The sequence below is a fragment of the Staurois parvus genome, unplaced genomic scaffold, assembly GCF_062004578.1.
Source record: "Staurois parvus isolate SC_StPar_1 unplaced genomic scaffold, SC_StPar_1.0 ptg000066l, whole genome shotgun sequence".
In the NCBI taxonomy this organism is placed as follows: Eukaryota; Metazoa; Chordata; class Amphibia; order Anura; family Ranidae; genus Staurois; species Staurois parvus.
The window spans coordinates 2,230,906-2,375,000 of NW_028317862.1; the positions used below are offsets into that span (position 1 = coordinate 2,230,906).

Sequence of the window (144,095 nt, forward strand, 5' to 3'; positions counted from 1 at the left end):
CCACCCCTCCCCTGCTGCCATGGCAGCGGAACGCGAGCGCACAGGGCCCACAGTGTCTGAGGATGGACGTTGGCGCAGACAGGCAGAGACCAGCTGACTACATAGGTGGTTTTTATAGTACGTTATTTTGGCCTCCCTCTCAGCAGGTGTGAAAAAGGCCACCATTTTTGAACGGTAGCGAGGGTCCAACAAGGTGGACAGCCAAAAGTCATCCCTCTGTCTGATGGTTATTATTCGGCTGTCGCTACGCAAGCAAGCGAGCATGCTATGGGCCATTTGTGCCAAGGAATGCGAGGGACTCCCTGCCTCCATCTCCACAGCATACTGCCACGGTGCGTCTGGGTCCTCTGTCTCCTCCTCCTCCTCTACCAGATGCTCCTGCTCCTCCACTCCTGTCCGCTGAGTGGAAAAACCACCCATTTCACTCAATAATTCCTGAGCACCAATGTCCTCCTCTACCTCCTCCTCTTCTTCCTGTCCTGCCCCCACAGGGGTCATGTGGCGTTGAGATCTGTGCGCCACGTCTACCGCACCCTGACCAGCCATTGTTAACAGCATTTGTTCCAGGACGTGCAACAGAGGAATGACGTCGTTCATCCCATAGTCCTGCCGACTCACGAATAGCGTGGCCTCCTCAAAGGGCCTGAGCAAGCGCAGGTGTCACGCATGAGCTGCCAATGGCTGACATCTAAGTTACACAGGGAATACCTTTATCCGCTTTTAACATCAGGAAATCTGTGATGGCCTTTTGCTGTTCGTAAAGGCGGTCTAACATATGTAGGGTTGAATTCCACCTTGTTGCAACGTCACAGCATGAGGAGTCGGTATAGGGGCCCATGGCAGATTAGGGGCCTGGCAGCAGCTATGGGAGGCCCGTAATCTGCCAGCACCCTATGTCAAAAAATTCTACACACCAGCAGTGTGTGAGGAGACCTGAAAGTGGCACATGGCAGAGTGTGGCGATGGAGACAGCAGCAATGGGAGGCCGTACAGGGACCCATGACAGACTCTGGACCTGGCAGCAGCATGAGGAGGCGGTATATAGGGGCCTATGGCAGATTAGGGGCCTGGCAGCAGCTATGGGAGGCCCTTAATCTGCCAGCACCCTATGTCAAAAAATTCTACACACCAGCAGTGTGTGAGGAGACCTGAAAGTGGCACATGGCAGAGTGTGGTGATGGAGACAGCAGCAATGGGAGGCCGTACAGGGACCCATGACAGACTCTGGACCTGGCAGCAGCATGAGGAGGCGGTATATAGGGGCCTATGGCAGATTAGGGGCCTGGCAGCAGCTATGGGAGGCCCTTAATCTGCCAGCACCCTATGTCAAAAAATTCTACACACCAGCAGTGTGTGAGGAGACCTGAAAGTGGCACATGGCAGAGTGTGGTGATGGAGACAGCAGCAATGGGAGGCCGTACAGGGACCCATGACAGACTCTGGACCTGGCAGCAGCATGAGGAGGCGGTATATAGGGGCCTATGGCAGATTAGGGGCCTGGCAGCAGCTATGGGAGGCCCATAATCTGCCAGCACCCTATGTCAAAAAATTCAACACACCAGCAGTGTGAGGAGACCTGAAAGTGGCACATGGCATGAGAGACTCTGGACCTGGCAGCAGCATGAGGAAGCGGTATATAGGGGCCTATGGCAGATTAGGGGCCTGGCAGCAGCTATAGGAGGCCCATAATCTGCCAGCACCCTATGTCAAAAAATTCAACACACCAGCAGTGTGAGGAGACCTGAAAGTGGCACATGGCAGAGTGTGGCGATGGAGACAGCAGCAATGGGAGGCCGTACAGGGACCCATGACAGACTCTGGACCTGGCAGCAGCATGAGGAGGCGGTATATAGGGGCCTATGGCAGATTAGGGGCCTGGCAGCAGCTATGGGAGGCCCTTAATCTGCCAGCACCCTATGTCAAAAAATTCTACACACCAGCAGTGTGAGGAGACCTGAAAGTGGCACATGGCATGAGAGACTCTGGACCTGGCAGCAGCATGAGGAAGCGGTATATAGGGGCCTATGGCAGATTAGGGGCCTGGCAGCAGCTATAGGAGGCCCATAATCTGCCAGCACCCTATGTCAAAAAATTCAACACACCAGCAGTGTGAGGAGACCTGAAAGTGGCACATGGCAGAGTGTGGCGATGGAGACAGCAGCAATGGGAGGCCGTACAGGGACCCATGACAGACTCTGGACCTGGCAGCAGCATGAGGAGGCGGTATATAGGGGCCTATGGCAGATTAGGGGCCTGGCAGCAGCTATGGGAGGCCCTTAATCTGCCAGCACCCTATGTCAAAAAATTCTACACACCAGCAGTGTGAGGAGACCTGAAAGTGGCACATGGCATGAGAGACTCTGGACCTGGCAGCAGCATGAGGAAGCGGTATATAGGGGCCTATGGCAGATTAGGGGCCTGGCAGCAGCAATGGGAGGCCCATAATCTGCCAGCACCCTATGTCAAAAAATTCTACACACCAGCAGTGTGTGAGGAGACCTGAAAGTGGCACATGGCAGAGTGTGGTGATGGAGACAGCAGCAATGGGAGGCCGTACAGGGACCCATGACAGACTCTGGACCTGGCAGCAGCATGAGGAGGCGGTATATAGGGGCCTATGGCAGATTAGGGGCCTGGCAGCAGCTATGGGAGGCCCATAATCTGCCAGCACCCTATGTCAAAAAATTCAACACACCAGCAGTGTGAGGAGACCTGAAAGTGGCACATGGCAGAGTGTGGTGATGGAGACAGCAGCAATGGGAGGCCGTACAGGGACCCATGACAGACTCTGGACCTGGCAGCAGCATGAGGAGGCGGTATATAGGGGCCTATGGCAGATTAGGGGCCTGGCAGCAGCTATGGGAGGCCCTTAATCTGCCAGCACCCTATGTCAAAAAATTCTACACACCAGCAGTGTGTGAGGAGACCTGAAAGTGGCACATGGCAGAGTGTGGTGATGGAGACAGCAGCAATGGGAGGCCGTACAGGGACCCATGACAGACTCTGGACCTGGCAGCAGCATGAGGAGGCGGTATATAGGGGCCTATGGCAGATTAGGGGCCTGGCAGCAGCTATGGGAGGCCCATAATCTGCCAGCACCCTATGTCAAAAAATTCAACACACCAGCAGTGTGAGGAGACCTGAAAGTGGCACATGGCATGAGAGACTCTGGACCTGGCAGCAGCATGAGGAAGCGGTATATAGGGGCCTATGGCAGATTAGGGGCCTGGCAGCAGCTATAGGAGGCCCATAATCTGCCAGCACCCTATGTCAAAAAATTCAACACACCAGCAGTGTGAGGAGACCTGAAAGTGGCACATGGCAGAGTGTGGCGATGGAGACAGCAGCAATGGGAGGCCGTACAGGGACCCATGACAGACTCTGGACCTGGCAGCAGCATGAGGAGGCGGTATATAGGGGCCTATGGCAGATTAGGGGCCTGGCAGCAGCTATGGGAGGCCCTTAATCTGCCAGCACCCTATGTCAAAAAATTCTACACACCAGCAGTGTGAGGAGACCTGAAAGTGGCACATGGCATGAGAGACTCTGGACCTGGCAGCAGCATGAGGAAGCGGTATATAGGGGCCTATGGCAGATTAGGGGCCTGGCAGCAGCTATAGGAGGCCCATAATCTGCCAGCACCCTATGTCAAAAAATTCAACACACCAGCAGTGTGAGGAGACCTGAAAGTGGCACATGGCAGAGTGTGGCGATGGAGACAGCAGCAATGGGAGGCCGTACAGGGACCCATGACAGACTCTGGACCTGGCAGCAGCATGAGGAGGCGGTATATAGGGGCCTATGGCAGATTAGGGGCCTGGCAGCAGCTATGGGAGGCCCTTAATCTGCCAGCACCCTATGTCAAAAAATTCTACACACCAGCAGTGTGAGGAGACCTGAAAGTGGCACATGGCATGAGAGACTCTGGACCTGGCAGCAGCATGAGGAAGCGGTATATAGGGGCCTATGGCAGATTAGGGGCCTGGCAGCAGCAATGGGAGGCCCATAATCTGCCAGCACCCTATGTCAAAAAATTCTACACACCAGCAGTGTGTGAGGAGACCTGAAAGTGGCACATGGCAGAGTGTGGTGATGGAGACAGCAGCAATGGGAGGCCGTACAGGGACCCATGACAGACTCTGGACCTGGCAGCAGCATGAGGAGGCGGTATATAGGGGCCTATGGCAGATTAGGGGCCTGGCAGCAGCTATGGGAGGCCCATAATCTGCCAGCACCCTATGTCAAAAAATTCAACACACCAGCAGTGTGAGGAGACCTGAAAGTGGCACATGGCATGAGAGACTCTGGACCTGGCAGCAGCATGAGGAAGCGGTATATAGGGGCCTATGGCAGATTAGGGGCCTGGCAGCAGCTATAGGAGGCCCATAATCTGCCAGCACCCTATGTCAAAAAATTCAACACACCAGCAGTGTGAGGAGACCTGAAAGTGGCACATGGCAGAGTGTGGCGATGGAGACAGCAGCAATGGGAGGCCGTACAGGGACCCATGACAGACTCTGGACCTGGCAGCAGCATGAGGAGGCGGTATATAGGGGCCTATGGCAGATTAGGGGCCTGGCAGCAGCTATGGGAGGCCCTTAATCTGCCAGCACCCTATGTCAAAAAATTCTACACACCAGCAGTGTGAGGAGACCTGAAAGTGGCACATGGCATGAGAGACTCTGGACCTGGCAGCAGCATGAGGAAGCGGTATATAGGGGCCTATGGCAGATTAGGGGCCTGGCAGCAGCTATAGGAGGCCCATAATCTGCCAGCACCCTATGTCAAAAAATTCAACACACCAGCAGTGTGAGGAGACCTGAAAGTGGCACATGGCAGAGTGTGGCGATGGAGACAGCAGCAATGGGAGGCCGTACAGGGACCCATGACAGACTCTGGACCTGGCAGCAGCATGAGGAGGCGGTATATAGGGGCCTATGGCAGATTAGGGGCCTGGCAGCAGCTATGGGAGGCCCTTAATCTGCCAGCACCCTATGTCAAAAAATTCTACACACCAGCAGTGTGAGGAGACCTGAAAGTGGCACATGGCATGAGAGACTCTGGACCTGGCAGCAGCATGAGGAAGCGGTATATAGGGGCCTATGGCAGATTAGGGGCCTGGCAGCAGCAATGGGAGGCCCATAATCTGCCAGCACCCTATGTCAAAAAATTCTACACACCAGCAGTGTGTGAGGAGACCTGAAAGTGGCACATGGCAGAGTGTGGTGATGGAGACAGCAGCAATGGGAGGCCGTACAGGGACCCATGACAGACTCTGGACCTGGCAGCAGCATGAGGAGGCGGTACATAGGGGCCTATGGCAGATTAGGGGCCTGGCAGCAGCTATGGGAGGCCCGTAATCTGCCAGCACCCTATGTCAAAAAATTCTACACACCAGCAGTGTGTGAGGAGACCTGAAAGTGGCACATGGCAGAGTGTGGCGATGGAGACAGCAGCAATGGGAGGCCGTACAGGGACCCATGACAGACTCTGGACCTGGCAGCAGCATGAGGAGGCGGTATATAGGGGCCTATGGCAGATTAGGGGCCTGGCAGCAGCTATGGGAGGCCCGTAATCTGCCAGCACCCTATGTCAAAAAATTCTACACACCAGCAGTGTGTGAGGAGACCTGAAAGTGGCACATGGCAGAGTGTGGCGATGGAGACAGCAGCAATGGGAGGCCGTACAGGGACCCATGACAGACTCTGGACCTGGCAGCAGCATGAGGAGGCGGTATATAGGGGCCTATGGCAGATTAGGGGCCTGGCAGCAGCTATGGGAGGCCCTTAATCTGCCAGCACCCTATGTCAAAAAATTCTACACACCAGCAGTGTGTGAGGAGACCTGAAAGTGGCACATGGCAGAGTGTGGTGATGGAGACAGCAGCAATGGGAGGCCGTACAGGGACCCATGACAGACTCTGGACCTGGCAGCAGCATGAGGAGGCGGTATATAGGGGCCTATGGCAGATTAGGGGCCTGGCAGCAGCTATGGGAGGCCCTTAATCTGCCAGCACCCTATGTCAAAAAATTCTACACACCAGCAGTGTGTGAGGAGACCTGAAAGTGGCACATGGCAGAGTGTGGTGATGGAGACAGCAGCAATGGGAGGCCGTACAGGGACCCATGACAGACTCTGGACCTGGCAGCAGCATGAGGAGGCGGTATATAGGGGCCTATGGCAGATTAGGGGCCTGGCAGCAGCTATGGGAGGCCCTTAATCTGCCAGCACCCTATGTCAAAAAATTCTACACACCAGCAGTGTGTGAGGAGACCTGAAAGTGGCACATGGCAGAGTGTGGTGATGGAGACAGCAGCAATGGGAGGCCGTACAGGGACCCATGACAGACTCTGGACCTGGCAGCAGCATGAGGAGGCGGTATATAGGGGCCTATGGCAGATTAGGGGCCTGGCAGCAGCTATGGGAGGCCCATAATCTGCCAGCACCCTATGTCAAAAAATTCAACACACCAGCAGTGTGAGGAGACCTGAAAGTGGCACATGGCATGAGAGACTCTGGACCTGGCAGCAGCATGAGGAAGCGGTATATAGGGGCCTATGGCAGATTAGGGGCCTGGCAGCAGCTATAGGAGGCCCATAATCTGCCAGCACCCTATGTCAAAAAATTCAACACACCAGCAGTGTGAGGAGACCTGAAAGTGGCACATGGCAGAGTGTGGCGATGGAGACAGCAGCAATGGGAGGCCGTACAGGGACCCATGACAGACTCTGGACCTGGCAGCAGCATGAGGAGGCGGTATATAGGGGCCTATGGCAGATTAGGGGCCTGGCAGCAGCTATGGGAGGCCCTTAATCTGCCAGCACCCTATGTCAAAAAATTCTACACACCAGCAGTGTGAGGAGACCTGAAAGTGGCACATGGCATGAGAGACTCTGGACCTGGCAGCAGCATGAGGAAGCGGTATATAGGGGCCTATGGCAGATTAGGGGCCTGGCAGCAGCTATAGGAGGCCCATAATCTGCCAGCACCCTATGTCAAAAAATTCAACACACCAGCAGTGTGAGGAGACCTGAAAGTGGCACATGGCAGAGTGTGGCGATGGAGACAGCAGCAATGGGAGGCCGTACAGGGACCCATGACAGACTCTGGACCTGGCAGCAGCATGAGGAGGCGGTATATAGGGGCCTATGGCAGATTAGGGGCCTGGCAGCAGCTATGGGAGGCCCGTAATCTGCCAGCACCCTATGTCAAAAAATTCTACACACCAGCAGTGTGTGAAGAGACCTGAAAGTGGCACATGGCAGAGTGTGGCGATGGAGACAGCAGCAATGGGAGGCCGTACAGGGACCCATGACAGACTCTGGACCTGGCAGCAGCATGAGGAGGCGGTATATAGGGGCCTATGGCAGATTAGGGGCCTGGCAGCAGCTATGGGAGGCCCGTAATCTGCCAGCACCCTATGTCAAAAAATTCTACACACCAGCAGTGTGTGAGGAGACCTGAAAGTGGCACATGGCAGAGTGTGGCGATGGAGACAGCAGCAATGGGAGGCCGTACAGGGACCCATGACAGACTCTGGACCTGGCAGCAGCATGAGGAGGCGGTATATAGGGGCCTATGGCAGATTAGGGGCCTGGCAGCAGCTATGGGAGGCCCTTAATCTGCCAGCACCCTATGTCAAAAAATTCTACACACCAGCAGTGTGTGAGGAGACCTGAAAGTGGCACATGGCAGAGTGTGGTGATGGAGACAGCAGCAATGGGAGGCCGTACAGGGACCCATGACAGACTCTGGACCTGGCAGCAGCATGAGGAGGCGGTATATAGGGGCCTATGGCAGATTAGGGGCCTGGCAGCAGCTATGGGAGGCCCATAATCTGCCAGCACCCTATGTCAAAAAATTCAACACACCAGCAGTGTGAGGAGACCTGAAAGTGGCACATGGCATGAGAGACTCTGGACCTGGCAGCAGCATGAGGAAGCGGTATATAGGGGCCTATGGCAGATTAGGGGCCTGGCAGCAGCTATAGGAGGCCCATAATCTGCCAGCACCCTATGTCAAAAAATTCAACACACCAGCAGTGTGAGGAGACCTGAAAGTGGCACATGGCAGAGTGTGGCGATGGAGACAGCAGCAATGGGAGGCCGTACAGGGACCCATGACAGACTCTGGACCTGGCAGCAGCATGAGGAGGCGGTATATAGGGGCCTATGGCAGATTAGGGGCCTGGCAGCAGCTATGGGAGGCCCATAATCTGCCAGCACCCTATGTCAAAAAATTCAACACACCAGCAGTGTGAGGAGACCTGAAAGTGGCACATGGCATGAGAGACTCTGGACCTGGCAGCAGCATGAGGAAGCGGTATATAGGGGCCTATGGCAGATTAGGGGCCTGGCAGCAGCTATAGGAGGCCCATAATCTGCCAGCACCCTATGTCAAAAAATTCAACACACCAGCAGTGTGAGGAGACCTGAAAGTGGCACATGGCAGAGTGTGGCGATGGAGACAGCAGCAATGGGAGGCCGTACAGGGACCCATGACAGACTCTGGACCTGGCAGCAGCATGAGGAGGCGGTATATAGGGGCCTATGGCAGATTAGGGGCCTGGCAGCAGCTATGGGAGGCCCTTAATCTGCCAGCACCCTATGTCAAAAAATTCTACACACCAGCAGTGTGAGGAGACCTGAAAGTGGCACATGGCATGAGAGACTCTGGACCTGGCAGCAGCATGAGGAAGCGGTATATAGGGGCCTATGGCAGATTAGGGGCCTGGCAGCAGCAATGGGAGGCCCATAATCTGCCAGCACCCTATGTCAAAAAATTCTACACACCAGCAGTGTGTGAGGAGACCTGAAAGTGGCACATGGCAGAGTGTGGTGATGGAGACAGCAGCAATGGGAGGCCGTACAGGGACCCATGACAGACTCTGGACCTGGCAGCAGCATGAGGAGGCGGTATATAGGGGCCTATGGCAGATTAGGGGCCTGGCAGCAGCTATGGGAGGCCCGTAATCTGCCAGCACCCTATGTCAAAAAACTGAACACACCAGCAGTGTGTGAGGAGACCTGAAAGTGGCACATGGCAGAGTGTGGCGATGGAGACAGCAGCAATGGGAGGTCTCCCATTGTCCCAACATGGCCCAAATAGTCCCAACATGGGCCCCCTGGCCACGCTTGACTTTCTGGCCACATAGTCGACATACGGCTACGTTTACTTCCTCGGGCGGCTTGACGAAAAATTGCCACACCGCCGAGTAGGAAACTTTGCCCCCGATACTCCTCACTGGCTGACTGCTGCTTCCTCCGTGCACACCGGCACCACTACTGGCCGTGGTGGTAGGCTGCAGTGGAGCTGGTGCTCTACTCCGTGGCCGTTTGGCTCCACTGACACTGCTTCCACTGACACTGCTGCGACCCTCCTGCTGTCTCCTGGGCAACCCACCGACTGTTTCGCTCACTGCCAAGCTGCCACCCTCTTCTCCTGATGATGCGGAAGAAATTGCCTGATGACGACGAGGCTGCCAAGTGCGATCAACCTCCTCATCATCAAGTAGGGTCTCCGCCTCACTACTAGCCCCCTCGGCTGCGTCTGGGTCAGGAGACAGACCTGTCTCTAGACCGGCTACCGGGCCACTCTCCTCGCCACTACTTCTTCGCCTAGCTGCTGAAAAGGCGGATGTCTCCCCCCGTTCCTGACCGCCCTCTGTTAGCTCTTCCTCACTGTACAGTGGGGCTGAGCCCACAGCATGCGATACTTCGCTTGGTGAGGGAACACCAAAGGACAGGGGCAGGTAGAGGACACGTGATTTCAGTGGGCTAGGTCCCGGGCCATGCCAACTAACGGTTGTGTCTGACGTACCCACCGACCGTTGGCTGTAGGTGTCAGAGGTGACCTGGGAAGAGGAAGACGACCGAGCCAACCAATCGACGACGGCAGGGTTGTCGGTGGAGACACGACCGCTGGATGACACCGGGAGCACTGGCCTCTGGCTGCGAATAGTGCTGCCTCGACCCCTTCCTCTGCTGCCACGTCTGCTCGCTCCTAAAACATTGCCTCCTCTGCCACTCCTCTGCATGTTGTCTGACATACTCTTTAATTAAACGATTATGTGTCCCTGAGTAACAATTCTGTGTCCCTGAGTAACAATTCTGTGTCTGTGCGAGTAACAATTCTGTGGCCCTAAGTAACAGTTCTGTGGCCCTCAGTAACAATTCTGTGTCCCTGATTAACGTTTCTGTGGCCCCAAGTAACAGTTCTGTGGCCCTCAGTAACAATTCTGTGTCTGTGCGAGTAACAATTCTGTGGCCCTAAGTAAAGTTTCTGTGGCCCTAAGTAACAATTCTCTGGCACTCAGTAACAATTCTGTCTGTCCCTGAGTAACAATTCTCTGGCACTCAGTAACAATTCTGTCTGTCCCTGAGTAAAAATTCTGTGGCCCTAAGTAAAGTTTCTGGGGCCCTGAGTAACAATTATCTGGCACTCAGTAACAATTCTGTCTGTCCCTGAGTAACAATTCTCTGGCACTCAGTAACAATTCTGTCTGTCCCTGAGTAAAAATTCTCTGGCCCTAAGTAAAGTTTCTGTGGCCCTGAGTAACAATTCTCTGGCACTCCGTAACAATTTTGTCTGTCCCTGAGTAACAATTCACTGGCACTCAGTAACAATTCTGTCTGTCCCTGAGTAAAAATTCTGTGGCCCTAATTAAAGTTTCTGTGGCCCTAAGTAACAATTCTCTGGCACTCAGTAACAATTCTGTCTGTCCCTGAGTAACAATTCTCTGGCACTCGGTAACAATTCTGTCTGTCCCTGAGTAACAATTCTCTGGCACTCAGTAACAATTCTGTCTGTCCCTGAGTAAAAATTCTCTGGCCCTAAGTAAAGTTTCTGTGGCCCTGAGTAACAATTCTCTGGCACTCCGTAACAATTCTGTCTGTCCCTGAGTAACAATTCTCTGGCACTCAGTAACAATTCTGTCTGTCCCTGAGTAAAAATTCTGTGGCCCTAATTAAAGTTTCTGTGGCCCTAAGTAACAATTCTCTGGCACTCAGTAACAATTCTGTCTGTCCCTGAGTAACAATTCTCTGGCACTCGGTAACAATTCTGTCTGTCCCTGAGTAACAATTCTCTGGCACTCAGTAACAATTCTGTCTGTCCCTGAGTAAAAATTCTGTGGCCCTAATTAAAGTTTCTGTGGCCCTAAGTAACAATTCTCTGGCACTCAGTAACAATTCTGTCTGTCCCTGAGTAACAATTCTCTGGCACTCCGTAACAATTCTGTCTGTCCCTGAGTAAAAATTCTGTGGCCCTAAGTAAAGTTTCTGTGGCCCTGAGTAACAATTCTCTGGCACTCCGTAACAATTCTGTCTGTCCCTGAGTATGAATTCCGTGGCCCTAACTAGCGTTTCTTTGTCCCTAAGTAAAGTTTCTGTGGCCCTCAGTAACAGTTCTGTGTCTGTGCGAGTAACAATTCTGTGTCTGTGCGAGTAACAATTCTGTGGCCCTAAGTAAAGTTTCTGTGGCCCTAAGTAACAATTCTCTGGCACTCAGTAACAATTCTGTCTGTCCCTGAGTAACAATTCTCTGGCACTCAGTAACAATTCTGTCTGTCCCTGAGTAAAAATTCTGTGGCCCTAAGTAAAGTTTCTGGGGCCCTGAGTAACAATTCTCTGGCACTCAGTAACAATTCTGTCTGTCCCTGAGTAACAATTCTCTGGCACTGAGTAACAATTCTGTCTGTCCCTGAGTAAAAATTCTGTGGCCCTAAGTAAAGTTTCTGTGGCCCTAAGTAACAATTCTCTGGCACTCAGTAACAATTCTGTCTGTCCCTGAGTAACAATTCTCTGGCACTCAGTAACAATTCTGTCTGTCCCTGAGTAAAAATTCTGTGGCCCTAATTAAAGTTTCTGTGGCCCTAAGTAACAATTCTCTGGCACTCAGTAACAATTCTGTCTGTCCCTGAGTAACAATTCTCTGACACTCAGTAACAATTCTGTCTGTCCCTGAGTAACAATTCTCTGGCACTCAGTAACAATTCTGTCTGTCCCTGAGTAAAAATTCTGTGGCCCTAAGTAAAGTTTCTGTGGCCCTGAGTAACAATTCTCTGGCACTCCGTAACAATTCTGTCTGTCCCTGAGTATGAATTCCGTGGCCCTAACTAGCGTTTCTTTGTCCCTAAGTAAAGTTTCTGTGGCCCTCAGTAACAGTTCTGTGTCTGTGCGAGTAACAATTCTGTGTCTGTGCGAGTAACAATTCTGTGGCCCTAAGTAACAGTTCTGTGGCCCTCAGTAACAGTTCTGTGTCTGTGCGAGTAACAATTCTGTGTCTGTGCGAGTAACAATTCTGTGGCCCTAAGTAACAGTTCTGTGGCCTTCAGTAACAATTCTGTGTCTGTGCGAGTAACAATTCTGTGTCTGTGCGAGTAACAATTCTGTGGCCCTAAGTAAAGTTTCTGTGGCCCTAAGTAACAATTCTCTGGCACTCAGTAACAATTCTGTCTGTCCCTGAGTAACAATTCTCTGGCACTCAGTAACAATTCTGTCTGTCCCTGAGTAAAAATTCTGTGGCCCTAATTAAAGTTTCTGTGGCCCTAAGTAACAATTCTCTAGCACTCAGTAACAATTCTGTCTGTCCCTGAGTAACAATTCTCTGGCACTCAGTAACAATTCTGTCTGTCCCTGAGTAACAATTCTGTGGCCCTAATAACGTTTCTGTGGCCCTAAGTAACAATTCTCTGGCACTGAGTAACAATTCTGTCTGTCCCTGATTATGAATTCTGTGGCCCTAACTAGCGTTTCTTTGTCCCTAAATAACGATTCTGTGGCCCTCATTAACAAGTCTGTGTCCCTGAGTAATGGTTCTGTGTCCCTAAGTAACTTTTCTCTGTCCCCAATTATCGTTTCTGTGGCCCTAACTCTGTCCCTGTCCCTAGTACAGAGCGGTCTGCCTCTGTTCAATAACTGCAGGCAAATGAAGAATTCCAAAATGGCCGCTATTTATAGCTCGACCATTACACAGTGCTGGCTGGCTGGCTGCTGATAGGCTGATGCGATCACATGTAGTTGAGGAATGCATTATGGGTCAGCGCGCCTTGTCTGCGCGCCTTCCCAGACATCCCCGCTCCGTCGCCGCACATGTCAGCCGCCATTTTCTGAAAAATTTCGATTCGCGCGTCCGAATTAGGCTATTTTTCGGATTCGGCACGAATCGAAATTTTTCCGAAAATTCGACTCGAATTCCACTTCGGATACTTCGATTCGCTCATCTCTAATTCTGACACTGGGTGGGAACTGATTAACTGCCACTGACATCCCAATGACACTAATACAGTGATCAGTGCTAATAAAAAGCACTGACACTGTACTAATGACACTGGACAGGAAGAGGTTAACATCTTGGACAATCGAAGAGTTAACTATGTGCTGTTTTACATTATGTGCGGTGTGTGTTTTACTAGGGAGACATGCTGCTTTGTATTTCTCTGCACTTGATTTTGCGCAGCCCTGCCGTCCTGTAGCAGTACTACTACTATAAGGCGACGGGCAAGCGGTTAAGGGACACAGGATCAGAAGTTATTTAAGGTTATAGACGAGGATGCTAATATTTTGTTCTAATGCCCACCTAACCACCTGCCCCTAGATGTTGTTCCCTTGCAAATGGTACGGTCACCCTCTGGCTCTTTCCTACTCTCTAACTCACATCTTCACTCTCTTCCGGCATCTTCCCAACTGTCTAAAACATGCACTAGTCACACCCATACTTAAAAAGCCCTCACTGGACCCCACCAATCTTAACAACCTATGCCCCATCACCTTGCTCACTTTGTCCTCTAAACTCCTTGAAGGTCTGGTTTACAACCGACTGAGTGGCCATCTCACTGAAAGCAGCCTTCTTTTTCCCCTTCAGTTTGGATTTTGCCTCTAACACTACACAGGAACAGCTCTCCTAAACTCACAAATAATTTATTAACAGCTATATCAAATGGACACTATTCTGTATGCCTAGTCCTGGACCTCTCTGCTGCCTTTGACACAGTGGACCACCCACTCCTGCTAAAACTCCACTCCTTTGGTCTCCATGACTGTATTCTTCACTGGTTCTCATCCTACCTCCAGCACTGATCCTTTAGCATCACTTACAGATCTACTTCCTTCTCTCTTCTTCCTTTCTCTGTCAGGATCCCCTGTGGTTCTGTTCTTGAACCTCTCCTATTCTCGATCTACACTTCCTCCGTGCATCAATTTATAGTCTCCCATGGCTTCCCATACCAGTTCTACACTGATGATACATGATACACTGATGATACAACTATCAACCCATCCCCACATGTCAAGGTGTTAGGTGTAATTATGGACTCTGAGCTATCCTTTCAGCCCCACATCCAAACGCTATCCAAAGCTTGCCCCCTCAACCTACACAACATCTCCAAAATACTCCCCTTCCTAACCAATGACACCACAAAGCTTCTAATTCACTCCCAGGTCATCTCTCGCCTCAACTACTGGCGTACCTTTACATTGGCTATCCCCTCTTCAGTCCATCATGAATGCTGCTGCCAGACTCATCCACCTTACCAGCCGTTCAGTGTCTGCTACCCCACTCTGCTGATCCCTCCACTAGCTTCCGCTCACCCAACAAATTAAATTCAAAACAACAACAACTTACAAAGCCATCCACAACCTGGCCCCCAGCTACATCACTAACCAAGTCTCAAAATACCAGCCTAATCTTTCTCTTCATTTTTCCCAAAACCTCCTGCTCTCTAACTCCCTTGTCATCTCCTCCTATGCTCACCTCCAGGACTGCTCCAGAGCCTCTCCCATCCTATGGAACTCCCTACCTCAATCTGTCCAACTATCTCATACTTTGTCCACTTTTAGATGATCCCTGAAAACCCTTATATTCAGAGAAGCCTATTCCACCTCCATCCAACAATTGCACTTTATTTTATTTTCTTTTCTCTGTTAGGTCATCCCTCGCTGTTATTACCTTTTGTATCACTTGACTCTCCCTCTTAGATTGTAAGCTCTAGCAAGCAGGGCCCTCTCATTCCTACTATATTGAATTTTAAATGTACTGTCTGCCTTCAAGTTGTAAAGTGCTGCATAAACTGTTGGCACGATATAAATCCTGTATTATAATAATTCTGACATGACTGGATTATACTGCCACCTTGAGGAGAACCTAGACACTGACAAACAAAAAAGTTGTTAGCCAGCCAGGTATAGTCCACCCCACTCCGAGTGTGCCTCAGAAAAAGCAGTATTCAGGCATAGCTCACATGAAATCAGAGGGTTGGGACATATTTAATGAACTCCAACTCTATTGTTCATTAAGGGACATGGGCTCAGTAGTTATTCTGATATGACTGGGATGTTCAAAACAGTTCAAATGAGGGATAGGTAACACAGTGAACAAAACACTAACAGGCTCTTATTACAACAGAACAAAACTAAGGGCAACTTACAGCTCAAAGAGTTGCTTGAAGGGTGTTATGTCCAAAGCAGACTTTATTTTTTTTGATGAAGCTTGAACATCCACCTGGTAAAATTTAAAGAACATATTAAAAGAGGACCAGGTGGTATCCTTGCAGACCTGGGAAAGAGTTGTCAGATGCCTAAAAGCACTTATTGACCTAGTAGAGTATGCCTTGACAGGAAAAGGTGGAATATTTTCCATAAAACCATAAGCCTGAATAATGAGCTATCTAAACCACCTAGACATGGTGGAATGGGAAGCTGGTTCAACCTTATGGGTACCATCAGGAATGAAAATTATATTAAGTCTTTCTAATAGAGGCAGTGACTGAGGGTTAAACCCATACACCACAAACTACATCCAGGCTTAAATATAGCACAACAGGACAGAAAGATGGAAAAACAATGTCCTGGTTTATGTGAAAGGCTGAAATTACCTTTAGAAGAAAGGAAACTCAAGGCCTGAAAGACCCAAAAGTCATTTGTATAGGATAAGGCTTCCAGCTCAGATACACATCTTGCAGAGGCAATAGTAACAAGTAAACAAGTAACACAACCTTGTGAGAGTGGAAAGGGGAATATCCCCAGCAGGTTCAAATTGTGTTTTTTGAAGCATGATGACAAAAATTGACATCACTGAATGGTTGAACAGGTGAAGCAACATGAGATACTCTGTACAAACGTCTTAACAAAAGAATTAGAGGTTTGCTGCCTTTGAAATAAGATCACAAGGGCTGAAATTTGCCCCTTGATGGTACTCTAGGACTGATTGTAAAAAGGTCAGGATTCTTCCCATGGAGTATTTCGCAGGGTGCAAGTTTCTTTCCTTGTGCCAAGCAATGTAAGTTTATGTGCGATTGTAGGATCTATGGGAGGTAGATCTTTAGACTTTTAAAAGGATGGAAATTACTGAGTCAAATAAACCCCTGTCTCTCAAGACCTAGGCTTCAACAGCCATGTTGGTAAATACAGGATAATAGAGAGGACCTTGAGTGAGGAGATCCTTTTGTTCTGGGAGAGCCCATAGGGTGTCATTCAGAAGCTTGATCAGGTCAGAGTACCATATCACCTGGGCTAATCCAGAGCAATGAGTATCACAAAATACCCTCCATCTCAATCCAGCAAAGTAAACGTGAAAAGAGTTTCAAAGGAGAAATAGTGGAGACCAGTCTAGAACATCCACTGCATCATCCCTAGCAACCACTGAAGACAATCCTGTTCACTTTGATACTGAACTTGAAGGGCAGGAGGTCCACATCCTGTGACATAGGTCCTGGAGCAGGTTTGAGCACAAGGACCACTTCCCTAGGTTCAGGCCCTGCATTAACGAATCTGGCATCTACTGTGATGATCTTTCATAAAAGTGGGAAGGGAGGATTTTTACAACTCCAGAGCTGACAACAGAATATTGCGTTGAGGGACTCTAGAGTGGAACTGAACAAATAGGACTGCCTGGAAGGAGGCTACCATCAAGCCCAAAACTTTATGTAAAAGCATTATGTTGGTTGACTGCTTAACTGTGGAGTCAAAGTCTGGGGTCAGAGTAACAAAAGCTTTAGATGAGGATGAAAAACGTTTGCCTGAGTTGTGTCAAAATGAGATCCAAATACTCCAAGCAATGCCTAATTTCTGGAAGTTTAGGATCCAACCAAACCTTTTTATAGTATGAATTGTTCACAATACATCTACAGTCAGAGCATAAGCTGAGTGTTCCTGTAATAGGTCATATAGATATCCAACAAGAAGAATGCCCTGAAATTGTGGGAAAGCCAGCACAGGGTCTAGAACCTTAGTGAATGCACATGATGTGGACTATAGTCTAAATTGTACGGCCACGAACTGGTATTGAGCGCCCACACCAAAGCAAAAGTAACCTTGATCAACTTGAAAATGGGGGCATGCAAATATGCATCCTGAAAGTCCACCAATGCCTGAAAGATACCCCGATGGCAGGAAGCTATGATAGGCTAGATGGATTCCATTAAGAACTTTTGAGTTTGAATGATGACATTTTAAGCCTTCAGGTCCAAGATGGGGTGCATGTCCCCTTTTGCAGTGAAAAGGTTGGACCAAAACCTCTAAAAACATTCTACCATTGGCACGATGGCAATGACTTGCTTTAACATGAGCAGAGACACACAGGTAGGTTGGGTGACATGTAGTGGAGTGCAGGCAGACAGATGAATTCTAGCTTTCATCCCCGGGGCACAGCTCATACCCAGGTATCCGGGATGCTTTTTGACCAGGTGTCCACAAAAGCCAAAAGATGCCCCTTTACTTTGATAAGTAGGGGCATACCTTCATAGAGAAGAGGACTTTTTGGTGGTACTGGACGTCTTCCTTATGTTGGCTTTTGAGTGAGAAGCCTGGGAGAAACAAAATGAACTATTTTTGGTTTTAGAGACAAAAGAACATCAGCCAGTTTGACATTTAGGCTATTGCTGCTGTGGTAAATAAACACTTTTACCACCAATAATATCCTTAATGAGGTTATCCAATGAGGGCTCAAATTGACGTTCACTGCCAAGGATATACACAGAAAGTGTTTTTTGCATTGCTTTCAACAGACCAACACTTTGGCCATAGAGTTCTTTGCATGTTATTAGACAGGAGACCCGTGCGGATAACTTCATTTATACCAACTGCACAGAACTGAAGAGCAGCTGGCAAAAGCTCCAATTAAATTGTCAGTTAGGACTGTAGCTGGATAGTTAACCATAAGTTAAGTCCATTAGGCTTAACTCTGACAGACCGAAATAACTGCTATAACAGGTTGCATGGCGGGGTGAAAACAGGCATTTCAAAACTTTACAAATGCCTGTCAGTTAAACACTGGTGCATCCTCACCAGGAACAGCATGTGTTTTATTGAGGCAAGGTGTTGTCGGACCCACCATTGGTACAGACCATTTCCTAAGAGAATCTCCATCAAACAGATACTGATCAGCAAGACGTTTGGGAGGAGAAAATTGTTTGTTGAGATTTTCCTTGTCAGTGTAAAACCAAGTTCCCAATAATGAGTGAATTGGAAAAGATTTTTACTGGTTTAGTGATTTTTGGAGAGATCAGCACAACATCAATTACAGCCAATATAGTCTCTTTGTTCATGAGAAGCCTCAGTTGGTTTAGTTAACTCTCAAGCTCAAAGTCAACTATTAAGGCAAGACTTGTTGGTTCAGAAGGCAATTCTGGAGCAAAAGGCAAGGAAGTACCTCCAGATACAGATATGTCAAATTCTGAAGGGTAAAGAGTGAAAGCATGCTTACAGCCCCAGCATTCTGATTTAGCAATCATATTAGTAATTTGGCTCATAAAATCCTGCATGGATGCAGAGAAATCCCTGGATTAAGCAGAGGAGGGGGCCACACCTGTTGGAGCTTTAGAAAAGCCTGAGGAGTTTGTTGATGCAAGCAGGGGGCAACCTCTGTTTCCGGGCAGAGGGCCGCGGTTCACGGCCATCAATCACCGGGTCCCGGCCGGTGATTACCCGCCGGCGCCTGGTGATTACCAAGCATCTCCGACGTGGAGGAGGACTGCTTTGTTTACTAACAGTCCTCCTCCCTGTCAGCTCGGGCACTCTGCTCTGGATGGCTATGCTCAGCAGAGCCATCCAGAGCAGTGTGCTTATAGAGAAGCACACACACAGCCCCCTATGTAAAACACTCCCTGCACACAATTAACCCTTTGTTCGCCCCTCATGTTAACCCCTTCCTGCCCAGTGCCATTAGTACGGTGTCAGTGCTTTTTTTTAGCACTGATCACTGTATTGGTGTCACTGGGGATGTCAGTGACACCAAGTCAGTTCCCCCCAGTGTCAGAATGCCCACCGCAGTCCCACAGTCCCGCTATAAATTGCTGATCACCGCCATTACTACTAAAAAAAAAAAAATTCCAGTATCTATACTGCCATTTTTAAACACTATAGCTTTCACATAAACCAATTAAGTTACATGTATTGAGATTTTTTTTTTTAGCAAAGACATATCACAGAATACATTTTGGTGTAAATGTATGATGAAATTTGATTTTTAAAATGTTTTCCCTGGACATGTTTAACAGCAAAAAGTCAATAATATTGGGGTTTTTTTTTCTCATAATTGTCGGCCTTTTTTTTTTATAGCGCAAAAAAATAGAAACCACACAGGTGATCAAATACCACCAAAAGAAAGCTCAATTCATGGGGAAAAAAAAGGACATAAATTTCATTTGAGTTCAGCGTTGCATGACCGCGCAATTGTCAGTTAAAGTAACGCAGCACCGTAATGCAAAAAATTGCCTGGTCAGGAAGGGGGGCAAATCCTCAGGAGGGCAAGTGGTTAAAATATTAAAGTACATCCAAAGGCTCCTATATTACAATCTAAACCATTACTAAATACAATTACTATGCGATGCACAAGGTAAACAAAAACCAGCATTCCCAGACACTGCAGCTTACAGTGGGAGAGTCCTCAGGTTTTGTGGAATTTTGCAGGGGGACCAAGCAAAACTGAAAGTGCAGATAAACTTATATTGGGTGCTGCATCATATTTTGTTTTCTAAGAGGCCAGAGTTCTACTTTAAAGAGGTAGTTTATCATTACTATAAAGCTGCCCATGCAAGTAAGGGGGGTCTATAGACAAAAACAAAACTGTGCAGCTTTAAACAAAGTTATAGAATACCTTTCTTTAGGTGTATGTACCTCCCAAATCCTGGTCGGAAGATTCTCAGAGATGGCATCATTCTGTCCTGCTTGTTGCTAGGACACCCTCATTTGATTTAAACCCACCTTGCATGTGCTCGCTCTCTCTCTTTCTCCCGTTGCAGTAACTCTGAACTCAGCAATGCTGCAACACAGGAGATGTCATCCCTGGGAGTTTTTCACACAGGCTTCAAGGAGGTACAAAAATGCCTTTTTTAGAAAGGTTGAACTAGCTATATATATATATATATATATATATATATATATATATATACATATATATATATATACACACACACACATACATACATACATATACATATATACCGTACTGATAGAAATACAGAATCTGTAATTGCAAACCTCCTGAAATGCTAACTGCTTGGCTGTCTGTGGTGCATACATACAGTCAATAAAGTCGTCACTCTAGATCTGTATATTTGTTTCTGGTCACTGACTCAAGCTAAAGCTATTAAATAGGCTTGACAATCAAGTAAAAGAAAGGTCAGAAGTGACAAATCATATACCTTCAGTACAGGCATCATGGCTTGTGTAGTAATTATATAATGTATGCCTGATTTTGTTGTTTTTTTTTAAAGAGCTTTCATTTGACTGAAAAGCTCAAATGTTCTAAAATGTCATATGGAAATATAAGGTAAAGTTTAGTGTTAAATTCTGTGAATTTCCTTTCTATCCGTTTGTGTATGATTGAGTATTTCCTTCCGCTTTGTCAAAAACAGTAGAAACCACAGCCCACAGTACTCGATGATTAAAGGAAACCTGTAATGAAGGAAATAGGGATCCTGCCTTTGCTTACCTCCTTATGAAAATGCAAGTGGCCTGGCCTCCAGGATTCAGTCATTTCTATTGCATCAATCTGTAAGAAGCAAGCAGCCTAACAATGTTAAACACACACTCATTTCAAGTCAGCAAGCTACGAAGCAATGGATCAGTGTGACAACTAGGCAAATAGTAATGACAAACTCTAGTTTCTTATGGCAGGTTTCTTTAAACCCCATCAGCATTTTTGCACACATTAAAATGCACAGATTAGTTAAAACCCCCAAACATTATAGATCTTGTATATATTCCCAACCATGGCACCACCTGCCTGGAGTTTATATGTTCTCCCTGTGCCTGTGTGGGTTTCCTCCAGATACCCTGGTTTTCTCCCACACTCCAAAGACACGTTGGTTGGTTAGTTGGTTCCTGTCTAAATTGGCCCTAGTATGTGTATATATGAATGTAAGTTAGGGACTTTAGATTGATTGTACACCCCTTGGGGGTTAGGAAATGATGTGAATGTAATATATATATATACACATACATACACACACACAGTTGTGTTAAAAAAATAATAGGAGTCAGACATCACTAACCTGATCAATCACTGTTTTTGGTAGAAATGACATTTCTACATGGCAAATAATTTACTAGCAGGTGTAGTAGAGTAATAGAAATCCAACAGACCCAACAGTCATGACATGCATGCTGCTGATTCTGTGTAATTGAATCACTAATTGAAAGGGGCATGTTCAAAATAATAGCAGTGTGGAGTTCTATTAGTGAGGTCATTCATTCTTTGAAAAACAGGTGGCAATTATTGCCCTTATTTAAGGAAGGAAGGCAGCAAATATTGTACATGCTGGTTACAGTGCATTTCTCTCTGAAATTCTGAGGAAAATGGGTCGTTCCAGACATTGTTCAGAAGAACAGCGTACTTTGATTAAAAAGTTGATTGGAGAGGGGAAAACATATAAAGAAGTGCAGAAAATGATAGGCTGCTCAGCTAAAATGATTGCAAATGCTTTAAAATGGCAACCAAAACCTGAAAGACGTGGAAGAAAGCGAAAAACTACCATTCAAATGGATAGAATAGCCAAAATGGCAAGGACTCAGCCAACAATCAGCTCCAGGAAGATCAAAGAAGGTCTAAAGTTACCTGTGAGTACTGTTACAATTAGAAGACGCCTATGTGAAGCCAAGCTATCTGCAAGAAGCCCCCGCAAACGCCCACTGTTGAAAAAAAGACGTGCTGAAGAGGTTACAATTTGCCAAAGAGCACCTTGACTGGCCTAAAGAGAAATGGCACAACATTTTGTGGACTGATGAAAGTAAGATTGTTCTTTTTGGGTCTAGTGGCCGGAGACAGTTTGTCAGACGACCCCCAAACACTGAATTCAAGCCACAGTACACTGTGAAGACAGTGAAGCATGGTTGCGCAAGCATCATGATATGGGGATGTTTCTCATACTACATTGTTGGGCCTATTTATCGGATACCAGGGATCATGGATCAGTTTGAATACATCAGAATACTTGAAGAGGTCATGCTGCCTTATGCCGAATAGGAAATGCCCTTGAAATGGGTGTTCCAACAAGACAACGACCCCAAACACACCAGTAAATGTGCAACATCTTGGTTCCAGACCAACAAGATTGACGTTACGGAGTGGCCAGCCCAATCCCCGGATCTTAATCCAATAGAAAACTTGTGGGGTGACATCAAAAATGCAGTTCCTGAGGCAAAACCAAGAAATAGAGAAGAACTGTGGAATGTAGTCCAATCATCCTGGGCTGGAATACCTGTTCACAGGTGCCAGAAGTTGGTTGACTCCATACAACACAGATGTACAGCAGTTCTCAGAAACAGTGCTTATACAACTAAATATTCATTAAGTGATTCAAAGGAAAGCAAAATCTTCAAACATTTTTCAGTTTATATAGTGAATGTTTGAGTTTGTAAAGAAGAATACAAACACTGCTATTTTTTTGAACAGTCTAATATTCACCTTTCTTAAATTTTTTTAGAGGAACAACACAGATTTGATATATTTTTCTTCATGTTTTGATTTGGAATAGAATGTGTAGTGTTCCCAATGCATTTGTGTGTATGGAAATAAAAGCTATTAGAAGGATTTTGAGCTTTATTCACTTTTTTCAAGACACTGCTATTATTTTGAACACAATTGTATATATGCAAAGCTCTGCGTAAATTGACGGCGCTATACAAGTACCTGAAATAAATAAAAATAAATATTTTATACAAGCAGAGACCCTGGAGAATAAAATAGTTATAGGTGTACTTTTTTTTATGTTGTATGATATTAGAATAGAATAGTTCATCAAACCCATATTTCCAGTTTAAAAAAAAAAACCCATTTTAGTGAATATACCACACCTTACCCTCTACTACCAGCAGTGAGTGGAAGTTATTGGGTTATTTTACAGCCACCTAAACCGCTTCCAGCAAAAAGAGGACAGTCGGCTTGACAGATGTAAACACTCCTGGCAGCCAAGAGCATGTTTAAATGGTTAATGTTTAAAGATGTATTCCAACTTCACACCAACTAGTCTTATAAATGTTCCGTTCCCCATCCTACTACCTAGCCTGTGTAAAAAAATATGTGTATACTTACCTATTTTTAGTCGGCTCCAGTCTAGTCACGTGACCCACAGCTCCGGATATCCTGTGTCAGTCAGCAGTGGCTGCAGGGGAGAAGAGGAGGCACGGACAATGGCTGGGACATAGGAGCTTATGAGTGATATCATTGCTCCTAGAATTGCCAACTGTTGAGTGCTCCTTCCTCTCCCCACAGCTGCCACTCACTAACACAGGGGATGACATTACCAGACCAGAGTGGATTAAAAATAGACAAGTATACACATCTTTTTTACACAGGTGAGGCAATATAGGTAGCAGGAAGGGGGGGGCATTTTTTGGAATAGTTTGTTAGACTGGGTTTCTACTTTAAGGAATCCTAAACTCTGAAAGTTGTGTCCTAAAAAAGGCAGAGGACACAGAACTAGTTACCCATACTGCATGTAGTCTCCTTGCAATGGATCTTTCCCCATTACAGACTTACCATGCCTTGTTCTCCACTGTTTTTCCAAGTGGTGGCCTTTTCGGTTGGAGGCACAGCTTTGATTCCTAATAACAGGTCCTCCTACCCAAGGAGGACAATGACCAGTGACACTACCAAATCTCACTCAAAATCTTAACAGCAGTAGTCAGACACAGCAGGTCCTTAAGTCTCACATGGCAGGTATATAGTGAAGGCTGGCCATACATTAATCAATTTTCCTTTAGATTTACCAAACACACCTAAACACTTTCAATTTGTATGCAATCATGCAGGCCCTTGCACTACATAATTAAAAGGTTAAGGTAAAGGAAATTAAACAAGAAAATGGTATAATGTAAGGCCAGCCTAAGAGCTTACAGTGCAACAGTGCACCCCCACATACCCAAATTGCACTGCTTTTTCACAGGAGGAATTACAACCAAAAGGTACAGTACATTTTCAGGACACTGCTTAGTCACAATTAACATTTCTAAATGTCCCTTATAACATAAAAAAATGTATTTAATTTTTGAGTTCAGGTCCACTTTAAAGAGCAATGGAGACCTTTTTTAAAATATTTATATTTTTAAAACTATAGTGGGAGGGCACTAGAGTGGAACAGACAGATTGAGAAGCAAAGGAGGAACTCTTAAAATAGCTTTCAGGTCTCAGTGAACCCTTTCTAATAATTATTTTACAGCTCATGGTACAGTAGCATGGACACTAAAGTTGAGATACAGGAAAAATTTAATAAAAATAAATGTGATAGACTTAACATATTTAAAATTGAGGGCTGCTCTGCACGACAAAATTAATTTTAGCAAAAATAATTAAATGAAACAGCAATGGCCAAAAAAAGGGACAGTGAAGATGTTCCCTCACATTGGACAGTAAAAAAAAAAAAAAAAAGTCTTCTCACACTGGTGGCCAGTGGAGAAGGGCCCCTATAGACTGGTGGTCAGTGGAGAAGGGCCCCTATAGACTGGTGGTCAGTGAAAGAAGGGACCATTTTCACTGGTGGTAAAAACCACATGTGTGAATTTACACTGGTGATCAATTTGATCAGGGTGTCCAGCCCTTTATTTTTCGTGGGCCATGTTGGAAGAGGAATTGTCACGCATCAAATACACTAGAAATAAGGATAGCTGAAAAAGTTGGGCAAATCACAAGTTAAACACTGATACAGATAATGTACCTGAGTAACAAAACTTAATTTTTTGTAATATTTTTTATTATAAAAGTAAAAGAGGGCAACATAAAACAAGGGCAATATTTGACACTGTTTTTGTTAAACTAAAGCATGAATATCTGGTTTGATGGATGTAGTAGCAATTCTCAATGAATTCCCATGGTATCATATTTTGGTTCTAATTTTGCCCTTTGAGTGCTTTGTCTTTAAAAACAGTTGCTCACAATACAGGTGCTGCTGAAAACTGGTGACATGAAGATGGCGTGATTGTGAAGAGTGGGATATTCTTTGGGAAGATAAAACTTATAAAGTCCAGCAAAGGAATATTGTCAAATTTTTCTTCGGCTGTATGTGTTCATTAAATGTAAACACATTTTTATAAGAAATTACAAAAATCAAAATTTTTAAGTAAGTTTACGATTTTGTGTTGGGCCGTATTCATAGCCGTCCTGGGCTGTGGGTTGGACACTCCAGAGTTAGACAAATGACACTTACATTGGTGAACAATGAGAAGAATGCAGCTTACATTTGAGTTCATTGGGAAGAATGCTTCTAACATTGATGGTCAGCATGAAGAATGCTGCTAACCAAAGAAAAGACCCCAAAAAACAAAAAAACACTGGTGTCAGTGGTTACCGATCAGAGAGGCAGAAATTGCCAATTTATTAAAGCGGAGCTCCACCTAGAAAGAAAACAAAACAAAAATAAAACAAAAGTCAGCAGCTACAAATACTGTAGCTGCTGACTTTTAAAATACAGACACTTACCTGTCCCTTGGTCCAGCGGTGTCCTCACCACCGCTGGTTTATCCGGCTGTCTTCTCTCCCTGGTACCAACATCTTCAGTGTGAGCACCCGGCAGTGACAGCTTGCGGCTTCACAGCCGGGTACCCACTGCACATGGGCGAGAAGCGCTGTGCTTTGTGAATGGCCCCGTAGTCTTCTAGGACCTGTCACATTTCTCAGAAGACTAAGGGTGGAAGGGGGGAGGATGACTTCCGCTTCCGATCGCCTAGGCAATCGCAGCGGAAGAGGGAGCAGGTACCTGTCAAATTCGGGTACCCCCACTCCCCAAAAGTGCCAATCCTTAATGTGGAGCGGGGGACAAAGGCTTAAAGCGGAACTTCCCCTTTTGGGTGGAGCTCCGCTTTAAGGAACCCTTGATTAAGAAAGCCAGGTCTAGGACATTAAGATATCTCTGAAGACACAGGCAATATTTGTTTTCCCTCTCCTGTACAACGTAGCACTATGCGCAAGCCACCGTTCCTCACACATCCCACATTCCAAGGTAGGTCCAAAACAAAAAAATCTGAAGCTCCGCTACACTCCAGGTATGGGTGCCAGCTCACCAAGGGGTTCACTCTCCACAAATGCAATAGCGAGACAAAGTAAAATAGCTGAACTTTGTATCCATAGCAGTGCTGAACTCTTTAGGCATTTCATGGTAACAACTAGAAATTCACGAATTTACCTTTGTCTTTTTTTTTTTCTCATCATACAATCCCTGAAACTAGTACTAATCAACTCCTTCTCATCAGCTTTTTTTCTCACCAAATTATTAATATTACGTATTGTATAATGTTTATACAAAATTACTTATTGTCTTTTCAATCATTTCATAGTGCAACTACTAAAAAACATACATAAAAAAATAAATTCATTTGTAAATAACTACAATAACTAAAATAGATGGTTCAAATTCTTCTTGCACTTAAATATTGAACTGGATATTTAGCTATAAGAAACACAAATCAAGGGAAATTAACTTTCACATTTTAGAACTACTCTGTTACTGGAGATATGAAAGTCTATATCAGATGAAAATGATATAGATGAGTACCTGCATAACAATGGCAACCTTTGTCCCAGTAAAGATGAGTCTGGTAATAACAGAGTTAGATAAGTTACCATCTTTTAAATTGAAAATATATTTTTTGGTCAAGTTGTATTGTTTTCCTCTGTTACATAAGGATATATTTATTTACAAACATGTAATGCATGGTGTATTTATAGCGGTATTTTTACAGAGCCTTATGAGTTTTCTATAAAGGGATCACAGCACAAACTGTTTGCTTTCAGGCTGTCTCTTTCCAATAGAAGATCCATGTTGCCATATGAACACAGCATACAATCAGGGTAGAAGGAGGGAAAAGTAATTTCCATTACTTAGTTGTGTGTATAATTGTGACGTTCAGCTATTGAGCTCTGTAAACAGGCTTTTTATTTCATTAGGGTAAAGAATAGCCTGGCAAACAAGGCCTCCACTTTTTGACTGGAACTATAAATATTTAAAGTAAATGCTGTTGCTATATAAAATGAAGCAGCAACTGGAAACCTTCAAATATATACATCCATTCCTCACAGGGCAACTATGTCAAGGGTTGGCCATTTCTATTCAAAAGAATCATTACAGTCACTGTGCACATTAAGAATATTCAGAGATCCTTGAAAACAGGCTGACTGCTGTGGAAAAAAAAACAAAAATATAACAAACTTATTTCCAGTTAACATGCAAGCTCTTCAATTTGTAGATTATTAAACAAGAAAATACAATTCTATTTAGCTTTCACAAAGCAAGAACGAAACATATGGTAATTTCTATGTGGTCTAGGAAGCCACAAAAGATAAGTAAAGAAAAATCACCTCCTGAGAGTCTTTTCCTAAAGTCACAAGTTATAATTTCCAATATACTGTCAAGTTAAACTGTTATGAAAAATGTATTATTCTTGGAAATGTTTATTAAACAACTGCATGAAAATTAGTTTTTACTGAGAACAAAAGAAAAGTCCAGCAAAATTTTCTGCTAATGATGTGGGCAGATGATCATGCTTGGTTGTGTGTAGATTCTGGCTAAAGCAGATCACACTAGAACAAAAAACATGGCTACCATTTGATCGATTGGTCCATAGAAAAAGTCTTTTAAATTTAGCACAATAATCCCTCTTTGGCTGTTAATCTTTGTCGGTGAATAACATCTTGCTGCAGCTCTTGTTCAATTGGATGCCAAAGCTTCATGAGTATTCGCTCCATATTCAGTGCATATACGGTGTGTGAAGGAATAACTTCTCTGTGAATCTGTACAAAAAAGTTACAAATTTACTATCATTGATGCTAAATACAGAATTTTCAAATTCAAATGCTGCAAAAAATGTATTTCAAATATACACTAGATGGCAGAGTGAAGTGGACTATACATGTGGCAAAGTTCAGTCAATTTCAGCTACTTTGAGGCTTCCAAGAATCACAAATATTGCAAGCAAGGGCACATGTACAGGGTCAAGTGTGACCTGGCGCAATGCTCTAGGAGGGGTAGGATATAGAGGAACCAATCCCCACCTTTTTCTTTCTGCAGCCGCTAAAAGGCTGCCCTGCCATCCCTCCTCTATCCACCTCGTACTGTGAGCAGGCTCCTGTGTACTCCCCCTAACCTCCCCCCTTATCCACTGCAGCGCTGCCGGGTTCCCCTTTCCCTTTGGCTGCTGTGGGAGATCCTTCAGGAGGGAGAGTGAGGAAGGGGCCGGTGAACAGGTCAATTGATGGCACCTTCCTTGTCTTAATGAATAGTCAGTAATCCGTACCGATCACGGATTTAAACGGTATTTACTAAGCTTCAGTTTATGAATGAACGGGAAACTCTGTACAGAGCTATTCCCGTCCATTCATTCTGTGCAGCTGAGGCTGCAAAGAAGGAGATTGAGGACTGTGTGCTTAATCCCTTTCTCTGTCTCAAAAGGAGAAACATCAGAGGTCTATTTAGACCCCTGATATTTCACCAAAGCCCCCAAACTGAACTCCTAAAAAATTGTAAAAAATAATAAAAAAAGAAAAACAAATTGTAAATTAAAATAAAACTTGCAAAAAGAAAAAAAAACAATTAAAAAATAAATAAAAACAACAAAAATAAAACACTACCAACACCAGTGGTGAAGTTACCAGGGTTGCAAAGGTCACAATTGTGACAGGACCCTGGGGTTCTGCCACCATGGGGGACCCCAGAAGGGGGTTAGGGGGGCCCTTTATGGTTTCTTGCACTGGGGCCCTGAAGGTTCTAGTTATCCCTTTGGTTGCAAATAATCTCCAGAAACTAAGCAATCTACCACCTAAAAGTTTGACTGATCACCAAAATGCAGTGGACTCTGAAGTTCAAACCTTGTGATAAACTGACAGCTTCAATACAGTTTATAAAATATGTAATAGAATTGATGTGTTTACAAAATTGGCAGTTTTGTTTCTAATTTATTTCCATTTCTTTTTACAACATTAGACTGAGACAATTTCATTCCCATCTCTTGTAGTCAAGCGAAACCACGATTTTTTTTTTTTGGTCCAAATTGCAAAGCAAAGAATTGAAAGTTCAATAAATCTACATCCACATGTATGATCAGGTTTGGATAACAGTCCAGATGCAGAGTTTCACATAGCTATGATGGATCTGTTTCCTCTATAAAAGAATTTCACATGCGTCTCTCAACCTTTTTGACTCTGGGGAACCCTTGAAATACATTTCCAGACTCAGGGAACCCCTGCTAATAACTACTAGACCTTACTGTACATAAATAATGGTCAGTGGGAAGAATACCCCCTACAGATACCTAAAAAGACTATTTAATCAAGACAGAAAGTGCTTTTTGCTCAAGGAACCCCTAGCAGGCTGTGGAGGAACCAAGAACCTCTGGAGGAACCTCCAGTTGAGAAAGGCTGTTTTATATTCTTGATGCAAAAAGCTGAATGGAAAATTTCCTCATCCTTGAAAAATTTTTGTAAATAAAACCCATTAAAGATACACTACAGAAACGGACCTGAGATAGAGTGGAAGACATTATAAACTGCAAAGGCTTCTTGTCTTGTTCTGATTACCGATTTACCAAAATTATTTCTATAATTGCATACAAATTGCATACAAATTGACAGGTAAACGCCATCCTTTCAACTGTTTGAACTACATTATATAGCTTTAGAAATATGGATATGAAGGCTTTGATGAGTATGCTAATTTTTTTTTTTTAATCCAAACAACTTTTATTGTCAAAATAATAGAGAAAAAGGAACAGTGCTTACAGAATCCACAATGTCATCACTGCAACAGCAGGATTACACAAATAGAACAACGTGGATACCCAGATCCCGTAATAAACAGAATAGCAGAAATGGTAATCAAACAAAACAGAGACCACAAAGATCCAAAACTTTCTTAACAATATCTTGCTTTTTCCTTTTTACGTCTTATTCCTTCCCGACCAGATGTAAATATAAATGGGGGAAAGGAACAAAGCCCAAAACATGTCTTCAAACAATCAAAAAAAAAAAACACATCAATAACTTCTGGTACCCCTGAGACGTCTCCTCAAAAAGAATGGGAGATGCACATGAACTCCCCTAGGGGGAGGAGTGGAGTATGCTGACTTTAAAGTGTAATCTGCAGCCAAACCCTTTACAGTGGTAAAAGATTAAAATTTCTGCCAGGTTTTTATGATGTCTGAGGGCCAAGTTGGAGGAATCAGATATCCATTTCCTTGCCCAATGACAAATTTTTTACCAAGAGAAAAAGACAATAAAACTCTCTGATACACAAGGAAAATAAAAACACATTTTTATTACAGTGAGGATGAGTAGGAACCTCTAACTTGTTTTTTTTTTTATTATTATTGTTGCCATCCATGTTTCTTTTTGAGGATTTAAGTACAAACACGACTTTAGTACATGTTAAGCTGCCCATACACTGTTAGTTTGGCTAAATCCCCCCCAAAAAAAAGAAGGAAGGAACAGATTCCTCCATCCAAAACATGGTAGAGGAGAGGAGAACACTTCATGCCAGAACACTTCATTCTGACAGCAGCAACTGCCACTGGCCACTGTCAGAATACATTGATCAGTGGCTGCTGAGAGAAACGTTTTCCAATGTGGGGATTTTATTTTATTTTTTTTAACATTCTTTTAAGGCATACAGTAGGATAGCTTGTTAGCTATTTTTCCTGTCTAGAAATCAAGTTTGTATTAAAGTTCTCTCCACTGTCCCTAAATCAAGGCTACATTAAAGTACAGGTGTAACTACTCTAACTACTAAAGTGTTTGTAGCATGTAGTGGATAGAAGAGTAATATCAGAAATGACAGATTTTCTTTTTTTCAATTTCTAATGTTCTTTATTTTAAGACTAATAATGATATTTTAAAAAAATTGATTATTTTCTTTAGTAAGGCAAGTCTGAAATTTTGCATATACTGTATTTCAAATTTACCTTTTCAACCAAGTTTGAAGGTTTAAAGTAAAGAGAGCAGAAAATGAAGAAAAATAAAATGAGACTGTGAGGGGAGAGGACAGCTACAAGAGGAACAATCACAATTACTGCTGAAAAAATGTATTGGCAGATAAAAGGGTTGATGTTATGCAAGAAAACAATAAAACTGTCATGGATGTTCTCAATAAAAGGGAAATTATGCTTAAAGTGACCGCATGAATCAGATAAAAGTCAGTGCTGCAAGACCAGGTTTTCTTTAAAAGGATAAGTTCACCTTCTGACAAAAAATAATAAATGCACATCTTTGTGCAGGTTAAAAAAAAAAGTGCATTTATTAATTTTGGTTGCAGGAGCCTGTAAAGCATTGTATCATAGTGCATAGTTTGTTCATTCACAGAACACTTTGAACTGATGAACTGATGCGCTGTTTTTAATAAGTGACAGCTTGTACGAGGAACTTCTACCTGTACTTCTGTCATAGAGAGGGATGAGGGAAAAAAATAAATTCAGGCAGCGGCTGCAGCATTGGGGACATGTTACATGTTCAACCTTAAAAACGGGTGAAACATGTAACATGTTCCCAAAGGTGAACTAAGCCTTTAAGGCTTCATGTCCATTACAATATGCTCTATGAGTTCTTCTGTTGCGCATTCTCCTAGGCACTTGGTCTCTGCTGAGGAGGAACTGAACTCAAAATTTACCCCTTAAAGGATAAGTTCACCTTTCATAGCATGTTACATTTTACACCCATATTCAGGGTGTAACATGTTAAGAATAGACTGCCCCCGTTTTGACAGCTAGCGGGGGATCTTCTCCCCCCGCCAGCTGTAAAATTTTTAATAACCGTGTCCCTTAATCACAGTCCACTGTGAATGAGAAAACTACAAATCCCAACAGCCTTAGCGAATGTCAGCTTGTAGTTCTCAATGAACTTCATTTCATGGATTCTTCCTGTCATATCTGCTTGCCCATACAACCCATACGGGCAATCAGATATACTGACAGGTCTGCAGGAGACCTGCATGGAACCAGCGATCTGCTGATGCAAAGCTTTGCAGGCTCCTGCAACAAAAAATAATAAATGCACATTTTTATACCTGCAAAAAAAATGTGCATTTATTATTTTTTGTCAAAAAGTGAACCTACCCTTTTTAAAAGACTTAAACAGCAATCATGTGATCGAGTGCCTAGGCTTCCACAAATATTGCCAGCAATGAAGGCAGCCTAGACCAACATTCTCTCCATGGAAGGTAGGTATTTTACCCCCAGAATTACTCTTTGGCCTCATGTACACTGGGCTTACAAAATGCCACTTTTACAGGTGTTTGGTGTTTTTATGACTACTGAGGGTACATGTGCACACAGCCATAACTAACTGCTGCTCATCTACACAAGATCTTGCCGGCAGAAAAATTCTGCATAAAAATGCAAGTAACGATCCTTAAAGTGCTCACATTTAAACATCTGTATGGTACTTTAAATTCTACTTCCCTTGCAATAAATATATTTATGTACATATGCACATGTGTTTACGTTCGTTTGTGTACACAAGTACATTAACAACCTTGGACAGAGATTTTAATTGTACGGTTTTGAACGCAGTGCAAGTTTACTGATCATTACGTACTGTATGCATAGGCCCATAGGAAACAATGTAACTTTCCAAAGCCATAAAAAATGCAGTATTGTTAAAAATGCTGTTTTTTTTAATGCAAATGTGCATCAGTCCCAAAGAAAAAGTTCCTACTCTCCAGGCTGGATTAAAAAAAAAAAAAAAAAGCCAAGAGCTTACCTGCCCACCAGCCATCTATAGCCAAAAAATCATTTTTGGATGGACTAACCCTTCGCAGTGCACCTGTTATGATAGATATATGGGGGCTGCAATTGCTAGATCTCTTGAAAATGCTAGTTTTCTGTGACTGCGTGACTGGCTTCAGAACTTCTGAGTCTCAAACCCAGATCAAGCATTCTGAGAGAAGTTAAAATTCATTATCTGGGTGCTTGTCCCAGGTCAATGACTCATAGCACTGAAGCAATGGCATTGGCATGAAAATCAGGCAAATGGCACTACAGAAGAGGCATCAGCAATGGCAGCCTAGATACTACTCCCAAGAAAGGTTTTATTTAAGCCTCATTTATAAACGTGCATAATGCAGAAACCTTCTACTTACCAAATATGCATTATCATAGTTTAAAATTTCGGGTTAAAAGTGTCCTTTTTTGACATGCATTGCCATACACTCACAGAGACAGCTGACATTACCTTTAAGGCTTCTAAAAGGTCATACATATTAACTGGAGGCAGGCTGGGAGGCAGGTTGTCACCAGAACAGGCTAGTAAGAGGGCAGCTTGCTGCTCAGCATCATCAGGATGTACATGAGTTCCAGGGTTCTGGTTTCCAGAGGAAGTGGAGAATGCGGGGGGACTAAATAAAAAGAGAAAGACAAAAACAAAAATTATTTGATGAATCAGTTAGTCAGTCAATCAAATCAAACAATGCCCATATTTAAATCTAGAGTTATCTAGTGGAAGTCAGCGAGCAAGGACACAGAGCAGCTAATTTGTAATCCCTCTCAGTGTAGTCACATACGTTGGTATTGATATTCCAGGCAACAGCTAAACTCAAAAGGTAAAATACATATAAAGAGAGCTAGTTTACCTGCCAAATGATATGTAGCTCTGCTTATTCAGGTCTGAGATTTACTAAGCACAGCCTTGTCTGGCACTTAAAGTGGTTCTAAAGATAAAACGATTTTTTACCTGAATGCATCCCCTACATTAGGGTGAACATTTTTTGCCACTTGCTGTGCAAACTCCCCTCCCCCCCAATGCTTACCTGAGACCTGTAATGATCCAGCACTGTGCCTGTCCACTGTGCCTGTGCCTTTACTCCTCTCTTCTCACTCTCACAAGCACAGCTGAGAGCAGCGGTAGCCACTGGTTACTGATGCCATCAGTCAAATCCTGTGAGCTGTGTGCAGGGGGTGGGGCCAAGCCACGCTGTGTGTGTCAATGGATGCACACAGCCTGGCTTGTAATCGAGCCTGCATGTCAGCCCCTACAGCAGGGGAATGCTATGGGGACAGACACAGAAGAGGAGGGGCCAAAATAGTGGGGGACTCAAGCGAAGGAGGTTGGCGCAAATCTGTGCAATACCACTGCACAGAGCAGGTGAGTATAACATGGTTATTTAGATTTTTTTTTAAATTTCCTTTAAAACTGCTTTAAGAGGGTATGTAAACAATACATTTTTGCTTACTTATGGTCCATATAACTTTAAAAGCATTTTGTTATATCTGTTCAACATGTGCAAAAAAAAAAAGTGTGAGCTAGTTCAGTACAGGAAGTTATCAGTTACCAAATACCAAGACTACAAAACACCTCCCCCTAAGTGATGGAGAGGGGGAGATGTTATATAGACCTAACACACTTCTACTAAACACAGCACGGTTGTCGACCTAGAACAAGTAAATTCCTGGCAGGATCACCAGGTCAAAATACAGAAGAAACAAAGTGTGAAAAAAAAAAAGTGTGAACAAATGTAGCCCTCACATCTAAGAAAAGGTAAGCTGCAATACATGCAATCTTCATTCTTTGATTTAGATCTGCTTTAAATAATACAGCCATGTCTTGTCCCTGGCTCCATCCTATAACTGGACAGTGAAAAACACATCAGTAGTATGAAGGATTTGTCACTCTTCTGTCAGTATATTACCTTGTTGCACATGAGCACTGCAGAACAACTGTCCCTCTTTCTTCCAGGCTGAGTGCTGCAGTACAAGAACAGCAAGAGGCTGATACTAAGTCTATTTCAAAATATTTTACCAGTTGCATTAAAAAAATGCACTTAAAAAGTGTTACTAAACCCACAACAGTAAAATCAGTCTGTATATGCAGTAAAGCATATTTGTTATACTCCCTGTGGAACCTAAGGGGTTAATCCTCTACATTGTGTAAAAAGGCTATTTGATCCTGACTTCTCTGCCCCTCTTCTTGTTCAAATGTTCATGTTGATAAGACAGACTGAACCTGTAGACCTTCTGCACATGCTCACTTTAGCTAGAGAGGTTTTTTTTTTTGCATCCTCCTAGAGCAGAAAGAAAACTCCTCCTACAAGCTTTAACCAGTGCTCTGCTGAAGTCACAAGACTACTGTAACTGCTGATGAGAAAAGGTATTTAGCAGTTTACATTTACTGAATTAATTGCACTTCCATGTTCTGTGTACTGTGGGAGACCAGATATAGTGAATGCAGGGTCCTGGGTTTATTAACACTTTCATGCTTTTAAAATTAATACAGAGGGCAATAATTTACACACTTTATATATGTCTGGGGTTCAGCTTTAAAGTGTATCTAAAAGGCAAGACTTATTCCCCCCACAGTGGACACAGTGAGAGAGGGTTATAACCCGACAGTTTTATTTATTTTGCAATCTGTGTCCCATAGAGGAGTTTTCCTTTCACTTACTGTACCACAGCCACAACAAGTGAGAGAAAATCCTTTCAAAGTGAGGGGATTCCGGGGTGTCACTAGGATCACCAGAACTAGCATCCCCATTCAAAGATTTCCTCGCTTTTGCTTTTCTGGTGTCAACCCAAAATTTGAGTTTTTTTACTCTCACTTTTAACAACAACCGTGAACAGGAAAAATAGGAAGGGTGACTCTCCCTAACGGGCACAGACAGCAATAAAAGCTGACAGGTGTTCTAATCCCGCTCCACTCTATCCACATTCATTTTAAAAAAGGTTTATCTTTAATTACACATAAATTAATTTTTTTACTTCCATTATTCATTTATGAAAGCTCAGAAAGTGAATGAAGCAGGTTTAGGACAACGATGACGACAATACCGACAACATAAGAAAGCTGTCTTACAGGCTTTACAATAGGAAGGCAATCATAACAAATTTGTCTTTACAGTGCAATAAATATACAGTATACTGTGCATGTCTTAATGGGAAACCTGCCTGATGAAGGGGTCCTGTGAGACTCCGAAACGTTGCCTTGCTGTAACTATGTGATGGTTTATTAAAACCTTTGGACCCATATTGGTGATCCTCGGTGTGCTGGTGACATTTTTTCCTTGCCGATTTTGTTCGGTTCCAGCTGGCGGTCACTGCAGCACCCACTTATACACACAGCAATTTTTGATGCAGGAACGTGTGCGTTTGGATCATACACTTGCATTAATGGGAAACCTGTCATCAGTCTTTCTAAAAATATACATTCCCTGGTTGATATACTGACATTTTACCCCAAGTACTTCCTGAATCATCAATATAGAACAAATTCACAGATATGAAATTTTGGCACTTTTCCGACACTCATTTATAGCATGCTTGTTTCAGGTTGTTACCCAAAAATACAGAATCCAGAAACAGGACAGCTAGGCAACCAGTGTTTTTAGAATGAAGACAGCAATCACAGCTTCTATATTTTTATCGTGACAGGTCTACTTTAAAAATGGTAATTTTAGCCTCAAATAAATATAGTTGTGCAGGCCTATTTATGAAAATGTATATTTGTCCCCTTTTTTGGGAAGGTGGCAAATCAAGTTAAAATTCTAAATTCTTTTACTGGTGAGTCCAGGCAGAGCAGCACAGCTGCCTGTTGTTAATTAATCCATCTCTAAACTGGAACAGGTATTCAATTTAACGTTATACTAATATCGTAGATCCTCCAAATATTACTCAATGGCAAGAGGACAATGAATCAAGCAATCCCCTTCTATAAAATTAGCTTTTGAGTCTAGAAGCTGCTCATGTACATTAGATAAGATTTGGTCTCCCTGAGTATAGACACAATCCACTATCCCTGTAGACCGATGTTCCACATATAAAGTAAGAAAACATATATTATTATTATTATACAGTATTTATAGAGCGCCAAAAGGTTTGCTCAGCACTGTACATTATAGTGGGGGACAGTACATGAGACAGGTGTTAGATGACTAGACAGATTCAGTTAAACTGAAGACAGTTAAACATATTCCCTGGAATTCATAATGAGTGTCTAAGACACTCTTTAAAAATCTCAATGCACCTTCCAGGGCAGAAACCATGGGGCCCCATGCAGCCAACCTGATAGGGCCCCCCAAAAAACACAGTTTACTATGCTTCAGTTATGTAAATCATGAATCCTCTTTAGTGTCAGTGAATCCTTCCAAATGTAATCTTCAGTGTAATAATCCCAAAATATGATCCAGTATTGCCGTGTACCTCCAAAACATAAAATAAAAACTGGATAGTATATTATTCTCAATACATCAATGATCAAAACCATATATACATATGTGAAAACACAATATAAAAACACAACGTGAGAACACGTGAAATAGTGAGGCACTCTGTGTACACTTCAATATAAACACTTCTCCGTGAACACTTCTATGTGGCTAGAGTGAATACTCTTACCCTAAATATGTGATTAAAAAGCCTTCTAAGAAAAATTATTCAATTAGCCACCAATCCTTAGGTTATCCCACAAACGCTATACCAGATGCCGGGTATCCCATACTTCCAAACATGACATATTGCTTCCCAGAGCCATCCATAGGCAATCACTCATAGAAGAAAGATAACCATCTCCTAGATTGTCAGCTCGAAAGAGCAGGGCCCTCGATCCCCTCATGTTTTGCATTGTATTGGTATTGTTCTGTCACATGTTCTGTCCCCCTTTGTAATGTACAGCGCTGAGCGAACTATCGGCGCTTTATAAATACTGTATAATAATAATAATAATAATAATAATATAGTGTAGTATGTCACATAAATTAAATCCAGGCTTTATTAGTTGTGCTTACATTAAAATAGTTTAAAATCGCATATAAACCGCATGTATTCGCATTCCCATCTCACGAGAAGCTTCCAGGAACGCCAATAATCGATATACCCTCAATTAAGATGGACGATCCGCCACTTCCGGTCACCGTGCAACACCCGACGTCGCATCACTTGATGCTTTTCGTCACTTCCTGACTTCCTCATAAAGGGGTATTAACTTTATTCACATTTTATCGTTTTTTGGACATCGATTATCTATTTAGTATATATGCTTCCGTTATGGACAGAGTGATTGATCAGTACTTATCACTTATGGTGTTCATTCACAAAAGCAAGGGACTGGTAAATTTGACATATTTACTGGACCCTTCCCCCATTTTCCATCCTGAAGGATCCCATTGTGTGCTTGCAGCTGCCAGTGGGAAGCAGAGGAGGGAAGCCGGCAGCACTGCGGGGGTGGGGGCACACAGGGGGGCCTGGGCAGCAGGAGAAAACGTATGGTGCACAGGAAGGGTGAGGGGTGCGGGGGGAGGGGAAGCAATTACTGGAAAAGATCCCTGAAAGCCAGTAGGAGGGAGAGGAGAAGCTGCTGCAGAGAAAGCCATACAGGGGACTGGTTCCAGTAATTGCCCTCCCACTGTGCCGATCATACTCACTTTCGCCAAGCTGCCTGGGCCCTGTACAGGAGGACTGGTGGTACCCCCTTTATCCACGGCCCTGGCACCTTCACACGACAATAGTCATGTTGGCGACAGATTCATGTACCTGTTGTACATAGGTACATGATCCTGAGCAAGCACTGACTGTGAAGGCACTCTTCAGAATGTGGAGTCCATATGGACTCTCAATTCGCATTCAGTACACTGCCACTGAAGTTGTCAGACAGCGCAGTAGCGGGAAATTTACCTGGAGCCTGATGTGGATTTACAGACACTAGTTCCCCATCAGGTCCACTCCCCTTTAGACCAACAGCAGGCAGTGGGCGGATCCTTAGCCAATCAACAGCCTGCTATTTGCTAAAGAACCACACACACACACACAGCCTGCTGTCACAAACAAGACAAGACTCCAAAACGCATTGACTCCTGCTGCCTTCCTCCTGGGTAAATGCTCCTTTCACCTACCTCCACTCTTAACTCCAAAACGCATTGACTCCTGCTATATTCAGAACAAATGGTGTATTTATATTTTTGTATATGTTGACCAGTTCTCACCTTTAGCTGCACCCGTTTTACGATCGGTGTCTGTTTCCTGAGAGAATCATCCCCCACTCCTCATGTGATCTTTATCAGCTTCTAATTGGGGTGGAGTTGAATGCTCATTTGAGCATCTCCCTATAAATTTAGATCAGCTCATGGGGGAGATCTCTGATGGGGGGCACAGTCTCTGATGGGGGTGCTGCTTCAGATTGAGTGCGGCTTCGAACGAGTGCATAGAAGAAGCAGTTAAACGCAGCAGTTGAACTAAAGCAGGAGAACCCAAGCAGCAGGAAGACACAACAACAGTTAGAAGCTCTACTGCATGCTGGAAGACTGCAAGCAAACACCCTGGGAAACCTCTTACATGCCTGAGACCCACTCTGCGTGCCTTTATATAATACGCCCCTCTTCTCATCATATTACTACCCTCTGTTCCCAAATCTCATTTCTCTACCCCTCTGCTCCACCCCACAACCTGTACATCTCCCCCTCACTGCTATCATCTCCCTACTACTGCTCTCTTCACCTCCCCAAAATGTCTCTTCCACTCCTCCTTCTCATTTTCCTCTCCTCCGTTCCCAAATTCCATTCACTATATCCCTCTGCCCCTCCCAAACATTTGTATATCGTGTCCTCACTGCTTCCCTCACCCCTCTATGGCACCCACCACCTCCTCCTATTATTCCACTCTCCCACTGACCCCAACACCTCCACTAGGAGTTTCTCACGCTCCTGCACATCCCGCTCCCATGCCACCTTTCTCACCCTTCTCCTCCTAGCCGCGGGGGACATCTCCCCAAATCCTGGCCCTCCACCTCCCTCACCCGCTCAACACCCTCCCACTTCCACGTCCTACTGCAACCCCCGCAACTTAGTATCTGTCTCCCTGCTCCCTAAAATCTCTCCCCCGTTTTCATGTGCACTCCTGAACGCCCGTTCGGTGTGCAACAAGCTTACCGCCATCCACGACCTCTTTGTTTCCCGCTCCCTCAACCTCCTGGCGATCACGGAAACCTGGATCCAGCCCACTGACTCTACCTCCCCTGCTGCACTCTCCTATGGAGGTCTCACCTGGACCCACTCACCCAGGCCTAACGGTCGTAAAGGTGGTGGGGTTGGTCTGCTCCTGTCACCGCAGAGCACCTTCCGAGTCCTCCCAAACCCCCCCTCCCTATCCTTCTCCTCCTTCGAGGCCCACTGCCTCCGACTATTCTCCCCAACCCCCCTGAAGATTGCTGTGATATACCGGCCTCCTGGATCCATACCCCGCTTCCTGGATGACTTCTCCTCCTGGCTGCCCTTCTTCCTCTCCTCTGAGCTACCCACCATAATTCTTGGGGATTTTAACATCCCTGTCAACCTCGACAACCCGGACACAGCCCGTCTCCTCCACCTAACCTCCTCCTTTGCACTTGCACAGTGCATACAATCCACCACCCACTCCGACGGAAATATCCTTGATCTTGTCTTCTCCAACCGATGTGCTCCCCACAACCTCACTAACACCCCCTTCCCTCTCTCTGACCACAACCTGATCACCTTCTCTATCTCCTCGTCCTCCAACGCCTACCCCTCCAAATGTCACACTACTACCAGCCGTAACCTCCGCAACCTTAACCCTGCCTCCCTCCACTCTGCAGCTGATCAACTCCACGACCGCATCCTCCCCCTGTCCTGCCCCGACTTGGCTTTGACCGCCTACAACAATGCGCTCTCAACAGCCCTTGACTCACTAGCGCCTTTAACCACACGCAACACCAGACCCCGACCGCTCCAGCCCTGGCAGACTGATCACACCAAAACCCTCAAACGACAAAGTCGTGCCCTGGAGCGACTATGGCGCAAAACCAAATCCAAACAAGCCTTCACCCGCTACAAATCTGCCTTCCGCACCTACACCTCCTCCCTCCATGCTGCCAAACAGGCCTACTTCTTGACCCTCATCAAGGCCCTCTCCTCCAATCCTCGCCGACTCTTCTCTGCCTTCAACTCTCTACTCTCTCCACCCCCACCTCCACCCAGCACCTCACTCACTGCCCTTGAGATTGCCAATCACTTCAAAAACAAAATTGACACAATTCGCAAGGACATTGCCGCAACTCACACGCCCTCTCAACCTGTCCCCTCTCACACAGCTACCCCCTTATCCCCCCTCCCCCTCGACATAACCCGCAGGGACTTCGTCGCTGCTCAAACTCTCTCCAACCCCCTTCACCCTCACTCAGCTACCCCCTCATCACCCCTCTCCCACGGCCCCACCACTGCTCTGACCTCCTCTTCCACCCCACCCTACATTCCTCATACTGAAGCTCCCCCAACACCCCACACCTTTGACCTTACTACCATCGAGGAAGTCTCCAAGACCCTCTCTGATGCCCGCCTCACCACCTGCCCCCTCGACCCTATCCCCTCACAACTCCTACGACCTTCCTCCTCCTCCATCCTACGCTCCCTCACCCACATCTTCAATCTCTCCCTCTCCTCAGGCACTTTCCCCTCCCCTCTGAAACATGCACACATCACCCCCATACTTAAAAAGCCCTCCCTGGACCCCAATGACCCGAACAACCTCAGACCCATCTCCCTGCTCCCATTTACATCTAAACTCCTCGAGCGCCTAGTCTACACCCGCCTATGCTCTCACCTCAACGACAACAACCTCCTCGATCCCCTACAGTCCGGCTTCCGTCCCCTACACTCCACCGAAACTGCCTTACTCAAACTCTCCAACGACCTGCTAACCGCCAAAGCTAATGGACACTATTCAGTGCTCCTACTCCTTGACCTCTCTGCGGCCTTCGACACAGTCGACCACCCCCTCCTCCTCAAAAAACTACACTCCCTCGGCCTCAGAGATTCTGCTCTCTCCTGGATCTCATCCTACCTGTCACAACGCTCTTTCAGCGTTACCTATAATGCTACCACCTCCCCCTCACTCCCCCTCTCTGTTGGGGTCCCTCAAGGCTCTGTCCTCGGGCCCCTTCTCTTCTCCATCTATACCTCCTCCCTTGGCCAACTCATACACTCTCACGGCTTCAACTACCACCTCTATGCCGACGACACACAAATCTATCTCTCAACCCCCCACCTCACCCCCTTGGTCTCAGCCCGAATCACACACCTACTGAGCGACATATCAGACTGGATGTCGCTCCACTTCCTTAAATTGAACCTCTCCAAAACCGAGTTTCTTGTCTTCCCCCCAGCCCGGACACCACCCCCCATTGATTTCTCCGTCACATCCAACAACGCTACCATCAAACCCGCCCTGCAGGCCAGAGTACTGGGTGTCATTCTGAACTCCAACCTATCCTTCCAGCCCCAAGTCCAATCTTTAACAAACTCGTGCAGACTCCACCTCCGCAACATCGCCAAAATCCGCACGTTCCTAACCCCAGAAACCACTAAACAGCTCATCCACTCCCTCATCATATCACGACTCGACTACTGCAACTCCCTCCTCACTGGCCTGCCTCGCCGCTGGCTATCCCCTCTTCAGTCCATCCTGAACACGGCTGCCAGACTCATTCACCTTTCCAACCGCTCTGTCTCCGCCACCCCCCTCTGCCAATCCCTCCACTGGCTTCCGATTGCGCAACGGATCAAATTCAAAATCCTAACGCTGACGTACAAAGCTGTCCACCATACTGCCCCGAACTACATCACTGACCTAATATCCAAGTACCGCCCAGCACGCACACTCCGCTCCTCACAAGACCTCCTTCTCTCTAGTTCCCTGGTCTCCTCCTCCCATGCCCGCCTCCAGGACTTCTCCAGGGTGTCACCCATCCTCTGGAACTCCCTGCCCCAACCCATCAGATTATCACCTACTCTCCTCTCCTTTAGGCGCACCCTGAAAACCCATCTCTTCAGGGAAGCCTACCCCACCCCCTGCTAACTTGCCTCCCTCCTCCACTCTTCCTACCACTCCATCCCCCACAGCTATCTCCTCCTGTGCCACCACCCCCTCCCTCCTAGATTGTAAGCTCGAAAGAGCAGGGCCCTCGATCCCCTCATGTTTTGCATTGTATTGGTATTGTTCTGTCACATGTTCTGTCTCCCTTTGTAATGTACAGCGCTGAGCGAACTATTGGCGCTTTATAAATACTGTATAATAATAATAATAATAATGATGACTGGTGTGTCAGCTTCCCTGTCAGCTTCCGTCTACTCAAGCATAATTTGTTGTTAGGAGGCTGTGAAGATTTTTGCTTTTGGGTTTAATACCTCTTTAAATCAAGAAATGAAAGTGGTATTAAACAGTGTTAACTTAGTTGACGAAAATATTTTCATTTAGTTTTTGTCACTGAAAACATGCAGCTGATGAAAACTATAACGAAAATTAAATTCAGTTTCAATTCAGATGACTCAAATACTTCTAAAACTAAAATGGCATTTAAGTCAAAAGACTAAAACTAGAAAATTTTGAAGTAAAAATGAACAGTGGTCAATAAGCAATATTTTTGTTTGTTTCCGAAACTTGGTTTAATTTATAAACATGATACTTGTTTTTATTATTAACAGAGAACTCTTAAAACTCACTGAACCACGCATGAAAACGGATATAAACTCGTGTCTCTGCAAGTGAAATCAGTTTCCATTAGTTTTCATGCACGTATTGTGTGAACAAGCCCTTAAAGTATTTATATTCAGGTATTACGAGCAATGGCGACATTGTTTTCTTTATATATTTTAAACGCTTCCTGACCACCCTACAGCACAACTACTGTTACAGGGCGGCAGGGCTGTGCAAAATAACGTATATATTGATTTTGTATTTCCGAGTGGGGGGTGCACGCCACCCTACCCACGCGGTCATTGGCGGCTACTGCTGTTGATCAGGTCCCGAATGCAGATTTCCTGCAGGCACCCGGCGATCGCCGAGCAACACTAACAGGGGAGAGGTCTGTATGTAAACAATAAATATCTCTCCCCTGTCAGCACCAGCATGCTGCATTGTATTGCTCTGTATAGCAGAGACAAAATTGTGGACCTCCACAAGGCTGGAAAGGGCTACGGGGCAATTGCCAAGCAGCTTGGTGAAAATAGATCAACTGTTGGAGCAATTGTTAGAAAATGGAAGAGGCTAAAGACAACTGTCAGTATCCCTCGGACTGGGGCTCCATGCAAGATCTCACCTCGTGGGGTATCACTGATGATAAGAAAGGTGAGGATCAGCCTAGAACTACAAGGGAGGAGCTGGTCAATGACATGAAGAGAGCTGGGACCACAGTTTCAAAGGTCACTGTCGGTAGAACACTACGCCATCATGGTTTCAAATCATGCATTGCACGGAAGGTTCCCCTGCTCAAGTCATCACATGTCCAGGCCTGTCTGAAGTTTGCAAATGACCATGTGGATGATCCAGAGGAAGCATGGGAGAAAGTCATGTGGTCAGATGAGACCAAAGTAGAACTTTTTGGTCTAAACTTCACTCGTCATGTTTGGAGGAAAAAGAAGGATGAGTTGCATCCCAAGAACACCATCCCTACTGTGAAGCATGGGGGTGGTAACATCATGCTTTGGGGGTGCTCCAGACCTAAATCCAATAGAACATCTTTGGAGGGAGCTGAAACTCCGGTGCTGCTCAGCGACAGTCCAGCAACCTGATAGATCTAGAGGAGATCTGTGTGGGGCAGTGGGCCAAAATCCCTGTTGCAGTGTGTGCAAACCTGGTCAAGAACTACAGGAAACATTTGACCTCTGTAATTGCAAACAAAGGCTTCTGTTCCAAATATTAACACATTTTCTCAGGTGTTCAAATACTTATGTTCAGCAATGCAAGACAAATAAATTCTTTAAAAATTATACAATGTGAATTCCTGAATGCACCTACAATGTGAATTTCAGACCCCTCCATGATTTCTAAGTGGGAGAACTTGCAAAATCGCAGGGTGTTCAAATACTTCTGTTCCTCACTGTACTATATTTTAGGTTTATTACCATTTTATGTACAGTTCATCCGAAGACTATTACAACATTAATACAACACCACTAATTTCATGGTAGCTGTCTGAATTCCATTGCATGTTCTCTGTGGCAGTAGATGTTCTCGTAGAATTAATGATTTGATAAAGACTTGAAAAATGGAATTGGAATACCCAAGATAACAAAAGTGTAAATTACTCTTCATGTGCAATATTTAGCTCATTACAAAGTGTGCTAATGTAATTCACTAGGATATTACCACAGGATATTCTGAAGCCCTTGAAGTTTCCCAGCAGGGAAAACCCTACATTGTTAGTATGTTTCATATGAAGGGGATATCCCTTTCTAACCTGTGGTATCATGCATCAAACAGAAAGCAAAATAGCAAACGTGAAAAAAAGACCTTACACAAAACACAGAGACACTGGACTGCATACAATCACCTTTATACCTTAACACATATATGAGTGAGTAAGACTTCCTCATTTGCTAAGCAGATGTAAAACTCATTCAACATGATGCAAACGTGTGTTTGTAATGAGAGAAACCAGCAGATGTTTCCAGTATACCATTCCCCATCCAAAAAAAAAAAAAGTGTAAAAGCTAACAGGGCAGTCCTGGTTCCTCAGTAAGAGCAGGGGATCGCCGCACTTGGACTGAACTGAAAGTAACACAAATACTCCACACAAGTTAAAACAATGAAAAGGATGGTGAAAAACATTGCCTTTATTCTTCTTACTGTAAAACTGTCCTTTTCTGGAAGATATGCCAATTACCTGAACACATTTTATCTTACACTATGCATAAATGCAGTTCAGATTTTCCAAGGGAATGGCCAACGTATAAAAAAAAAAAACACACACACAAAAAAAAAAACACCAGGAGTATGCGCCCCCTTTATTTAACTACTTGCCAACCGCAGATAGCCGAATGACGGCTACACTGCAGCCGGCCAGTTCTGGGAGGGCGTCATTTGACATCCTCCCAGAACGCACTCTCCTGTGCGCCCCCGGGGGCGCACCCCCGGCAATGTGGTAAAAGGCCGATCACAGCGGCCTTTTACCATGTGATCAGCCGTGTCCAATGACACGCTGATCACCAGGAAATGCAATTGCCGGTTCTCGGCTGCACTTTCCTCACGCTGTCAGAGCATGAGGAAAGTACTGCCGAGAACTGGCAGTTGTCAGAGCGGGGATCGGCACCGATCATCAGGGCACTGATGATCGGTGCCCAGCAGTGCCACCCACCAGTTCTGCCCACCTGTGCCCAGCAGTGCACCCACCTGTGCCTAGCAGTGCACCCACCTGTGCCACCCAGCAGTGCCACCTACCTGTGCCCAGAAGTGCCACCCACCTGTGCCCACCAGTGCCACCCACCTGTGCCCACCAGTGCCACCTACCAGTACCCATAAGTGCAGCCCAGCAGTGCTGCCAGTCAGTGCCCAGCGGTTGTGCCAGTCAGTGCCCAGCAGTGCCGCCAGTCAATGCCTAGCAGTGCCGCCAGTCAATGCCTAGCAGTGCCGCCAGTCAATGCCTAGCAGTGCCGCCAGTCAATGCCCAGCAGTGATGCCAGTCAGTGCCACCTATCAGTGCCGCCTATCCGTGACACCTCATTAGTGCCGCCTATCCGTGCCACATCATTAGTGCTGCCCATTAGTGCTGCCTATCAGTGCCCATCAGTGCCACCTATTAGTGCCCATCAGAGCTTCCTCATCAACGCACATCAGTGAAGGAGAAAAATTACCTGTTTGAAAAATGTTATAATAGAAACAAAACTTTTTTTTTTTTTCACATTTTTTGCAATTTTTGTTTATAGCGCAAAAAGTAAAGTGCCCAGCTGCGATTAAATACCACCAAAAGAAAGCTCTATTTGTGAGAAAAAAAATGATAAAAATTTCATATGGGTACAATGTTGCATGACCGCGCAATTGTCAATCAAAGTGCGACAGCGCTGAAAGCTGAAAATTGGCCTGGTAAAGAAGGGGGTATAAGTGCCCGGTAGGCAAGTGGTTACAGAACAAGTTCAGTTTTTTTGCCAAACCGCCCAGCACCCTAAGCATATACAGATGAGCCAAACCCCCCAATTGCTTACATACCTCTGTCGGCAACGGTCTCTCGCATTGTTTTGCAGGCCACATGGTAAAAATCTACTGCTGGGCTACTTGTCACCAAGGTCCCATAGACTTGAATGAGACATTGCTCCTGCAATATGGCACATCCTATTTAAGTCTATGGGAATTAGTGCAGGAAGCCCAACACTAGATTTTACCAGCAGGGTTGCAGACAGTGTGGAAGGCTACTGCCAGAAGTAAACAGGCACTTGCGGGTGCATGGGGGAGCTCAGCTGTGTATATTTAGAAGGCCTAGTATGGGGGTGGAGCTGCCTGTAAGGGGTTTTGCAAAAAAAACTGAACTTTTCCTGTAAAGGTCCGTTCACACTAGAATGTGGTGCTGGAAAACCAAGTCCCTGTTTCCCGCACTGTATTCCTATCGCACTGCCCTCGCGATCTGCAGCAGGAGTCCGCGCTAAGTTAACGACATCCCAAATACAGGCCGTAAACGCAGTGTGTTTGCCCATACTGGCCTGTATGGTACAAAAGTACCAAGTAATCTGGTTACAGCGAGTTTCAAAAAGTAGTGCATGCACTACTTTTGGTGCAGTGACATTTCCGCCCTTTCAAAATGACTGGGCTGAAATCACACTGCGCAGAACTGCATGTAAATCGCACAGGAACTGCACAGAGATCCTGTGTGATTCACATGCCGTTTCTAATGTTAGGCTAGGTTCACACTATGCGGTGCTTGTGGAAATCAAACCTGTTCCAACACCTGCAACCAACCGCAGCCAAAACTAGCTGCTCTTTACAGACGCATGGGGGCTGCCATTCATTCTTAATGGCACCCCTATGCAACTAAAAACGTAGCGTGTTTGCAGGTGCAGGAACCACTGGGAAATCGCAAGGTGCAAAAGCATCATGTGATTTCCCAGCTGCTGCAGTTTAAAAATGTTGCAGGAACCTTTTTTCTGCATGAAACACAAGCATCGAATGAATGGGCTGCTGAGCCCAAGCAAATGTAGCTTGCAGAGCTGCAATAGTGTGAACCTAGTCCAATTGGGCCCCAAAGGGCATGTGAAACATTACATTTTTTTTTTTTAGTCATGAACATCTCAATTTAAAAAAAATATTTTGATCTGGTAAATCTGAAATATTGCAATGCATACTTGTAGCCAGCTAATGGAGTGCAGAAGTCTGCGCTCCTGTTTTTCATCTGCAGGCTTTCTATCACCATGGAAATAACCTGTATAATATGATCCGTTCTTATTTGGATCTATTTAAAATATACCCACAATTAAATGAGTCAAAAGAGGGACACACACTTTCATTCTGATATCTCAGACCTGTTATCACAGCTTGCCTTGCACAGGCTGGGGTACTTGGTTCTAACACCTGCAAGAATCATCACAGTACTTCATGCACTTATACTCACCTCTAGACCTTGAATGCTCATATGAACAGTGCTGTGAAAAAGTATTTGCCTCCTTCCTGATTTATTTTGCATTTTTGTCACAGTTAAATGACTCCAATAACCGGCAATGACACTTTCATATCGCTGTGAAGGAATTTTGCCCCACTGCAGAATTTTCTGGTAGAGTTCACGGTCCCATCAATTATGGCAAGTCATCCAGGTCCTGAAGCTGCAAAACAGCCCCAGACCAACACACTACCACCACGGTTGACTGTTGGTATGATGTTTGTTTTTGGAAATGCTGTGTTAGTTTTACGCCAGATGTAACGGGACACACACCTTTCAAAAAGTTCAACTTTTGACTCATCAGTCCACAGAATATTTGCCTAAAAGTCTTGGAGATAACCATGAGCTTTTGTGTGAGATGTGAGATGAGCTTTTGTGTTCTTTTTGGTCAGCAGTGGCTTTCGCCTTGGAACGCTCCCATGGCTGCCATTTTTCACAGTCTCTTTCTTATTGTTGAATCATGAACACTGATCTTAACTGTGGTAAGTGAGGCCTGCAGTTCTATAGGTGGTGTTCTGGGTTTTTTAATGACCTATTAGATGAATTGTTGTTGTGCTTTTTAAGTAATTTTGGCAGACCAGCCACTCCTGGAAAGGTTCACCACTGTTCCAAGTTTTCTCCATTTGTGGATAATGGCTCTCACCGTGGTTCGCTGGAGTCCCAAAACCTTAAAAATGGCTTTGTAACCCTTTCCAGACTGATACATGTCAATTACTTTGTTTCTCCTCTGTTCTTGAATTTATTTAGATCGAGGCATAATTTGTTGCGTTTTGAGATCTTTTAGCATGCTTCACTTTGTCAGACAGCTTCTGCTTAAGTGATTCAGGGGAATTGGGGGATTACTTTTGGGGGAATTACTTTTTCACATAGGGCCCGACAGGTTTGGATGGCTTTCTTCCCTTAATAAATGATCATTTAAAAACTGCATTTTGTATTTACTCAGGTTACCTTTGTGGAATATTAAAAACTGATTGATGACTGAATCATTGTGTGTGACAAATATGCAAAAAATAATTAAAAAAATCAGGAAGGCGACAAATACTTTTTCACAGCACTGTATATCTGGACCATTAATCAATACAGAACTATTGAATAAAAAAAAAAATCTTCCTCATCTATTCTTTTACAGTCCTGAAATTATTTTATTGGGAGGGTGCATGTTATTGGCACAGGGGCAATCAGCACTGTCCATACAAAGGGTCAGAGGTCATGCAGCCTCACAGGACAGTCAGATAAGAATGAAAACTCCTCCTACAAGTTTAACCAGTGCTCAGCCAGAAACTGATAAAAGTCTCAAATATTCCTGCCAGTAATGCCCTTCCGGAGAACGTTTACTCACAGTAATTAGTCAGGACAACAGAAACAAGACATAACTAAAAGCTTTCCCTTTCATTTCTTCCATGACATAAATGAGTGGGGTTCTGTAGTCCTAACTGATAAGAATGCAGCACAGGACATTATCATCTCAGAATGAATCTGGCAAAGTCAGCTTTTTTTTTCCAGCCAAACAGATATAACAAAACTCTTTCAACTGTATAGTTAATAGACCAAAAGAGAAATAAAAGAAGTGCATTGTTAGGGTTTACATACACTTTAACGATGAGCTCAAGGAAAAGTGACAAAGCAGGCCAAAAGCAAACTCACCTAACAAAGAAAAAGAGGTGAGTGAAATGTAACCCAAGCAAACCCTAAATACACACAGGTAGATATTCACTGACCCGAGGATCACACTAAAGCGGTTGTGAAAATCCCATGTGATTCGCACAGGAACCACACCACATTCCTGTACAAATCACATGCTATTTGAGCCATACATTTTCTATGGCTCTATTCGCACCGCACCCGCACCTAAAAGGTGCAGGACCCTTTTTTGGTCCGCACTAGAATCGGATCGCATGGGTATTCACACCTATGCGATCCGATTCTGCGCATCGCACCATGTTTTGCGGACCAAAGTAGGGGTGTCGTTAACATACACACCCACATCGGTCCGTGTGAACGGGATGTGATTGTGATACGGTGCGGAATTCGCACTGAAACCGCTGCAAATTCCGCACCGCATCAGTATAAACGAAGGCTAAAACTGAAGAGTGTAAAATCTGGTGCAGCTTTGCAGAGAAACCAATCAGCTTCCAGGTTTAATTTACAAAGCTTAATTGAACAAGCTGAAGGTAGAAGCTGATTGGCTACCATGTACAACTGTACCAGATTCTGAGTGCACTAGTTTTAGCAAATCTCCCCCACAGACTCACCAAGAGCAGGAGATAACCAGGACCTTAGTCAGGTGTGAAACAAAGTAAAAAACAGCTAAAGTAGTTTTGTACACCTGAAGACTAGAAAATGAAACAGAATACAAGTCTAGAATTTAACTAGTAATAACCAGGAAGCAACATGTTAGTTTTTGCATTCGCCTAGCCAAAAATTGCAAATGAAAAACCGCAGTAAAATTTCCCTTACACGCACAAAAACACAACTGATTAACAAGAAAAATACCACAAGATATGGTCTTGTGAGGAGTTCTGTGGAAAGCTCCTAAAGTGTAACTCTATCCATTTCGGCCCTCCCCAAGCTTTTTTAGTTATATTTATTTTCTTTTTCCTGCAATCCTCTAACTGGTGGTAATATCATAGGAGCTTCCTTAGCCTGGACATCAAACCCGCAGAGGGTGTGTCAATGATAGGCTGGACCAGCAGGAAAGGGGCAGAATGACATAATGATGAGATGAGGTAAAAAAAAACAAAAAAAAAAAACGACTATTTTATTTAATCTGGGGGGTGAATAAAAAAAATGAATAACCTATAATTTAACTTTTACTAGAAATCTCCAGCAGACCTGTCTACAACCCTGCAAGTGAGAGTATTTGTTTTTTTGATGTATGTGTATCTTGGGGGATCATTGGCCTTCCAACATCAGTCTTACCAAGCCCATAGTTACTAGTGGCCAACATGTAAACCGCTGGTGCGGCCTACTGTGCTACAGACCCAGTACAGTAAGAGCTGTGATATCATTTCCAGTGAGTACAGCATCCAACTCCCTCTGCAGTACTTCTACAACAACAGATTACCACCATAATGATCTACTGCATGCCGATAACCGAATAATCAGTCACTATTATAAGCGGTCTGTTGCAAGTGAGGTGCATATGAACAGCTGGATCAGGTCTTCCCTGGCCTAATCACACCTACATTGAAGAAAAATGATTGAAGAAAGTTGATATAAATAAATATATTTAAAAAAAAAAAACCCTCTCCCCATTAATCCCCAGATCCCAAAAAATCAATAGTAGGTTCCTACGTTCCGGTAACATAGAACAAATCAGTCACACTTTCAAGCTAGCCAAAGAAAAAGTAATGTCTCCAATACTCAGGTTCAAGCCAATCATGTGCAAATGCTTGTGGAAGCCACACTGCTGCATCAAGACCGCTCTGATAAATGTGGTCCCTAATCTTCAGCTGCCTTGTAAGAGGTGATGTTTGGCCTTCTGATAGGTTGCTCTACCTTTATGGAGAAAAGAGCTGCCTCCAGGCGAGTCTGCTCTCGGTTTGTGGATTGCTACAAATGGCAGCTAAGATAAGGGGAGCACACTTATTAAAAGGACACTTGACACAGCAGTGCGACTTTCACATGTATTTGCAAATGTATGAAACAAAAACCTCTTTTTAGATCGGAAGATAGAAGGTGGAAACCCCACACCGGAAACCATCCACTATACAGAAAGGTAAAGATACGGCTTCAGCCTAAACTCCTGCTGGCTATGCTCCTCTGACATGTTTCGCCCTATCTACAGGGCTTAAACCTGCTCTATAATTAAGCCCCATAGGTGGGGCGAAACATGTCAGAGAAGTATAGCCAGGAGGCAGGGTTTCAGTGTGCTGTGCTTCCACCTTCTGTTGTCCAATCTGCTTCTGCTTGCCTGGATGAGCTTGTTTAACCATCAGCACCCGATCTGTGCTTTGGACTGCAAGGGGGAAGTTTTATATTGCTTTGAGTGGCACTCCAAGTTCTTTGTATATGGGTCACAAAAACCTCTTCAGGCATTTTTTTTTTTGCTGGCTAGCTTGAAAGTGTGCACCTTTCCCTTTGTTACTAGTTTCAAACTTATCAGCTGCCATTGTTGCTTTTCTCCAGTAAAGTGCATCAGATACTTTGGATGACACTTGCCTCTTTTGTATGAGCATCACCCATGTAAATATAATGTCATTTAGAACTTTAACAAACTGCAAACCTGTGAATTTGTCACGGTTATGCTATTTACTAACAATTTAAAGTAGAATTCCAGGTTAATTTCACTTTAAATAGTTTGTTTGGGTCCTCTCCACTGCAGCACAATGCAGCCGCCGTGTTTGCTATAATGAATTGTAATAGTATTAGTTACATACAATAGGCAACGCTGTGTTAGGCTAGGTTCAAACCTATGCAGATTGCGTTTGAGCCATTTCTGTATTGCCTTGCGTTTTTGCACGTGTTTGTCGTTTCTTTGTTTTTTTTTTCTTGTTGCTAGACAGATTTAAAAGGCAAAATGCATCAAAAACACGGCAAAAACACACAAAAAAATGCTGCAAAAAAACGCAATACATGTTTTTCTGCAGCGTTACCTATGAAGTCTATAGAAACAAATTGCATTAAAAAAAGTCCCTGACCCTTTCAAAAAAAGCACCATGTGAACACGGTGTTAACATGTCCCATAGGACATTATGTCAAATGGACTGTATTGAGTTTCTGCAAAACGCTACAGAAAATGCTTAGGTGTGAACCTAGGGTTAGAGAGTGGGACTGAGTGCTTCTCTGCCAGTCCACAGAAGCCTTGTATCTTTATCAATGAATGCAATACTTCCCCTAATTTAAGGCAAAATTAAAGTGGTAAAAAACCCAAAAACCAAAAAATGTATTGCATCTTGCCAGTCCTTGGATGTGGTGGCTTTCTTTTAGTCTTTTTTTCCCCTGGTGATCTGGCCAGAAACAAACCTCAGCCTTATGGTGACTCTACTCTGGATGAAGTGGTAAATCAGACACCTTTAGACAGCAGCACTGTCAGTTTGGGGAGAGGGCAAGTGTTAGCTAGAGTTCCAATCTAAATCTGCTAGCCTAACACTTTACACAAATAAATAAAAGCTGACCATTCTAAACACATGTCAGTGTTTAATGGTGTATCCCAACTCTCTAACTGCTACTTTGGACAGCTTGGTCTGTTAAACTTGAAAAGTAACAGACTTACAGTTTGGAAAAAAAAAAAAAAGCCTAAAAAAAAAAAACCTAAAAACTAATGCAGCCATCACATCTAAGAATTGATGAGCTGCAATTTTAATACATTTTTGTTTTTGGGTTTCATAGCACTTTGAAACTGCAATTCTACTTTAGGAAAACTGGTTTTGTCACAATATACCTTCCAAATGTCCATTTTGTAACAATCAGATAAAAATCTGACAATAAAAAAATGCAGCATTCTAGAAGAGCTCCAGTCTGTTCAAAATAAAGGTGCAACACTTATGTCAATATCTTACTTAAAGAGTAGGGCCCTCTAACCCCTCGTGTGCTGTTTGTTGTTGCTGTGCTGTTTCATGTATTGTCCCCCCCCCCCTCTATTGTACAGGGCTGAGCAAACCCTTTGGCGCTATATAAATTCGATGTAATAATAATAATACCCACCTAAAAGCAAATTTGCATATCAGCTCATGTTCGACACTAATCACCTACTGCACTTGCAAATGCTGCTAACAAATAGCTTTACTATATCCGGTAACTTATGAATTTGGATGCTTGCTTCATCCCCCATGCATTCTACCCCTACATTTATTTTGTCTTCTGTAAGATGATTTACCATGGTGTTGTGAGCCTTATATACTTGTAATACATTAATAAGTATCTACTGAAACAAACAGAACAGCAAATTTATAAAAACTAAGCTATTGTGCATCCATTTGGACATATAAGAGGTTGCACTTGAGGTTCCCTATATTTACTAAGCTGACTGCCACTGGTCTATTAAAAAGAATACAAAGCATAGGTTGTGGTGTTTACAGCCCACAGTCTAACGGGAAGAAAAGGACTAGCATGCAACCTACACAGCCCACAAACAGGTCTTTTAAGCTACTCCCACCCTCAACAGGTAAACAGACTTTTCCACGTGTTGTTTTCTTGTGGAGGATAAAATGGAAGCCGCTTCTAAGTACATTTTTAATTATACATGTACATGGGAGCCACCATATGTGCCCATATGAAGACTACGCATCCAACTTTTACTGCACAGTGGCTGTGCTTTATTGTTCCTCTCATTCAATACACATCTACCTCTGCTCAGACTGACAATAGTTGAGCATTTTTATGAAGATTCAAAATGGGGAGCTTGCTGGGTTTTTTTTTTTTTTATATATAAATCAGTGCTATAATTTGCCATTCCGTTTAATAGAACTCCCCCTCTTATGCCTGCAGGGAAAGTGATACTTCTGCAAAGTCAATTTTCTGAGGCCCCCCCACACCTGGTACTGGTTCAACCTGCCAACCTTAAAAGCAGAACGTCACCCAAAAGGGGAAGTTCCACTTATCTGCCACCTCCCCCTCTTTAACACTTGGAATTTTTGGGAGGAGGGAGCAGGTACCTGATTTTGACAGGAACCCGCTCCCACTACCACCTGGATCGTCTAGGTCAGGGGTGTCAAACTGGCTGCCCTTCAGCTGTTGCAAAACTACAAGTCCCATCATGCCTCTGCCTTTGGGAGTCATGCTTGTAACTGTCAATCTTGCAATGCCTCATAGGACTTGTAGTTGGGCAACAGCTGGAGGGCCGCCAGTTTGACACCTGTAGTCTAAGTGATCTAAGCAGAATTTCAGCCCCCCTCTTCGCCCACAGCCTTCTGGGACACAGGTCCCAAAAGGCTGCAGAACCGTTCACAAAGCACAGCACAGCTCAAGCATGCACCGTGGAAAGCTGGCTATGAAGCCGCAAGGAGTCATAGCCAGCTTCCCACACTAAACATGCCAGCACCAGGGATCTGAAGACCACTGATGAGCCGGCCTGAGTGAGGTTGGCACTGGATCCTTGGACAGGTAAGTGTTCGCTTATTAGAAGTCAGAAGCTACAGTGTTTGTAGCTGCTGCCTTTTAATTGTTTCTAGAGTGAAGAACCGCTTTAACATCCTACTGTACCATGATTGATGTGGGAAACCAACAACTTACTTTATGCAAGAAAATACATTTTGATTGTACTCGCTGTAGCAATCGTGCACACAGAGATGGACGCGGTCATCCATTTTTCTCCAAACCCTCCATCTCGTATCTCTCTCTCCCTCCTCCAAATCCCCCCTCCCTCTCTGTTGAGTGACACGTGGTCCCTGGATGCTGAGTTCAAAAGGCATCAGGCCCCAGCTGGAGAGCTGCATGGTTATAAACCCCAATTAGCCGGGCCCCAGTAGGTCTGTGAGAATCTTGCTTGGAAAAGGATCATAAAGCCATAAACCAGTCCTTCACTGAGCTTCAAAGACATTCCAGATAAGCCATAAAACAGACATCACATTCAAAATCCACTTTCCCCTATGATTTCATAGCTTGGAAAATGAAAGACTTACAAGGAGACCAGGCATATATTCAGATCGGTCACTTTAATACAAGTTGCCTGTATATTACACCCCCTAGCTGACATCTACAGGAGAGCAGAAAATGATATCTCCTTAACCGTCTCAAGCAGGTACGTCATATTTCATATCTAGACATTCAGCAGATGCTTCTGCAAATTAATCTACTAGTGGCTAGGCTGGTACATGCACCGAGGGTAAGTTATGGGTAATGATATAAGCTGGGAGGGATATTGGTTGTAGCTGGGGTCTCCGCCTCCAACACCCTCCCCAAATGAGGCGATTGGTTCTCTGCTTCAAGGAGACACCCTTTTGAGTTCCTAGAAAAGCTGTTATGTTTGGAGTTAAGCCAAGTTAAGCTGAGTAGGTCCTGTTGAAGTTGAAGAAATCTCTCTTTTAACATCGGAACCAACTTGGGAGATAACTCCGCTCTTACTCTGAAACTTGATCTGCTTAACCCAGGACCTTTGGCAAGTACTTTACCTCTCTAAAACTTCTGTTATCTCTTTGCTGTGTTATTGCTCTCATATATATATGCGCTCAAGAGCGCGGCCCGTGTCAAGGAGGCATGCCTCATTGCCCGCCAACGCGGCCCAGCGCCGGCCGTTGCAACCGGGTAGCGTCCTGAACGGCTTTGAAAGGCCGGCGCAGGACCAGGCCAGTCTCCTCTTCCTTGTGTGCGTCTGCCGCTGCTGGGTCTGCAAGCCGCTGGGAAGTCCGGGTGGGGGAGACCGGACCTCTGCAGCCATCCCCGCTGAGCACTCTGCAGGAGTCCCCCCCCCCCCCCTCCAAAAGGTCAGAACCATTACCCGCTGCCACTCTGCCAATACTCCAGGGCTGGGAGTGTCCCTGGAAACTGCCCGTGTGTGTGTGCTCGTTCCTGCTTGGGACAGGGTGCTGTGCAGGGTCTGCACTGAGGCCAGGCCCCACAGCCAAGACCCTGCCGAGCCCCTGCAAGCCTTCTGTGTCCCTACCTGCTGAAGCCCGCTGTGTCCATACCGGCTGATTGCTGGGTCCCTGGGAAGCCGCCCCTGTCTGCTGATTGCTGGGCCCCTGGGAAGCCGCCATGTCTGCTGATTGCTGGGCCCCTGGGAAGCCACCCTGTCTGCTGACCGCTTTGTTCCTGGAAGCTGCCTGCTGCTGAGTGTCTGCAAGCCACCTATCTCCCTGGAAGCCGCCTGCTGCTGAGTGTCTGCAAGCTGCCTATCATGAGTGTCCCTGGAAGCCGCCTGCTGCTGAGTGTCTGCAAACAGCCTACCGTGAGTGTCCCTACAAGCAGCATGTTGCGGAGTAACCCTATTGTGTGCCCAGACCACCCTTGTCATGAACTGCCCCTATTGTGCGCTCAGACCACCGTCATGAACTGCCCCCATTGTGCGCGCAGACCACCCTTGTCATCAACTGCCCCTATTGTGCGCTCAGACCACCCTTGTCATGAACTGTCCTTATTGTGCGCTCAGACCACCCTTGTTTGAACTGCCCCATGGCGTGCCCAGAGTAGCTACCTGGACTTCCCCTCTGAGGGCTTGAGCCATCGCTACCTGAACCAGATCCCATCGCCAAAGTCCCGCTGAGTTCCCGTTCCCTGAGCCTGATGTGGTCCCTAGTAAGCTGTGTGGGAGCTGTGCTGAGGCCAGGCCCCACAGCCAAAGTCCCATTGAGTCCCCGTGAACCTAATGTTGTCTCTAGAAAGCTGTGTGGGGTTGTGCTGAGGTCAGACCCCATCGCCAAGGTCCCATTGAGTCCCCGTGAGCCCACGGAGTGCCATGAACTGTCCTGATTGAGTGCCTTTCATAGTTCACTAAAGCTTTGTGTGTTTACCATCTTCTTTGTGTGTTCTGTCCCACCTACGGTTCCGTCACAAACTGTTTCTGAAGCTCTTTAATGCAAACTAATGTCCAACATTCACTTAAAAATAGCAAAGCACTTTCTGCAGCCAGAACTGTTGCTCTCCTAACGTGTATTCACATACCACCTAGTGGACAAAAATGGGAGTACTCCAAGAACTGCTAGCTGGCCATCCTAGTTCAAGGATTACTGTTGCTAAGAGTAGTACTACTATAAAATAGGTATGATGATGGCCCTTGAGAATTGAAAATTTATATATACACACACATACATATATACACATTATATATACACACACATTATATATATATATATATATATATATATATATATATATATATATATACACACACACACACACACACATATACGTACATACACATATCCATCCATCATGCTTTATTTGAAATGGTATTAAATCCAAAATTCAATATATTGCAGCTCTCCAATCCTTAAAATGTGGTGGCTGCATTAATTACACTTGGTGATCGGGCGAGTTAGTCTGCTATTCGTCATCCTCATTTATCAGATCAAGCTGTCCAGCAAAAGCGAGGCCGATAAATCATAACAATCCTAACTAGAGAAAAATTACAACTTTTAACTATAACCAGCACTACAACCAAAACAGAGATGTATTTTATTGGGATTTTATATGATAGACCAACACAAATTGGCACATAATTGTGATGTGGAAGGAAAATAATAAATTGTTTTCAAAAATTTTTACATATAAATATCTGAAAAGCGTGACGTGCATTTGTATTCAGCCCCTAATATCTAGTGGAACCAATTGCCTTCAGAAGTCACTTAATTAGTAAATAGAGTCCACCTGTGTGTAATGTAATTTCAGTATAAATACAGCTGTTCTGTGAAGCCCTTAAATATTTGTTAGAGAACATTAGTGTAAAAACAGCATCATAAAGGCCAAGGAACACACCAGACAGGTCAGGGATAAAGTTGTGGAGAAGTTTAAAGCAGGGTTATGTTCTAAAAAACACATCCCAAGCTTTGAACATCTCAAGGAGCACTATTCAATCCATCTGAAAGTGGAAAGAGTATGGCACAACTGCAAACCTACCAAGACATGGCCGTCCACCTTAAATGACAGGTCGGGCAAGGAGAACAGCAGCCAAGAGGCCCATGGTAACTCTGGAGGAGCTGCAGAGATCCACAGCTAAGGTGGGAGAATTTGTCCACAGGACAACTGTTAGTCGTGCACTCCACAAATCTGGCCTTTATCGAAGAGTAGCAAGAAGAAAGCCATTGTTAAAAGAAAGCCATAAGAAGTCCAGTTTGCGAGAAGCCATGTGGGGGACACAGCAAACATGTGGAAGATGATGCTCTGGTTAGATTAGACCAAAATTTAACTTTCTTGCTTAAAAGCAAAATGCTATGTGTGGCAGAAAACTAAACTGCACATCACCCTGACCACACCATCCCCACTGTGAAACATGGTGGTGGCAGCATCATATTGTGGGGATGCTTTTCTTCAGCTGGGACTGGTAAGCTGGTCAGAGTTGATGGGAAGATGGATGGATCCAAATATAGGGCAATCTTAGAAGAAAACCTGTTAAGAGTCTGCAAAAGACTTGAGACTGGGGCAAAGGATCACCTTCCAGCAGGAAAAATTACCCTAAATATACAGCCAGAGCTACAATAGAGTGTTTTGGATCAAAGCATATTCATATATCAGCATGGCCCACTCAAAGGCCAGACATAAATCCAATTGAAAATATGTGGCAAGACTTGAAAATAGCTGTTCACAGATGCTCTCCGTCCAATCTGACAGAGCTCGAGCAATTTTGCAAAGAAGAATGGGCAAAAATGTTACTCTCTAGATGTGCAAAAGACTTGCAGCTGTAATTGCAGTGAAAGGTGGTTCTACAAAGTATTGACTCAGGGGGGCTGAATACAAATGCACGCCACACTTTTCAGATATTTATTTGTAAAAAAATTTGAAAATCATTTATCATTTTCCTTCCTCTTCACAATTATGTGCCACTTTGTGTTGGTCTATCACATAAAATCCCAATAAACTACATTGATGTTTTTGGTTGTAACATTAATCTTCTTATTATTATTATTCAGGATTTATATAGCACCAACAGTTTGCTCAGCGCTTTACAATATAAAGGAAGACAATACAGCAACAATACAGAGACTACAAGAGGGTTAGGAGGGCCCAGCTCCTTGGAGCTTACAATCTAAGAGAGAACATGACAAAATGTGGAAAATTTCAAGGGCTATAAATACGTTTTCAAGGAACTGTAACACTGAGAGGGGTGCTTACAATAGTCAGTTTTTATTAATTTAAAAAAGAAAAAATCTTTATCATCACAAAAAGGAAAACCAAGATCCTGTAATTGCTTAGTGTTACCTGGAGTTCAACTTTAATTTGTTAGTCACTTGTGTAAAACCCATCTAAATCTACTAGTTCATCTGACCCTCTGAACCTGAACCAACCTCTCCAGATAATGCTACTGTCCAAGGGTGTATTTGCTGCTCCTCCATAGATACTGTAGAGGAGCAATCCTTTTTGTTTTTGGCTTAAGACTTTAAAATGAGAAATTTCAATACAATTCACCTATTCCACCCCCACCCTCCTTCAAACTGAAAGAAATGAGAAGGCTTACATTACTTACCGCCTTCTAAAAATGCCAGTTGCCTGGCTGTTTCTGGTTTCAACAATTTTTGAGTGACTGATCTGGAAAAAGCATGTAGCAAGTAAAGTTGATCTCCTGACCTACATACTTGATCAAGGTCAGCATCTCAATGTAATGACTCTGCAATACAGCCAGGGGCTTAGCATTTTTTGGCCTCATGTACACTGGACATTTTTGAAGCTACTGCTAGGGGTGTGAGGTGTTTTTTTTTTACTGCCTCTAAACTCTACTGCATATTATCTGATGTGTCCATACCCACATAGGTTTTCAGTATTGTTTTGTGGAAAGAGTTTAGTGGCAAAAAATAAATAAATAAATAAAAACACACACACAAAAAACCCCACCACCAGGGTGTCCTGGAGCAGTGGCGTTTCGCCTGAAAAAAAGCGCATGACGCTCTTAAATGTGCCTGAACGTTAAGCATATTTAGCGCTTGAGCGTCAATTTTTTCAATGGCCAGAATAAATCATTTATTCTGGCCAATGAAATGAATTGACGCCCAAACGCTTGACGCAGGTAAATGTGTGTCATAATGTGCCCAATCATCACATAAAACAAAGTAAAGAAGATATATATAAAGTCTCTTTTATAATTCAAAAGTTCACATATCAAGAACGCAAAACTTCTTCTGTGAATCTGGAGCCATCACCATCCATAAAAGTGCTTCACTTTGTTAATCAGTGTACATCATCGTGCCACCTCAGTGCTCACAGAACTCTCACCTTCATGTAGACATATGTAGACCTGTAAAAGGGTTCATACAATGAGATTCCTCCACTGGACCAATCTTCCAGCGTTCCTTGTACACTGGAGACTCTCTTCACTTTACTAAGATACTACACTATCGCAGGCCTGTATCCCCTTTATGGGTTAAGCAAATATGGCTGCATGAATCCAGGCAAACCTTAAAAAGGGACCTGCACCCAATTACTGCTGAATTACTGGGAACAAGTAAGGAGAATCCCTAGTGGACAAGGACCGCTGGAAGACTGGTCCAGTGGAGGAATCCCATTGTATGAACCCCTACAGGTCTACATATATTTACAAGAAGGTAGGAGCTCTGTGAGCACTGAGGTGGCACAACTGATGTACACTGGTTAACAAAGTGAAGCACTTTTATGGATAGTGATGGTTCCAGATTCAAGGAAGGAGTTTTGCATTCTTGATATATGAACTTTTTAGTTATAAAAGAGATTTTAGATTTCTTCTTCTTTATTTTGATTTATGTGTTGATTGGGCACTTTATGATTTCTCCATAGGCATTGCATTGGAGAGAAGTGGTTTATAATATTATTTATTTGAGGATGTGGTTATCACTACAGCTATATTATCACATAGTGGTCTCCAAGAGAGATTACCCACTATTTATTTACCATATTTATTGTTATCACATGGAATTGTCACATACTTTTAAGGTCAGTTAGGAGTTACAGCAGCGCAGTATTGCATCAGTTACATTTTTACTTTATTGTGGGAACACAATTTTCATGCTAGCAGCAGCTGTCATCATCCCTATTAACACACACAGTAGGTACCACAAGAGTAACACTTTGTATATTTCATAAGGCTATAGAATGATGTCAGCAATGGCAAGCATTGCATTTCTTTGTTTTCAGTTTAAAGAAAAAGTTAACTAAAGATTTTTAAAGGGAACATATTAGGTTCATTTCTCCTTTTTACAGTGGTAAAATGAACAGTCTAAAGCCTAGTGCACAGAATGAGGAAATCAGATGCAAAACACTGCATTTGTAGCAATCGTTCAATAATCTGATCATTAGTACGTACTGTAGCTGTCGAGAGGCGATCACAACAGTTCGTGCAAAATTATCCAAAGCGACAAGCACAAAATAAATTTTCATTTAATCAGTACAGTATTCGTCCATAAAAAAATTGAGCGACCAAGACAGAAACAAAAGAATATAATACAATACATCGCTTCTGTAGTTGTATTCGGTCATATGACAATTTTCGTAATTGTAGGAACCTATTTGTTTTTGATATGAGACTAGCATGCAAAGAAAAAAAAAACACACACAACATGGACGACCATTTGTCTGATATTCTCATCATGTGTATGAGGCTGAATAGTTAGTTACAAAATGAAACTATTTACATGAAATCTCTGCACTTACCATTCAGCAAGCTGATTGTAAGTTGCCACACTGTTCCTAAGGTAAGGTTGAGGATTAATGTTGCAGCCAAAAGCATATCGGAAGTGTCCGTCTTTGAGGCGATAGGCTTGTCTACGTGATACTACTGATGTCAACAGATCTTTTAGATGTTTCTGAAAAGAGATAAAGCCATTCATTCTTTTCCCACAAAATAAGTCACTTAAAGTCTAGAGTTATGTAAACTAAGCCACATTATTCCTCTGAAACTACTCTGAGTAATCCAAAGACACAAGTTGTTTACAGCTCACTCAGAAGGCAGATCCCTTGACTGTGGGTGTCTTCTGGGTTGGCTGGCCATCCACTGTTAGGAGAGATGCAGCCAGTTAAACATATCCGTTTTACAGGGGGAAGGGGACAGAGATAGAGCAGGTAAATTGAAGGGTTCATTGGTGTTTAGGACAGGTGTTTTTTTTTTTTTTTTTTTAAGTTGAGCTTCAAAGTTAATGGATATCTCTGCAGTGGTCTTCGCCGAGATTACCCTGGAGTGTATTAAATTAAAAAAACACACACCACACAACCCACCCTATCCCTGTCTTCCACCCACAATGCCTAGGTGGAGTGATCTCACAATCCTTCTGGCAAGATCCTGGGAAATACAGAGTAGCTGCAATTTCAAGAGAAGATCTTGCAATGGAGTGTCTGCTCTGCATTCCCCAAAAATCCTCCTGGAAGGATGGTGACGTTACACCCAGCGTTTGGAGACAGGGTTATGGAAAGTTTAAATTTTTTTTCTTTACTGGTACCTTTTACACCTACTACCATCAAATGAGATGATTTTTAAAGGGAGGAGGTGGGGTGAGGTGAGGTGGGGTGGCGGACAGTATGTGAGGAGTATGTGCTGTACTGCAAGGCCTGCTTAGGGCAGTTAAGTCATTCAATGTAATTAACCATTCTATAAAATCTATGAGCAGCTTTAATCCTGAGTTACTCTTTAAAAATAGCGGTCATTACCAGTGGCTGTAATTATCAAATGGAGGTCAGTAATATTCAAATCCACAAGCTCAGGATCTATACACTAAAATGGAACAAAAATCAGGCAACGCTTACAAGCATATTTAATAATGTATAGAGCAGCCCACACAATGCAGCCAAAACCAGTCATTCATTCAATCAGGATTCATCTTTTACTAATATTATGAGTAGCTTCCTTCTACTCATCCATACATTAGTTTGCACAGACCATTTATAAATTCCATACAATATATTTCTGTTTACTGCCATTTCCTATACAAAAATCACTGTTTACCATACCTTCAAAAAAAATATTAAGTATTAAAAAATATTCATTAAAAATGAAACAAAACAACACGTCTCAGCTATAGAGTTTGACTGACCACCAAACCGCAAATGTAAAGAAGCCCTTACTGCCCTGAGTCCCCTATAAGACTGCTTTCACACTGATGAACTGCAGTTTGCGCTGCACCTGTGGCTTTCCTGTGAGTTAGCTGCGCTTTGCCACAGACTTCTATTATATCGTGTGGGTGTGGTGCACTTTCTGGAAGCGTACCAAAACTCCTGCATTCAGAAATTTTGGTGCGCTTTCAAAAAGTGCAAACATGCAGTATATAATAGAAGTCACATGGTTAATCTGGTTGAAAGAAAAGCGTCCATCCAGTTCAAATGTGTTTCCTTGGTTTGAGGTCGAGGGTAAAATCAAAGGCCTCCAAGGGCCACAGGTTGCGCACCCGTCTTAGTCTATACAAACTGAAGCTGGAAAGGTATTACCATAAATACTGCAAGGTTTAGAGACTTGTATATTGTACTGGTGCTCAAGCTTTGCTCATCATAATAACACACGAAAGTTTAAATAAAAGCCCATTTCCAGAGGTTTGTTCTGTCCTGGTACAGAAACATGGCAGCACAAAAATGAAAGTGTCACACAACTGCAATGTGCTACAATAAAACATAATCAAGCACAACTGTGCTGCGGTCTAAAGTTAAACATTACAAGAATAAAGCCGTAATACTTGCCTCTAAAGCATGGATGACAATGGTCACTGCTTCCTCTGTTACATTGTCCAGCCCGTGTTCATATGCTGTAACGATCATCCTTCCCTCCAGCTGCCCTCGAGTGGGCAATGTCATAGTGTGGGAACATAGCTTCAGCTCATCATCTTCTTGAGGATCTCGGCTCACAAACTGCTGAGCTCCAGCCAAAGGATTCTGGGGCTGGAAGCGATGCTGGAGAAGAAGTAAGATGGTGTACAGTCACATAAACTTGTGAAAAAAAAAAACAAAAACACAACACACATAGATATAGCCCATCTTGTTCTCAGACTAGAAGGTTTCCAAAATATATATAGCACTAAAATTACAGTTGTGCTCAAATGTTTGCATCCCTTAGGAGAATTGGTAATATATAGTATGTAAAAAAAAAAAAACCACATGAGTGAGGCAAAACACATTTCTTTTATTTCTTATGGGATTCATATTCAACTGTAGGTCATAAGGGAACGGCACAGTCATAAAACAAAACATGGCAACAAGTACACAATTGAAATGACCGCTGTTCAAAAGTCTGTATACCCTCAGTTCTCCATACTGTGTATTGCCTCCTTTAGCATCAATGACAGCATGCAGACTTTTGTAAGTTGTCTATGACGCCCCTGAATACTTGCAGGTGGTATAGCTGCCCATTCTTCTTGGCAAAATGCCTCCAGGTAATGCAAAGTCTTTGGTGGTCTTGCATGAACCGCAAGCCTGAGATCTCCCCAGAATGGTTTGATGATATTAAGATCTGGGGACTGTGATGGCCACTCCAGAACCCTCACCATTTTCTGCTGTAACCACCTGAGGGTCAACTTCGCCTTGTGCTTAGGGTCATTGTCGTGCTGGAAAGTCCAAAAGCGTCCCATGCATAGCTTTCTTGCAGAAGAATGCAAATTGTCTGCAAGTATTTTCTGATAACATGCTGCAATCATCTTGCCATCAATTTTCACAAGATCCCCTGTACCTTTAGAGCTCACACACTCCCAATCAGTGAGCCACCATGCTTCACAGTGGGCATGGTATTCTTCTCGATATAGGCCTTGTTGACCTCTCTCCAAACATTGCGTCTTTGGTTGTAACCACAAAGCTTTATTTTGGTCATGTCATTCCAGATTACTGGGTGCCAGAAGCTGTGAGGCATTTCACAATGTTGTCGGGCATACTGTAACCAGGGATGAGTCATTAGTTGTTAAGGAGCTAGCACTCGCCGTTAAAAAAATGGTTTGTGGTCACCCCAAAACTCATAGCAGACCGTTAGCAAAGAATGCAGCCTGGCAGGCCAGGAAAGGGGGTGAACGAACTCTCTCTCCCCAAACAATACCAGGCCACATCCCCCGAAGGGCAGCAGGTTTTTTTTCCTGCTGATCGGCGGGCAGCTTTTATCGTGATGGATGATGGAATTACAGTACATCGAGGGCCATTTTTTGTTTAATAAAGAACTTGTATGGATTTTGGAGAGGACCCCTCACATTTCATTTTGCATTTTCTTTTAAATGCCGGCTCTGTTATTTACATTCTGCTATCAGTGAGGAATCCCCCGCTGACAGCAGGGAGGACTCATTCTTGTTAGAAAGCCAGTGGTTGCTGGCTACTAAACAACTGATGACTCCTCCCTGCTGCTGACAGCAGGGATGTGGCAGTGGTCGTTAGGACACCAGTGGGTGCAAGCTCCTAACAACTAAAACCAAAGAAACTTTAGCGCAAAAAAAAAAAACACACACACACACACAAAACAAGAGGGCACAACATGCACTGGAATGCATTAACCCCTTCCCGCCACTGCCTCCTGACCCTTTAAGAGGTTCTAAATGCTGGGAGGTGGAAAAGCAGTCACAGCAATCACATCATCAGAAATCTCCAGATTGCATGTGTGCATCGGGGGCTTTCCATTACCTGCCAGTTACTGTGCTGGGAGCACACACAAAGCGCACTCTAAGCACAGTTTATTGTTTACATAGGGACACATATATGCAGCAACTCAGCGTTAAAGCCCACCCATCAAGAGGCCCATACTGTAAATGCGTATGATCAGTGGGAAGTGATTAGAAATACAAAAACGCAAAAGAACAGTACATGCAAAAACACATCTGGATCACAAAAGTGTGGTGTGAAGCAGCTTGTAATGAAAATAATTTCCGATTAGTTTCTCAGGCCACATTCAGATTATCCTGTAGCATACTTGCATAATTTAAAACAGCAGATGTGGGTTTTTGTCAGGTTCCAATAAAAACCTGCAAATTGCATGTTTGGAAGAAGTTCAGGTTTTCATTGAAGCCTGAGTAATTGGGAAATTCAGTCTGACTGGTCTGGTTAACTCTCTCAAAAGGGACAAAAAGTCAAAGGAAATCTAACATTTTACATCAATTAAATGCTCCTCTCTCTACGTAAATGCCCCTTTTTACTTATCTTAAGTAGCAGTAATATGACACTCCAACCTTCTCCCCTTCAGTTTACTTCCTGCATGAGATTTTCCTTCAGGTGGTCATGTCACCACCTGTGTGATGTGGACACATCCTATTAGAGGGCCACCTGTGGGGTCCTCTCAGGATCCAAAAGAGGACTAATGTCAGCAAAAGAAAGCTGGGGCAACTAGCAGTCTCTGATGCCATTGCATCATTAGATGAGCAGTCGCCCGCAACTGGAGACAGCGAGGGACCTGGATGGGGGACTTAGGTGAGCTAAGTTGGCTTCATAAGGTAAGGTAACAAAAAATACTGACTGCATGAGTTAGGGGAAGGGGGGGGGGGGGGTGTGGGTCAGGTCTCTGGAGTGGGAGTTTAAAGTTGGAGGTAGAAATTTTCCAACAGGGAAAACTGTTCCAATAAAAATGTTAAAACTAAATTTCCCCCCCCTCACTTTGAAGAGATTTCTGCTCCATTTAGTTTTCAGGACAGGAACTGAAGAGAGATCTCCACAGTGGAGGCACAGACAGAACCTGAACGGCTTAAGCTCTCCACACATTATCCAAAACTAGAAGAAAAGGTTTAGCTGGAGTTTTCCATTTAATCGTTGACTCTCTTCTAAACATACATTAGCACAGGGCTGGTTCCTGATAACCCCCTTCCATCATCAAAGCGTGTGCCGTGGCAGAGATATCCACAGAGTAAATTCCATGTGAATTTCCACTTTTTTCCATAAAGTCAAAAGTGCTTCTAACTGGTACTTCTCTAACTATCCCCTTAATGATCAAATAAACCTCAATGAGATTTACACAGTACAGAAGTGCTAAGAAGGAACTCTCTTAGGGAAAGTACATGAGTCATAGGCATGGAGGAATGAGGGACAAGATTGATCCTCTTATGACGTGTAGAAAACCATTGGGGTGTATGGCCGCAATTTGGGCAGGTTCTTTCAAGCAGTGATAGGGAACCAGCTAGTATACCTTAAATTATTCAAACTCTCTACACTATTTCAGGGCTACCCTAAGCTTTTATGGAAACCTACTAACAGCCAGCACTCCATTAGGATCGAATTAAACCTTCACTCAAGCTCACTGTATACGATCTATATGATGAAGTTCAAACCTAATGTTACACTGGAGATTCTGCCATTGCTGGCACCTAGCAAGTGGTAAAATCACTAAAGAGCAAATTATTTTCCCTCATGGGCTGGAAAATCACAGAATGTCAATGGTCAGTGGAGAAGCAGCAATAGAACCACATTTCTCTGGTTCGACCAGCAAGAAAGCATTGCCAATAGTGAAGGTAAGGTAAAATGAGAATTATTGCTATCACAATCTATTGAAACAGATTTGTTTAAACAATCCTGAGATAACATGCACACTTTAAAAATAAGGAAAATGTGGTTTAAAGCTTCAATTTTACAAAAAGGCACTAAAAGAAACTTACATCAAACTTCTGCCGAACAGATGGAATCTTTTTCTTGCCCTTTGGTTTTCCAGGTTTGGCCGCAATTCCTAATGCACTGGGTCCTTCTATAACACACCGAAAAGTAATTTTAAAGAACATTTTAAAATACCATGTTGTTTTCTTTTCATAAATGACATATGGTTCCTTATAAGAGCACAGGCTTAGAATATGTGCGATAAGTATGATGAAGAGGTAAACCCATTGGATTACCAGTTCACACATGTATGTCTTTGACAGTTTAATTCAATCAAGAAGGTGAAACATCCAGTCATTTTGCATCCCACATGTCTTGTATTAGCCCTATTCTTCTCTGCTGAGGCACATCTCCTCTTTTCTAGATTACAGTGGAACAGGCTAAAGGAATAAAATATGCAGCTTATATTTATGTATGTGAACTCTTTCAAAGGAATTTTATTCCATTCAGCTCTCCAGATTCATACACCTCTACCACAGTACATAGCTGGGGTGATGACTACACCATCTCTTGGTTCAGAATTTCACCTTTCTTTGTCGGCTTCCCGATCACTGAACAGAGGTGATTATGCCGAATCATTATTCTATCTAGAGTACTAATTAAATTATACTTGTATGAGAAAATTATTTCAAAGTGGTTGTAAATCTCAGACATGAAATATGAAGAAAGCATATCCCTCTATACAGTGAAGGAAATAAGTATTTGAGCCCCTGCTGATTTTGAATGTTTGCCCACTCACAAAAAAATGATCAGTCTAAAAATCGAATGGTAGGTGTATTATAACACAGAGACAGAATAGCAACAAAAAATTCAAAAGAAATGCATGTCTAACAAATTATGCACTGATTTGCATATTCATGAGGAAAATAAGTATTTGATCTCCTTCACAAAACATGACTTAGTTCTTGGTAGCAAATCCCTTGTTGGCAATCACAGAGGTCAGACATTTCCTGTAGTTGGCCACCAGCTTTGCACACATCTCAGGAGGGGTTTTGTCCCACTCCTCTTGGCAGATCCTTTCCAAGTCATTAAGGTTCGGTGGCTGACGTTTGGCAACTCAAAGTTTCAGTTCCCTCCACAGATTTTCAATCGGATTAAGGACTGGCCAGGCCACTCCAGGACCTTAATGTGCTTCTCCTTGAGCCACTCCTTTGTTGCCTTGGCTGTGTGTTTTGGGTTATTATCATGCTGGAACACCCATCCACGACCCATTTTCAATGCCCTGGCTGATGGAAGAAGGTTCTCACCCAAGATTTGATGGTACATTGCCCCGTCCATCGTCCCTTTGATGCGGTGCAGTTGTCCTGTCCACTTAGCAGAAAAACACCCCCAAAGCAGAATGTTTCCACCACCATGTTTGACAGTTGGGATGGTGTTCTTGGGGTCATAGGCAGCATTCCTCCTCCTCCAAACACGGCGAGTTGAGTTGATGCCAAAGAGCTCGATTTTGGTCTCATCTGACCACAACACTTTCAACCAGTCCTCCTCTGCATCATTCAGATGTTCAGTGGAAAACTTCAGATGGGCCTGGACATGTGTTTCTTGAGCAGAGGGACCTTACGGGCACTGCAGGATTTCAATCCTTGTCGGCGTAGTGTGTTACCAATTGTTTTCTTGGTGACTGTGGTCCCAGCTGCCTGGAGATAATTGACAACATCCTCACGTGTAGTTCTGGGATGATTCCTCACAGTTCTCATGATCATTGACACTCCGCAAGGTGAGATCTTGCATGATGCACCAGACCTAGGGAAACTGACAGTTGTTTTGTGTTTCTTCAATTTGCGAATGATTGCACCAAATGTTGTCACCTTCTCACCAAGCTGCTTGGCGATAGTTTGGTAGCCCAGTCCAGCCTTATGTAGGTCTACAATCTTGTCCCTAACATCCTTGGACAGCTCTTTGGTCTTTGCCATGGTGGAGAATTTGGAATCTGATTGCTCCTGTGGACAGGTGTCTTTTATACAGGTACAAAATGAGATTAGCAGCACTCCCTTTAAGAGACTGCTTCTAATTTCAGCTTGTTACCTGTATGAAAAGACACCTGGTAGCCAGAAATCCTGCTGAGTGATAGGGGATCAAATACGTATTTCCCTCATGAACATGCAAATCAATGCATAATTTGTTAGACATGCATTTCTTTTGATTTTTGTGTTGCTATTCTGTCTATCAGTGTTACAATACAATTCGATTTTTAGACTGATCATTTTTTTGTGAGTGGGCAAACATTCAAAATCAGCGGGGGTCAAATACTTCCTTCCTTCACTGTATAGTGTGTACTTGTCTCAATCCAGAGCACCAAGTGTCATTTCTGCTATCTGCTATCTGCAAGAGTCACTTATGACAGGTTTTCTTGGCACCAAGAGGTAAAAAGTTGGCAGGGGAGGAAACTCCAGCATACAGCCTGTGATTGACAGCCTCAGCTCTGCTATTGTGTGCTGAGTGAGGATTGGGGGTGGGGGGGGGGTGTCCCTTCCCTCCAATCAGCTCTCACTGAGCTCTGCAGAGTGTAAGTAACTTCAGCTCCCCACTGACCTCCGCTTTTTAAAAGCACAGGCAAGCCATATAAATTCTGCATGAATGGATATGGAGAAGAAAAGACGGCAGTTAGAGTGATACAACTTATGTAGGAGTATTTGTTTCATCACTGTCAATCACCTGAGGCCAGTCACTTCACTGGGTATATGGAACTGCTTATAACCATTTTAAAGTGTTGCTAAATCAACAACAGTAAAATCAGTCTGTACTGTGCCTTGAAAAAGTATTCCCATCCCTTGAAGCTTTCCACATTTTGTCATGTTACAACCAAAAACGTAAATGTATTTTATTGGAATTTTATGTGATAGACCAACACAAAGTGGCACATAATTGTGAAGTGGAAGTGAAAATGGTTTTCAATTTTTTTTTACAAATAAATATCTGAAAAGTGTGGCCTAAAAGCAAAGTGCTATGTGTGGCGGAAAACGAACACTGCACATCACCCTGAACACACCACCCCCACCGTGAAACATGGCGGTTGCAGCATCATGTTGTGGGGACGCTTTTCTTCAGCAGGGACAGAGAAGCTGGTCAGCGTTGATAGGAAGATGGATGGAGCCAAATACAGGGCAATCCTAGAAGATAACCTGTTAGAGTCTGCAAAAGACTTGAGACTGGGGTGGAGGTTCCTTCCAGCAGGACAACGACCCGAAACATACAGCCAGAGCTACAATGGAATGGTTTAGATCAAAGCATATTCATGTGTTAGAATGGCCCAGTCAAAGTCCAGACCAGTCAAAATCCAATTGAGAATCTGTGGCAAGACTTGTAAATTGCTGTTCACAGACGCTCTCCATCCAATCTGGCAGACCTTGAGTTATTTTGCAAAGAAGAATGGGCAAAGCTGGCAGAGACATACCCAAAAAGACTTGCAACTGTAATTGCAGCAAAAGGTGGTTCTACTAAGTATTGACTCAGGGGGGCCGAATACAAATTCACGCCACACTTTTCAGATAGTTATTTGCAAAAAAATTTTGAAAACCATTTATCATTTTCCATTTCACAATTATGTGCCACTTTGTGTTGGTCTATCACATAAAATCCCAACAAAATACATTTATGTTTTTGGTTATAACATGACAAACTGTGGAAACTTTCAAGGGGTATGAATACTTTTTCAAGGCACTGTATACGCAGTAAAGCATGCTTGTTATACTCACTGTGGAACCTAAGGGGTCAATCCTCAACATTGTGTAAAAAGGCTGTTTGATCCTGTCTTCTCTGATGCTTCCCTTCTGTCACTGTCCCCAATATATCTGCTGATTGTACAGAGGAGGCACTCTGCACATGCTCAATTTGGTGTGTATTGCTAGAGAGCATTTTTTTTTTTTTTTTTTTTTTATAGGAGTGTGCATGTGATCAGCACAGGGCCAATGAGCGATTTCCAGACAGAGGGTCAGGGGTCATGCAACCTCATAGGACAGAGGAGAATGAAAACTCCTCCTACAAGCTTTAACTAGTGCTCAGCTGGAAACTGATAGAAGTCACAAAACTGCTATATACTGCTGGATGAGAAAAAGGTATTTAGCAGTTTATATTTACTAAAATAATTGCATTTTCATGTTCTTTGTACTGAGGGAGACCAGATATAGTGAATGCAGGGTTCTGGGTTTCATAAATTTGTAAATAATGTAGGGTGCATTCACTTTTAAAATACTTTCTGCCAGTGATTATATGTGAGAACCCTAACAGGTGTTCCCACAATCAGATGAAAGTAGGCAGCCCCACTAAAAACTGCCTGCATCCAGGGCCGATCACTCACATGAACGAATACATGCAAGTGGGCACAACTAGCTGCAAGAGCCAGCAGCCTCCAATTGCTGTCAATGAGGCTGCCTATTCAAAGCTAATCGCAGGGATGCATTTGTAAATGTGAATACACCCTTAAAGTGGACAAGCCAACCAAGTAAAATGTATAAAATACTTTTACTGGTGAGATGCAGGCACTATGCGGTGCACAAAGCTACAAATGCTCATCTTCAAATCAGTTTTTTATCCTAGGGAGGATTCTAGACATATGCTGTATACGGTACTTATCTCCTGATAAGACATATCGTGTGGAGTCACTCTGCACATGCTCAGTTTGGTGTGTATCACTAGAGAGGTTTTTTTTTTTCTTGGGAGAGTGCATGTGCTTAGCACAGGACCAAACAGCACTTGCCCAGACAGAGGTCAGGGATTCTGTATCCTCCTAGAGCAATATAAAAACTCTTCCTACAAGCTGTAACCAGTGCTCTGCTGAACACTGATAGAAGTCATGAGACTGCTCTAACTGCTGATGAGAAAAAGGTATTTAGCAGTTTATATTTACTAAAATAATTGCACTTCCATGTTCTATGTATTGTGGGAGACCAGATATAGTGAATGCAGGGTCCTGGGTTTAGTAAAATTTTAAGATAACAGAAAGCACAGGCAGAACAGCTTTTAATTTGAACTTTGAGACATCATCAACGAGCACTTATCAAACAAAGATATTAAAAAAACGCTTTAAAATGGTAGATTTAACAGGCCGAAATGCAGCAAATGGGTTTATTAATCATTTGGAGAATGGTGCTCAAGTAACACATAGTAAAATTGGAATACAGAACAGGTGTTATATTAAAAAGTGATTGCAAACCTAAAATTAAACATTTTTTTTTTTACTTTTTTTTTTAATAACAAAGATGTTATACTTACCTGCTCTGTGCAAAACCTTTGCACAGAGCAGCCCCAATCCTCCTTTTCTGGGGTCCCCCTTGGGCGCTCATGACCCCTCCCCCCTGCTTGCTATGGGGACACTCGTACAGGCTTGCTCCCGAGCCGGGCTCTGTGTGTCCATCGACCCCACTACCTCTTCACTGGTTGTGATTGACAGCAGTGGAAGCCCATGACTCCTGCACTGTATGAGTAAATGGGGTGGCTGGGGGAAGGGGCGACTGCACTCAAAGTTTTTTACCATAATGCACAGAATACATTAGGGTAAAAAAAACCTAGCCTTTAGAAGCACTAATATCTATTCTTACACAGTGCTTAAATTAACCGCCTCCCACCCGCCATATACGGAAATGACGGGCGCAAGGAGGTTCTCTCGTTGTCATATGACGTCCTCCCACTCTAACCACGCATTCGCGCCCCCAGGGGCATGCAGCTCCGCGATCGGTGGTGCGCTGTGTCCCTGGGATGTAAAGAGCCGGAGACGTCAGCTCTGTCAAGTGATCAACTGTGTCCAATCACAGCTGATTACATGTAAATAAGGAAATGCTGGTTATCGGCAGCGTGACAGCTCGTGAGGAGAGGAGAGCCGGTAATTGGCATTACTCAGAGGGTACATGTATACAGATCATCAGGACACTGATGATCAGTGTAGCCCCAACAGTGCTACCTGCCAGTGCCCATCAATGCCACCGGCCAGTGCCCATCAATGCCACCTGCCAGTGCCTACCAGTGCACATCATTGCCACTTATCAGTACCCATTTGAGCTGCCTTTCAGTACCACCCATCAGTGTCCCCTATCAATGCCAGTCAGTGCCACCTATCAGAGCCAGTCAGTGTCGCCTATCATTGCCATATATAAGTGCTGCCTTTCAGTGCCCATCAGTGATGCCTATCAATGCCCATCACTGCCGCCTAACAGTGCCCATCACAGCAGCCTCATTAGCGCACATCAGTGAAGGAGAAAAATCACTTATTTACAAAATTTTATAACAGAAAATAAGAATAAACAATTTTTTTTTTTTAATTTGCTGTTGTTTTTGGTTTGTTTAGCAAAAAATAAAAACCCAGCGGTGATTAAACAAAAGAAAGCTCTGTCTCAAAAAAATGATAAAAATTTCAGATGAGTACAGCGTTGCATGACCGCGCAATTGTCAAAGTGTGACAGCGCTGAAAGCTGAACATTGGCCTGAACAGGAAGGGGGTATAAGTGCCTTGTAGGCAAATGGTAAAAACCACAGTCCGGTGCATGTTTTAATACCTTTAAATCAAAGTAGATATCAACTGTACAGAACAATAAAGTTCACAAGCCCTAAATTATCTATCCCATGCTGCTGTGAAAGAAATATGTTTACATTGTTTGTCTACTTTTTTTTCTTTGCATGAATTAAGATAAAAAGGAAAGAATAGTTCAAAAAGCAAAATCAACCAACACCATAAAAACATGCATGCCTGCATTGTAGATGTGGGCTCTAGGTGTCTAGCGGTCACCTGCCATGTATTTGTATAAAAAGAAAGCAGAAATAAAATTAACTTACCAGGAGAGGAAATGAGAATTTGGCAGCGAGTAAGAATAGCCAACAGGAAATCATTATGGGAGTGGACTGAAAAATAAAAAGAATTAATATTAGTTTGATGAGTAAGCTGCTACTCATAGTTAAAAATATAATCTTGAGAGATAAGTGAGAGTCACTAAAAAAAAAAAAAAACAACCCCATAGTGTTCTCCTTGGAGAATGTTAATATTTAGCTCAGTTGGAACACAGCTTTTAAAACACAACAACCACCAAATGTTTTCTGTAATTTCAGTTGTGTGTAGTAGGGTGTGATCCCCTGTATAAAATCCATTTTCAACGCCCATATGAAAAGATTAGTGATGTGACTAAGCAAATTGTAATAGTAATAAAAAACTAAACATTAGGGCCTGCTTTCCTGCTGTCCAATGGGATATCTCTCCTTCCACAACAAACCCTACTGCCATTGCAGGCTGAGAGGTAAGATTTTTACAAAGTAGACTAATCAGCCTCCATACACATCTCTGAAGAATCCATCAGACATGTCTGGGAAGAATGCCACCGATGGGGTTGTTGACCTCTACAGCCTACGCATGTAACCACCTGAGAATAAGTCACAGATCACGTCATACATCAACATCCCATATTCTCTGAAGTAGCCTCAAAGTACAGTTGTGTGCGCACAGGATACATCATCTGCCACAGTATCTGCATCAGTGAGAAGTTTCAAAATATATACAGGTGAAGCCAAAGTATGAACAATATATCAGTCATCTGTAAGGATATACCCCAAGAAAATGGCTGATTTTTATTTTGTTGCCACCTACCATTTTCCTGTGTGAGGAGCCTTCTTGCTTCAACATCAAACTCTTCTTTGCTGATTTTCTGCTTGAACCAGAGCTTCAGGTTAGCCCAATATCTAGAAGATAATTTGCACAGTAAAGCATTTGTATTGGGATAATGTCCACAGTCATTAAAATAAAAAGTTAACTGACAAGACGCAGAACGTGCAGACAACTACTGGTACCTGTCTGCACCTTCAGAATACTGTAAAAGGTCAACAGGACCAATGAAAATCAACTGCACTTTTAATTTACAAGCTTTGACACTTCCATATAAAATGTTAAAGGTTGTCCCACCCATCCCACACCTTCCTATTGGCAAATCACTAAGATGTGGGCCCTTACATGCCCCAGTTGGGAGGTGAAAGGGTTGTCTTTGACTCTACCATAAAACATCAAAGCTTGCAGTGCCCAGACTGTACAATCTGATGTCCTTCACACATATACTACCCATTAAAAATATGACATATATTTGGTAAAGTTTAACACAATTGTATCTTATATTAGACCTGTAATTTTCACGTTCAATTTGACATAAAAGTGGTTTCCAATAGTGATGGCTGTATAAACCTAGGAATCTGGGTACCCTCTATAGTTTCTCTTTTCCTATAGCAGATTGTCTCTCAATATACTGTATATCAAATCACTTTCTATAGTTCTCCTTCTCTCCCTCTCCGTTCAAATATTACTCTCACTATTCTATAAAGCTTTGTAACATATATTTGCCGATCTTTAATAAAAGGTCCCTGTCTATCTTTTAATTATAAACATAAAAGAAGTGCAGCGCTAAAATTACTCAGTAAATATATTAGGTTGAACAATCAAGTGCAGCATAAATATATAACCCAACGTATAGCAAATTCAAAGTCCGTGAATAATGTGACAATCCGTGCACTATAGTGCAAAAATCAACAATAATCGTGATTCTACTTCATAAATTATTATTCCATTCCGCAATTCTTCTTCATATAGTGTCCTTAATGTTGGTAAAGTGCAATACTTTCAGCGTGCAGGATGTGAAAGTGCGCTCAATCCTAAATAGGGGAAATCCACCACCTTGGACAGATGTACACTCACCAGAAGGTATATAGTATCAAGCATGTATGTCACATACCCGGGATGGAGCAGTTTGATTAGCCCCCTGGCTGCCGTTTTTCACCTCCAGATGTGACATACATGCTTGATACCATATACCTTCTGTTGAGTGTACATCCGTCCAAGGTGGTGGATTTCCCCTATTTACAATTGAGCGCACTTTCACATCCTGCACGCTGAAAGTATTGCACTTTACCAACGTTAAGGACACTATATGAATGGAATTGCGGAATGGAATAATAATTTATGATGTATAACCACGGTTATTGTTATTGATTTTTGCACTATAGTGCACGGATTGTCACATTATTCACGGACTTTGAATTTTCTATACGTTAGGTTATATATATTTATGCTGCACTTGATTGTTCCACCTAATCTATTTACTGAGTAATTTTAGCGCTGCACTTCTTTTATGTTTATACTGATTGGGATTGTTACCTATACCATAAGTGCTAGCTGCTTTTCTATATATTTTTATTCACTAGCGCTCGCCTGCATACTTCTTTATATATCTTTTAATTATCACACACGTGTTCCAGTGGACATGAATGACGTCATTATGCCATGCACTCATAAGCCCTCACGTCAAGCAAGCATGCATACATGCCAACAACATTACCTGGTGTCCGCTGCAGTTTTTTTTAATGCCCTTTACTTCCTGTTATCATGGAAACCATAATCAGGGAAACTAGAATGATGGCATTTTACCTGCCTTTTATATTTATTAAGGGATGTTTTATCAGACGTATTTCTCTATATAAAGATAAACCATGTTACTTGTTTGCTGCTACACTGGGGGATAAATCACAAGCTTTTATATATTATAACCTATATATATATATATATATATATATATATATATATATATATATATATATACACACACAAATGCAATTTATTTTATATTTACATTTTCATAATATTAATTGCTCTGATCTTTTTAACAATCTTCTCTTATGTTATTCTGACCTATTAGTTTAAAGAGCCATTCATTTTTAATTATAAAATTAACCTTCCAAGGAATCCCCATAACCTAATAATTCAATATTTTTAATTAAATTATATGAAAATGTTTGGAAATCACGTGTACATTATTTATTTAGTTATAACAATATTGCTTCATCAGTTAAAAGATCGCATCATTCTCGGAAAGGTCAAACTACTTAATTGCTAATAAACTGAGAATTTGTAAACCTTTCTTTCAGACCACGTTTGGGAATTGAGCCTGAAAATCCACTGTGCTTAAATTTCAAGTAATATTTTATCAAAGTCTCCTTCATTTGGGCCAATTTTGTATCTTAAATTACCCAATCTGGGTTTTCCTCTTGATTTGCACATATACAATGTCTAGCTAAAGTTCTTTTTTTTTGGCAGAATATCATTTACATCCACTAGGTCCATCTCCTGTAATCAATCTTCTCAACAAGCTTGTAATAAATAAAATTGCTATCCCATGTTATTGTTTATAAACTGTACCATTGAACAAAAATAATTAAGATCTAGGATGACAGACAATATCCCCAATACAAATTCTGCATGTTTTGCAAAATTGACTTACTACTAGTTCATAACTGCGGTTACTATATAATGGGGGGATATTTACAAATACTGCATGGTGAAAAATCTGGTGCAGCTCTGCATAGAAACCAATCAATTTCCAGGTTTTATTACCAAAGCCTAATTGAACAAGGTGACGTTAGAATTTGATCGGTTACCATGCAGATCTGCACCAGATTCTGAGTGCACCAGTAAATCTCCCCCAATGCTTGTTATGTTACGCTTTCATGACCTGATATTCTTTTATGTTTAACTGCTTCGCCTTTCTGAGTGGATGTTCCTGAACGTCCTTCAGAACATAGCTGTGCACTCTCTGTGTGCCTGTGTCCCCTGGACACAGTGCAACGCCGCTCAGCAGAAGATCCCTCTGATTGGCCTTTGTGATCACATGACAGCTGTGTCCAATCACAGCCGTCATGTCCTGTCAACAAAGCCCCGTTCAGTTGAACGGCTCTGCAGAGCCGATCTGCGAGTTACAAATCACCCTGTCACAGTGCCAGTGATCCAAATCTGTGATCCACATCTGTCACAGGGCCAGTGATCCACATCTGTGATCCACCCGTCACAGTGCCCGTGATCCACCTCTGTGATCCACATCTGTCACAGTGCTCATCATCCACATCTGTGATCCACATCTGTCACACAGTATCAGTGATCAACATCTGTCACAGTATCAGTGATCAACACCCATCACGGTGTGCAGTGGTCATCCACATCTGTCAAGGTGTACCAGTGTAAGATTCACATCTTCACCAGTGATCCACATCTGTCACAGTGTACCAGTGCCCATCCACTTCTGTACCAGTGCCCAACATCTGTCACGGCCTACCAGGGTCAAATCCACATCTGTCACAGTTTACCAGTGCTCAGTATCAGTCACACAGTACTAGTGTAAAATCCACATCAGTACCAGTGAATAACATCTGTCACAGTGTACCAGAGTAAAATCCACACCTGTACCAGTGATCAATATCTGTCACAGTGTACCGGTGTCAAATCAACATCTGTAACCAGTGATAAACATATGTACCAGAGAACATCAAAAGGTCTATAAAATTATACACCAGTGAGGAGGCTTTCCACATACTGAGTAAGACAGACGAGAGTAGCGGAGAACTCTCTGTCAGACTCAGATTCTAAGTATGAGCCAGTTGAAAGCAGTGGGTCAACAACGGATTCTGAGGAGGAGAGAATCCAAACAAAGAGGTTCAGGAAATCTGAGGAGGAGCAGGCATCCACCAGTAGCGCAGTGGCGAGTACAAGCAGCGCTCCCAGAAGATAGGCAGGCATCCACCAGTAGCACTACAAATCCCGGAGCCGTGGCAAGTACAAGCAGGGCCGCATTCCTAGATGATAGGCCAGGTACTAGTAGCAAGGTTTCCCATCCACAACGAGGTAAAGCCAATACTAGCCTCCTAGATGTACTTTTATATCCCACGTGGCCGCCTGCTAATTTGGCAGAACCTACAATTCCCCTTTTCACAGCACAGCCAGGCCTTCAGATACAAGCAGAATATGAATGGATATGAATGTCCAAATGTCCAGAGGTTACAGCCATACTTAGCCACCAGGAGATCACTCTATTGGTATAATAAAGGTTGCCATCTACTTGTTTCAGTTAGCCCTGTACAATTCGTATCTCATCTTTTCTAAATGCACACAAAGATCCATAACCTACCTGAAGTATCAAGAGGATATTGTTACAGCCCTTCTCTATCCGATGTTAAGTGATATTAAAGTGCTAATTTATTTATTTCAGGTACTTATATAGTGCCGTCAATGTACGCAGCGCCTTACATACATATTGTACATTCACATCAGTCCCTAACCCTCAAGGGGCGTATAATCTAAGGTCCCTAACTCACATTCATACATACACATACTAGGGACAATTTAGACAGGAGCCAATTCACCTACCAGCATGTCTGTAGAGTGTGGGAGGAATCTGGAGTACCCGGAGGAAACCCACGCAGGCACAGGGAGAACATACAAACTCCAGGCAGGTGGTGCCATGGTTGGGATTCAAACCAAATCCCTAGTACTGCCAGGTGGAAGTGCTAAACATTTAGCCACTGTGCTGCCCAATTAAATGCCACCAAAAGAAAGCTCTATTTGTGTGGGGGAAAAAAAAAAATTACATTTGGGTACAGTGTTGCATGACTGAGTAATTATCATTGGTCTGGGCAGGAAGGGGGTAAAAGTGCCCTGTATTGAGGTGGTTAATTAATTGAATGAGATGGTTGTCAAAATGCATCATTTTACTTTTTTTTTTCTAAACAAAATGATATTGGCAGCACTTGGCTAGATCACATTATATATATATAATATATTTCCTGTAAATAAAAAAAAAAAAAAAAAAAAAAAAAAAAAAAAAGAGTATCAAAACACAACTTGAAAAGTCTGTGGAATTTAGATCTGCCAAAGAAAAATCAAAAACTCCCATGTTACACAAGAATAAAATTGTTCCTTTCTTTATATAAACACTATTTCTGCATGCTTGCTTTAAAGAACTCTGTGTAAATATTAAGATTTGTAAAAAAACATCTTGCACAGCTTCAAAACAAATATGGGACATTTCTGAGCATGGTACAGAAATATGACATTTTATCATTTCTGCAAGTGGCTTAGCTACGCACAGCTGGAAATGTTCATATATTTTAGGGGGTGCCTTTTTATGGTAATACTTTTTTGGGGGCTGGAGAGATTCTAATTCTAGTCAGTTAGAATATGTTCAGATTACTCTTTTATAACAGGTCTCTATGTATTTTTTCTTGTTAATCCTTTCCTTTCCCCCTCCATCCTCCAGCAAGGCTTTCCTAGACCTCCTCCATCATTCAGCACCAATGTACAGGGATAATTGACGGCCAGCATCTTTCAAACCTCTTCCTGCAAACCCTGCCTGTCAGCAACACACCTTCTCTGGGTGTCTGTCATTACACAGCCTGGGCTCATAATGGACAATGCATGCTCCAGCACTTAGGGCTCGTTCACACTTGGCTGTTTTACTAACGCTTGCCAAACGCCCCTATAGCGTTTGGCAAGCGTTGGTCCAGCGTTTGCGAAGCGTTTTTTAACGCTCCGCAAACGCCTATAATGCAGTTTGAGTTGTGTTACCGCTCCGCAAACGCCTGCACCATAGACGAGAATAGGAGGCTTCAACGCCTCCTGACTCGACCAGAGGCATCCGTTTTGCCGCAACGCGACGCAAACGCTCCCGTTAGAACAGCACCATGAGCTGTAATGTGCAGAATTGACAGAGGCGCTTGGGAAGCGGTAAAAACGCTTCCCAAATGCCTCTCTGCCGCCTGCACACAACGCTAGTGTGAACGTAGCCTTAAACTGGCCACAGACGACCCTTTTATTTTTTTTTTCTTTCATCAGCCAACTGGCTGAACGAAAAAAAAAACAAACCGATACTTCCATGGATGCAATCGAGATGGATGGAAAAAACCTCCTCGCTGGGATATTGTATTCAGACAAGGGGACTCTCTGCTGTCAAAATACACTGATGAGCAGCTGCAGCCAGCTAGAGAAAATATTTTCAACATAAGTCGGTGTAACAAACAGGCACAGTCACACATGTATTGAATATTCCATCAAACTATAACCAGCTTTACACATCATAATGTGAGTGCCAGTCTAAACAGCAAAGGACTGCCACTGTTGTGGAGAATGAAGAGGGGATCAACTCCTGGGCTTATGGTATGCATCCTGGTAATTATTCCAGAGGAAGGGGCGTGGCACTGAGGGAGAATATAAAAAAAAACAAAAATTGGAGATAGGCTTAACCACTTGCCCTCCTGAGGATTTACCCCCCTTAATGACCAGGCCTCTTTTTGCTACTCAGTGCTGCACTAATTCAACTGATAATTGCGCGGTCATGCAATGCTGCACCCAAACAAAATTTATGTCCTTTTTTTACACAAATAGAGCTTTCTTTCAGTGGTATTTGATCACCTGTGCGCTTTTTATTTTTCACGCTATAAACAAAAAATACCGAACATTTTGAAGAAAAAACGATATTTTTTACTTTCAGCTATAAAAAATATATAGTAAACTCAACGTTCGTTATAAAATCCCAATAAGTTTATATTGATTGCTTTGTGTGAAAGTTAAAACGTCTAAAAATGGCGGGAAAGATACTGGAATTTTTTATTTTTATACTAATAATGGCGGCGATCAGCGACTTATAGCGGTGATCAGCAATTTATGACAGTGATCAGCGACTTATGGCGGGACTGCGGCGGACATTTTCACACGGGGGGGGGGGGGAACTGACTTGGGGTCACTCACATTCCCAGTGACACCAATACAGTGATCAGTGCAAAAAAAAAACACTGACACTGTACTAATGGCACTGGGGAGGAAAGGCTTAACTTTTTTTAGGCAATGAAAGGGTTAACTGTGTGAGGGGAGTGTTTTACTAGGGGGTGGGGGTGTGTACTTCACAGGAACACGCTGATCCCGAGAGATAAACTCCATTCTCAGGATCAGCGTGTTAGGAACTGACGGAGCAGAGCTGCATTGTAAACAATGCAGCTGTGCTCTGTGTCACTGTTTGCCGGCAATCGCCGGGACCCGGCGGGTAGAGCCCACCCGGGACCCGGTGATTGACACCCGCGGCCACGATCGGTGGCAGGGGTAGGGCGGTCGTGCGCCTCGGGAGCGCCCCCTACCTGTTTTGCAATATCACGTTTTAAAACATGATTCAGCCCAGCGGTGCCACCTTGTGGCCGTTTTTCTAAAGTGGCTGGACGGCAAGCAGTTAAAGGCTCTGTATACTCCAAACTAACATTTGTGGAAGACTCCTGAAAAGATCAAACAAAATCCAGATATTTTAAGTTCCCAAGCCCAAGAAAGATGAACTTAAAATGATATTAAAGTCTTGATTTTTTTTCTTTTAAAATAACAAACATGTTATACTTACCTGCTCTGGGCAAAGGTTTTGCACAGAGCAACCCGGATCCTCCGATTCTTGAGTCTCCTCCCTCCTGCAGAGTGCCCCAGAAAAAGCAGTTTGCATGTCCATTCACACACACAACTCAGCCCCGCCCCCTCCTGATTGGCTCACTGGCTGTGATTGACAGCAGCAGGAGCCAAAGGCTCAAACTGATGCCTCAACCAATCAGGAGTGAGAGTCCTTGGAGAACTGAGGCTCTCGTGGACATTGCTGGATTGAGAGGGGGCTCAGATAAGGGTTATGGTGGCTGGGGGAAGGCTGCTGCACACATAAGGTTTTTACCTTCATTCATAGAATGCATGAAGGTGAAAAAACTTGAGCCTTTAGAACCACTTTAAAGTGAACCTGTGCCTGAACTATAGACATTAAAGCATTTACATATACTTACTAAGCAGTAAAAAGGGAATCTTTTACTTACCATAAAAACTGTTTCTTAAAATCATTAGGAACACATGATTCAGTTATTCAGAAAACCAGTGAAATGGGGGCTCCCTACAGTTCAAAGAGCTGCCTGAAGGACTTTATGCCCAAAGCTGGCATCAAATGGGGCCTGAAAATCCGGTTGGTAAAAAAATGGTAACAGAAAACCAGATGGCAACCATGCAAATCTGGGAAACCGATACACCATGTTGAAAATCCCAAGAGGCACTCAAACACCTAGTTGAGTGTGCCTTGAGAGGAAAAGGTGGAACCTCATCCTTAATCTCCTAGATTGTAAGCTCCAAGGAGCAGGGCCCTCCTATCCCTCTTGTATTGAACTGTATTGTTGCTGTATTGTCTCCCGTTATATTGTAAAGCGCTGAGCAAACTGTTGGCGCTATATAAATCCTGTATATTAATAATGCCATAATCTTAAACAATGTTTTGTCTAACCTAACAGTGAAGCAAGCAGTTTGCTCCCTTTTACAGAAAGCAAACGTCGGTCTTTCTAATGGAAGCAGTGGCTGAGAGGTAGTCTAACACAGCATAAACAACATCCTGGCAGTGAAGGGAACTTTCCTTCTGATGCACTGGAGTCAGACAGAGAAATGCATGAATATAGTCTGGATTGAGATGAAAGGCAAACACCACTTTAGGATTACAAGGGGCTCTAGGCCTCACCACCACCTTGTCTTTGTGTTGGACCAAACAGGGATCTTTACAGGACAAGCTGCCAGCTCTTGGCAGAGGTGATGGAAACAAGGAAAGTATCCTTGTGGGTGACAGTAGAAAGGGGAATATCAATGAGAGATTCAAAGGGTGGTTTCTAACGAACTGACACAGATTCAAATCCCACAGAGTGGCATTCAGGCCTTACTGCAAAAAGGTCAAGCTAGGTCCCATGCAGTAATTCCTGGGATGAAATCTTCTTTTCTCACACCAAGCAAAGCAAGTCTTCAATGCGCAATGATAGGCCTTGTGGGAAGTAGACTTTCAACTGGGAATCAGAGAGACCCCTGTCTCTCAAGACCTCAACAGCTACATCATTAAAGCCAGAGACCGTGAAGCAAGGTGGTAAACACGTTCTTCAGGGCCCTTTCAAACTGATGCATTTTGCTGAGATTTGCTGCTAAAAGCTTTCCTGCTAAAAGTTCAAGAAAAACACAATGAAATATTTTTCAGCTGAGTGCTGTGAAAAGGTCCTGAGATAGAATATCAAGATGATCTGAAAGAGACTTCAGAATTGCTGCTAGAAGTTTATTCAGGATGGAGTACCACATCTGCCTAAGCCAGTTCAGAGCTATGAGGATCATTGGATTCCCTGTCTTTTCAATCCTGAGGAGTAGACAAGAAAGGAGATCCAAAGGAGGAAAGGCATAAATCAGTTTATACTGATCCCAGAGAGCCATGAGAACATCCACTGCTTTCACCAGAGGATCTTGATTTCTGGCAATACACATGTCCAATTTTCTGTTGAGCCTGGAGACCAGGAGGTCCACATCTGGCATCAACCACTGATGACACAGGAACAATTCTGAATGTTGGGAACATTCTCATTGCAGACACTGCCAGCTGAGGTTTTCTGCCTGCCAACAGTCTACGCCTGAAATGTGAATGGTAGACAAGGCTGGAATGTGGAGTTCGGTCCTGGCTAGAAACCTTCCTACCTCTCTTGCTTCAGCAAGACTTCTGGTTCCCCTCAGTGTTTGATGTACGCCACTGCTGTGGCATTTTTGACATGAATCTGGATCAGACGACCCTCAAGTTGTTGCTGTCGCTAGCTTTCATCAAGGGTGCCCAAATACACCCGCACTTTGTGCCCTGCTGCTCCAGTCATAGAAGCCGGTACTACATCTTCTATGAATGAAGTATGATCTACGAATATAGGACAGGAGGATCCACCGCCTTAGCTGTATGATAGCTCCCATGAATGAAAAGAACACTACAGTACAACTTATATGAATGCAGGAGGGGCATCGCAAGGGTGGGTATAGTTGGTAATCTTTGATGAGTCCCGTAGTTCTATTAGCCCCTGCAGCAACTGAAGATTATGGCTGTGGGGTGGGAGTGGGGGTCAGAGGACAGAAGATTTCAACTATGACAGCCAGCACCAGCACATGGGACACTTCAGCTTAAAGCGGCATTCAAACCAAAACTGTAATATTTTGCAGTTTACCAGTCATTAGATGTGGCAGCTGCATTTGTTTTGTTTTAGGCTTTTTTCCCTCTGTTTTCACCTGGTAATCTGGCCAGTAACACACCTCCTGTATTAGAGTGCCTCCACTCTGGAAGAAGCACACGGGTACCATTGGACCGCAGCATTGTTGGGGGGGAGAGAAGTGTTAGATGTACTCGCAAATTTAGATACACTGACAAACTGAAGCCAAACTCCAGTTCACACTGCAGTTACAAGAAGAGTTTTTCTTTTGGGATAAAGGTTTTACAAAAATAAAAGATGACCATTGTAAGCACACCTGTCAGTGTTAAATGGTTTGTCTTGTCCCTGTAACTGCTACATTTGCAGGAGAGCTTGTTGAAAAACCACAACGGACTTACTGGCCAGATCACCAGGTGAAAAAAAGAAGGAAACCGCCTATACAAAAAACCGAATGCATCCGCCACAATATTTTATCTAAAACTTTTTTTCACACTGTCGCTTTAATTTTTTTTTAGATTAACTTTACTGCTATCACAAGAGATGAACAACATCCTTTGTAACAGCGTGACAGGTCTTCTTTATGGAGAGATCTGGGGTCTATTAAATCTCTGCTCTGGCCTCCAATGCAGCTGATCAGACACAGATCAGTCTGATTGGCTGCTCTCTTGGCTGTTAACGGCCAGGTAAACAAAAATCCTTGTTGCTTCCAGATTCTGGGATCACAGAAAGGGAGGAGCAATGTTAGTTTCTCTCTATGTAGTGCAGCCATCGCCGCCAGTCGCATCGCTCCTAAGCTCCGTGATGAGACGGTAAAGCCAGGGAAAGGCAGTGTTGGGGGAAGACGTCCTATGGCCAGGAAGTGGTTAAAGCGGAGTTCCAGTGAAAATATAAAAGTCAGCAGCTACAAAAACTGTACCTGCTGACTTTTAAAAAACAGCCACTCACCTGCCCCTCGATCCCGCCGTGTGTCCCCTGCAGCTCGTTTCACCGGCCGTCCTGTGTTCCCAGCACTGGAATCTTCAGTGTGGGCACCCAGCTGTGACAGCTTACGACTTCATAACTGGGTAGCGATGTGCTTTCTGAATGGTCCCATAGTCTTCTGGGATCTGTTGTGTTCCAGAAGACTACGGGGAGGGAGGACAGCTTTCACTTCTGATTGCCTAGGCAACCTGTGGCTCTCTAGCTGTTGTGGAACTACATTTCCCATGAGGCATTGCAAACATTACAAAACTGAAAGTTATAGCTAGGACTTGCAGAGGCATGATGGAACTTGTAGTCCTGCAGCTCTCAGGTTGCCTACCCCTAGCCTAGGCAATCGCAAAGGACATGGGAGCGGGTACCTGTCAATTTCGGGTACCCACTCCCCAAAGGTGCCAATCCTTAACGGACAGCAGGGGACCAGACCAAGGGAACATCTCCTTTTGGGTGGAGCTCTGCTTTTATGTCAGGTTAGAAGTCATTTTTAATATCTATAGATCTGCAGCTTTCACTAACATACCTGGGAATCCTGCCATGTGGGTCCTTGTTCAGGCACTTCCTGTTATAGGGTGACAACGCAGTGTTCAGTCTCCCATCTGAACCCCTGTGTTGTCACAGTCACATGGGCTTGCGACGGAGACTACAGGTTGCTGCTTTACACATTACACTGGCATGGTCCACCGCCACCTGCAGAAAACCCAATCTGAGAAACAGCAATTCCTGGAGTGCATGTAGAACAGAAATGAATGGAAAGAGGTTGCAGGGGATCAGCTGCACTGAATGCAACAAAAGATGAAAACAAGGATTTTGAGGAAATAGGTAAATTTTCATTAGACACTGAGCTTTAACTAAGTAAATGTCGTTCAGGTGGGGTTCACATCTACTTACAGTACAAGAATAGGGAGCACGTGAGCTCTCCCCTAACACAGTGGGGGGGAGCGTATTAATCTAGCCCGGGAATGTGCAGGCCGCCCGGTACTCGTACAATAATAAAAAAGAATTCACTCACTGCTTCACGTTTTCACCCAGAGCTTCACTCAGACTCTTCTTGGCCGCCTCCAGTTCGCTCACAAACGTCGCCATTACCGGACACAAAACATATAAATGATTCCACAAGATTATGCTCAGCCCGACCGCACAGGTCTGCTGATGAGCATCGTAAAATCAAACACAGACACACACGCTCACTTCAAAGAAGGCACACAGAATTGTCGGCGCGGGAGGGAACAGTAAACAAAAAGTAGAAAAAAAAAAAGCGTGAAAACGAAATCTTTATTGCAAAAGAACAAACACACCTAGCTTAGCATGATAATTGTTCACTGGAATGTTCAAAAAAGAAGCCTGTACTAAAGTAGCAGAGAAATACTGAGGTGAAATAGAAAGCTATACATTGTGCAGACTAAAGGCCACTTCATTAATTAGCAGCCTCAAAAGAATAACTTCAGGAGAAACTGGAGAAAAAAATGCATCTGTAATGATGGGAGTCCTGGCCCACATGTTCGGATGCTACTGAATTATGAAAAACTGGAAGTTTCATTCACCGTGTCATTAGTGTAAGTGCCCAGTGTTAAAACAATGGCGGCTTTTATACAATACATATAGTGGGTTCCTTGCACACCACCGCGTCCATTCACAAAATGTTTTGTATTCTTTTCACAGAAAGCAAAGCATTCTGTGATTGGAGGAATGAAGATTGTGATGCGCATTCCCCCTCACCTCATCCATGCACAGAATGCCTTGTATTCTGCTGCACATTTTGACTGGCAAATGGTGTCCCCTCATTCATTCACAATATGCCTATTATTTTGTGGAAAGAACACAAAAAGTTTTATGAATGGATGAAGTGGAGTGTGAGCAGCCCACTATCCTTCACTGTATGTATGTACAGTATGACAGACACAGCTATGAGTTTAAGTCATGGAAGTTTAGCGTTCACACTAGTGACAGGATGAAACAAAGCTAACTACATGTTATAATCTGACTGTTCAATCTCCTTAAGAGTCCATTCACACTTGTGCAACTTGGGGTCCTAAGTCGCATAACAAGTGTGCAATCCCAGCGCACACAATCCTGCTTTAAAACTTTTGGACCCATATTGGTGATCCTTGGTGTGCTGGTGACATTCTCCCTTGCAAAGTCACATGACAAGTCGCACCCCATGTTTCCCAATGAGTACCATTCATATCTGTGCGACTTCATGTTGCAGTGACTTGAAAGTAGTTCCTGCACTACTTTGGTCCAACTTTCATGCGACTTGAGAGCCATAGACTTTAATGTAAACCCTCCAAAGTTGCACCTGAATGATATGCATGAAACTAGTGTACGACTTTGCATAGCACACTCATCCTTGGTCAAAGCCAAAGTCGCACTCATCCAAACTCGCATCAGGTCACACTGTAAAGTCGTAATGAAAATTGCACGATGTGAATGGAGCCTAAAGGGTTAGTTCACCAAACTGCCTATGCAGCTAAGGGGTGTCTGTAGCTAAAGCAAGCTGTGTAGCTTTGACCAAAGTTGAATGATGCCCTTGCTATAGGTGTAGGCCATTTACATACCTCATGAAGCCTAGGTGTTGCTGTTCACCTTCGTCATGACAGGAACAAGCTCTAAAACTCTGAGCTCAGACTTACTGCATCAGGGGAGAGAAAGCACATGTAAAAGAGTTTGATTCAGAGATAAAGCTCACTCCTTTGATGGTGAAGATGAATAGTACCCACTAGACGTCTCTTAGCAACGTCCCTAGCAACATCCTAGAAGTTTTCCAGTAAGGCTTCATAAGGTATGTAGGTAGCACGACCCCCGTAGGAGTTGCTGAGTTTTGGGTCCCCTATAGTCCTGCACAGCCAGGCATTTCCCTCATCCAGACATGAATCTAGGAGACAGTGACCAGTCCATTAGCTTTGTTTTGAAGTTTTAACAGGGGATTGAAGTTGGGGTAAGGGGTGTATGGGCTGCCCCAGGGTAATGGCAACAGAGCACACACACCTTAGCAACTATGTACAAGTCTTTACAGCAAAAAGTCTTCTGGAGAGCTAGCCAGTATCTCCTGTTGTACCAGCCCGGAGCCCAGATGACTCCTCTCCTCATCCAGCTGTACTGAATGAATCCCTGGGCAGGGGATCCAGTGCCTGCCACTGCAGTGTGAACAGTCCCAGGGAAGATAGCTAAGTCAGTTTCTCACTGAAGTGCCCCTTCCCCTATCTGGCCCAGGGGGTGTAGATCTACTCACTCAGTCCTTCTGTGCTGCTGGTAGGTTGGTGGCTGCTACCAGGCCTTCTAACCAGGCCGCTCCTTCCCTACTGCACAGATGGTCCTCGCTCTGGGGGGCGGTGAAGTCCTGAGCTTTCCTCCCTCCAAGATCCTCTGCCTGTAGGTGAGCCCCTCTCCATCTGGGTCCCCTTGCAGGTTCCTGCTCTCCAGCCTCACTTCCTCTCCATCTTCCACCCAAATTCTTCTGCTGCTGAGCAGGCTCTGTCACTTTTAAGGGCTGTCCTGGCCCCATGCCAAGCCTCTTGCTGGGGAATGGTCAGGATCCCTCAAAAGTGCAGATCAGCCACTCCTTACCTCTGCCCACTGTGTCTAAAACTTTCACCAAAGTTCCAGAGCAGGGGGAAGTCTCAGAGAGCTGGTCTGCAGAGCATCTCAGAGCCTTGACTGGACTGAAATTTGACCCCTCTGACTGTTGCACCAGGCTGCTACTCAGCCTCTGGCTAACAATGAAAACTTTTGCTCCCCCTAGCTGACTAGGAGGGTGCGACATGTAAATAGCCTACACCTATAGCAAAGGCATTATACAAGTTTGATCAAAGCTGCACAGCTTGTTTTTACAGAGTTCCTTATCTGCATAGGTAGTATTTTGGTAAAGGTGATATCCTTGGCAGCACTGCCATAGCTTCAGGAGTCACAAGGGCGACCCCGCCCATGCTCCAGGGGGCTTGTGCGGCCCCGCTGTCACATTCAATTTTATGGAAGATGGACAGGAGCAGGGGTGGGATTTGCTGGAACCAATCCTCAGCCTGCTAATTTTCCACCTGCCAGCATTCAGCTACTGCAGAAAGAAAGGGGATTGGTTCCAGTAAATGCCGCGCCTCCTCTCCAGGTTCCCCTTCCTTTTGCTGCATGAACCCTTGTGTGCTCCCCCTGGTCATCCAAAAACTGTGTCCTCCACATTCTTTCTCTGTCTCAAAAGTGAAACTTTGGGGGTCCCCTGATATTTCATTAAAGCCCCCCCTAGCAGGACTGCTAAAAAATAAAACTAAAAAATAATTAAAAGATAATACCGACACCATCATCTGCCCTACCGACACTGTCCACTGCTCTATTGACACGGTCCATTGCCCTACCAACTCCGTCCTCTGCCCCACCGACATGTCCACTGCCCTACTGACACTGTCTACTTCTATACTGACACCTTCCACTTCCCTTCTGAAACCATCCACTGCCCTACCGACACTGTTCACTGCTCTATTGACATGGTCCACTGCCCTACCAACCACGTCCTCTGCCCTACCAACATGCCACTGCCCTACTGACACTGTCTACTGCTATACTGACACCTTCCACTTCCCTTCTGAAACCATCCACTGCCCTACTGACACTGTCCACTGCCCTACCAACACTGTCCATTGCTCTACTAACATGGTCCACTGCCTTACCAACACTGTCCTCTGCCCTACCGACACCGTCCACTGCCCTACTGACACTATCCACTGCTATACTGACACCTTCCACTGCCCTTCTGACACCATCCCCATCCACTGCCCTACTGACACTGTCCACTGCTCTATTGACATGATCCACTACCCTACCAACACCAGCCACTGCCCTACTGACACTATCCACTTCTATACTGACACCTTCCACTGCCCTTCTGACACCATCCTTTGCTGTACTGATACATCCACTGCTCTACTGACACAATCCACTGCTCCTCTGACACTGTCCACTGCCCTTCTGACACCGTCCATTGCTGTACTGACACTGTCCTCTGCCCTACTGACACCATCCACTGCTCTTCTGACACCATCCTTTGCCCTACTGACACGGTCCACACATCGACCACTGTCCTACTGACACTGTCCACTTTTAAGGTAAGCTAAGTTTATATTTTTACCGTGACATTTATTTTATTACATTTTTCTAAGTTTTCTTATTAGACCTTGCTAGTTAATTTATTATAAAAAAAGGCTCTGAATCCCAGTGGTCTTTGATCTCTTTCATGTTTTTCAGGTAGATCTCCACATCCCATAAGTTGTCTATCCGTTTTACACTGTTTTGCGCTTGTCATGTTACTCTACGTAGATTATTCAGTAAACTCTGGAGGGCCCGCCTAGGCCCACCCAGGGCCCTCTGAGTTTACAGTTTCAATTACACAGTCTGCCAGGGCAAGCTCTTTTCCCCAGCAGCACACTCTCTGCTCAAGCCCTTGCCCAGCCCTGCATGTGCTCACAAGTTGGGAACAGGTAGGCCACACTCTGAGCTGAGGTGAAAGTGGTAGGCTTGTATTTGAATCTGGAGACTAGGCCCTCTGAGTTTCCTCTTTTACATACAAGCCCATTGGGAGTATTTTGGTGTGTGGTTGAAACGGTGGGTGGTAGTGAGGGGGCCCCAGGACAACATTTGCATCAGGCCCACAAGCTTCAAGCTACACCTCTGCTTCGCTACCTTGTACCTTCAGTACTGGGACCGCTGCACCACTTCCTGTTAGCAAAGTGAATCCAGTTCTTTTGACAGCAAAGGATCTTGGGACCTGCAGTCCTATCGCCAATACATCCTGTATTCCTGAGTGCTGACTGAACTACAACTATCAGAGAGCTGGCGAATGAGAAGGATGCTGGGAAAGCAGATACGTTCTACGGTAAGGGACTGGCTTGCTCTCTTGGCAAAGGATTCACAGCTGAACACAGGGGGACTGCTGTTCTCCTCCAGGTACAGTTTGCTGGCCTACTGCTGTGGGACTCTGCACATCAATCCAGCATGGTGGTGACACCGAAAATGCACCAGCGTCTCTGCATCAAGACTATCATTGTTTGGTCTTCACACAGACATATCTGCTCACAGCACTGACAGACCATCAGGTGGTAACTCTGCACATCCCTGCAACTAGCCAAGAGCCTGAGAAAGAACTCTGTTCCTTGGAGGCCATGCTGTCCATAGGATTGGTAAATGGGCAGACGCCCAAACTTTCTGTCATTGCTCTAGAGACACTGCACCTTTACACCTCAGTAGCAGGAGATCTTTGCTTTGAGAAGTTTCACAGTCTAGCTGTTTAATTTCATTGAATTACCAGTGTTCACTAATGTTTATGGGCTCCACCACTGCTAGCAGAAGACACTATATCAGGAACTTAACACATCACAGGTCTCATGTACCTGGTGGTGGAGGAGATGATAGGCATTCTCTTGCACCTCCCGCTCAGTACCCCTGGTAGAGCAGACAGGAGGTACAAGAGCCAGGAGTGGCATGAGTGCCCTGCAAGTCTGTGATGTCACTTGCAGGTGAGTAGTCTGTATAACCAGGATGCAGAGCAGCAGGAGCAGCTGCTGGCAGATACTGGCAGCAGAGCAACAGGAACTCAGCGACTGGTAGCGGATGACAGCCACAGACTGAATGGATAGCAGGGTCAGGCAAGCTGGGTCAGGAACTAGTAAGGCGAATCAAGAACGAATGGCAGGCAGGCGGATAGTCGGAGTTCGGGCAGATAAGCAAGAGAGCAGGCAGGATGTCATCCGAAGGCAAGCCAAAGTCAGTACAGGCGGAGTTCAGGTCAAGACAGGTCAGGTCGGCAACAGACTCAGGATACAGAACATAGCAGATAACAGGACCAAAAGGCAAAGACTCATAGTGTAGTGTATTTTAAAAAGCCCGCCTGGCACTTTTCTGGTGGCGGTCGTGCACACCGGCATTCACGCATGTGCGCAGACGCATGAAAATGGGCACTGCTGTTGGGCATTCAGCATTGGTGCATTAATGTGCACCTGGGCATTCCTTTTCTTCCCTGACAGCAGGACTCCTTGCAATCTCTAGGTCTCCTTTAAGGCCATTGTTATTCAAATTAGGGTACTTATATCTATTCATAGCAGAGAAACATTTACATAATTATCTGCATTCCCCATTGTGATGCCAGTGACCCAGGGGAGCTGATAAGTCCACAAGCCTTTTCTTCCCCCTCTTGCTGCTTATGTTGCAATTAAATGGTTGACGTTTACTACTCATGACTGTATGATCCTATAAACATTGCCAGTCGATTATTCCTATTTTACCAGTGTTCTGCTTTTATGTGTTAACTGGAGTTGTATATCCTAAACCCATTATTTCTGTGGCCTACTCTGAATAAGTCTAATATAGAGGTGTTACTAAATAATCGTGTCTCTTATTATTCTATATTGTTGAAATATATCTGAGCCCAGAGTGTCAGAGGTGTCGGAGTCTTGCAAGGTTAGGGCAAGCACTGGGGACAAGCATTATCAAGAGGCCCCCTTCGGGGGTAGCGCTACATATTCTAGCCACTAGAATAAAATAACATGCATATGTGTACATTTATGTGAGTTTTGGGGGATTTATGCGCTTAAAAAAAACTCAAAAAACTTCTCTAGTAACATGTGACTGGGACATTTTTTTCCACCCCTAAACACTGCGCATAAAATTGTGCTAAAACTCTTGCTTGGGCATGGATACATTGACTAACATTCTGATCAGACGTGTGAAAAAAGAAGCAAAACTCCTCTGAAAGCGGCTTTTTTCATGTCCGTGTGCATGAGACCGAAATATGTTTACCTAATCATCTTGACAAGCCCAGTCATATCCCACATGGAAGAAAACTATATTTGAAATATATTTTAAAAATATTCTTGCCAAATATTGACATATATTTGAAATGCTACAATTTTGGCCATATTCAATATATTTCAAAATATATATATATATTTATTATGTGGGGGTAGCTCAGGTGGGGGATCTCCTTCCCTGGGAAAAAGGTAGACCGCACAGCAGGCTTTCTTCAAAATGCGTTTTTATTACAAAATATATGAAAAATATTTTTAAAAATACCTTTCAAATATACTGTATGCCTTTAAAACTACAAATCTACATTTTTGGAATGCATTTACAAATATATGTAAAATATATGTTAAAATTAATTTTTTATATGTTAAAAAAATCTGAAGAATATATTTAAAAAATATATATTTTTTAATATATTTTGAAATATATTGAATATGGCCAAAATTGTAGCATTTCAAATATATGTCAATATATTTGGGAAGAATTTTTTTAAAATATATTTAAAATTTATTTTTCTTCTATATGGGATACCTCTATGAAATGTTTAATGAAAACAGCTCTAAAATGGTTAACACATCTCTAAGATTGCTAACACTGTTACAAAATAACGGGCGATGAGCTGATTCAGCAGAGATCGTCCTGTATTTCTTTACGTAGTGGTTAGCACTTCTGCCTTGTAGCACTGTTGTCTTTGCTTTGAATCTCAGCCAAGGTGCTATCTGCATGGAGTGTGCATGTTCACCCGTGGTTGTCTGGGTTTCCCCCAGGTACCCAGGTTTCCTGCTACACTGCAAAGACATGCTGGCAGGATAATTGGCTTCTGTCTAGATTGGCCCTTGTATGGTGTACAGTACATATTGGCTATTCACATTCTGCATGTTGGGCCAAAACCTGTGCAAATAGGGAGGGTTGAGGAATGACCAAAGGGTCTAACCCCTCATCATGTGATCTAAACTTGAAAAAAAACCTAAACAGGACCCAAATTATACATTCACAAATAAAAAAGGACAATCCAAAAATCGTGACTGCACTACGACAATAAATATGTGCATCAATATAATAAAATATATGTGTGAATGATTTATTTACAGGTACTTAATTTACACAGCACTTTACATATATATTATACTTTCACATCCATTCCTGCCCCCAAGGAGCATACAATCTAAGGCCCCTAACTCACATTCATACATACACATACTAGGACCAATTTAGACAGGAGCCATTCAACCTATCAGCATGTCTTTGGAGCGTGGGAGGAAATCAGAGTACCTGGAGGAAACCCATGCAGGCACAGGGAGAACAAGCAAACTCCATGCAGGTAGTACCATGGATGGGATTTGAGCCAACGCCCTCAGTGCCGTAGGCGGTAGTGCTAACCACTTTGCCCTACTGCTGCCCATTTACTGTAAGTCCAACAACTAATTATATTTGTTGCACATAATTCACATATGTATTTTATTATCTTTTATATATTGATGAATTGCACATACTATATTTAATGTGGTAGCGCAGTCACAATTTTTGGTTTGTTATTTAGCACTTTATGCTTTTAGTGACCGCAGCTGCAGATAGATTTAGAGATTAGTGGTGGCACTTTCACTTAGCACAGACTTCATTGTAATAGTGATCTATCGAAAAACAAAAAATAAGAAACCACATAATAATCATGAGACATTATTAAAACACTAATTAATAATTAACATTAATAAGTAAATTAATAAGTACTTGAACAAAATAGAGGAGGTATGAAAGAGACAGGTCGGTAAACATTACAGCATTTTTGAAAGGTATTATTTATTAGTCAAGATAAAATGAAAAAAAAAATTAAAAAAATTTGCAGTTATTAAAATAAAGGAAAATCTAGATGGCCAAATAAAAGTTCTAAATGTATTGGCGATAACTGACCACTAGATGGCATGGGTATAGCATCTACAGCTACAACAGATCAAAGAAATAGAATCATTTCCTCTCCATATCCATAAATAGGAAAAAGTCTCCAGTTCCTTGTTTGATCATTTGGGTACCAGATTATTCTGAATAAAAATCATGTAAGCCTCTTATTTCACTATTTTTTGATCTCACCTAATACTGTATTTTCTGTGATATAGCCTCTAGTTCATGCCCTTTAAGCAGTATTAAACCCCAAACTATAAAATGTATAATATTGCAGCTTAGCAATCATTAGATGTGGTTGCTGCATTAGTTTTCCTATTTTTGGCTTTCTTCTCTCTGTTTTCACCTGGTGATCTGGCCAGTAACACACTTCCTGTATTAGAGTGCCCCCACTCTGGATGAAGGAGCATGGTAGACAGCAGCATGTCAGTGTCAGTCTGGAAGAGGGGGGGTGGTGTTAGGTGAACTAGCAGATTTAAATACAGTAACAAATTAAAGCCAAACTCCATGTAAGACTTTATAATCAGTTACAGCAAACAGTTTTTCCCATTTGTGATAAATGTTTTACATGTACAGTATAAATAAAAGTTAATCATTGCAAGCACCCCTGCCAGTAGCAAATGTTTGTCTCATCCCTGTAACTTCAAGAGAGCTTGTTCTTTTGAAACACAACAGACTTACTGGCAGAATCACTAGATGAAAATAGAAGAAAGAACTCATAAAAAGGAAACTAATACAGCCATCATATCTAAGAATTGGTAAGTTGCAATATAATAAATGTTTGCTTTTGGGTTTAATACTGCTTTACAGCTTAAAGCAGAAGTTTAGTCAAATCCTAATTAACCCTAAACCCACTCCCTGCCTCATTCAAAGCCTAATCTATCTAGTCCTGTAAAGAAAAAAATACTATACTTACCCGTTTTGCAGCCGCCCTGGTCCCACGCTCAGTGTGCAGGAGAGGCAGCAGACAATGGAAGCCTTATAGTAAGTCTATTGTTGGTTCTCTCCTGCACACAGTATCCACCGCTGGAGACTGGGCCACAGCGGCTGCAGAAATGGTTTGTCTCATCCCTCAAAGCTAATACATCTGCAGGAGAGCTTGTTCTTTTGAAAAACAACAAGCCTACTGGCGAGATCACCAGTTGAAAATAAAGGAAAGAAAGCCTAAAAAAGAAAACCAATGCAGCCATCACATCTATGAAATGACAAGCTGCAACATAATAAATGTTAGCTTTTGGGTTTAATACCACTTTAAATCTAAGAACCTGACTTTCTTGAAATAACCCTGTCAAAGGTCAGAACTCAAGAAAGCTGGAACTCCAGGGCAAGTTTTGAAATTTGTCACTATTCAGTTGTACAGAGTTAGAGGAGCATTGCCAAGAAGAATGGGTAAAAATATTACTGGATCCAGATGGCCAAAGCTGGTGGAGACCTACCACAAAAAGCTTGCAGCTCCAGTTCCAACCAAAACTGAGTCTACTAAGCGCTGACTATTATTTTTGGTATTTTTTGTTGTCATATTTGCTATTTGTTAATCAGTTCAAAATGTAATTGCCAACTCAATGCTTTGTTGTAAAAGTCATAAGAGGAAAGCTTTATACAAAGCACTTTAGGTTTCAGATGTGCATTTATTAGCTGCAGACAAGGTATAAAGATGCTTTTTATAATATTGCTCTGGGGCATTTAATATAACAGTTTCATAAAAATAATATACGTTTACAACTTCTTTTATTGATGGTAAACTGGGGTTTACCAAAACCTGTTGAAAGTGTGTTCTTCAGAGCTTGGTCATATTTTCTGCATTATTTTCTACTGTGTCCTAGTTCATTAAGCAGTCTAGGGAGAGAGGTTTTGTTGGTAGAGGAGAAGGTAAAGCCCAACAACCCTACAAATCCCCCCACTCCCACTCATGCCACCCACTGTCTTGTTGTTAGGCCAGTCACATGTTGTTTCATGCATTTCGTCTTCTCCAGGCTGCAGAGACCTGCGCTATATGGGGGATTATATCAAGCAATACAAATTCTGCCCAGAGTTCGTATTTAAAAAGAAGGTTCCTTTAAATAGCAGCATGGACTTTACTCTAAAATAATCAAAATGTATTCATCCTTATTCAGTAAACTGAGGTTTGATTGTTTCCCTTCTGTTCTTTTTACAATATAATAGCTTTTTGCAGGGCTTTATGAATTAACAACCCATTAATGGGAATTCTCAACATGTTGATAAATGACAGAACTTATTTGCGATAAACACTGTCTATTGCATTAGTAGCACTGGAGAAATAAATCAGAATTTGCTTCAGGTGGCAGATGCTATTCCCACAAAACCACCATATTCATACAGAGTAGAAAAGTGGGTCAAATCCATGGGTCACCTTCATGGAAAAATATTACTCATCAAATACAAAACTGCATGTGCATGAAAGCAAAGCTACCAGGACCAATGCACACCACATGCACTTCAATGCGTTTATTCAAAAACGCATGAAAAGTATATTATATGATTTCCAATGGCATAATTCAAACCAGTATGGTCAGTTCCAGTGCATTTCAGTTCTAGAAAAAGAAATAGAAAATGCTGCATTTTTCCTGCACTGGACTGTACTGAAACGTGGTAAATCGCATCGTAAATGCACAAAAACGGATCAAAAACACACTGGACCCCAGTACAGTGAAAAAAAAAGGAAAAAAGAAAGCATCTGGAATGCATACAGAACTGTTTATAAACGTGTTAAAATTGTGCACACAGAAATGCGTCTGGAGTAAATTTTTGTGGTGTGAACTGGCCCATACTGTATATGTGGGGTAAAGAGTGCCTTTTAAGGGATAATTCATACAGTGCCTTGAAAAGGTATTCATACCCCTTGAAATTTTCCACATTTTGTCATGTTACAACCAAAAACGTAAATATATTTTATTGGAATTTTATGTGATAGACCAACACAAAGTAGCACATAATTGTGAAGTGGAAGGAAAATGATACATGGCTTTCAAAATTTTGAACAAATAAATATCTGAAAAGTGTGGCGTGCGTTTGTATTCAACCCCATAGAGACAATACTTTGTAGAACCACCTTTCACTGCAATTACAGCTGCAGGTCTCAACCAGTTTTGCACATCTAGAGAGTGACATTTTTGCTCATTCTTTTTTGCAAAATAGCTCAAGCTTTGTCAGATTGGATGGAGAGCGTCTGTGAACAGCAATTTTCAAGTCTTGCCACAGATTCTCAATTGGATTCTCTAACACATGAATATGCTTTGATCTAAACCATTCCATTGTAGCTCTGGCTGTATGTTTAGGGTCGTTGTCCTGCTGGAAGATGAACCTCCGTCCCAGTCTCAAGTCTTTTGCAGACTCTAACAGGTTTTCTTCTAAGATTGCCCTTTATTTGCCTCCATCCATCTTCCCCCTAACTCTGACCAGCTTCCCTGTCCCTGCTGAAGAGAAGCGTCCCCACAACATGATGCCACCACCACCATGTTTCACGGTGGGGATGGTGTGTTCAGGGTGATGTGCAGTTAGTTTTCCACCACACATAGTGTTTTGCTTTTAGGCCAAAAAGTTTAATTTTGGTCTCATCTGACCAGAGCACATGTTTACTGTGTCCCCCACATGGCTTATCATTTTCCTTCCACTTCAAATTATGTGCCACTTATGTGTTGGTCTATCACATAAAATCTCAATAAAATACATTTACGTTTTTGGTTGTAACATGACAAAATGTGGAAAATTTCAAGAGGTATGAATACTTTTTCAAGGTACTGTACATGGTCTGTGGTGAATCGCTTTTCAGAGACATTTAACAGGGGGTGAGTAGGCAATATGTTGCCTCCATCAAAACCATCAAAATGCCAACCCACTATGCAGTAACTGTGTGCAGGACGGTTGTGGCTTTGCCTCATTCATTTAAATCAGTCGCGATCAGCATTGGTACCACCACTCCTTTACACTGTAATTTTGTTCTCTCATTTTCTTGTCTTTTTATAACACTAATAAAAAGACATTATTGCCTTTTTATGGTGGCAAACAGAGAAGAGGAGAAACCGAGAGCACCAGCAGGGGACCCCTAGAAGAGGAGGTTTAGGGCCACTCTGTGCAATACAATTGCACAGAGCAGGTAAGTATTCTTGACAACCACATAATTCATATGTGTGGGAGAAAAGAGAGTGGGATTTAATGCTCACATGCCGCACATATGCATGGACAGCTGAGGCCACTGTGCTGAGGGCAAACTCAAAGTGCACTCCCATCACAGTGACCAAGCTCTCATAGACAGCTCTCAGGCTCTAGTCATGATCAGGAGCCAGCAGAATGGGCTCTTGATCATGTGACCACTGTGACATCCAATCACAGTGGACACATGATCAGGAAGTGAGTCCCACCCCCTCATAACCCCACCCCAATCCGCCGGACGTAAAGACGCCAGAGCTGGGTGTGAAGGGGTTAACATGCATAGTGACTCTGTGTAGGCAGGTTACTTTAGGTGAGAACTTGTTTGCTGTTGTAAATAGTTGTAGACGCTTCCTGGGCAACTATTCTAGGAAGAGCCTTATGACAGTATGTGCAGAATGAAAGAAAATTGCTCAATAGTCTTGTGTAAGCCAAGCTAATCACAGCTCCATTCAAGTCACTATTAGAGATTATACAAAGAAAGTACATGTAATGATTAAATGTAGGGCATAGCTGTGCATTATCACACAAGATCATATGAACACTTGGATCACTTTTTTGCCCTGGTGTATGTTTCACTAGCAGCACCTGAAGTGCCAAAAGTAATATTAACTCCTTCCCGCCGGCCACACGCATATATTTGACCTCTCAGCAGGTGAGCCTTAAAGGATAAGTTCACCTTTTGACAACAAATAATGCACGTTTTGCAATTAAAAAAATTTACATATATTATTTTTGATTGCAGGAACCTGTAAAGCATTGCAGCAGTGATCAGCAGGTCTACAGACCTGTCAGTATACAGTATCTGCTTGTCCATATGAGATGTATGAGCAAGCAGATATACTGACAGGAAGAATCAATGGACTACCATGGTGCTCCACAGCGCCGTGGTAGTTCATTGAAAATACAAGCTGACTGCCTTAGCGGCTGTTGGGACTTGTAGTTCATTCATTCACAGAACTTTGGGAATAAATTATGCGGCCATGTGGGCGGAGCCCCCCCATGGCAGTACAGTTTTTAAAAAGTGATAGCTTGTATAAGGAACTTCTCCCTGTACTGCTGTCACGGGGGGATTGGGCAGCGGCTGCAGCATTGGGAACATGTTCCCAAAGGCAAACTTATCCTTTAACGCCACGAGGCTGCATATATGCATACCCAAACAAAAAACAGAACTGTGCCGAGGGCACGCACCATGCACACTCCTGGCACAGTTATCGGCGGCTAATGGAAAGCTCCAGATTGCTACTTGCTATTGGGAGCTTTTCGATCACGGGACCGCTGTGACAGCAGGTAACATGATCGCAAACTCCGCCACCTAGCATCTAAAACCCCTTACAGGGCTTTGAGGGGCCAGCACCAAGGAGTTAATTTTTTTTAGCACTTATGCAGACAGTTCAGTTTTGACCTAGATCATATATGATTGTTACAAGCAGGGAGTTTTCTACCATAAAGTAAGGTAATAATTATGTCTTCTGCTGGTGGCCATATAACTGCTGCAAGTAATATAACTGCCTAATCAATTTGACCTTCAGTCTACACCAGTATGAGAAAGAGCATGGTGGTAGAGGTCAGATGTACACATATTGGTAAACACCTGTTGATTCAGGGACACACAGCGGTCAGTGAGTGAAGCTGGCTCCTGTCATCTCATAGTAAATCCAATGTTGTCCGCATATCAAATGTGACCTGTGATGAGTTGGGCATGTGTGGACTTGAATCCGAAACCCACATGTGCGAGCCCAGTGGAAATTGTCATTTGTAGGGGCCAATTGTCATTATAGAAAAAAAATGTGGAAAAAAATTTAATGCCTTAATTTTGCAAACATTTTGACAAAAAATTACAACTTAAAAAAAACTCACCATGCCTCTTACTAAATATCTTGGACTTTCCAAAAAGGCGTCATTTGGGGGGATATTTGCAGTGTCTTGACCCATGGTGGACTGACCATTTGGAAACTCGGGCACTGCCTGAGGGCCAGGGGTCAGTAGGGGGCCCCATGAGATGCCCCTGGTACCTTTCTCATAGGCTTTTTTGAGTTTGGGCAAGGACACAGGGGCCCCATGATCCCCTATTGCCCGGGGGCCCCATGTGTTGTCAGTCCGCCCCTGGTCCTGACATTGTAGGGCCTCAAGAAATGAAATAGGCCATCAGTATATCAGGATTGATCAATTTTCAGATATATCCCATAGTTTATAACTTTCACACAGGCTAAATAATAAACACTGATTTGGAAGAAAAAGATTATTAGCAAAATCTTATAACAGAAACAATGTGAGTTTTTTTTCAAAATTTTCAGTATTTTTTTGTTTATACAAAAAATAAAACATCCAGTGGTGTTTAAATACAACCAGCAGAAAGCTCTGTCAAAAAATGTATTTTAATTGTCATTTGGGTACAGTACTGCATGACAGAGTAATTGGCATTCAAAGTGTGACAGCGCTGAAAGCTGAAAATTGGCCTGGGCAGGAAGGGGGTGAAAGTTTCTGATACTGAAGAGGTTAAATTTAAAAAAAAAAAAAAAAAAAAAAAAAAAAACAAAAAACACAGTGAGGAGTGAATTTAATTTTAACTTTTAAAGCGGAGTTCCACTCACCCTGTCAAAAAATAAAAGTCAGCAGCTACAAAAACTGTAGCTGCTGACTTTTAAAAAACTGCCACTTACCTGTCCCTCAGTCCCATGGTGTGTCCCCTGCAGCACGTTTCACTGGCCGTCCTATATTCCAGGAGGCCAGCATCTTCAGTGTAGGCACCCGGCTGTGACAGCTTGCGGCTTCACAGCCGGGTACCCACTGCGCATGCACAAGTAGCACTGCACTTCATGAATGGTCCTGTAGTCTTCTGGGACCTGTCACATGTTCCAAAAGACTACAGGGAGTAGTAGGGACTACAAAGATAAAAATATATATATTTGAAATATATTGAATATGGCCAAAATTGTAGCATTTCAAATATATGTCAATATATTTGGGAAGAAGTTTTTTAAAATATATTTCAAATTTATTTTTCTTCCATATGGGATACCTCTATGAAATGTTTAATGAAAACAGCTCTAAAATGGTTAACACATCTCTAAGATTGCTAACACTGTTACAAAATAACGGGTGATGAGCTGATTCAGCAGAGATCGTCCTGTATTTCTTTACGTAGTGGTTAACACTTCTGCCTTGTAGCACTGTTGTCTTTGCTTTGAATCTCAGCCAAGGTGCTATCTGCATGGAGTGTGCATGTTCACCCGTGGTTGTCTGGGTTTCCCCCAGGTACCCAGGTTTCCTGCTACACTTCAAAGACATGCTGGCAGGATAATTGGCTTCTGTCTAGATTGGCCCTTGTATGGTGTACAGTACATATTGGCTATTCACATTCTGCATGTTGGGCCAAAACCTGTGCAAATAGGGAGGGTTGAGGAATGACCAAAGGGTCTAACCCCTCATCATGTGATCTAAACTTGAAAAAAAACCTAAACAGGACCCAAATTATACATTCACAAATAAAAAAGGACAATCCAAAAATCGTGACTGCACTACGACAATAAATATGTGCATCAATATAATAAAATATATGTGTGAATGATTTATTTACAGGTACTTAATTTACACAGCACTTTACATATATATTATACTTTCACATCCATTCCTGCCCCCAAGGAGCATACAATCTAAGGCCCCTAACTCACATTCATACATACACATACTAGGACCAATTTAGACAGGAGCCATTCAACCTATCAGCATGTCTTTGGAGCGTGGGAGGAAATCAGAGTACCTGGAGGAAACCCATGCAGGCACAGGGAGAACAAGCAAACTCCATGCAGGTAGTACCATGGATGGGATTTGAGCCAACGCCCTCAGTGCCGTAGGCGGTAGTGCTAACCACTTTGCCCTACTGCTGCCCATTTACTGTAAGTCCAACAACTAATTATATTTGTTGCACATAATTCACATATGTATTTTATTATCTTTTATATATTGATGAATTGCACATACTATATTTAATGTGGTAGCGCAGTCACAATTTTTGGTTTGTTATTTAGCACTTTATGCTTTTAGTGACCGCAGCTGCAGATAGATTTAGAGATTAGTGGTGGCACTTTCACTTAGCACAGACTTCATTGTAATAGTGATCTATCGAAAAACAAAAAATAAGAAACCACATAATAATCATGAGACATTATTAAAACACTAATTAATAATTAACATTAATAAGTAAATTAATAAGTACTTGAACAAAATAGAGGAGGTATGAAAGAGACAGGTCGGTAAACATTACAGCATTTTTGAAAGGTATTATTTATTAGTCAAGATAAAATGAAAAAAAAAATTAAAAAAATTTGCAGTTATTAAAATAAAGGAAAATCTAGATGGCCAAATAAAAGTTCTAAATGTATTGGCGATAACTGACCACTAGATGGCATGGGTATAGCATCTACAGCTACAACAGATCAAAGAAATAGAATCATTTCCTCTCCATATCCATAAATAGGAAAAAGTCTCCAGTTCCTTGCTTGATCATTTGGGTACCAGATTATTCTGAATAAAAATCATGTAAGCCTCTTATTTCACTATTTTTTGATCTCACCTAATACTGTATTTTCTGTGATATAGCCTCTAGTTCATGCCCTTTAAGCAGTATTAAACCCCAAACTATAAAATGTATAATATTGCAGCTTAGCAATCATTAGATGTGGTTGCTGCATTAGTTTTCCTATTTTTGGCTTTCTTCTCTCTGTTTTCACCTGGTGATCTGGCCAGTAACACACTTCCTGTATTAGAGTGCCCCCACTCTGGATGAAGGAGCATGGTAAACAGCAGCATGTCAGTGTCAGTCTGGAAGAGGGGGGGTGGTGTTAGGTGAACTAGCAGATTTAAATACAGTAACAAATTAAAGCCAAACTCCATGTAAGACTTTATAATCAGTTACAGCAAACAGTTTTTCCCATTTGTGATAAATGTTTTACATGTACAGTATAAATAAAAGTTAATCATTGCAAGCACCCCTGCCAGTAGCAAATGTTTGTCTCATCCCTGTAACTTCAAGAGAGCTTGTTCTTTTGAAACACAACAGACTTACTGGCAGAATCACTAGATGAAAATAGAAGAAAGAACTCATAAAAAGGAAACTAATACAGCCATCATATCTAAGAATTGGTAAGTTGCAATATAATAAATGTTTGCTTTTGGGTTTAATACTGCTTTACAGCTTAAAGCAGAAGTTTAGTCAAATCCTAATTAACCCTAAACCCACTCCCTGCCTCATTCAAAGCCTAATCTATCTAGTCCTGTAAAGAAAAAAATACTATACTTACCCGTTTTGCAGCCGCCCTGGTCCCACGCTCAGTGTGCAGGAGAGGCAGCGGACAATGGAAGCCTTATAGTAAGTCTATTGTTGGTTCTCTCCTGCACACAGTATCCACCGCTGGAGACTGGGCCACAGCGGCTGCAGAAATGGTTTGTCTCATCCCTCAAAGCTAATACATCTGCAGGAGAGCTTGTTCTTTTGAAAAACAACAAGCCTACTGGCGAGATCACCAGTTGAAAATAAAGGAAAGAAAGCCTAAAAAAGAAAACCAATGCAGCCATCACATCTATGAAATGACAAGCTGCAACATAATAAATGTTAGCTTTTGGGTTTAATACCACTTTAAATCTAAGAACCTGACTTTCTTGAAATAACCCTGTCAAAGGTCAGAACTCAAGAAAGCTGGAACTCCAGGGCAAGTTTTGAAATTTGTCACTATTCAGTTGTACAGAGTTAGAGGAGCATTGCCAAGAAGAATGGGTAAAAATATTACTGGATCCAGATGGCCAAAGCTGGTGGAGACCTACCACAAAAAGCTTGCAGCTCCAGTTCCAACCAAAACTGAGTCTACTAAGCGCTGACTATTATTTTTGGTATTTTTTGTTGTCATATTTGCTATTTGTTAATCAGTTCAAAATGTAATTGCCAACTCAATGCTTTGTTGTAAAAGTCATAAGAGGAAAGCTTTATACAAAGCACTTTAGGTTTCAGATGTGCATTTATTAGCTGCAGACAAGGTATAAAGATGCTTTTTATAATATTGCTCTGGGGCATTTAATATAACAGTTTCATAAAAATAATATACGTTTACAACTTCTTTTATTGATGGTAAACTGGGGTTTACCAAAACCTGTTGAAAGTGTGTTCTTCAGAGCTTGGTCATATTTTCTGCATTATTTTCTACTGTGTCCTAGTTCATTAAGCAGTCTAGGGAGAGAGGTTTTGTTGGTAGAGGAGAAGGTAAAGCCCAACAACCCTACAAATCCCCCCACTCCCACTCATGCCTCCCACTGTCTTGTTGTTAGGCCAGTCACATGTTGTTTCATGCATTTCGTCTTCTCCAGGCTGCAGAGACCTGCGCTATATGGGGGATTATATCAAGCAATACAAATTCTGCCCAGAGTTCGTATTTAAAAAGAAGGTTCCTTTAAATAGCAGCATGGACTTTACTCTAAAATAATCAAAATGTATTCATCCTTATTCAGTAAACTGAGGTTTGATTGTTTCCCTTCTGTTCTTTTTACAATATAATAGCTTTTTGCAGGGCTTTATGAATTAACAACCCATTAATGGGAATTCTCAACATGTTGATAAATGACAGAACTCATTTGCGATAAACACTGTCTATTGCATTAGTAGCACTGGAGAAATAAATCAGAATTTGCTTCAGGTGGCAGATGCTATTCCCACAAAACCACCATATTCATACAGAGTAGAAAAGTGGGTCAAATCCATGGGTCACCTTCATGGAAAAATATTACTCATCAAATACAAAACTGCATGTGCATGAAAGCAAAGCTACCAGGACCAATGCACACCACATGCACTTCAATGCGTTTATTCAAAAACGCATGAAAAGTATATTATATGATTTCCAATGGCATAATTCAAACCAGTATGGTCAGTTCCAGTGCATTTCAGTTCTAGAAAAAGAAATAGAAAATGCTGCATTTTTCCTGCACTGGACTGTACTGAAACGTGGTAAATCGCATCGTAAATGCACAAAAACGGATCAAAAACACACTGGACCCCAGTACAGTGAAAAAAAAAAGGAAAAAAGAAAGCATCTGGAATGCATACAGAACTGTTTATAAACGTGTTAAAATTGTGCACACAGAAATGCGTCTGGAGTAAATTTTTGTGGTGTGAACTGGCCCATACTGTATATGTGGGGTAAAGAGTGCCTTTTAAGGGATAATTCATACAGTGCCTTGAAAAGGTATTCATACCCCTTGAAATTTTCCACATTTTGTCATGTTACAACCAAAAACGTAAATATATTTTATTGGGATTTTATGTGATAGACCAACACAAAGTAGCACATAATAGTGAAGTGGAAGGAAAATGATACATGGCTTTCAAAATTTTGAACAAATAAATATCTGAAAAGTGTGGCGTGCGTTTGTATTCAACCCCATAGAGACAATACTTTGTAGAACCACCTTTCACTGCAATTACAGCTGCAAGTCTCAACCAGTTTTGCACATCTAGAGAGTGAAATTTTTGCTCATTCTTTTTTGCAAAATAGCTCAAGCTTTGTCAGATTGGATGGAGAGCGTCTGTGAACAGCAATTTTCAAGTCTTGCCACAGATTCTCAATTGGATTCTCTAACACATGAATATGCTTTGATCTAAACCATTCCATTGTAGCTCTGGCTGTATATTTAGGGTCGTTGTCCTGCTGGAAGATGAACCTCCGTCCCAGTCTCAAGTCTTTTGCAGACTCTAACAGGTTTTCTTCTAAGATTGCCCTTTATTTGCCTCCATCCATCTTCCCCCTAACTCTGACCAGCTTCCCTGTCCCTGCTGAAGAGAAGCGTCCCCACAACATGATGCCACCACCACCATGTTTCACGGTGGGGATGGTGTGTTCAGGGTGATGTGCAGTTAGTTTTCCACCACACATAGTGTTTTGCTTTTAGGCCAAAAAGTTTAATTTTGGTCTCATCTGACCAGAGCACATGTTTACTGTGTCCCCCACATGGCTTATCATTTTCCTTCCACTTCAAAATTATGTGCCACTTATGTGTTGGTCTATCACATAAAATCTCAATAAAATACATTTACGTTTTTGGTTGTAACATGACAAAATGTGGAAAATTTCAAGAGGTATGAATACTTTTTCAAGGTACTGTACATGGTCTGTGGTGAATCGCTTTTCAGAGACATTTAACAGGGGGTGAGTAGGCAATATGTTGCCTCCATCAAAACCATCAAAATGCCAACCCACTATGCAGTAACTGTGTGCAGGACGGTTGTGGCTTTGCCTCATTCATTTAAATCAGTCGCGATCAGCATTGGTACCACCACTTCTTTACACTGTAATTTTGTTCTCTCATTTTCTTGTCTTTTTATAACACTAATAAAAAGACATTATTGCCTTTTTATGGTGGCAAACAGAGAAGAGGAGAAACCGAGAGCACCAGCAGGGGACCCCTAGAAGAGGAGGTTTAGGGCCACTCTGTGCAATACAATTGCACAGAGCAGGTAAGTATTCTTGACAACCACATAATTCATATGTGTGGGAGAAAAGAGAGTGGGATTTAATGCTCACATGCCGCACATATGCATGGACAGCTGAGGCCACTGTGCTGAGGGCAAACTCAAAGTGCACTCCCATCACAGTGACCAAGCTCTCATAGACAGCTCTCAGGCTCTAGTCATGATCAGGAGCCAGCAGAATGGGCTCTTGATCATGTGACCACTGTGACATCCAATCACAGTGGACACATGATCAGGAAGTGAGTCCCACCCCCTCATAACCCCACCCCAATCCGCCGGACGTAAAGACGCCAGAGCTGGGTGTGAAGGGGTTAACATGCATAGTGACTCTGTGTAGGCAGGTTACTTTAGGTGAGAACTTGTTTGCTGTTGTAAATAGTTGTAGACGCTTCCTGGGCAACTATTCTAGGAAGAGCCTTATGAAAGTATGTGCAGAATGAAAGAAAATTGCTCAATAGTCTTGTGTAAGCCAAGCTAATCACAGCTCCATTCAAGTCACTATTAGAGATTATACAAAGAAAGTACATGTAATGATTAAAGGTAGGGCATAGCTGTGCATTATCACACAAGATCATATGAACACTTGGATCACTTTTTTGCCCTGGTGTATGTTTCACTAGCAGCACCTGAAGTGCCAAAAGTAATATTAACTCCTTCCCGCCGGCCACACGCATATATTTGACCTCTCAGCAGGTGAGCCTTAAAGGATAAGTTCACCTTTTGACAACAAATAATGCACGTTTTGCAATTAAAAAAATTTACATATATTATTTTTGATTGCAGGAACCTGTAAAGCATTGCAGCAGTGATCAGCAGGTCTACAGACCTGTCAGTATACAGTATCTGCTTGTCCATATGAGATGTACGAGCAAGCAGATATACTGACAGGAAGAATCAATGGACTACCATGGTGCTCCACAGCGCCGTGGTAGTTCATTGAAAATACAAGCTGACTGCCTTAGCGGCTGTTGGGACTTGTAGTTCATTCATTCACAGAACTTTGGGAATAAATTATGCGGCCATGCGGGCGGAGCCCCCCCATGGCAGTACAGTTTTTAAAAAGTGATAGCTTGTATAAGGAACTTCTCCCTGTACTGCTGTCACGGGGGGATTGGGCAGCGGCTGCAGCATTGGGAACATGTTCCCAAAGGCAAACTTATCCTTTAACGCCACGAGGCTGCATATATGCATACCCAAACAAAAAACAGAACTGTGCCGAGGGCACGCACCATGCACACTCCTGGCACAGTTATCGGCGGCTAATGGAAAGCTCCAGATTGCTACTTGCTATTGGGAGCTTTTCGATCACGGGACCGCTGTGACAGCCGGTAACATGATCGCAAACTCCGCCACCTAGCATCTAAAACCCCTTACAGGGCTTTGAGGGGCCAGCACCAAGGAGTTAATTTTTTTTAGCACTTATGCAGACAGTTCAGTTTTGACCTAGATCATATATGATTGTTACAAGCAGGGAGTTTTCTACCATAAAGTAAGGTAATAATTATGTCTTCTGCTGGTGGCCATATAACTGCTGCAAGTAATATAACTGCCTAATCAATTTGACCTTCAGTCTACACCAGTATGAGAAAGAGCATGGTGGTAGAGGTCAGATGTACACATATTGGTAAACACCTGTTGATTCAGGGACACACAGCGGTCAGTGAGTGAAGCTGGCTCCTGTCATCTCATAGTAAATCCAATGTTGTCCTACTGTGATCCGCATATCAAATGTGACCTGTGATGAGTTGGGCATGTGTGGACTTGAATCCGAAACCCACATGTGCGAGCCCAGTGGAAATTGTCATTTGTAGGGGCCAATTGTCATTATAGAAAAAAAATGTGGAAAAAAATTTAATGCCTTAATTTTGCAAACATTTTGACAAAAAATTACAACTTAAAAAAAACTCACCATGCCTCTTACTAAATATCTTGGACTTTCCAAAAAGGCGTCATTTGGGGGGATATTTGCAGTGTCTTGACCCATGGTGGACTGACCATTTGGAAACTCGGGCACTGCCTGAGGCCCAGGGGTCAGTAGGGGGCCCCATGAGATGCCCCTGGCACCTTTCTCATAGGCTTTTTTGAGTTTGGGCAAGGACACAGGGGCCCCATGATCCCCTATTGCCCGGGGGCCCCATGTGTTGTCAGTCCGCCCCTGGTCCTGACATTGTAGGGCCTCAAGAAATGAAATAGGCCATCAGTATATCAGGATTGATCAATTTTCAGATATATCCCATAGTTTATAACTTTCATACAGGCTAAATAATAAACACTGATTTGGAAGAAAAAGATTATTAGCAAAATCTTATAACAGAAACAATGTGAGTTTTTTTTCAAAATTTTCAGTATTTTTTTGTTTATACAAAAAATAAAACATCCAGTGGTGTTTAAATACAACCAGCAGAAAGCTCTGTCAAAAAATGTATTTTAATTGTCATTTGGGTACAGTACTGCATGACAGAGTAATTGGCATTCAAAGTGTGAGAGCGCTGAAAGCTGAAAATTGGCCTGGGCAGGAAGGGGGTGAAAGTTTCTGATACTGAAGAGGTTAAATTTAAAAAAAAAAAAAAAAACACAGTGAGGAGTGAATTTAATTTTAACTTTTAAAGCAGAGTTCCACTCACCCTGTCAAAAAATAAAAGTCAGCAGCTACAAAAACTGTAGCTGCTGACTTTTAAAAAACAGCCACTTACCTGTCCCTCAGTCCCGTGGTGTGTCCCCTGCAGCACGTTTCACTGGCCGTCCTATATTCCAGGAGGCCAGCATCTTCAGTGTAGGCACCCGGCTGTGACAGCTTGCGGCTTCACAGCCGGGTACCCACTGCGCATGCGCAAGTAGCACTGCACTTCATGAATGGTCCTGTAGTCTTCTGGGACCTGTCACATGTTCCAAAAGACTACAGGGAGGGAGGACACCTTCCACTTCTGGTCGCCTGGGCGATCGGACCGGATGTTGGAGCTGGTACCTGTCAAATTCGGGTACCCGCTACTTCCCCCCCACCCCTCAAAGGTGCCAATCCTTAATGGGGAGCAGTCCTTTTGGGTGGAGCTCCACTATAACTACTTGCCACCCACTCACAGTCCATCCACTGCAGGTGGGCAGCACAGCCAGGATAGGTGATGAACAGTATGTCACAGCCTTTCTTCTGCGTTTTAGGCGCGTATGCACGTGCCCCCTGCTGACCCATACTGTGACTGGGCACAGCACAAATTTGTTAGCAGGTTTCAGGCAATAATTTTGGCTGAAAGCTGCTGATCAACTGTGTTCAATGACAGCACAGAGTTCTGTGTTTACAAATACATACAAAGAACAGCAATCTAGATGTTTCTTCTCGCTGAAAAGTAGGGAGAAAAAACAGCCAGATTTGTAAGTAAAAGCAGCAGATATTACATTTGTTAGGCACACAGGTATCCCAGGATTGCCCCTTGATGATGTGTTCCACGCGCATATGCAATGTTATAGCATGACATGTTAGGCATCTATTTACTCCCTGTAACAGCATCTTTTATATTTGACCAAAAATTAGGTATATAGTATGCGAGTGCAATAAAATGCATTAAAGCGTATTTTTTCCAAAAAAACATTGCATTTGAAAATCACTGTGACTTTATATTATAACACCATATTATGCTCGAGGGTCTCTGGTAAAAAATTATATAATGTTTATTTCTTAAAGTGTTACTAAACCCACAACAGTAAAATCAGTCTGTATATGCAGTAAAGCATGCTTGTTATACTCACTGTGGAACCTAAAGGGTTAATCCTCTGCATTGTGTAAAAAGGATGTTTGAGCCTGACTTCTCTGATCCTCTTATCTCCTGATAAGACATATTGTGTGGAGACATTCTGCACATGCTCAGTTTGGTGTGTATTGCTAGAGAGGTTTTCATTTTTGTTCTTGGGAGAGTGCATGTGATCAGCACAGAGCCAATCAGCACTTTCCAGACAGAGGTCAGGGGTTCTGCATGCTCCTAGAGCAAAATGAAAACTCCTCCTACAAGCTGTAACCAGTGCTCTGCTGGACACTGATAGAAGTCACAAGACTGCTCTAACTGCTGATGGGAAAAGGTATTTAGCAGTTTATATTTACTAAAATAATTGCTTTTAATAATTGCTTTTAAATGCAGCACAGTGGCTAAATGGTTAGTACTTCCGCCTGGCAGTACTAGGGTCATTGGTTCGAAACCCAACCATGGCACCAACTGCCTGGAGTTTGCGTGTTCTCCCTGTGCCTGTGTGGGTTTCCTCCGGGTACTCCGGTATCCTCCCACACTCCAAAGACATGCTGGTAGGTTAATTGGATCCTGTCTAAATTGTCCCTAGTATGTGTATGTATGAATGTGAGTTAGGGACCTTAGATTGTATGCCCCTTGAGGGTTAGGGACTGGTGTGAATGTACAATATATATGTAAAGTGCTGTGTAAATTGACGATTGTAAATATAAGTACCTGAAATAAATAAATAAATGTTCTGTGTACTGTGGGGGACCAGATATAGTGAATGCAGGGGCCTGGGTTTAGTTATACTTTAAAAGTAATTTTTTTGCAAAACAAAATGTAGATTTTTACATACATGTAGTCAGCGTCAGAAGTGGCCCGGTATTTAAGTTTTTAAAGTAGCACAGTTCTGAATTGCAAAAAATTAGCTGCAAGATTTGTCTCCCCATGTAGATATGTCCCCCTGAAGCAACTGCGCATGGCATGGTATTAGGCATAAGAAGCTGATCAACAACTGTAGAATAGAGCTGCCACAGTTAACCCCTTTCAGACTGCACCTCTGATCACACTTACACGCACCGCTGATCCCGCAGATCACTAGCCGCTCCCGCCAGATGGATCGAAGCTGCGTATTGGGGAGCATCATGGATCGGAGAGAGGACAGTTACATGGGCGGGGGGGGGGGGGGGGTTGGGAGTGACATGGGGAGGACAGTGACGTGGGGGGGAATTGACCTGGGGGGGGGCTGACATGGGGAGGACAGTGACATTAGGGGGGGCAGTGACATGGGGGAGGACAGTGACATGAGGGGGGGCAGTGACATGAGGGGGGGCAGTGACATGAGGGGGGGCACTGACATTTGGGGGTCAGTGACATGGGGAGGACAGTGACATGTGGGGGGGTCAGTGACATGGGGAGGACAGTGACATGGGGAGGACAGTGACATGGGAGGGGGGCCATGAAATGGACAGTGAAAATGGGGGCCACTGACATGGGGAGGACAGTGGCATTGGGGGGGGGGCATGACATGGAGAGGACAGTGACATGTGTGGGGGGGAGGGGGTCAGTGACATGGGGGGCCTGACATGGGGAGGACAATGACATTGGGGGGACAGTTGCATGGGGGGGCCTGACATGTGGAGGACAGTGACTGGGGGGGGGGGGGTCAGTGACATGGTGGGGCCTGACATTCGGAGGAGAGAGACATGGGGGGGGGGGGGGCAGTGACATGGGGAGGACAGTGACATGGGGGGGCCATGACGTGTGTGTGTGTGTGTGGGGGGGGGGGGGGGGGGGGTCAGTGACATGGTGGGGACTGACATGGGGAGGACAGTGACACTGGGGGGATAGTGACATGGGGGAGCCTGACATGTGGACAGTGACGTGGGGGGGGTCAGTGACATGGTGGGGCCTGAAATGGAGAGGACAGTGACATTCGGGGGCAGTGACACTTTGGGAGGACAGTGACATGGGGGGGCAGCTACCGGGGATCTTTTCCCCCTGCTAGCTGTCACAATTTTTTAAAAATGTGGTCATGCGGCCACGCCACGTATTCACAGTGTTCTGTGAATGGATAAACTACAAGGTACGAGAGCCTTTGCCGTTGTCGGCTTGTAGTTCTCAATGAACTACCACGGTGCTCTTGAGCTCTGTGGTAGTTCATTGATTCTTCCTATCAGTGTGTATCTGCTTGCCTGCATGAGGTATGAGGAGACAGATACAGACAGACTGCAGGAGTCCTGCATGGCACCAGTGATCTGCGGATTGCTGGTACAATGCTTTCCAGGCTCCCAAAACAAAACAAAAAAAAAAAAATAGTAAATGCACATTTTTTAACATGCAAAAAAAATGTGCAATTATCCTTATCCTTTAAGTCTAAATGCTGGTTCTCCCTTTATCATAAACTTAAAAAAAACTGCCTAAAATTAACTTTAACAGGATATCATTTGCAGCAAGGCACATGTAAAATAATGCAGCTGATTAGCTGCAGATGTTGTTAATAAACAGAGTTTTGAAGGAAGTTCAAAGTCTTATTCTAGTTGATATTTAACCACTTGAGTCCCTAAATTGCTTTGAGTCATAGAGTGTTATTTTCATGTTAGCGATTTCTCAGTTCTGCACATTATACAGGACATATAAGGCTTTAGTTTGGTAGCAGATTTGGATGTTTATATTTTTAGCTCCTTGTTTTTCACACTTGACTGTTTTTTTTTGTTTCTGTTTTTCCCCTCTTTAGGAGAGGGCTTGGATCTGGTAAGTGGAGACCTGTTGCAGCCCCTCTGCACAGCCATGTAGGAAAAGTTCACTTCTAATACCGATCTATTGCTGGTTATATTCAGCCAGCAATAGATCACTACAACAGCAATCTACTGCTGCATGGAAAGGTTGGACAGAGCTGTAGACGTTCTCCCAAGTCTCCAGACTGACAGGAGGCATTGTATTTACATTCTCTTCCAAAGTGTGCTCCAATGGAGCGGTCATTAAAAGGATAGGAAGCCCAGGGGGCTGATCATTTTAGCTCCTAGACTTGGTGCTGAATCCCAGGTGTTACTGACAGCCAGCAGTTCCAGCACTAACTGCTGCTGGGGCATGAAAGTATGGTTTTAAAAGTAGTTCATAAAACACTTTTTGCTGGGAGAACTTAATTTGCAGAAAACTTCCCAGTTTCCTCTTGTAATGGAACTCACACAAGCATTCCACCCATTGCCTAGTTCAGGAAACAATTATGTGCCAATCCATTTACAATTCTCAGACCACTGTTTTGCTTTTTACTTTTAGAAAATTTAGCTGACTTCAGATTGAATTAGAAAGGTAATTTGTATTGAAGTGGACCTGACTTTAAAAAAGGAAAGATTTGCTATTTAATAGGGAACATCTCGAAATGTTAATTGTACCTGAAGATTTTTTCCCTAAAAAAATTGCACATTTTTTTCCTCCTCCTGAAAATTTGCAGTGTATGTGAGGGTGCCTAGGCACTCCTGAGCCTATAAACCTCATATTTGTATATCTGCAGTTTGATATCTTAAAAGTAAAAGATCACCTTTAGAAAAAGAAAAAAAAAAAAAAAGCACATTATTTTGCAGATAATAAAAAAAGTGCATTTATTATTTTTTTCTAAAGAGCCTGGGGAACATTGCACCAGTGAGCAGCACATCTCAGGTTCAAGCTCCTGCAGAGTCTTAGGGTAGCTATCTGCCCATATCTCATACGGCAAGGTAGTTACCTGAGAGCAGGAAGGTCAATGAACTATGAGAGCATTCAGCAGCGCCCTCACAGTGCATTGAGAACTACAAGCCGACAGCAGTAATGTTTGACTTGTAAGCATTCCTTCACAGGAAATTATGAATAAATGATGCAGCCGTGTGGGCGGAGCATCGCATAGCCACACTATTTTAAAACTGTAACAGTGGAGCGGAGAAGATCCTCCACTTGCTGTCACAGCGAGGTGGGATCAGGGGGGAGGCTGCAGATGCTGGAACATGTTACATGTTCCACCAAAAAACGGACGGGAACATGCAGCATTTTCCAATGGCAAACTTATCCTTTAAGGCACTGATGCCTTTGATTGCTAGTCTCAGGAGACAGGAAGTTATATTTTCTGAATGTCATTGCTGTGCTGCTTGTTGGAGACGAATCTGCACTCCATGCATCTTAAGGTTTGCGATTCATTTGGCTCTCTGCTTTGTGAACCTCTCCTGCTGCTTCTTGAATAATTCCCAACCAATCATCAAAAAGGTAGCTCTGCCATGAGAAAGCAAAGTTCTGCCTCTACCAAGATGGCCATCTACCACACAGCTGCACCATGCAGAACAGGGCAAGGTAATCAGTAATAGGGAAGACTTGAATGAAGGGAGATCACAGGTAGCACAGCCGACTAGTCAATTGCTCTCTCTACATGCCATTTTTGAGCACAGCTTCCAGAATTCAGTTCTTTAACACTAAAATATAAGTACTGTGTAGAAACTATGCTATACTGTATATGTTATATCATTTTTAACAAAGAATTGAGTTACTCTCCATCTGTTTCAGATACTAGTCCAATGTTTTTCTCTTGAGAAGGTAGACTGTCCTGTAAACATGTTCAAAGACTGCTGATTATTCAAACTATTTGTATTGACTTGAACATTTCCGCCAGGATATAGGTCTCATCCCAGAGAACTCCGGGCCTCTTTAACTGTTTCTCCAAGTTTTTAGCTGATTCCATTAGATCTGTCAGGTTAATTTTCAGTTCAGAATTGGGGCAACAAAATAAGATTTCATTCACTTCATCCTCGATCTTCTGAGCATAAATTAGAGGGAAAACTTCATGAATGACTCTCATCACTTGTTCTTTCAAAACGGCATCACGGCACACCAGATTCAAAATGAAGATCCCTGCAAGAAAAGGTTTTTCTAGCAGATAAAGCAAAGAAAGCCCTTTGCACTTAAATTCAGCAGAAACCAAATCATTCAGTATCATCTACATGATAGAGATTACAAAAACATGTATAAAAAGCATTAAAAAAAAAAAAAGAAAAAAGAAAAAAGAAAAAGCTTCAAACAACAGAGGCAGCAACGATTGAGGGAATTACTATTGCTTTCCCGGAAACATTGCTGCTGTATATTTTGGGTACAAAAAGAACTTTTAAAAATATCCCGTGGCCAGTTTCTAACAGCCCAATGCTTTGGACAAGTGCCTAGGAAGATGCTGACAAGGGCCAACTATGTGCAAAATGGTTTAGTAATAAATAACTGGAAAATCTTTAAAGTGGAGTTCCACTCGACCTATCAAAAAATAAAAGTCAGCAGTTAAAATAACTGTAGCTGCTTTTAAAAAACAGCCACTTATCTGTCCCTTGGTCCCGTGGTGTGTCCCCTGCAGCCCGTTTCACTGGCCATCCTGTATTCCAGGAGGCCGGCATCTTCACTGTGGGCACCCACTGCACATGCGTGAGTAGCACTGCGCTTCATAAATGGTCCTGTAGTCTTCTGGGACCTGTCAAGTGTCCCAAAAGTCTACAGGGAGGGAGGACACCTTCCGTTTCCGATCACCCAGCTTTTTTTTTTTTTTGCTTTTTTTTTTTTTATTTGTTGCTTCACGAGTAGATTTGCTCAGGTTGTTGACCATGGGAAAATTAGTTTGCTTCTGTTTGAACAAATGGATACAGCAACCTCTCATCAGCTCCACACTGGGTGGGGGGGGGGGGGGGTAACACACTGCTAGTTGTTTCCCCAATCTTGTTGGAAATGGGGGGGGGGGGGGGGGGGATTAGCCCTGCAGGCTCAACTCTACTATTTGCTGGTCATTTCTCTGCACTGAAGCGCTATCATCCTGCAAGCTCCACGCTTGGCTCTAAACACTAGGCTTTCAAGTAAGGTCCGTGCAGTCAGCGTGCACCTAATTAAAAGGTGTTGACTGATTTTGGTTAACGTAGACACGTTAGATGTCAACGGCTCAGCTTTCTGACATGCCCCAATGTTTTAGCAGCATAACATCCTCACCATCAATGGATCTGATGAAGACACACAAGGGTTGCACCTCAGTGAGAGTTTTTTGCCCCTGCTGGTGACACAGAGGGACCTCTGCACCTCTTGACAGTGCGACTGACAATGAAAGATCCAGAAAGTGCCACCACTTCACCTATTTTATGGAACTATGAGACTTTTCAGTTACATTTATTAATTTTTTTCTGTGTGACTATGGTAGAAGTGCTTCCTCTTGTTTCATGATACAATGTGTTTGAGTAGAGCTACAGTGGACTCTTGGGGAAGCTGCTACCCATAAAGTGAATGCACTGGACTACAATAATGCAAGCTCAGATTCAATATCATTCAGAAGATGTGAAGGAATACATGAATTGAGTATAGCCTATTGAAAAAGAAGATTAAAAAAAGCTGTTCAACAGAAGTCTATGGCCTTTTTGGTTTTTTTTTTGTTTTTGTTTTTTTGGGGGGGTAGAGGGTGATTTTGACAGGTACCGGTTTTCAATTCTACTCAGATCGCCTAGGGCATCCAAGCAGAACTTCACCTCCCCACCCCCTCCACACAGTCTTTTTGGACATGTCACAGGTCCCAGAAGGCTGTGGGACCATTCACAAAGCACAAAACACAAGCCATGCATGCGCAGTGGGCAGCTGGCTGTGAAGCTGCAAGCAGCATAGCTGGCTGCCAACAGTTAGGATGCCGGCACCAGGAACCCAAAAGCTAGCGAAGAACTAGCCCAGGTGAGGACGGCACTGGATCCCTGGGCAGGTAATTATCCTTTCATTAAAAATCAGCAGCTACAGGATTTGTAGCTGCTGACTTTTAATTTTTATCCCAGAGTGAAGAACCATTTTAAGTACTAGCAAATCTCTCTTCTCTAAAAAAAAAAAGAAAAAAAAAAAGGAAGAGGTATCTTTTTCACCAGCAGAAAACCTCTTATCCTCAAATTCTCTAAGAATGCAAAAACACAGACACACAATATACACTGCTCAAACAAATTAAAGGAACACTTTTTAATCAGAGTATAGCATCAAGTCAATTAAACTCCTGGGATAGTAATCTGGTAATTTAAGTAGCAGAGGGGGTCGTTAATCAGTTTCAGATGCTTTGGTGTTAATGAAATTAACAGGTGCACTAGATAGGCAACAATGAGACAACCCCCAAAACAGGAATGGTTTTACAGGTGGAGGCCACTGACATTTTCTTCCCTAATCATCTTTTCTGACTGTTTTTCACTAGTTTTGCATTTGGCTAGGGTCAGTGTCACTACTGGTAGCATGAGGCCATACCTGGACCCTACAGAGGTTGCACAGGCAGTCCAACTCCTACAGGATGGCACATCAATATGTGCCATTGCCAGAAAGTTTGCGGAGTCTCCCAGTACAGTCTCAAGAGAAAGGAGATTCCAGGAGACAGACAGTTACTCTAGGAGAGCTGGACAGGGCCGTAGAAGGTCCTTAAACCCATCAGCAGGACCAGTATCTGCTCCTTTGTGCAAAGAGGGACAGGACGAGCACTGTCAGAGCCCTACAGAATGACCTCCAGCAGGCCACTGGTGTGAATGTCTCTGACCAAACAATCAAAAACAGACTTCAAGAGGTTGTCCTGAGGGCCCGACATCCTCTAGTGGCCCCTGTGCTCACTGCCTGGCACCATACAGCTCGATTGGCATTTACCGTTGAACACCAGAATTGGCAGGTCCACCACTGGCACCCTGTGCTTTTCACAGCTGAGAGCAGGTTCACCCTGAGCACGTGATGGACGTGAAAGGGTCTGGGGAGAAGCCGAGGAGAACGTTATGCTGCCTGTAACATTGTTCAGCATGACCATTTTAGTGGTGGGTCAGTGATTGTCTGGGGAGGCATATCCATGGAGAGACACACAGACTTTTATAGGCTAGACAATGGCACCCTGACTGCCATTAGATATTGGGATGAAATCCTTGGACCCATTATCAGACCCTACGCTGGTGCAGTGGGTCCTGGGTTCCTCCTGGTGCACAACAATGCCCGGCCTCATGTGGCAAGAGTATGCAGGCAGTTCGTGGAGGATGAAGAAACTTATACCATTGAATGGCTCCCACGCTGGCCTGACTTAAATCCAATAGAATACCTCTGGGATATCATGTTTCGGTTCATACGACGCTACCAGGTTGCACCTCAGGGATGTCCTGGTCCAGATCTGGGAGGAAATACCCCAGGACACCATCTGTCCTCTCATTGGGAACATGCCCCGACATTGTCAGGCATGCATACAAGCACGTGGGGGCCATACAGTACCATTTTGAGTTGCTGCAATGAAATTTTAGCAAAATGGACTAGCCTGCTGCATCATTATTTCACTTTGATTTTTAGGGTTTCTGAATTCAGTCCTCTGTAGGTTGATAATTTTAATTTCCATCAAACGATGGGGCATCCTTATGTTCCTAACATATTACTCAATCCATATCAGTTTAGATACCTAGCATGATATTTTCCCCATTGAGATCTGATGTGTTTTCAAGTGTTCCTTTAATGTTTTTGAGCAGTGTATTATGTTCTACTCACCATCATTCTTGAGGAGTTTGTGTACATTTTGAAGAAAACCTTTCTCCACAAAAGCAGGTGGTGGACAGCTCATGCCAAGACTGGTATCCTTACTGTCCACATCAAACATTACCACATCATAAGCAGCTTTATCTGTACAAAAAGAGCATAGATCCAGAGATTAGGGATTCTACCACTTGTGATGAGATCTTACACTTCATCTTAAAACATAGCATGTGTTAATGAGAAGCAATGGACCCAACAACATATTATAAAGTGTCTGTGAGTGATCACATGTAATTCTGTTTTTCTGTAATTCTGTTTTTATACTAAGCTACTGTTGTACTTTGTGTTTAAAATACACTATAGACATTAAAGAGCATTCACCTGATCTGGTAGTTTGTGGTTAGACCATGAATGGCCTGTGGGAACTCTTCTGATCATAATTCAGGGAAAAAGAAATTGGTTGGGTTGGATATTACATGAGAAATTGGCAGCTTAGGATCCAACACATTCTTGGCAGACCAAGGGTTGAAGGAAACCATTCATGCTGCTAAACAAGTTTCTAGCTGTCATTTATGCCAATGAGAGCGTAAAACAATTTGGTTCCTATGGGACACAAATCGTTTTATTTCAGGCCCTTTGTACAAAAAGAGCAGTAAGAAGTGTAAAAAAAAAAAAAAAAAAAAAAAAAAAAAAAAGGAACTTATTGGTTGTTATTGAAAAATAAAATGCTTTTCTCGTATATAGTCTCAATAACAGCTGTGCCGTCCAAAAGTATGTTACATATGAAATTAATCAAACACAACAGGGATGTCAACTTACCTTTGTCTGCGAAGTTGTTGATATGAACCAATCCATCAGCTAAATGAACATTCATACGCTCATCTTGACTGAAGCCAAACCAACTGGTGGCCACTTCCAACACAGAAGGGTCAATTTCAATGGCTTCAACCCGTGAACCCAAGAAATAGTCATGGATAAAAAGGGATAAGCTGCCTCCTCCCAGTCCTACCACCAATACAGAGATGTGCTGGTCTGTAAAAAGAAAAGCAAGACTTAAAAGTACATTAAAACATGGATTGTGTGATCATGTCTGGTAAAATCTTGCATTTTAAATTTTAGCTTACTGTAGAGAGTAGGGTATTTTATACAGTGAGAAAAACCACATACCAACACAGACAGCCTGCATTTAAAAAGCATGGCTTATCCATTTTTTTTACAGCACCCCAGCACAACTAATAAGAATAAGTTGGTATGTATCGGATGAAAGTAAACGTTACAAAACGGCTTTGTGATTGCCTTTGCTGGATCTCATCACATCACTGGTCTTTGCACTGTTCTACTTTAATAAACCTCAATTATAAGGAAAAACAATGCCTATGCATGTATTACGTCAATAGAATCATATCTGCATGCGGCAAGTCTATTTAACAGTTGAAGCAGAAGTTTGGGGTTTGTAAAAAAATATATATATATATACCGTATACTCACCTCTATGCAGCAGCATCAGTCTGATGCTGCATCTCTCCCACATCAACTCTAAGACCGAGAACTGAGCAATTACATGATCGCCCAATGCTCAGCTTTCAGTCTGCTCAGAGTGAAGAGCAGTGACTGTCAGTCACTGCTCTCTGCTCTGCCCCTCCAGTGCTCACTGGAGTGCTAGGCCGGAGAAGGGGGTGGGAGCTGAGAGCCAGAGTCAGCGGTCAATCAGGAAGCTGAGTGGATCCCAACAATATGGTCGTGATCCTTCCAAAGCCTGTAGCAGCTGTGACAGCAGCTGATAGAAGGCAATAGCTCAGCTTACTCTGGATCACAGACTGCAAAACTAAGGGCACTCCTGTGACCCACATAAAAGCTCTTTTAAAATTATAAGGAAAGAAACCATTTTAACCCTTTAAGCTTTTCTGAGATGTCTTCAAACGACACCACAAGAAAATGTATACATTCATCTTAGTGTGAATGTGATCAGCAACACATTCACCCTGCCACATGCAATGTATTAATTAGCAAGGGTAGCAATAGAAATGCAGTCCAGATCTTACACCTTTCAGACCACACAGGGATATTATTCTTAGCTCTTTACTCTTGTTATAGTCAAAGAGATATAAGCAGTTTTTGTTGATCCACCTTTGTACTTGCCGGTTATGCATGAAAAATTCCCATTCCAAAATAACATTAAGAAGAGAAAGGAGCAGTGCTGAAGGTAGTATTTATTGTTTTGTAATGTCCCCAGCTATGATCAATGACCTTACATGATCTGAAACCCCTTACTTCTAGACTGCATTGACCTGAAACATTGGTATTTGATAGACTGAATATGAAAGAACGTGTTTTCTAGCTAACTAAATGGTATTTACCCTTAAGCACTTCTGTGTGCTAAATATGCTTAAAGCAGCTTAAAACCAAAAACCAAATGTGTAATATATTGCAGCTTACCAGTTATTAGAAGTGGCAGCTGCATTAGTTTTCTTTAAGACTTTTCACCCAGTGATCTTGCCAGTAACACACCTTCTGTATTAGAGTACCTACACCCTGGATGAAGGAGCACAGGGGCACCTTTGGACAGCAGCATTGTCAGTCTGTGGGAAGGGTATTATTAGATGCACTTGCAGATTTAGATACACAAACAAATTGAAGCTATGAAGCCAAACCCCAGCTAACACTTTAAAAGCAGTTACAGCAACTATTTTTTCCTTGTGATAAATGTCTTACACAAATGAATAAAAGCTGATCATTGTAAGAACCCTTGTCAGTGGTGAATGGTTTGCCTCATCTCTCTAACTGCTATATCTGAAGGAAAGCATGTTCTTTTGAAAAAGAAAAAAAGAAAAAATAAAAATAAAAAACACACCTACTGGCGAGATCACAAGGTGAAAATAAGCCTTGAAAAGATGAGTAATGCCTCAGGACATCTGCAATGTATTAAGCAATGTAATAAATGTTTGCTTTTGTGTTTAATACTGCCTTAATATTTGCCAAGCTCCAAAAGGCTGCATCATTCCATTTACCAAGCACAAGCTTGAAAAACAAACTCTTGGATCTCAGCATACATTTCACAAGTATGCCATTCACAAGCCATGTAAAGCAATACCTGGAAGTACTCCTGGATTGCGGAGCAGTGCCAGTCCTGAGATCATTACTTTGTGATGTTCACAGCACAAGAAGCTTTTGTCAATAATAAGAGATGCCTGAGACTCTCCTTTGTCTGCTGGCTGCTGTTTCTTCTTGTCTTTTTTCTTCTTTTTCTGTCCTAGCAGAAAGGAAAAAAAACATCACTTTACACAAGGTATGTGTCAGTTTTCAGGAAAGTAAGCTGCCTTAAAACCTCTTATAGTCCATAGAAGCACACTATACAGTCAACAATGCATACATAATGTCGAGATTTTAATTCTGATCCATTTCTCTTAGAGCGGTTCACACCAGATGCAGTCCAGTGCATTTTTTTCTGAACCAAAAATGCATGGACATATGAGTTTCAATTGCATAGTTCACACCAGTGCAGTCAAAAGAATTAGAACATGCTGCATTTTTTTCTGCACTTGACTGTAGCGGAATGTGGCAAAGCGCATCAAAACACACTGGAATGCATTTTTGCTTGCGATCTCTGTTGGCCGTTAGAAGCAGGCTGTCAGAAGTAGGGAGTCATTGGTTGTTAAGTAGCTGGCATCCACCGGTGTCCAAACAATGAGTCATCCCTGCTGTTAGCAGGGATTCATAGGTCTTATATGCAGGCCATAGACGGGTCGTTTATCGGCCGAATTTTCCCCCGCACGAAAAATCGGCTGATATTCACGTAGTTAGTGGGGCCAGCCCGTCGGCCGTTTTTCGTGGATCTTCTCATTTATTTTTATCAGTCATGCTGGAAAATCCACGAAAAATGGCTGTTTTTTGTGGACATTGGTGGCAGCATCGGCAACGACCGATTTTTCGTTTATCGGTCGACAACAGCCTGTCTATGGCCAGCCTTAGCAGCCTCCTCAGAAGTTCTATTTCAGAATTTACATTCCAAGGTTCAAAAGTGGCAAAAGAAGGTGAAAAAAATAAACGCCGATTGCCAGGTGCAAAGATATCCTTCAGTTATGGCGAAAGAAAAAGTGCTTATCCAATGAGAATATAGTTACCATTTGGGGATGTAGCAGTACAAACATGCTAGAATGCAGATTCAGTGAATACCAACTAGAACATGATAAAAAGCAAACCAGTATGAAAGCAGCACTACATTTTCATCAAATATGATCTAAAATGCAAGCATCATATCTCTTACCTTTTTGGGTGGCACTTGGCAGTAGTCTGGCCTCAGATTGCACCACATTTTGGTTATTGAGGAATATAAGACGCCTGAAGTAGCTAGTTCCATCCCCTCGGGCATCCTCAACTACGTATTCCCCACTCAGTTCACTCCGTCCACGATACTGCACTGTTCGGGTTCCTATATCTCTGCCAGCCGATAGAAATGGGATCTGGAAAGAATGACTCATTTTAACAGTGCACTAAAGAAGTAAAATGGGGATTAAACAATTGATCAGGAAAATGAAAAAGTAAGATAAATGTAAAGCATGAGACGTTGATAAAACATTTCTCTGCATTTGCTGAGCAGTCATAGTGCTCTTGGACTGGAGGGCTTAGCACCAATCCTTACTCACTGGTGTTGAGTTAGGCCAGGCTATTACATAATGATCTAGGATTGTGACCTATGGAAAACTACTTACAGACTCTGTACCTACTTCTACTATACAGAGGTGAGGTCAGACAATCAGCTCTCACAAATATTTCCCTGACTAAATGTAAAATACTACCAACTGTGTTCTCTATTAAATATTCAACAGTTGTAACTATTTCATCCTATAGTGCAGGCTCATTTTTGCACACGTATTCACCTAAAAATGAGCACAACGGCTCAACAAACATTTTTGGAATATAAAGCCTACCAAGCATCAGCCCCCTTATTTCTTTCAGTACACACTTCCTAAAATTATTAACTCTAAAACACATTTTTAACACATAGATCCAGAGCTGGTATGATGAACAGCACACACCATCCCTGGCCCGAGCACTGCCCAACTACGCTGCTTGGAATGGAATAATTGATTTGCGGTGACTGCCCAACACCATCACAGCACAAACAGAAGGAGGCATTGGGGTTGATTTACTAAAACTGGACAGTGCAAAATCTAGCGCAGCTCTGCATAGAATCTCATCAGCGTCTAGCTTTTTATTGTCAGTTCAATTGAAGAAGCTGAACTTGGAAGCGGATTGGCTACCAGCACAGCTGCACCAGATTTTGCACTGTCCAGTTTTAGTAAATCGACCCCATTATGTCAACTAAGAAGGAGAGGGGGTTTGGGGTGTCCAAGCGGCTGTCTGGTAAATACTCACAAGCACGCACACAGCAGATACAGGAAGAATCAATGGAGAGTAGTCAGAGCTCCACAACAGTCATGCTCAGTAAAAGGTTACACAATGAGGGCCTTGTCAGTGCTCTCCTGCCTTTCTCCATCGATATGCAGAGAACTATCAGCCCTGCTACACTAATGAGTGTAAATGATGTCAGTGCTCAACAATAGAAATGCCACAAATTGGGCTTCTGGTAGGGGAGGAGTTGACAGGCTGGACTGGAACAAGTAAAGAAAGTATTATCGCCGCAGTAATTCAGTACTTCTTTGGGAAAGCAAGGACAGGTATTTCTAAATAACCTAGAGACCAGCATTTACATTTTAGAGATTATTAGCCTTAAGATCCAAACTCAGTGGGCTATAGTGGTGGCAGCACACAATTTTACCTGCTGGTTATCTGCCAATCCTGACGGAGCTAGTTCTAGAACTTTAGCAGACAGCTCTGACTGAATAGAATCCATGCTTTCATAATGCTGATCCCTATGCAAGGCCACGATTATCAGACGACGGAATCCAACGCTTCTAGCCAATTGTCTCCGTCCAGGTTCAGAACCAAACAGCCACTCTGTTTCTCTTCCCTGGGGAACTGGAAAACAGGAATCCAAAAGTAACTGCAGTAACAAAAAATATAAAAATAGGTATTCAGCTTCCCAATGTAACTTATTTTCATCCTTGTTGTATGACTCTATTAGTGTTTTGGGGTGGGTGACCTTGCCACTTTATTTTTCCTACACACCTGATTTTAGCAATAGTGTGTCTTATTAGCAGTAACTTCTTAAACTGCAAGTTTCAAGAATGTGACTGACAAAGATCACCCTGGATGTAATAAGAGCTACAGTATAGAACAGATGTTCACCTCACATAGAAGCTAAATTCAAGTTTGACCCGTGTGTTTTCTAACCCACAAATACTTCCTAAAAATTAAAAAAGTTGCTTGGTTACTAGGTACATGTAGAACACATTCCTTTAAATGTCATCCAGTTAGGGAATACAGCTGCTTTAGTTTGCTAAAGTACTATGATTGGGTGGGTATGTCACTGCCCAGTACAAGCATTTGTACACCATGTGCTTCAGTAAGTTTTTACAAAGCTTACTGAAAGCAAATGTGCCAGAGTGAAAATGCAGGAAAACCATTCACGGGGGACAGGGAGTTGTCTCCCTTTAACAGAAACTGCCTAAGTAACAACTTTAATAACAAGATTACAAGATATTAGTTCAGGCAAAGTTATAGAATTTAAAAAAATGAAAATTACATAAAAAGAACTGCCGAACTCTATGCAGGAAGCTATAATTATTTTACTCCCGAAACCTGGGAAAGAAACTTTTGCCAGAGTCATACTGCCCCATTTCTTTATTGAATAGAGACATTAAACTCTTAGCTTGAGTCTTGGCGACCAGGCTAAGGTCATTGGTACACAGATTCATGAGGATCAGCCTGGGCTTATCCCCTCCAGATCAGCAGTGAATAATATTGGACACCCATTTAGTAATCTTCAAATGTCAGTGGACAATTCGGGGGGGGGGGTCCATTCTCTCGTTAGACTCTGTGAGGGCGTTTGACAGTGTGGAATGGCCCTACCTTTGGGAAGTACTCTAGATTTGGCTTGGGCATCAATTTAACAAACTTTCCGAGGGGCACTCGGCAGGGGTGTCCCCTCTCCCCCCTGCTCTTGCCTTGGCAATAAAGCCTCTGGCCATTATGATCTGCAACTCTGCGGACATAATGAATTTCGCAGAGGAAACACGGAGGAAAAGATTTCCCTCTATGCTGATGCACCCTATTACATTTAGGTGACACAACCAACTCATTGAAGGCACTCATGGATCTTATCACTAGATTTGGGAGATACTCCGGTTTTATCATTAATTGGAATAAATCTGCCCTTATGTCCCTGGATCCACTAAATTTGCCCCTACCAGCTTGTACCTCGTAAATACCGGTTACTACGTCCTTTTAATATGGTCTCCCCTGATCCTAATCAGTACCTACAACTAAATCTGGCTCCGCTACTAGATAAGCACAAAACAAAATGTAAGGCCTGGTGTAAGCTTCCCCTATCGGTGGTAGGGCGGGTAAACCTGATCAAAATGATTTGGGCACCGCAGCTCCTATACGTTTTTCACAACTCCCCTATATGGATAGCAAAGATGTGGTTCTCATGAATAGACTCCCAATTTTGAGATTTAATATGGCAGAAACAACAGGCCAGAATCAGTCTGTCGGCTTTACAATATGGGAAGAACAAAGGGGGGGCTACCCATCCCACATCCTAGAATGTATTACCTAGTGGCACAGCTTCAGCAACTGGATGAGGGCTCTTGAATCACTCAGACTCAGTGGCTAATCTGATTGCATTAACCAACTCAGTTCTGCCAGCACTCTCCCACTTAGAGTTGGCTCTCCCTGCTCTCTCTTCTCCCTGCCCCACTGCTGTTCTCCTTCGAAAAGTATGGGATGCTTTAAGACTACTCTATGCATCAGTGGGTTTCTAGACATTTCCCCCATTGGGGGTAATCCTGGGTATCCAGAATTAGTGAAACTGGAGGGCTTTCATTAGTGGAGGTAGAGAGGGATATAATATCTTGACCAGTTGTTCTGGGAATCATTATTAAAGATGGCCCTGAGTGCTGTATACTGTATGCAGTTAATGCTGCATACAGTTAATACAGCACTGCCAGCAGGTGCAAGCATTGGTAATGGAAATAGTGTGTTTGGGCCAGCTTGGCCCAACAAACTATTTTAAGTGAAATTATACCTTTAAAGCATAATGGTGACCAGGAAATCCTTGGTCTACATTTTTATTTTGTTGCAGAAGAGACAGTGGGGTCGATTTACTAAAACTAGAGCCCTCAGAATCTGGTACAGCTGTGCATGGCAGCCAAGCATCTCATAACAGCTTGTTCAATTAAGCTTTGGCAATAAAACCTGGAAGCCGATTGGTTTCTATGCAGAGTTGCACCAGATTTTGCAGCTTTAGTAAATAACACCCATTGTGTATATCGTCTGTGGTAAAAAGTCTGCCTGCTTGCATTTTAAATATAGACTTTAGTTCTGCTCTAAGTGGGGTCAGAAGTTGTCACTCTTCCCATTTGCACCACCCCACCACCACCATTGCCACTGATCACAAGCTACCACCCTAGCCCCAGCAACCAATGGGTGAGCGGTAATGATGTGCAGTAACCTCTAGCAACCAATCAGCAAGCAGAAATTATGTTCTGTAACCTCTAGCAACTAATCACAATCACTGCCTCATCTGGTGTAGTAAACTGATTTTGAGTGTAGCTGCTACTTATTGTATGTCTCAGGGCAGGTGGAGAGCAAAATTGCATGTGGGGGTGGGGAGTGAGAGGGGTGGGGGGAGAAAGGGGGGGTGGGAGAGAGATCCTTAGTCCTATCTACTGTTCCTCCTGTGCCTCCCTGACCCAGACCCTGTCTGCCAGTAGGTGTGTGTGATGCTCTGTACCTGACAGCAGTGGGCTGCGTCCGTTCTCATTCTGGGTGATCTGCTCATTCCTCTGCTATGTGGTCCCAGGCTATCTGCGCTCCAGCCCATCCTTGTCCTCTGAGCCCCTGGTCAGCCTGTCCTCCAGTTGTCGGAGCTGCAAGCTGAGAGGTTAGAGGAGTCCATGCTCTGGGAGGCACCGCCGTTGGGGATGCTGCGCCCACTGCTGCTCAGTGTCAGTGGAAGTCTTCCTGCTCATAGGCTCTCAATCCTAGCTGCCCTCGATGCTCGCCTTCCCCCTACTCCTGCCACCACTGGGACCGGGATCCTTCAAGACAAAGGGCTCAAGGGGCAGCTGCTTTTGGGCCCCACAATGACTGGGCCTGGGGCAGCTGCCCCTTTTGCCTTGCATTAAAGATGGCCCTGACAACGCTGTGTTCTAGCAGCAGTACGGGACTTCCTGCTCTGTTCCTGGAACAATATCCAGTTAGGATGAGCATTACTCAGCCATTCACATGAAGCTGTGCATTTTTAGAATACAAGGCCTTCTATGACTGGTTGAGCAAAGCTCAGGCTAACTTGATTTTGTCCTGGAAATGAGACAGGAAGTCTCTGGCTGACTGCGTGGAACACAACACTGTATACTGCACGTAGCTGAAGCAACATACAGTTTATACAGCAGGTGCATGTTTTAGTAATGGAAATGGATGGTTTGGAGCAGCTTGGCCCAAACAAATTATTTAAAATTAAATTAAACCTAGAGTTATACTTTAATTAAGTGCCACTGCTACCAGGATTTGAGTGTTAGTAAGATGCTGACAGAAGAGAAAAATGGCAAAAATAGAAAAAAAAAAAAAAAAAAGAAGAGATAAAAAGTAGGGGGTAAAGAGGGATGAAATATATATAAAAAACACACACACACACAATCTGAATTTGTATTGTATGTGAATTCCTTTAAATTTAAAATGGGAAATCCTTTAGAAGAGTAGCTAATTATAGTCCCCTTTAAAGTGGTGTTCGGACATTGACTTATTCATATTACATTAAGTGCAGAATCATACAGAAAGAATATTAGGACATAAGAAAAAAAAAAAAAAGTAAGAAGAAAGATCAGCTTACTTATAAATATTGCAAAGTGATTGGCATGAGATAGTCTTACAGTAAGACTATCTACCACATAAAAGGTATAACGAATTCTTCCAGAATCTCCATCACACAAGTCTAATGACACTTCCTGAGAACTCTGATTTTGGTTCAGGCGGTTACGGATTAGTGCATATTGCTGTCGTTCTTTCACTGCTGCCATTAGTTCATCAGGGCTTGAACAACGCAGCGGCTTGGCGCCCTCCTTATCAGCCATAATTTCCAAGACTTGTGGAAAGCCTGGCATCGGTCGCATCTTTGTCATCACAAATACAAACACTGGTAAAGGAAACTGACTGCCAGACTCATTGCTGCTGCCTTCTGATACTTGATGAACTCGAACCATCCATCCACCTTGGGAGAACTGATTTACTAGTTTGTCCAAGACGTGGCCTTGAGCCAAAGATACACAAACATATCGTCCGCCATATTGCAAGACACGACCAATTTCAACCAGGAACTTTGTAGCAGTTTCCAGAGTTCTCTCTTCTGTATCAGGGAGTATGGCATCCAATGTCCCCTTATCCAACACAGCCTGAAAGTGAGAATCAGAAAATGTAGTCTGTGTGGCATCCATCAACTGATATGTCATCAGAGGTCTTCGTTTGGCATTTCGCTCGTTCATTTGGTGAATGACCACCTCACTCACATCAATATTGGTCAGATTCTGGCATCCAGCATCATATAGCCTTTCACTTAACTCTGAGTTGCCACAGCCCACCACTAGCACCTGCAAGAAACAAGATGTACAAACCAGTTATGTAAAACCTGGTGCAGACCAAGACCTGTCACTACCTTCTATCATTGAATGAATGAATGCAGTGTACAGTAGGTGGTGAAAGGATCTCTCCTTTTTCCCATAATTAATTCTTCCAACACTTATTAAAGCTCAGTACAGCACTCTAGTGAAAGTATATTTAAAGATATAACTTTGGGTAAAGTAGGGGAGGGTTAAAGCAGATCTGAAGTCCACAAATACTAACCTCCCGACACTGGGATCATCTCCTGTGATTCTTCCGGATGCAGGACTTCAGATGTCACTTAGGGGTACAGAGAATGTACACTGAGCTGCGCATGTGCAGCTCAGTGTACATTCTAGAGAAGATAGTGATTAGGGAGGTAAGTTTGTTTTATTGGTTTTAGAACCTAAAAATTAGAGCCTGTCATTGACTTGTACAGGCAGTGACTGAAAGCGAATACATGTGGCTCCCATGTGCATAAGTCCTTAAAAATGAACTAAACTGCATCTGAGCAACACAAATCAAAAACACAATTTAATTCATTTTTAATAGTCAAAGCAAACTCCCCCATCCATCCATGTCTAATTTTTTATTTTGCTGAGAAATCACTTTGAAAAACAGCCCAAGCATTTCTAGCTGTGGCCATCTTGAGTAAGGGCAGATGATTCCTGTAGCATTTACTTCCTGTAATCCATCTGCTCTTAGCTCAGGCAAGCAAACAGGGGTGTGTGCTTAGCCAAGAAAGCCCCTCCTCCCCCCTAAAGACTCCTGGGATGTAGGATATCATTTGCCTAGGCACAGAAACCAGGGAGTAACTGAAGAAATGTTAAAAAAAAAAAAAGTTTAAAAACAGGTAAATACAATATACTTTCCTATCTATTGCTAGCAGCATAAGGATTAAAAATAGTCAATGTTGACTGAAAGAGTGAAGTTCCGATTTAAGGATCATTGATTTCTTAAGGGCATATGCACATGGGCCTAAAAAATTAAAATGTACACTGGATGGTGCTGGCAGAAAGATCCTGCAGAAAAACCTGGTCCGCATGTCTGTATAGAGTTGAAATGTGTGTGGCAGATGTCAATGAACGCAATGTAAGCAAACAAAATCATTCATGTAGGCTGGCTTCACATACATGCGTTGTAGTATATATATCGCATGTGATTCACACAGGAACTGCACCGCATCCCTGTGCAAATCACATGCGATTTGTGTGCGGTGCCATTGAAGCCATACATTTTGTATGGCTCCAATCGCACCAAAAAGGTGTAGGACCCTTTTTTGGTCCACACTAGAATCGGATCGCATGGGTATTCACACCTATGCGATCCGATTCTGCACATCGCACCGTGTTTTGCGGACCGATTTCGGGGTGTTGTTAACCTAACATACACACCCGCAACAGTTCGCATGAAAGGGGTACGATTCTGATGCGGTGCAGAATTCGCACAGAAAACGCTGCGAATTCCGCACTGCATCAGTGTGAACCCAGCCTTAGAATCACTGAAGGCTGAGATCATTCCACACTTGTACAGCTGCCTAGTGAATGACTCAACCAGGGACAGAGAGCAGGGCCTCTCTCCCCTTTACCCTGTGGCACCCGCTATGCCAGTCCAGAATACATGACAGGGGCACCGTTACCAGGGGTATATGAAAGCAATTGGGCAGTAGTACAGCCGCCCAAAATGCTTCCACCTAACAGACAGGAGTCCGCTTGTTAGTTTTACACACAATCCCAGTGGCTGCAGCCGATGGACCCAGTGTGTATTGGTCCATAGGCCTCATTCACACTGGGCATTTTAATCCGTGCAGGCCCATGGTTACCGGCACAGGGATGGACAGGCGTTTAGGGCATCTCTCTGTCAGCCGTCCCATAGCTGTTAACTGGGATGCAATGAATGCACGGGCACAGCTGCTGCTCCCAATGTGACATTCCTGTTGGTGGAGGTGCAGAGTCCCAAATGCACCCTAGGTTGTGTTTGGGTACATGCATCCACATGGATCCCGTTGTCGGCTATGGGACAGCCGACAACGGGATGCGCGGAACACCTGTCCATCCCCGTGCTGGTAAACACAGCCCTGCACAAGGTCCAGATTTCATTCACACTTATGTAACTCCAAAATCATGCGATTTCCATTGTGACTTTGATGTAACTTTGGATGGGTGCGACTTTGGCTTTACTGTTGCATTGATAACATTATGGCTTCCGCACCACCGTATAGGAGAAATACTGCTACAGGGAGGCACAGGTGCAAAAAATCACGTATATATACATGATTTTGAAGTTCCGGGTAGAGAGCGTGCGTGCCCTACTCGCGCTGCCATTCGCAGGCTCAGCTTTCAATCACTGGGTCCCGGCCAGTCATTCCCCGTCGGCACCTGGCGTTCACAGATCTCTCCCGTCAGCTCCTGCACACTGCTTTGTGTGGCTCTGCATAGTAGAGCCATACAAAGCAGTGTGCTTACAGTGTAAAGCAGCACACAGTTAACCCTTTGATCACCCCACGTTAACCCCTTCCTGCCCAGTGCCATCAGTGCTTTTTATTAGCACTTATCACTGTATTGGTGTCACTGGGGATGTCAGTGACACAAAGTCAGTTCCCCCCAGTGTCAGGATGCCCGCCGCATTCCCGCTATAAGTTACTGATCGCCGCCATTACTTGTTTAAAAAAAAATAAAAATTCTAGCATATGTATCACCATTTGTAAAAACTGCAACTTTCACGCAAGTCAATTCATTTACATGTATTGGGATTATTTTTTTTAGCAAAGACATGGAGCAGAATACCTTTTGGTCTAAATTTATGTAGAAATTTGATTATTTACTGGACATGTTTAATAGCAAAAAGTCAAAAGTATAGTTTTTTTTTTTTCAAAAGTGTTGATCTTTTTTTGTTTATAGTGCAAAAAATAAAAACCGCACAGGCAATCAAATACCACCAAAAGAAAGCTCTATTTGTGGGGAAAAAGGGACGTGTATTTAATTGGGGTGCAGCATTGCATGACTGTGCAATTGTTAGTTAAATTAACAGCTCTGTATCGCACAAAAAGGCCTGGTCAGGAAGGGGAGTAAATCATCTAAAGGGCAAGTGGTTAAGATGTGACTTTCATGCAACTTTTGAGAGTTTACATTGCAGTCTATATCACTCCAGTCGCATGAAAGTCACATAAGTAGCACAGAAACCTTTTTAAAGTCGCTGCGACTTTCGTTGCATGGATTTGAACAGCTTCCATTGAAATACATGGGTTGCAACTTGTCATGTGACTTTTGTCAAGTTTATTTTTTCCCCAGGTCGCACAAGGGTGAATGGAGCCTTGAACACTATGTGAAGGAGGCCAGGCCTTGGAGTGTTACTGCATTCAGATCCATAGGAAACTGAACACAGGGTTCTGTGCTGGAGCCCTAATGCAGAGCTCACAGGAGGGGGTGAGAGAAGGGAAGGCAGCCAGCAGTCCATGTACACACCTTGTGTTTCGGTTGAATGTATTTGTGCAGCACACCACACAGCTCCAAGTATCCGCCATACCACTCGAAGGCCCGCTCCCCCCTGCGCCGGAAGAACTGCTGCCAGTACTCGCTGGAGGAGAACTCCTTACTGCTCTTCGGTAACAGATTCATCTTCCCACCATCACTGCCTCAGTCACCGCATGGAGCACACAGCCAACACTTCCGGGTCACAGCTGTCCACCTCCTCATTGGCCACATTCTTCCCAGAAAAGGTTTTTCATTGGAAGAGCTGGCTGAAGACTGGAGCTCCACAGGAAACATGTGACCTCCATTCCACCATTTATTTTTGATAATGAATGTTAAAACATTAGGAGTGGAGGTCACATGTTTCCTGTCGAGTGGAGCTCCACTCTACAGCCTCTGCTTGTTTGTTGCATTAAAGTTCACTAGAAAAAAAAAAAGGGGGAGTGGAAGTCATGTGTTTCCTATTAAAAATGGAGCTCTATTCTGCAGCCAGACTCTATTGTAGAGGAGACTGGGGGCCGGAAGTGGTAGGAGACACGCACGTCACGTCTGCGTCGGTTGCTAAGGACTCCGCGTCCATAGCAACCCAAATACTCAGTCTGGAGCCGCACCGCTGAAGCTGATCCCTCAGATCAATAGCAAGATGGATAGAAGCATCATGGAAAGGAGAGAGGTCAGATGCAGTAGCTCTGTGATCCCTTGATCGTCTGTGAAACTGTGACATGCGCAGAGACGTCAGGGAGACACATCTTCATGGGGGGGGGGGACTCATCTTGCTGCTACTCCAGCAATCACTGACAGAGAGCACAACTGCAGTGTTTACACTGCAAGTCTGCTCCCTGTCAGTTCGGAGCACAGGCTCATCCTAGTAAAACACTCCCCTCACACAGTTAACCCTTTCAGTACCTAAAAAAAAAAGTTAACCTCTTCCTCCCCAGTGCCATTAGTACAGTGTCAGTGTTTTTTGTTTTTTTTTTGCACTGGTGTCACTGGGGATGTCAGTGACCCTACGTCAGTTCCCCCCCCCCCGTGTCAGAATGTCCGCCGCAGTCCCGCCATAAGTCACTGATCACCGCCATTATTAGTATAAAAAAATTTTAAAAATCCAGTATCTATACCGCCACTTGTAGACGCTATAACTTTCATGTAAACCAATTTATACGTATCAGGATTTTTTTTAGCCAAGACATGTCGCAGAATACATTTTGGCTGAAATTTATGACAAAATAGATTTTTACATTTTTTTACTGGACGTGTTTTTTAGCAAAAAGTCCAAAATATTGTTTTTTTTCTCAAAATTGTCAACCTTTTTTTTTCATAGCGCAAAAAATAAAAACGCACAGAAGATCAAATACCACCGAAAGCTCAATTTGTGGGGAAAAAAAAGGCGTAAATCTAATTTGGGTGCAGTGTTGCATGACCGCGCACTTGTCAAAGTAATGCAGTGATGCAACACAAACCGCTTCTGTAACTGCTTCCTGACCGCCCTATAGCAGAAATACTGCTACAGGGTGGCATGGGTGCACAAAACCACACATAGATATATATAGATATATATATATATATATATGTGGTTTTCACGCCTCTCCCTGATAGTGTCAGATTGCCTGTGGGTACACCAGTCATCACATTTAACCCCATAATTGCCAGGAGCACGCGCATGCACAATAAACCTCCATTGCTAGTATAGTGTCTGAACGGATATCTTTGATCAGATCAGCCAGTATGATGCAAGGAACATGAACTAGTGGTTGGGTGTGTACAGCCCGGGTTTATGATTCAGTCTGACGGCGAAAGAAAAGAAAAAAAAAAAAAAAAAAAAATATCTTTGATCAGATCAGCACTATACCAGCATTCACATTAGTATAGCGTCCCCAAAAACGCAGCGTTATGCAGACCATAGGGGGGTCGAAAACCCGTAAATAAACACTTACTGGGATTTTTTAACCAAACGTAGCAGAATACATTTTGGCCTAAATTTATGACGAAATTTTAGTTTTTTTTGGATATTTTTTATGACAGTTGCGTGCGTGGGGGGGGGGGGGTATGGCGATTAATCTTTTTTTTATTATTTACTTTTTCATTTTACACTGTCCCTTTCATTTTTTTTTTATCACTTTTTTTGTTGTCACAGGGAATGTAAATATCCCCCATGACAGCAATAGGCGTTGACAGGTATTCTAAGAAATCTGGGGTCTATTGGATTCTAGATATCTCCTCTGCCCTTACATCATCTGATCTCACCAAACGTCGCTTAGGGGTACTGGGAATGCACTAAGCTGCGCATGCGCATGTGCAGCTCAGTGTACATTCTGCAGAAGATAGTGATTAAGGAGGAAAGTTTGTTTTATTGGTTTTATAACCTAAAAATTAAATACTTCCAGTGCTAACAATTGCCAATCAGGTCCACTCATACCCTCAGATGACTCCAAAATCTCCCCGAAAACAGCCTGCTTACTTTCCAAGACAGGGAAGTCTAACACAGAAGAACAGAAAAAGGGCAGAGGATACTGTTCCCAATAATTACATTTTATTAGTGAAAACAATCTATAAATAGGTACTCAAAGATGTTTATTATTTACATGCTGGGTTCCTCAAATGATAGTAAAATGTTGACTCTTGTCTCCTCAGATGGTGGCTCTAACCAGTCAAGTGTGATGGGACTGAACAGTCCTTTACATGTGTAATCACTCATATGCATCAGAGAGCCTGCCATTGGCTTGTACAAGCTGTGACTGAAAGTGAACACCTATGGCTCCCAGGTAAATCCACTGAATTCTTGCACTGTGCTCCCAAGTGCATCCATGTGCATGAGTCCTTAAAAATGACCTAAACTGCATCTGAGCAACACAAATCAAAAACACAATTTAATTCATTTTTAATATTCAAGGCAAACTCCACCATCCATCCATGTCTACATTTTTTATTTTGCTGAGAAATCACTTCGAAAAACAGCCCAAGCATTTCTAGCTGTGGCCATCTTGAGTAAGGGCAGATGATTCCTGTAGCATTTACTTCCTGTAATCCATCTGCTCTTAGCTCAGGCATGCAAACAGGGTGTGTGCTTAGCCAAGAAAACCCCTCCTCCCCCCTAAAGACTCCTGGGATGTAGGATATTATCTGCCTAGGCACTGAAAGCAGGAAGTAACTGAAGAAATTAAAAAAAAAAAGTTTAAAACAGGTAAATACAATATACTTTCCTATCTATTGCTAGCAGCATAAGGATTAAAAATATTCAATGTTGACTGAAAGAGTGAAGTTCCGATTTAAGGATCATTAATTTCTTAAGGCATATGCACATGGGCCTTAAAAACTGAAATGTACACCGGATGGTGCTGGCAGAAAGATCCTGCAAAAAAATCTGGTGCGAAGTGCAAATGTTCTACATTCGCATGTCTGTATAGAGTTGAAATGTGTGTGGCAGATGTCAATGAACGCAATGTAAACAAACAAAATCATTCATGTAGGCTGGCTTCACATATATGCGGTGTGGTATATATTGCATGTGATTCGCACAGGAACTGCACCGCATCCCTGTGCAAATCACATGCAATTGGTGTGCGGTGCGATTGGAGCCATACATTTTGTATGGCTCCAATTGCACCATATCCGCACCAAAAAGGTATAGGACCCTTTTTCTGGTCCGCACTAAAATCGGATTGCATGGGTATTCACACCTATGTGATCTGATTCTGCACAGCGCACCGCGTTTTGCAGACCGATTTTGAGGTGTTGTTAACATACACACCCACAGCGATTCTAATGCGGTGCAGAATTTGCACAAAAACCGCTGCGAATTCCGCACTGCATCAGTGTGAACCCAGCCTTAGAATCACTGAAGGCTGAGATCATTCCGCACTTGTACAGCTGCCTAGTGAATGACTCAACCAGGCACAGAGAGCAGGGCCTCTCTCCCCTTTACCCTGTGGCACCCGCTATGCCAGTCCAGAGTCCGAAATACATGACAGGGGCACCGTTACCAGGGGTATATGAAAGCAATTGGGCAGTAGTGCAGCCGCCCAAAATGCTTCCACCTAACACACACAATCCCAGTGGCTGCAGCCGATGGACCCAGTGTGTATGGGTCCATAGGCCTCATTCACACTGGGCATTTTAATCCGTGCAGGCCCATGGTTACCGGCACAGGGATGGACAGGCGTTTAGGGCATCTCTCTGTCGGCCGTCCCATAGCTGTTAACTGGGATGCAATGAATCGGGCACAGCTGCTGCTCCCAATGTGACATTCCTGTTGGTGGGGGTGCAGAGTCCCAAATGCACCCTAGGTTGTCACATTGGGAGCAACGGCTGTGTCCGTGCAACCGCTGCATCCCAATTAACAGCTATGGGACAGCCGACAACGGGATGCGTGGAACACCTGTCCATCCCCGTGCTGGTAAACACAGCCCTGCACAAGGTCCAGATATCATTCACACTTATGTAACTCCAAAATCATGCGATTTCCATTGTGACTTTAATGTAACTTTGGATGGGTGCGACTTTGGCTTTACTGTTGCATTGATAACATTATCGCTTCCGCACCACCATATAGGAGAAATACTGCTACAGGGAGGCACAGGTGCAAAAAAAATCACGTATATATACATGATTTTGCAGTTTTGGGTAGGGGGCGTGCGCACCCTACCCGCGCTGCCATTCGCAGGCTCAGCTGTCAATCACTGGGTCCCGGCCGGTGATTCCCTGTTGGCACCTGGCATTCACAGATCTCTCCCGTCAGCTCCTGCACACTGCTTTGTATAGCTCTGCATAGTAGAGCCATACAAGCAGTGTGCTTAGTGTAAAGCAGCACAGTTAACCCTTTGACCGCCCCATGTTAATCCCTTCCTGACCAGTGCCATCAGTACAGCGTCAGTGCTTTTTATTAGCACGGATCACTGTATTGGTGTCACCGGGGATGTCAGTGACACAAAGTCAGTTCCTCCCCAATGTCAGAATGCCCACCGCATACCTGCTATAAGTTGCTGATTACCATTACTAGTAGAAAAAAAATAAAATTCTAGCATATGTACCGCCATTTGTAAACACTATAACTTTCACACAAGTCAATTCGTTTACATGTATTGGGATTTTTTTTTAGCAATGACTCCATGTTCGTAGCAACCCAAATACTGCGGCTCAGTCTGGAGCCGGGATAAACCCGTCCGCAGATCACGTGGTTAGTTGGGCTTTGAAGACATTCATTTATCAGGATTGCAGCCAATCAGATGATTTTTGTGTTGTCAGTAAAATGTTCTGACCCCGGCTGGGACACACAGCTGTCACGTCCGCATTCACCAGACCCATCGATCCCGGAGAAAGGAGAAGTGCAGCTGTGCAGCCAATCACACACTCACACCTAAGACTGAGGCACGCCCATGCTCTGCCCTGCCCACCAGAGCTCCTGTCAAAGCCGAGGTTATGCCCCTCCCCTTTCCTGACCGACCCCGCCCGCTCCTGACTCTGGTGCCAGCCGCGGTCTCACGTGTCTATCATTAGTAGTGACAGCCGCCATGCCCGGGATCCTGCTCGGAGAAGTCTTCCCCAACATCGAGGCCGACACCACCATCGGCCGGATCAAACTGCACGACTACCTGGGGAATAAGTGAGTAGTGTCCTGTCACCAGCTGAGATGGGAGGGCACCGGGGGAGCCCCCGGAGATAGCAGGCAGGCTGGAGGAGGCATTGCACCGCGCTGGATGTGTTCAGGCTGCTCCTCGCTCCCCATCCCTGACCTCTGCATACGATGATCCACCGTACAAGTCACATGTCCTCTATATCCATCCACGGAGGAAGGATCCAATCACTGGGATCTGGAAATAGATTGCAGCTTACCGATCATTGGATGGGGGCAGGGCGTTACTGCTGGGGGACGCAGCTCCGGCACCTCCACCACTGGATCTATGAGATAGCAACGGGTACTGGAGGGTCTATTGATGCTGGAGAAGATCTATTTTAGCAGAAATTGGTCTATTGTTTCTGGTTGGGGATCTGTTGTTGCTGTGGATGGATCTTATGTTGCTGATGGATCTATTTTTGCGGGAAAGGGTCTGTTGTTGTTGGAGAAGATACATTTTTGCTGGAGAGGGTCTATTGTTGCTGGTGGGGGATCTATTGTTGCTGAAGATCTATTTTTGCCGGCAAGGGGCTATTGTTGCTGGTGGGGGATATATTTTTGCTGAAGATCTATTTTTGCAGGAAAGGGTCTATTGTTGCTGGAGATGATCTATTTTTGCGGGAAAGGGTCTATTGTTGTTGGCGGGGGAACTATTGTTGCCGAAGAAGATCTATTTTTGCAGGAAAGGGTCTATTGTTGCTGGTGGGAGATCTGTCGTTGCTGGAGAATATATTTTTGCGGAAATGGGTCTTATGTTGCTGGGTGGTCAATTGTTGCTGGGAGGGATCTATTTTTGCAGAAAGGGGTCTATTGTTGCTGATGGTGGATCTGTTGTTAGGATGAGTCTTATGTTGCTGAGGGATCTACTGGTGCTGGAGAAGATCTATTTTTGCAGAAAGGGGTCTATTGTTGCTTGGGGTGGGTCTTATGTTGCTAGGTGGTCAATTGTTGCTGGGAGGGATCTGTTGTTCGGAGGGATCTGTTGTTCCTGGAGGGGTATTTTGTTGAGGGGGGGTGTCCATTGTTGGTGGAAAGGTCTACTGTTGCTGTGGGGATATATTGTTGCTGGCTGTAGGGATCTATTTTACGTATTTTCTTGGTATCATTACTCAATTCCATACAAATGACTAAGCGCCACAAAATGATAGCTGGGGCTCTATACTATAAAAGGGGCAGTACTGGGAGGTGGGTAGGGGGTTGAACCCAGGAACGGTGCTCAGAGGTGGGGGGGGCTAAGACAAGAGGTGACTCAGTAGGGGGGAGTTCCTGCACCTCTTCTCTGAAGAGGAAAAAACCCTGGAAGTGGTGGCTGCACTCGTTTTTTCTTTTTTTTAGCCTTTTTTTTTTCTCCCTCTATTTTCCCCTGGTGATCTGGCCAATAGCACACCTCTGTATTAGAGTGTCCCCACTCTGGATGAATGAGCACAGGGGGGACATTTGGACAGCAGAATTGTCAGTCTTGGGGCAGGGGAGTGTTGAATATACTAGCAGATTTAGATACACTATCAAGTTGAAGCCAAATTCCAGCTCACACTTTTTAATCAGTTTCAGCAGTTTTTTTTTTTTGTTTCCTTTGGAATAAAGATTTTTCATGAGTAGGGCTCCATGCACACGGGGCGTGTTAATAACGCTGGTCACGTTAGCTGTGTAAAGTCATGTTAAAAACGGGAGTTTTTTTAGCGTTTTTATGTTAGCATTTGGTGGCGTTTTTGCCATGTTTTTCACTTTTGTGTTTTTTAGTTTTTTTTTGTTTTTCTTAACCAAAAAAAATTATTATTTTTTAGTCATAAAACAAGTCCAAAGACATGCTGGTAGGTGAATTGGCCCTAGTATGTGTATGTATGTGAGTTATGAACCTTAGATTGTAAGCTCCTTGAGGGTCAGGGACTGATGCCAAGTGTGTGTATGTAAAACGCTATGCAAGTACCTGTAATAAATCATTTTCCTCTGCATCGCATACTAGCAAATTCTGAAACCAAGCCCCCCTGCAGTGCACTGTCACCGCTGCAGAGGCTTCCATCTTCTCCCAGGCTGCAGCCACTGGAATGACCAAAGCCGTGATG

At 43.4% G+C, this 144,095-nt stretch overlaps 3 protein-coding genes across 5 annotated transcripts in view; 1 reads left to right on the forward strand and 2 right to left on the reverse strand.

Annotated features, from left to right (window-relative positions):
• Positions 1–25,164: 25,164 nt before the first annotated feature.
• On the reverse strand, positions 25,165–88,824 carry TADA1 (transcriptional adaptor 1). 2 transcript variants are annotated; one of them, XR_016311540.1, is made up of 9 exons: positions 88,667–88,824; positions 76,472–76,563; positions 75,670–75,735; positions 68,910–68,995; positions 65,044–65,253; positions 63,034–63,185; positions 33,643–33,805; positions 25,908–28,218; positions 25,165–25,867 (listed from the first exon to the last, which is right to left on the reverse strand). XR_016311540.1 is itself a non-coding variant. In XM_089668882.1 (8 exons), the coding sequence occupies exons 1-8, from the start codon at positions 88,738–88,740 to the stop codon at positions 28,069–28,071; spliced, it is 993 nt and encodes a 330-aa protein (XP_089525008.1). In that variant the 5' UTR covers positions 88,741–88,824; the 3' UTR covers positions 25,165–28,068. The 2 variants fall into 2 exon arrangements, 1 of the variants encoding a protein (XP_089525008.1); XM_089668882.1 differs by having other exon boundaries at positions 25,165–28,218.
• Positions 88,825–117,035: 28,211 nt separating this feature from the next.
• On the reverse strand, positions 117,036–136,601 carry METTL13 (methyltransferase 13, eEF1A N-terminus and K55). The gene is made up of 8 exons (XM_089668883.1): positions 136,416–136,601; positions 132,188–132,941; positions 128,012–128,211; positions 126,497–126,692; positions 125,324–125,482; positions 123,052–123,264; positions 122,248–122,379; positions 117,036–118,611 (listed from the first exon to the last, which is right to left on the reverse strand). Exons 1-8 carry the CDS (start codon positions 136,566–136,568, stop codon positions 118,337–118,339), a joined length of 2,082 nt encoding a protein of 693 aa, XP_089525009.1. The 5' UTR covers positions 136,569–136,601; the 3' UTR covers positions 117,036–118,336.
• Positions 136,602–139,064: 2,463 nt separating this feature from the next.
• PRDX6 (peroxiredoxin 6) overlaps positions 139,065–144,095 on the forward strand; it is a 29,667-nt gene continuing 24,636 nt past the window's right edge. The window contains exon 1 of one of the 2 annotated variants that reach the window (XM_089668885.1): positions 139,065–139,183. In XM_089668885.1, coding sequence (XP_089525011.1) covers positions 139,173–139,183 — 11 coding nt within the window. In that variant the 5' untranslated portion in view covers positions 139,065–139,172. Of the gene's footprint in view, positions 139,184–141,852; positions 142,021–144,095 lie in introns of those variants that run through there. The other variant, XM_089668884.1, reaches the window with a different exon arrangement.

What these genes read in the sequence shown, in the direction of transcription:
- METTL13 (XM_089668883.1), bottom strand. Translation starts at nt 136,568, where the DNA reads ATGAATCTGTTACCGAAGAGCAGTAAGGAGTTCTCCTCCAGCGAGTAC. An exon ending in CAATCCAGGAGTACTTCCAG is followed by an intron (nt 123,265 to 125,323) that starts GTATTGCTTTAC and finishes TTCTTTTTACAG; the next exon opens with ACCAGCACATCTCTGTATTG. An exon ending in CAACAACTTCGCAGACAAAG is followed by an intron (nt 122,380 to 123,051) that starts GTAAGTTGACAT and finishes CTTTTTGTACAG; the next exon opens with ATAAAGCTGCTTATGATGTG.
- TADA1 (XM_089668882.1), bottom strand. Translation starts at nt 88,740, where the DNA reads ATGGCGACGTTTGTGAGCGAACTGGAGGCGGCCAAGAAGAGTCTGAGT. An exon ending in CTGTTCGGCAGAAGTTTGAT is followed by an intron (nt 65,254 to 68,909) that starts GTAAGTTTCTTT and finishes CTTCTTCTCCAG; the next exon opens with CATCGCTTCCAGCCCCAGAA. An exon ending in TACAATCAGCTTGCTGAATG is followed by an intron (nt 33,806 to 63,033) that starts GTAAGTGCAGAG and finishes CTTTTTATTTAG; the next exon opens with TCCCCCCGCATTCTCCACTT.